Source organism: Papaver somniferum, chromosome 10 (genome assembly GCF_003573695.1).
Source record: "Papaver somniferum cultivar HN1 chromosome 10, ASM357369v1, whole genome shotgun sequence".
Classification (NCBI taxonomy): Eukaryota; Viridiplantae; Streptophyta; class Magnoliopsida; order Ranunculales; family Papaveraceae; genus Papaver; species Papaver somniferum.
In genome coordinates, this window is record NC_039367.1 from 158,020,214 (window position 1) to 158,164,392 (window position 144,179).

Below are 144,179 nucleotides of genomic sequence, written 5' to 3' on the forward strand. Positions count from 1 at the left end.
CGAAAACTTAGCTTGTCACACACACTTGGGTAGACGTTTACTGGGTTTATGAAAACCATGCGCAAACGTGTACGTGTATGTTGGTTCAACATAGTAACCCAAAAAGGTTAACCATATGAGTAATTCATGTTAACCTAGTTCTTCTTCACCATAACTAGTTCAATTGACTCAAATGAACTAGTTAGAGAGTTGTTCAATTGCTATGAGATCTTATCTAACTACACAAGACACAATTGAAACAAAGATGATTCGATTCGATTGAATCGGCTCATGAACTTTATAGACACGGTTTGCACAAAGCATTCCTTAGTAATTTAAGTTTCATGTTCAGAGCACATCTTTAGATCATAATTACTTAAGCTCACAAACAAGTTCGCGGACTTAAGGCAACCGGCAGAGTTTTCCAAACTCAGCAGAAAATCTCGGCAAAGAGACTTCCGCCAATTCACGGATTGAGTTCGCGGACTTGAACTTCACGAACGAATTTGGAATCCCAACAGAAATTCTCGGTACAAGAACTTCCGACAGTTTGCGGACTGAGTTCGCAAACTGGGTTCGCGGACTTGGCAAAGCCAATTCCTCCGGTTTCTCTCAATCAACAAAGTTCGAAAACTTCAGATTAAGAAATATATGTTTATGTAATCTAAACTCTCATTCCAATAATTGAGATATTCTCAGAGGACGTTATATAGCCATTACTCACAGACCGTTTCACGTCAGATCAATTCTCAAAGTAATTGAAACTTTTCATGACTTTCGTCACTAGGTGAAGATAAACTTGATCAAAGCGAAACGCTTTACCAATACACGATTTCGAGAAAAAGATAAATAGTGAATACTCAGCTCGAAATGTCCAATGTGTATGATCCAGTCTATATAGCATACGACTTCTTGTTCATAAGAAGTAGGAGATAGAATAGATAGACTTTTGAGTGATAGATAAGTTCAAGTTTCCACGTACCTTTTTATTGATGAAGTTCCACGGTTCCTTGAGTAGATCTTCGTCATTGTATGATGAATCGTCATAAAGTCCTTGAGCTCAACTACACTTTTCTACCTAGTCCGAGACTTAGCTATAATAGACTAGAAATCAAGACTCATAGTTTTGATCACTAACATTGACAAACATGCTTGATATAGGAACGCATGCGAGGTCGACTGAGCTATTCTCTAACAATAAAAACTTGGTACAGGTCTTCACATGTAGTACTTCACATCTTGTCTCGTATTTTACATGTAGTTCATCACATGCAATACGATCTTCAAAGATCGACGAGTCTAAGTTAATTGCCTCGTTAAAACTTCGTTAGGGAAACCCAAAGTGACAAAACCTGAACTAAGAAAAAGAGTACAATATTATGCAAACATAGAACATATTTAGACTCGAATATGTTGCCTCATTAAAACCTTGACAAGGAAAACCCAGTGGGACAAAACCTTGACGAAGGGAAAAGAGTACAACGTGATAGATGCAAGTAAAGGTGGTCCGTTGCAGATGATCACTTTGCTCCGTTGAAATTGAGTAGTTGCTTCACAACTCTTAAGGCAGAAAATCCTCATGGGAAAGACAATAGCCTTAGATGGGAAATATTACATTCCCGGTGTTCGTCGTTGTCTCATTAAAAACCTTGACGAGTAACAAAACCCTGTAGGAAAAAGCAACCTCGGTGAAGGAAATAGTTCAACACACTATTAGATGCTCCCCCCTGATGTCAGATAATTTTCATTAGTCAAATTCAGTCAGAAGAAGTTTATTACACGTTATTTTGGTGACTTGAATGTTTATAAGACCTTGTTGTTGATTCTGGAAGTTATGTTGCTTAACAGAATATCACGTTTCATTTATTTGATTCAGATATTTTCAGTAATATCAACGCGATCTTTATGTCTTCAACGTACAATATACTTGATGCTTTTAGTGTTGTCTCGCTAAAAACCTTGTCGAGTAACAAAACCCTTTGGGAAAAACTATTCTCGATCGAAGGGAAAAAGAGAACAACAAAACTTCAATTTCGAAGTAAAATATGTCGACATCATATCCTTGGATCCTCCCCCTGATTTCGGCATCTCCCCCTGATTACTTTCAGACTAATTCCAGACAGTTCCTTTAGTCATGTACTTTTCGAAACTGAATATCGATAAAGACTTAGAAGATAGTCTATCATATCTCCCTCTGATTACTTTCATTGGTGAAGAGATTATTCTTCCTTCATAATCAACAACTTTTGGATTGCACTTTCATTAGCATTCCTTTTTATGTCTTTGTAGGGGTAAAACAAATTTTTGTCAATGATTACTTTTAAGTACATGATTACATTCACTATACCATTTCAATGACGTTGCGTTGGCGCTGAGCTATATCTAGCTAACAAGTTCCATGAGGATGCAAAATTTTATCGAGTACATTATTTTACGAAGTACAACAATGCGTCTATTGTACTTAGATTAGGAATTTCATCTCCCAACACATCTTCGTCATCTTCCTTTAGACGAAATGGTCACTTACTTATATTTGAACCTCGACTAATCATGGGAGTGCTATCAGGATGCATGTCTTTGTTAAATTTCCTGACAACTTTAGACAAATGCAAACTTGTGGGATAATATACCACAAGCTGAGTATTCGGTCGATCTTTCCCCAAATTTTTCATCTCAAATTCGGATTTCAAATAACTTTTAAGGTCTCTTATTACATCAAGAGTACCCATCCGGTCTGTACCATTGACATACATAGCTACAATTCCAAATAAGGAACTTTTCTTGTGAATACGCTAGGAAATATAACTTAGTTGTCTATACCCTCCAAATCAAATAGTCACTTAAACGGGTATACCACATCCGCCTGATTGCTTCAATCTATAAGTGAGCGTTATATCTAACTGTAAACGTACTCTGTGGTTTAGAGTCACTTGATTTGGGAAACAAAAGGTTATCAAGTACTTTTGTAAATATCTGATATCTCTTGATTCTTTCATAGATACATAAAAACCACATACATATGCTGCATTTCAAGTCCTTTTGAAATTATCAAGCTAACTAAGTAGCGGAACGCCATAACGTTCATTACAAGATAACATGATTCCAGGGATTTGTGAAAAACCTCGCGCCACAAGGCGAGTCTTAATACTTTAAGACTTCATTCTTCCCACCGTGCTCTTGAAAAATAATCATGTATGTCCCATATGATTTACAATTGGTTGGTTAGCACTACCACACCAAATACATGTATATTTGTCAAAGAACCAAGTTATACCTGGATTGTGTAGGACAACTATGCTCTTTGTTGACATTAAACAATAAGAAACATGGTTCGATCTCGTCGTACTCTATTTTCTTGAGCAACTATATACAAAAATAATCATTAATGCTCACACAATCTTTCCATTGACTCGTGCGTGTTCTCGTAATCCTTTAGGATTTCATTGTTCTCTGGAATCATTAAACTTCAGAGCGTCCTCCAGTATTGATTCATGGACATAGTCAGAGACAATCAAATGAGATGATTTCATTAATGATACAAATTAGGTTGTGGCTTACTCATTTACTTCTTTTCTAGGTGAGCATTGATTGAACTCGGTAGTCTCTCCATCTTCATTTATGGAACCACGGCCTCAACCACACTTCCACTAGGCGTAGTTGTAACACCTTAATTTATGGTGTATATCCCCTTATTGAGGATATGTAACCTTGCAGACAGGTTTGCAGTTCGTATGTGTGATCTCATCACTTTAGCGACATCAGTGTACATTCTGAAAATCGATTATTCTTTGTCACTTCACATTTACATTTTTGGAGTACAAGAATCAATATGAGACACAGTGGTAACATACCACGACAATTCTTGTCATTTCCTTAGAAAATACTTTTCTTATCTCCCGCTAACGACGGGAAGACTGTCTCATTAAAATGGCAACCCACAAATCTAGTGGTAAGAGATCTCCTGCCAAAGGTTTTAAAATGCAGATAATTGTTGGGAGTGAGTATCCAACATAACTACTTAATCATTTTCGTGACCCATCACAGTACGCTGTGGACTCGTAATGACACATATATAGTGCAACCAAAAATGCGTAAGAATACAAAATGTCAGGCTTATATCCAGTTACCAACTGGTACGCAAAGAATGGTTGACCAATTGTGAGTCTAAAACGAATAAGTGAAGATGCGTGTAATATTGCATATATCCTAAAAGGTAGGTTTGTACGCATAACCATGCCTTAGGGACCATCTGTAATATTTTGATGATAGACTTTGCGAGACCATAAAGTATAGGATGCTCTGCATTGATCCTAATAAATACGCAATAACCACCAAGTCCTTTTGTTGTACACTAGCTAGCATTTACAAGGGGTGGTGAGCCCTTACATGTATAATATGTGCTAGTAGTTTTCAAAACGCAAAATTTTTTGGGAACTATAACTAGTCCAAAATGTCAAAACATTCACCAGAGCCACAAGTCACTTTAATGGTCCGCATTCTGCATGAATATTTTTCTAAATTTCACCTTGTTTTCTTTGTAATATGGATTGTTTACCATTTGCATCTTAGGATGGTGTCGACCTTGTTTTACTAAAGACTTTGAAAAATGAGCGATACGCTTTCTTACTTGGGGGGGGGGGGGGGGGGGGGGATGTGGTGCATCTAGTACCTTAGAAAACACTTATTGAGAGATATGTCATCGTTTCACATTCTGTAAATCTTTCTCCCGTTTTTGTTCACTCAAATAAATTGATGTTCGTATGAGTCCTTTCAAAACGATCATCATGTCACAACCAACTAGTTTAAATTCCTTAAGCTAGTGGAAAACAACTATGAGTTAGACACTTGGGTCTTGAGAGTTTCAATAAGTGGTGTGGACTTATTACGTAATAAAAATGGGGTTCAACTCAAGTACTTTAAAGTGAATATATATTACGTGTGCTTTAGAGAATTTATGTCTCGTGTTTTCATTCCATAAGTGCAGACATTGGATCTAGTTCAACTCAATAAGATAGTCAATTGGCCTGACAAAGTTCTTGTTTCCATTATGTTGATGTGAAAATTGGTTGCTACTATGATACACTCATTACATTGTATATACCAATACCTATGACCAGGTGCATTTCCAACTCTTTCATTTATGATGGGAGCTACAATTACATTTTAGCTGATCCCATACTCGGTTGATATTTGTGTATTGGTGTTATTACTACCGAAGACAAAAGTACATCTTTGTCTCATGATACATATGTCCCTTTTCACATGCTTTATATGATCCAATATGTCTAACCCTCATTACTTCGGGGTTCTTTCCATTTTCAATTTTCCTACATTTAGCTTAATTTGAGAAATTTCTTTATCTTAACAGGCCAAGAGAATCTTACAACACATGTCAGCCACTTACTTTAGGTTGAATATATTACTAAAGATAATTCTCTTGTTGTCATGCTTCAACATATACTAGTTCGTTAGTATCATGGATGAAGTAGAGAAATGGAAATTTTCTAATTCATATCGCCTTTTGCGAGTTCTTCCACAAAAAATTGGAATATGTGTGATTTTATTTGCAATGTATCTTTTGAAAATACCGACTCTTTAATAGTCGGGTCAGTGGATTACGTCCCACAAAACATTTCAAATTTGGGCAGAAAATATCAAATACACAATAATGGTGCTCAAGTACTTTTAAACCCCAAGTAAATACATTGGAATTATGTTGGTACAACCAATTGAACAAAAAACACCATTCAACTAAAGCCAATATCATATTCAAGAGAACAAAATAGTGTTAAGACCAAAATTCTTAATGATCGATACCAACAATCATATTTTAAATTGACCATTTATATGATGTGGACTTATCTTAAGACAAAAATAAATAAAACTAGGCATATTCAAAAAACAAATAAATAAGCCTAGCAAGTATTCAATGAAAAAAAAACCCACGTTATAGTGACGTATATACCTCATATTTTGGTTATACACAAAACCGGAACGCCCTTGATCAAGCACAACCCAAAAACACAAGACCGGAACATGGCAACTGGAATCGGGTGAACTGGACCGAACTGGGTGAACCGAACCGGACATTTCTCTTTCTCACAGAAGATTCTTTCTTCTTCCTCGGAACTCTTCAGATTTGCGTCTCCAAATTCCTTTCTTCCTCGGAAACGTCTCCCATCGAACAAACATATTTAATATGACAAATTAGTAAACACAAAATTTATAGGAAAAATTAGTATAAATCAAATCAAATCAATCCCCACCCAGCCATACACATATACAGTACGATTAGATTATCAATCGTGACAAATAGTTGAAAAAAAATAAAAAAATAATCATTTTTCCCTATCTTTTATTAACAAAGATAATATAATTTTATATTAAAACAAATCATCAAAGATTGTAATAAAAACTTAACTGATTTGATGATAACGATTCCCAACGTCGATTCCAACGATTCCAATGACTCCAACGAATTCAAAACAATCCTTCAGAGATTTGATAGCAACAAAAAAAAAAAAAAAATCAAAATCCATTGCCGCGAGGTTAGAGCTCGTGCATGAATACGTTTTGAGTCAAAATGTAGGGAAGGCAAAGAGACAGAGAGTTTCTATTGATTAGCATCAGTAGTATTACATGGACTCTAATAATATATACTCCCTCCGTCCCTAATTAGATGACCTATCCCATAAATAAGTGGAGTGATAGATTAGTATTATTATAAGAAATATGTAAAATTTGATAACCATATTTATATTCATTAGATAGGTGTTTAAAAATACTTTTCGATGATACAAAGTTTACGAAAATCCGTTGTATAATTTGAAAGATAAATTATTTCTAAATTTACTAATAAATTTTAACTAGATCATCTAATTAGGACGGAGGTAGTATATACATGGAAAAACAAACTGTAGTTGGGCCGTAGGCCCTACAACATAGTTCACTCAAATCCTTTGACTTTTTTTTTGTTTTGTTCTTCTGAAAGAAACCTTTACTATAAATACAAAAATTCATTTCCTCAAATCAGAGAAAAAGAAAAAAGGCCCAATTTTCCTTTGTCCATTTCATTTGTCTCTCAAACCCTAGAATATAAATACAGAAATTCATTTCCTCAAATCAGAAAAAAAAAGAAAGCCCCAAATCAGAAAATTCAGATCTCCATCTCTAACAAAATCAAGGCAAAATTGTCACCTTTATCCTTTAAGATTCAATCAGATTATTATCACTGACCCAGCTTCAGATAAGCTATAATCTTCAGATACACAGACGTTATTGATCTATAATGGTTTTGTAAAATCCGAAGATTATGATATCAGCTGCACTAACTGATCTCTGCATGCTTAATTTTGGATTTACTCGAGGTGGGGATTGCAGAACACTTTGATTTGATCTAGCAATCAAATGGAACCGTAGCTCAGGTAACTAATTTTCTATTTGGTTTTGTATTTTGTTTGATTGATTGTTTTGTTTGTTTTAGTTTAGGTTCATTTTTGTGTGTGTGATTTGGATCTTCTTAACCCTGTTGATTGTGCCAGACAAATTTTTAGTTTTTGTTTTTGGATCGGAGATAGTTGAATGTGTACAATAGTTGAGCTTTACTGTATGTGAAAATGCTTAAGATTTGAGAGAGGTACAACGTTCGATTTCAAGTTTTGTTTAGTTAATTGAAGAACCCATGTCTTGGGTTCTTGGTATCCATTTTAGGTATTGTGCTAAATTCAGTTTATTGGTATATCTAATTTGTGAACATATCAACTGTTTGTGGAAATGCTTAATAGAAATACAATGTTCGATTTTAAAATTTGTGTAGTTAATGTAAAGAACTCATGTTTTGGTTACTTGGTACATCTCTCCCTATTGAATAATGTGAAGTAAAGGTATACATCATTTTGGGTGTAGTTCATTTTCTGTTTTTGTAGAAGCAGCTATGCTGTCATATTAAATTATCAATTTCGCCTAAGCCTTAGTTTAATCAGTTTTTCCTACTTTTCACACTGCGTCGCATGTGCATGTAACTAGTTATATAGATTCAAAGACTACTTTTGGATCAGCTCTAGCATGTCTCATCAATTTGGCATGATTATATTAGGAAGCAATATACTTCTATCTGTAGGATATCCAAAAAAATGTATTGCTATATTTTACCTGAGGTGGATAATGAACAATATCCTTGGTAATTTGGTTTCTTCTGCCGCTCATGGTTATTAATGTTTCTAATTATGATAGAAAATATCTTTTTCCTTTTGATGATTGTTTCAATCGCCTTTTTCAGCGCTGATAATAGTGGTTCATCAACTACATTGTTTAGATGCTGCAGATGGGTGGGAACATCAAATTGTGAACAAATCAGATAGGTTTTGGAAGGGGCTTTTCACTCATTTTGGACTTGGGGACTGTGCACATGTTATTGGAAGGTGTTTCTGAAAATGCTGCTTCCCTCTTGATTAGGTAATGACGTATGCCTCTTGCCGAGTTTCAGAGGTTTCGTTTCTGGGTTTTGGATTTATCACCTCTACGTTCTTTTCTAGCTCTGAGTCCTTTATATGATCTTTTTTAGGCAGAAGGGTTTACGTGTCTATGAGTTTAACATGTAAACATTTGCTGCAGGTTACATATGGCACGACGCACAGGTGAGCTGCTACAAATGTTACCTTGGCCTGCCTTGTATGCGAATTGTGTGGGCTGGAACCCGAGGAACCTGCGCATGTTGGTATTTGCTAGTAATGACCGTGCTATCCCAGTTAGATGTTCAAACTCTATTAACTTTAAGCGCAAACAAACCCATGAAAATTGGGTCGTTTGCTGTAGCGATGGACGAACTTAAAATTTTTAGTAGCAAATAGAATTAAACGTCAATCATCTCAGTTCAGGTAATTTGATGTTTCTGTTCATTTCCGTTGATAATACGTAAATAACATTGTTTTGCTGATTTAACAATTTATATTATGAGAAGTGATCTGTTTCTTTATATGTCGCATTAGCACCATCATTACGAATCTCTACTTTTGTAGAGTAAACTTTTAGTTTATCCCGTAGTATATATTAAATACTTGATTTTAGTGTTCATTTTAAATTTCAAGTTGTATGTGCGTACTCTTAACTAGCTAGTAGAGTGAACTCAAGAGAAGACTAAAGATCCAGCCTAACCTAATCACTTTTCCTTTTATAAGGGAAGTGAATAGATTCTATTCACTTCCCTTATAAAAGGAAAGAGATTAGGTTAGGGGGAATCTTTATTCTCTTGAGTTTACTCATTAGAATCTATTTCTCTTTATAGAATTTGATCCATGTGGGGTCTTTTTTAGTTTTTCTACCACCTCGTTGACCGTGATCATTCACCAAGTAATTTGTTACCGGAGAGTTGCTAAACTTTCGGTTACGTCTATAGTCCAATAAGTGGCATCCAATGGTTGTTTGAAATCGTTTCCGTTTGTGAAGTTGGAACACTTTGAACAATGTGGGCCTGCTTATCAGGAAGTGGGCCTGCTTATCAGGAAGTTCATTTTAAGTGATGTTGTAAATCCAGTTTATTGGTCTATCTAATTTGTGAACTTCTCAACTGTTTGTGAAAATGCTTAAGAGATACTATACAATATTTGAGTTCAGGTGTCTTGGTCACTGGGTACATCTGTTTCTACTGAATGATGTGAAGTTCAGGTGTATATCATTCTGGGTTTAATCAGTTATGTACTTCTAGAGAAGCAGCCACGCTGTCACATTAGATTAAGAACATCGTCCAAAACATAGTTTAATCGGTTTCTCTACTTTTCACACTTTCTATGTGTAGCAAGTGCTTGTATCTAGTTATATAGATTCAAAGATAACTTTTGGATTATCTCTAGTATGTGGTCAGTGCTCACCAAAGTGGCATAGTTGTACTAGAAAGGAATCTACATGTGTAAAATTTCTAAATTTTTTTATTAGTATAATATTTCATATGATGTTGAAAATGAACAATATTCTGGGTGTTTTAGTTTTTCTCTTGCCTTTCTAGTCGTTGATTGATTACTGTTTTTATGATAGAAAATACCTCTTTCATTTTGATTACAGTTTCAATTGCCTTTTTCAGTGGTGATGATAATGATTCATCAATATTAACATGGTCTGGATGCTGCAAATGGATTGAAAGGTCAATATTAACTACTTGATTTTTGGTCTAAATTCATTTTAAGAAAAAATGGGACAAAGAGAGTAGTAGCAATCTTTTACCAAGTTTTGCATATCTTAAGCCTATGTCCATGAGTTGGTCTTTATTTTGCATAATTTTCTTACAGTAATTCTTGGGCTTCCATTAACAAGGTTGAAGCTCTATCATGAGAGGAATAGAGTTCTTTTTGGTCTAAATTCATTTTAAGGAAAATATGGGTATAATTTTAGTTACATTAATATCCTTGGTTTTAAAATTTAGCACGTGCTGCAAATTTTGTAAGCTAAGGGTATTTATGTAATTAGTTTGTACTTATTTTCAGAGTAAAAAATGATTTATGTTATAAAGGACTCCTTTCCTTCTTTGGTGGCAGGGTGTTCCCCTTAATGAAGTTCTTCAACATTGTGTTGGAGATTATGCTAATAAAAGAAAATATCGGAAATTTTACAATGATGAGTTGGTAAATGGAATACTTTGGACTGAAAAATGCTACAGGGAACGAACTATCTGTTTGTTTTAGTTTAGGTTCATTTTTGTGTCCCTGGTTCGGATTTCTTTAACCCTGCTGGTTGTTTCAAACCAATTTTTTTTCAGCAAGTAATGCATTAGGAGTTTTGGCCCGTAAGGAGATAGTCGAATGTGCACAGTAGAAGAAAAAACTAAATAAAAAAAGCTTAAATCATACCTTTACTGGTCTATCCACTTTTGAACTTCTCAACTGTTTCTGCAAATGCATAAGAGAGCTACTATGTTCGCGTTTTTTCTATAATTATGTGAAAATCTCATGTCTTGGTTTCTTGGTATTATGTCTGTTCCTACTGGTTAATGAGTAGTTCAGGTATTCTACTTTTCACAATTTTGTGTGTAGCATGTGCCTGTATCTGGTTATAACTATTCAAAAACAACTCTCAGATCATCTCTAATACTCTGCACCAACTTGGCGTAGTTGTACTAGAAAGCAATATACATATGTAAATTATCCAGAAAATATTGCCATATTTGACCTGAGATGGATAATGAACAATATCCTGGATAATTTGGTTGTTGATTCATGGTATTGCTGTTTCTTTATATGATAGAAAATATTTCTTTCATTTTGATGATTGTTTCAATTTTCAGCGATGATAATAATGATTCATCAATCACACTGCAGATGTTGAAACATCAAGTCGTGAACAAATCAGATAGGTTTTAGAAGGGGCGAGTTCATTCATTTCGGACTTGGGGACGGCTTAAAAAGGAACACATTATATGAATATGTTATTTGGAAGGTGTTTCTAAAACACTGCTTTTCTCTTGATTAGGTAACATCTCTTGCCGACTAGTATCAGGGAGGTTTCATTTCTGGATTTTGGGTTTCAGGGAGGCAGAATGGTTTATGTATCTTTGGATTTAACAGGTAAACATTTGCTGCAGGTTATATATGGCACGAGGCACAGGTTGGCTGCTAGGAATGTTACCTGGGCCTTCCAGAGCTGTGAACTGTGCTGGCTGGAAACCGTGGAATCTGCACATGCTGGTATTATTTGTAAGTGATGGCCGTACTTTTCCAGTTAGAGGTTCAATCTGTGTTAGCTTGAAGCACAAAGAAACCCATGATAATGGGGTCGTCTGCCGTAGGAATGGATGGACTTAAAATCTTCAGTATCGAGAGATGATACATCAATCATCTTAGTTCAGGTGATTTTCTCTCTGTTTCCGCTGATAACATTGTTAGCTGATTTAGCAATTTTTTTTTTATGAGAAATTATGTTTTTCTTCGTTAACCGCATTAGAATCATCAATACTAGTCTCTACTTTTTCTTTTAAAAGTCGACTCCTGGTTTATCCCCATTTACTTGTGAAATACTTAATTTCGCATTCATTTTTAAATTTGATGGCGTAAACATACTCGTAACTAGCTGTTTGGACCAGTTTCTCATAGCTTGATACCCTATTAGCAAAGGCATGCAACCATTACAGAAACAAATACCGAATTAAGTACTATTAAGCATACAATCCAATAGTGATGTGATTAAACATATAAAAATGATCTTCATTTCATCACTCTCTTCTGTTGTATGCTTAGCTCAATTACTAGAACCCTTGCAAAGAAGGCCCAGGTTTGTAGTATATTGACACTATTGACTTCAAATAGGTAAGACATTTTGTCAATTATTCTCCATATGATAGAAATGGGCATAAAAATAGTGAGTCGATATGTGAGTTATTTTCTATCACCCGATGGTACTTCTAGTGCTTGGATTTGTACTATTGTGATCGTTTTCATGCTTTTATTGATCGTAAAACCTATAGTAATTTCGGCAATGTAACGGAAAAGTGATGTTTAAAATGAAGACAGAGTAATAGCAATTTTTTACATAGTTCTGCCTATCTCAGGCCTTTGTTCACAAGTTAAGCTTCTTATTTGCATAATTCTCTTACCATACTTTCATTAACAAGGTTGAAACTCTATCCGAGAAAACATAGAGAGTTAGAGGAATAGAGTTCTTTCTGGCCTAATTTCATTTCTCTATGACGAAAGGATTTAGGTTAGAAAGGATTTTTTTTCCTTTCTTTTTGTTGCGGGTAGAGTGTTAAATTTCTTTTAATGAAGTTCTAAAATATTGTATCGGAAACTATGCTAATAGAGGAAGTTTCGAGAAAAAATTTGGGTTTCTAAAAAGTAAATCCTTGAAAGTTTGATTTTCTCATACCCAAATCTGATTCAATGTCAAACTTGAGATTTGTAATTCTTTTGTCATCTTCATTTAGGAATTTTGCAAAAAAAATTCTTGAAATGTAACTGAAAAAAAATCTGGTAGTTATCCCAAACTTTATCTAGCTAGAGAACAAGATGATAAACATATAAGAGAATTATTAGATGAGATAAGGAAACTGACAACAGGATTAGTCCTACATCCACTGGTTAGTGTATTCATTTTTCTTTGTGTTCTTTTAAGATAATGAAATTCTATCAAAAGGGAGTAGAAGCTCTGAAGGTGAGATCAAGAAAGGAATGAAATTCTGCCCGAACCTAAATCACTATTCCTTTTAGAGAAATTAGTACATTTAAGTTTACAAATACCTCACGTTCCTTATAAAAAGGAAAGAGATTTGGGTTAGGGAAGATTTTTGTTCTCTTGAACTTTCTCTTCAGATTTTATATCTCTTTTATTTTATTTTTCTATTTTCCTACCACCTAGTTGTCAAGATTATTTCCCAAGTAATATTGTTGTCGGAGAGTTGCTGAATTTTCTCATACATCTGTAGTCCAATATTTCAAGATTTTAGAGTTTGAATTCCCCAAAAAAGAAAATATTTTGAGATTGCTGTATGGCGATGCCATATAATGCCATGATCATGGTCATTCACCAAGTAATTTGTTGTCGGAGAGTTGTTGAACTTTCTCATACGTCTATAGTCCAATAAGTGGCATTCAATGAATGGTTAAAATCGTTTTCGTGTGGGAAATCAGATCACTTGATTTGATCTAACAATGTGGGGGTGCCTATCAGGAAGTTCATTTCAGGTGATGTTATAAGTGGGCATTCAATGAATGATTAAAATCGTTTTGTGTGGGTAATTGGAACACTTTGATTTGATCTAACAATGTGGGGGTGCCTATCAGGAAGTTCATTTCAGGTTATGTTTTAAATCCAGTTTATTGGTCTATCTGGATTGTGAATTTCTCAACTGGTTTTGGAAATGCTTAAGAGAAATACAATGTTCAACTTTTTGACTTTAAATTTTGTCTAGTTATGTAAAGAACTCATGTGTTGGTTTCTTGGTATTACATCTGCTCCTACTGAACAGTATGAAGTTCAGGTGTATAGATCATATTAGGTTCACTGGATTTTCTATGTTTGGAGAAGCAGCTATGCTGTCACCTCAGATTATCAACGTCGCCTAAGGCATAGTTTAATCAGTTTTTCTACTTCTCACACTTTCTGTGCGTAGCATATGCAACTTTTGGACCATCTTTAGTATGTGCTCACCAACTTGGCATAATTCTACCGGAAATCATAAGTGCATTACTATATTTCACCTGAGGTTGATACTGAACAATATCCTGGCTTATTTAAGTAGATTCATGGTGATTACTGTTTCTTTTTATGATGGAAAATATCTCTTTCATGTGATGGTTGTTTCAATTGCCTATTTCAGCGCTGAAGATAACGATTCATCAATTTAATGATCTAGATGCTGCAGATGGGTTGAACTTCAAGTTGTGGGAAAATCAGATAGGTTTTAGAAGGGATGATGTACAGAATACTAGACTCGAGAGCTCTGAAAGTAAAGCACTGGAAATCTGATGCAGGTAGCTTTTTACTTGATCTGTATTTTGTTACGTGTTTAGAGTTTCGAGCCCATAGTGAGATAAGGTAATCTAATGACTCTTAAATTCAACAAAAGTTCTGGACAAACCGTCCATCTGGACTACACAAAAACAGTGTAGTCTCAAACAAATCCATAAATGGGACTGCCTGTTTTTTCCTCCGGGTGGACATGTGTCTACACGGTTTTGGTGTAGTCCAAACGGACGGTTTGTCCAGGATGACTCTAAATTCAAAACCCTATTTTGAAGTTGGTTTAGGGCATTACAGCTGCTAATATATTTACATATTTGCTGTGCACAATAGAATTGCTGTGCACAATAGAAGAAAAAGTAACTAATTAGAAAATGCTTAAATAGTTAAATCATACTTTTACTCAACTGTCAGTGTATGAAGTCTGCTTGTGGAAATGCTTAAGAGAGGTACAATGTTTGATTTTGAATTTTGTTAAAGATTAAGATGTCCTTCTGGCTATTTGGATCAGTTTCTCATAGTTTGATATGATACCAGTAATAGCAGAGGTAACGATACTAAAAACTATGTGTCAGGCACATAGCCGCGTGACAGCTATTATGAACTTTCATAAGTGGATGTAATAGACAGCTCATTGTTGCGGGTTCATAATAGCTGTCACGCGGCTGTGCTCGTGACAGCAGGACTCAATAATTATTTAATATATTTGGCAGGCAATCAATCTAAAGTCCACTATATGGAAGTGGAGATTATCACAAATAAAATTAATTATAATGGTGCTAATAAGAATATAATCAGGCATAGAAAAGTGATTGGCACACTTACTAGAAGTTGCAAAGAAGCCTCTCTCGATAAATATGCATGACTAGCTAAAAGGTCAATCATACTTTTACAGGTGTTCAGTTTGCAGTAAATATACGACAATAAGGATCCCATATCTGTTATGCATCTATCACTGAACAGCTTCAAAAACTTGGTATAACTATCCTTTGCTGAACCATAAGTTTTTCAGCAGTTTTGTAACAATCGATGTTTCTAGCGCCAAATTGTAATAGCCATGTTTCTTGCTATTATAATTTGCCGCTAGAAACAAGGAGTGTTACAAAGGTGAAAATCTTGCGGTTCAATGAAAGTTAGTTACTCAAATGCAAAGATCTGAAACGGTTCAGTGAAGTTTGTTTTACGAATCCATTTAAAAAAAATTGAAAACGTTAAATACCAAAATTTTTGCCTGATTTGGGGAATATTTCCCTCTGAACAAAATGAAAATAAACTTCCAAAGATACTTTTCATGTTTCATAGGATGTTAGCTTAAATTTTTATAGATTATTAACCCGGATGTTTGTTGTTGTAGCGAGGATTGAGTTAGATCTTACTCTAGCACACGCTGTGGATGATGGAATGAGATACTATTTTGGCCTCGTGGTGTAGAGTCTCGCCGCAGAGCTTCAAAGTCATTTGATGATGATTGATTGCAGTCAATTGCCAATTAAAATTGTCGTGGTTAGCAGGAGCAGCAATACGTGGAGCAACTCAGGATTACAGATTACTATCAGCATCAATTCAGCTACTTTGACGAAAGTTTGATATCATCCAGGCTCTCTCACAACAACGATCTCCACTCTTGGTGCAGTTAACTCGGAGGACCTGCCTCGTGGAGTCACAACCAACTTAAGACCAAGCATCTCGGATCAGTCTTATCGATTGCGGCCTAGTTACCTCGGGTCGGTCAATCAGCTCGTGTCCAACCATCCTCTTCTTTTGAATTCACCTGCTAGCTTGGGATACATTCAATCCACTTGGGTCAAACCATCTCGGACAAGTCAGTTCGGAAATGCAATTTGAATCGCTACCAACTCAGCCTCGGGCGAAACCATCACGGAACAAATCAGTTAACTCACTAGGCTCAAAAGCATCTCATACCAAATCAGCTATGGGCAGATACCCTCTCCGAAGCAATTAGGACGAGCTCAGACGAGCAATACTGGATCAACTCCTTCATGTCAGGTCAACTCGGAGTCACCAATTTCACTGGATCAACTCCTACATCGGACCTAGTCAGCTCATACACATCAGCTCGTGAAGTACCTATCAACTCACTCGGGATGGTCAGTTCAGAAAGGATAAAGTCAGCTCGTTCCAGATTAGCATACTTGGTTCCGGTCATTCATCTTGGTACACGCAGGACTCGTAGTCGGCTAAAGACCAACTATCAAGCAGGTATCTCGGAAGTAATTATGTCAGGCCAGTCATAGAGGTCCATCCAAGTTCGCAGAGCTCACAAAGGTCCACCAAGCTTATAAGCCACATGATGGGGATAACGAGTTTATAGGAGTTTCTTTGGTTTAAGGATCAAGTTAGAGGTTACAGCAAGGCCAGGAACCATGCCATTTCAGCATCGCTAGCAGCAAGAGAAAGCTCAAGTAGCTATTCAATCCGGTCAACTAGCTTGGTTTGATCATACCAGTCGCAGGGTCAACTAGCTCGCTCGTAAAATGAAGTTTACCCCTCCCTCCATAGGGAGATGGGGGGTGGACGGGCCGTGGGGAATCTGGGGATTGACCCGTATTGTTGATTTGAAAGTTGCAATTTCTTGCTTTGCTGCCTACTTTCCAACCTAAAGTTCGGAATATGAAAACTGGTATTCTAATGAATTAGACAGCTTTTTTATCTTCTCATTTCCAAATTCTGTCTGCTGATTTAGTATGTTGTTAACGCTGTTATATACACATGGATGAAACAGAACAGAATTCGTGCGGAAACGGCTGAAAGAAATAGCTGTATTCACTGAAAAAGTAAGGCAGATGCAACAGGATCTCCAGTCCTAAGTTTCAAATGACTTACTACAAGAATTACAACATTTTAGCTTTCAGGACTGCACATAATGAAACCATAAAATCAAAGACCATGTACTGCACATAATGAAACCATAATGAAACCATTTTGTTACAGATAAGCAGTATTGTCTTTGGATTCCTCCTGACCGGCTTCTTTTTCTTGATTGTATTCCCTCGTCTCTGCTTCATCTTCAACTAAGGTTTATTCCTTCCATTTCCTTTATTTGTCCATTTCCTTCCATATACATACCAGAGTTTAGTGAAACTAAGGTTTCAAAGTAACTCTCTTGTTCGTGGATTATGTTTGGCAAACCATGATGATTTGGTTCTCTGTCCCTTGGATGGTTATTATAACCAGGAAATGCAAAACACAATATCATGGTCTTAAAGTACCATGTAAGCCTCAACAACCTTAATGCATAAATCAGTACATGCCAGATCATGAATTAGTAACTGAATCCTCGATATCACAACCTGATCTTCTCCTTACTGGTTTTGGCGGTTCCTTGGTTCTTAAAAAAGAGTTACCATAATTTTCTCAATTTCCTATTTATCAAAACCTGATCTTCTGCTTATGAATTTTACTGCTTTTCTAGAAGTATAAGTCAAAAGCAAAACTACACAAAAGGTAAAAATGGTTTTAAAATTTTTTACCTGTCAAAAAGTAACTTTTGTTCAAAATATCTCGGTGGAGGTTGTATTTTATCAAATAGGCGAGTGCCGTAAGAAAAGGTTGCATTAATTTAAGGAATGTTTACATGTAGCGCACGCGCACACACATGTGTACTCAACAACAACCCCCAAAACAACCTAAATCGCCCAAACCCTAGACTATAAATACATAAACGAAATTCATTTTCAGATGAAATTGAAGAAGGAAAATAGAATGCCGAATTTTCCACAACCCATCCATATCTTTCTTTCTAGCAGATTCATTTTTGATCACCACCTGAAATTCCATCAAAATTAGAAAGAATTTGAAGCTAAACGGGTTACCCCCTTGTAGATTTAATCTTTGAATACCTTTACTAGTTGAAAATAGCCATGGCAGAGATTCTTACTAATGGTGAGCTAAATGAGTGAGTTGGGATTGGAAATCACCAGAAACAATACACTGGCTAAGTACTAATCTTCAGAAATACAAACCCACGTTATTGATGTCAGAATAACGTGGTCTGTGTGTCTGAAGGTTATGGTATCAGCATATTACATGAGTATTTGGAACAATTGGAAAGATCTGCTGCAGGTAACTAAATTTCTTCTCAGTTTAGTTCAATTTTGTGTGTCTGGTTGGGATTTTGATTGTTGTATTTTAATGCATGTATCTTTTTGTTAATTCTAGGAATTTTTGTTTTTGATTCAAGGTAGAGAAGATAAAAAAAATTGGTTTGGTTTTCTGAAATTGATGTTTAATTTACATTTTTTGTTTGTTTTCTTTTTTTGTCAGGTTTCAATGGACGATCAGAGATTTCCAACTAAACGATTGGGGCAAGGAAACAGCAGAAAGGGTAATGCTTCACCTTGCTGCACACCCTGCCTTGATAATTCTTTAATTTGTCTCCGTGGACAACAATATGAATTGAATGATTTACACATATGCTTTAGGAGGTCTGGCAGTTTGTTGAACACGTGTACTCTATTGCCAGTTACCTCTTCTATGATGTCCTGTGTGTTGCATTATACCAAATGACAATATGCTTATATTATGTATTCGTCATCAGGAGAAAGAGGCAATATGAAAGGCCTAGCATTGTGAACTACTCAATAGTACACGTTTCAGACCACGCCTTACATGCTAGAATTGTAAACTACTCAAATCTGTTCATGAATAAAGAGGAAACACCAGTATCTTACTCAATTAGTTGTAAATAGAATAACATCATCTTATAGATGTAACAGTTCTCTTAATTGGACAGTACAGAAGGAAATAACTAATAAGGAACGGGGAAGTCACACTTGAAAAATATGTCATCATGAAAAGATGAACGAAACCACTCGAGGTCAGAATACTTCCTCATATGTGTGGCTTAACCCTGCTGATTGTGTGTTTTAGTTTAGGTTCATTTTTGTGTTTTGGTTGGGATTTAAGATTTCCTCGAGCAAGTGATTGTGCATTGGAAGTTTTGAACCCATAAGTAGATAGTTGAATGTGCGCAATAGAAGAAAAAACTTATAGAAAATGCTTAAATAAATTGTACCTTTACTGAACCATGAGTCATCGGAGTCTGGTTATCTGATTGTATTCAGGAAATTCATTTTAGACTCGAGGGAAATAATATTTGATATTAAATTTGTTTAGTTATGTAAAGATCCCATGTCTTGGGTTCTTGGTATTGCATCCATTCCTATAGTGCAGTTGAGGCATAGATCATGTTGAGTTTAATCGTTTTTCTATTCTTTGCAGTTATGCTGTGACATTACAATATAAACATGGATCAGGACTACTTGTGGTTAGGCCTATGTTCATCAGTCGAGTCTTTTATTTGCATAATTTTCTTACAGTAACTTTTAGACTTCCATTAGCAAGGTTGAAGCTCTATCCGAGAAAGTAAAAATAGTGAGAGGAATAGAGTTCTTTCGGGTCTAAATCCCTTCTAAGGAAAAAAAAAATGAGTACAGTTTTGTTATAATAATATCCTTAGATTAAAAAACAACTGAGCATGTAGATATGTGATTTGTTAAACTAGGGGTATTTTTATAACTGGTTTGTATTTTTATTTTCTTTTAAAGAAGGATTTAGGTCAGAAAGGATTTTTTTCCTTTCTATTTGCTGGTAACGTGCTAACTCCCTTTAATGAAGTTTTAAGATATTGTATTGGTAACTATGCCAATGAAAGAAATTTCGAAATACAATTTTGGGATTCTAAAACCAGAAAAATTTGATTCTCTCGCAAACCGATAATTTGATTCAAAAACAAACTTGAGCAATGTAATTTCAGGTGTCGGTCATTCTGGGTTTAAACAATTTTCTTATCTATGGAGCAGCAGCTATGCTGTTATATTGAAATTATCAACGTCGCTTAAGACATAGTTTAATTAGTTTTATCTACTATTCACACTAATATATGTGCTCAATATGCATAACGCAAAATGTACAAAAAAGTGTATTATAAAATATCACCTGAGATGGATAATGAACAATATCCTGGGTAATTTGGATTTCTTTTGCCGTGTTTGGTTGTTGACTCATGGTTATTACTGTTTTTCATTATGATAGGAACTATCTCCTTTATTTTGATTATTGTTTCAGTCGCTGTTTCTGCGATGATGATAATGGTTCATCAATTACATGGTCATGGCCTAGATGCTGCAGGTTGGTTGAAACATCAAGTATTGAGCAAATCAGTTAGGCTCTAGAAATGGTGATTTCTCTCTGATCTGTTGGGACTGCATGGTTTGAAAGTCATCACATTTATCTATATGCATATGTTGTTTAGAAGGTGTAGCATTACTTCCCTCTTGATTAAGTAATGGCGTACTGCCTCTACATTCTCCTCTAGCTCTGGATCCTTTATATAAACTTTTCTAGGCAGATGGCTTTATTTATCTTTTGGTTTAAAACAGGTAAAGCTTTGTTGTAGGTTATATATGGCACAGCTGAGCTGCTAAGAATCATATCTGGGCCTGCTGTAGTTGTTAATTGTGCGGGCTGGAAACCGAGGAACCTGCACATGTTGGTATTTGCAAGGGATGACTGTACTATCCCAGTTAGAGGTGAAGCGCAAAGAAACACATGACAATGAGGTCGTCTGCTGTAGAAAATGAAGTCCAATAATCTTAGTTCAGGTAATTTGATGCTTCTCTTTGGTTTTTTTGTTATATGATGCCATTGTTTGCTGATTTAACCTTTTTTTAGGTAGAAGTGATTTTTTTTCTTGGTTAATCACATTATCACCATCACTATCAATCTCTACTATTGAAGAGTAGACTTTTGGTTTATCCCGTAATATATTTTAAATACTTAATTTTAGTTATCATTTGATGCCGTATCTACATACTCTAAACTTGCTAGTTAAGATTAAGATTAAGATGCTGTTGCTATGTGGATAGTTCTCAGATAGGTAAAACATTTATCAATCGTTCTCCATATGACAAAATGTTAGTGTTCTGTTAGAAACAGGCATAAAAATAGTGAGTCATTATGTGAGTTATTTTCTATCACCTTGTGTATATTAACTAGTACTAGTTCTTGGATTTGTACTATTATGATTGCTTTCATGCTATTTGGCCAGTGCAACGGAAAATTGATGTATAAAATGAAGATAGAGTAATAGCATTTTTTACGTAGTTCTGCGTATCTTAGGCTTATCTCGTGTTAGTACTAGTTAATATACACAAGGTGATAGAAAATAACTCACAATGTTAGTGTTCTGTTAGAAACAGGCATAAAAATAGTGAGTCATTATGTGAGTTATTTTCTATCACCTTGTGTATATTAACTAGTACTAGTTCTTGGATTTGTACTATTATGATTGCTTTCATGCTATTTGGCCAGTGCAACGGAAAATTGATGTATAAAATGAAGATAGAGTAATAGCATTTTTTACGTAGTTCTGCGTATCTTAGGCTTATCTCGTGTTCATAAATTTAGTCTTTTATTTGCATAATTTTCTTATAATAATTCTTGGACTTCCGTCAACAGTTGAAGCTCACAAAGAGAGTTAGAGGAATGGAGTTCTTTCTGGCCTAAATTCATTTTATGAAAAATAGAAGTATAATTTAGTTATAATAATATCCTTATATTTGAAAGTTAGCATGTGGATTAAGGATATTTTTGTGACTTGTTTGTACTTATTTCTGTATAGAGAGGATTTAGGTTAAAAAAGATTTCTTTCCTTCTTTTTGTGCTGGTCTAGAGTGTTACCCTTAATGAAGTTCTAAAACATTATATCGGAAACTATGCTAGTAAGAGAAAGGTTCCGAGATTTTTTTTGGGTTTCTAAAACCTTGAATGTTTGATTTTCTCAAACCAAAGTCTGATTCAAACTCAGTTTAGGAATTTTGCGAAATTTGTTCTCGAAACTTTATCTAATGGTCATAAACCAGAGATCAAGATGATAGACACATAAGAGCATTATGAGATGAGAGATATTGAGATTGACACCAGGATCTGGCCTACATCCACAGGTTAGTTCACCGGCTTTGTGTTCTTTTAGGATACGTGAAATTCTATTAAAAGAGAGTAAAAGCTCTAAAGCTGAGCTCAAGAAAAGTTGAAAGTTCCGCTTTTAGAAGAGAAATGAGTGCAAATAAGTTTATGAGCCTTTAAAATGGTTTAGGTTATGGCGGATGTTTTTTCTCTTGAGCCCACTCATCAGATTTGTTTCTCTTTTATCCTATGTTGTAAAAGGCGCTGGGCGAGGCGCCAAGCCCAGCGCCTAGGGCGCTCCAGGCGAGCGCCTGAAATTTAGAAAAAACAGAAGTTAGCTTTATTTTGGCGCCTGGGAGCCTTTTTTTTCCCAGGCGCTGACCCTACGCTTAGAGCGCCTTTTACAACATAGCTTTTATCTTTTTCAATCTTCCTACCACCTAGTTGATCATGATTATTGCCCAAGTAATTTGTTGTCGGGGGTTGCTGAACTTTTTCATGCACAGTACTCTAATTCAGTGGCATTCAATGTTTGGTTATAATTGTTTTTGTATGGGACCCACTGTTTTCCAAAAGGTAGATATTGGATTTTAGAGTTCAAATTTCCCGAAAATAAAAATATTTTGAGATTTTAGGGTTGAAATTGTTGGATTTAAAGATTTGGACCGCAAGTAGTTGCCCTGTTCCTCATAATTCAGTCTCTAAACTTCCGAGTAAATGTGTGATGGTTTATCGTCAAAGCGACTACTCGCGGTCCAAGTTCATCCAACTGGTAGTACATCAATGTAAACTTCAAAAAATTTATAAGAATATTCTTTTGGAAAATGGTGGATCCCATATGAAAACAATGTCAACCAATAACATGCTGCCATGTATTGGACTCAGCTGACTGCCATTAGTGTTCCTGTTTGCAAGCATAACAGCGATTTGGTGAGCACAGTTGGCATTGTAATGACTCAAAGTAGTCTAGTAAGAACTACACTATAATGAGATTTGTAGATATAGAAGTTATTCGTTCTAAACAGACCTTGTATTTGAACACCAACAAAACTGTATGCAGTAAAATAAGAAGTAATGAACCCTTTTGGGAATGGTGGGTCTTATACGAAAGTCATGGACTCCCAAAATCCTCTATCACAATCATATGTTTCTGGTAGATCTCATAGCTTTCGTGTGGGACCCACTATTTCCAGAAGGGTACATTACTTGTTATTTTAGAAAATGGTTTTGGGAGTGTTTGAACGTACACGATCTGTTTAGAGTACTCTTAATATTAAAAGAAAGAAGATTTTTTTTGTGCCCCCTGATGAAAAGAAGAAAGCATTTGCTTGTTCTTCTTAAATCCCAACTTTAATTGATAGAAGAAGAAACGAAAACCCTATATTTGAGAGGCGACTGAGAAGAAAAAAAACAACCGACGAAAAAAAAGAAGAGAAAACCATGAATTCGAACGAAGATCTACAGGGGAGAAGGATGCAAGATAGAAAAGAGAGCGAGAAGAGAGTGAGAGGATGAGAATGAGTGGTGCATTTCTCTCTTTGCTTTAGTGTAGATAAGGTTATTCTTAGATTTGGACGGTACAGGTTCGTTTTAGGATGCTCATACGGATTGCTGAATTATGGAACGGTGTAAATTCGTTTTAGGATGTTCATACGAATTGAGAAGCTTGTGTGTTTCTCTTTGTGCTAGTATAAACTCGTGTATTCAATTTTATTAGCACTAAGAGAAACACACAAGCTTCTCAATCTGTATGAGCATCCTAAAACGAATTTATAACGTTTCATAATTCAGCAATCCGTATGTGCATCATAAAACGAATCTGTACCGTCCAAATCTAAAAATAACCTTATTTACACTAAAGCAGAGAGAGAAAGGCACCACTCATTCTCCACCTCTCACTCTCTTCTCGCTCTCTTTTCTATCTTGCACCCTTCTCCCCTGTAGATCTTCGTTCGAATTCATGATTTTATTTTGTTTTTTCGTCGGTTGTTTTTCTTTCTTCTTTTCTTTCTTCTCAGTCGCCTCTCAAATATAAGGTTTTCGTTTCTTCTGTTTTGTGCACACATTTTGATGCAAACCTTTTTATCTATTCTGCATCAAACTATGTGAAACTATTGCAACTCAAACTTTCATTTTTTGCGCATCGACATGCTTGTACTATGTTTTTGATTAGTAATTATTGTCAGAGAGTTGCTGAACTTTTTCATACACAGTAGTACTTTTTTTTAAAAGTAAATTCATGCACGGTAGTCTGGTAAGTGCACTCAGTGGCTATAATTGTTTTTGTGTGGGAGCCACTGTTTTCCAAAAGGTAGATATTTCGGGATTTTAAAGTTTTAATTTCCCGAAATTGCAAATATTTTGAGATGTTAGGGTTTAAATTGTTGGATTTAAAGATTTAGACTTCAAGTAGTTGCCCCATTCCTCATAATTCAGTATCTAAATTTCCGAGGTATTACCTTGGCTGCATAGAAGAGTAATGTCAAATGTGTGCGATGGTTTACTGTGGAAGCAACTACTCGTTGTCCAAGTTTATTGTCCAACTAGTAGTCCATCAATTTTAAACTTTAAATTTTTTTAAGAGGATTCTTTTGGAAAATGGTGGATCCCATATGAAAATAATGTCAGCATGTTATTGGACCAGCTGTATATTCAGACTGCAATTAGTATTCCTGTTTGCAATTCCTGTTTGCAAGCATGATAGTGATTTAGTTAGCACAGTTGGCATTTTAGTAACTGAAAGTAGTCTAGTAAGACTAAACTGTAATGAGATTCATAGATATAAAAGTCAGTCGTTCTAAACAGATTTGTGTTTGAACACCCACAAAACTGTATGCAGTAAAATAAGAAGTAATGAACCTTTTTGGGAATAGTGAGTCCTACACGTAAGCCACGGACTTCCGGAATCATATGTTTTTGGTAGATCTCATGGTTTTCGTGTGGGACCCACTATTTTCCAGAAGGGTACATTACTTGTCAGTTTAGTATATGGATTTAGGAATGTTTAAACGCTCATGTTCTGTTTAGAGATACTGTTAATAGTGAAATAAAAGAAGTTCTTTTTTCCCGATGGAACCCTTTGAGTCTTGACCTTTTTACTAAAAGTAACTTACGTCCAATCTAGAAGACTTTGTGATTCCTAAGCATTCAAGTGATCACTTAAAGCGATAATGTTTCTGCAAGGAGATATGGTCTGAGTTTGTTATGCATGCAGGTGTAAGAGTGATGTAGTAGTTATCTTTCAGATCTTTTAACTATCAAGCTTATGTTTGTTACCGACGTACGACTTGAAGGGGTTATCAAGGAGATATACTCTGTGTTTGATATGTAGGCAGGTGTACAACTGATGTAATGTACCTCAAAGATTCAAGCTGATTGGAATCCTATTCTCTTGCTGGTTCCTTTAGTTGCTGGACTCCGTAAAATTTTGATACCAGGTTTGTTAAACTTTTGGGTGATTTTTGGTGTGGTTTTGCAGGGAGTAAAATATAATCGGTCTCATTACAATTTTTTTTGGTAAAGAAATATGATTCTGCAGTAGTGGAAGCATTGAAGGCAACCGTAATTCATCTCAAGTAAACATCCGACTGAACTGTGATACTGATAGGAATGCACACATTTTTTTTATGCGCACCTTTTTATCTTTTTGCATCAAACTATATGGAACTGTTGCAACTCAACCTTTCTTTTATTGCGTATCGACATGCTTGTACTATGTTTTTGATTAGGAAATGTGATGTTCAACAAGTTCTGCCAAACTCTCATGGCGTCTACTCATCACCAGACAAAAGTATCCCACCATAGGGACAAAGTTTGGGTCTCATATCTTTTTTCTTTTGGCCTGTCAAAGCAAAATCAAGCTGGAAAGGCAACTTTTCCTACTTTTTCTAAATTCCAAATGCAAGAAACTTTGTTTATCAAGTTCTAATACATATCTGAAAGATCTGATTGTCTACTCTGGTAATAGCATTGATACTAGGAATTTCTTTGCTAATTAGGTTTTCAATTCTGTGTCCTAGAGAACATTATTTTCGTGTAAAATCCTTTTCATTTTTCGGGTCCATGATTTGACCGAACATTTTCTTTTGAATGTATGAGATTTAGATGCCAAACAGATTGGCATAAGATTTAGGGTCGCTATATGATTTTGTTGGTACAAAAATGCCACTGTATCTTAAGGTCGGGGTATACCTTGTCTGTCCCAAGGGCTAAGGCCCCAGACTTCCTCTTATCATATTTCACGTGCATGAAAGGCCAGTTTGTGGACTGGGTTTGATTCCTCGTACAAAATAAACAGTAGGCTATAGAACCTAGCTAGGAGTGCAGGACTGATGCGACTGTCTTGTGTTAAGACTGTTGGACTCCTGCCACACAACAACTATCTGTTGTTTCTCGTGCAGATGAGTCTTTGTCGCAGTACTCTGCAGATAAAACACAAGGACCCTCACTTTATTTAACTATGCCCAAACTTATACAGATATCATTATCAGTCATGAGAGCTAGTGGGAACCTTAGGAGGGGCAAGCAAAAGGTTAAAGTTCTTACCAACGGACGTGAGATGGTTGTGAGCTAAGCCAACGGATAATTTGCCACCTTTCCTTTGGCCCCGCCGGTGAAGGGCCTGCTTATCCGATTTTAAAATCCGAAAAGTCACGATTATGGAAATAACTTTTTTTTCTTTTTCTTATCGTTTTCGATCCGCGAGTTATAACTCCAAAGGTGTCACTATCCATCCACAAAAAACCCGCCAAAACAAAAGTAACACAAAAATCCCAAAAATTTTGATGAAACCAAAATTTGGTTTCATTATAAAATTTGATGAAACCTAATAGAATTTGACGAAACCAATTTTGGTTTCATCATAAAATTTGATGAAACCAATTTTGAAATTTGGGTTTTTGTATCAATTTTTTAAAATTTGGGGGTTTTGTATCAATTTAGTTTAAGATGGAGTTTTAATGAATCCCAATATTTGAGTGGGGTTTTTGTACCACAAGTTTGGTCACCTTGGTTTTTTATGACTAGTTTTGTTTTCTAATATATTATTTTAATTCAGCACAGTGGGGTTCCGCTCCTACGGAGCAAATCCAGGACCAATTTTACTGCTGATCGAACCTTCATCTCGACATCATAATTCCCATCTCATTCAGAAGTTGGAGAAAACAACTACCTCTTGCAGTACTATTCTAGACAGTGGAACACTAATTGGAACCAGCGTTCCAAACGTACGACTAATTATTTATGTTTTACCCGTCATATATTATATTAGAGAGCTGTCTATTAGCACTTTGCGTTCTGCACTCCTTTTTTTTGGATTATTATCATTTATTATGATGTATTCAAGAGTGAGGTTATAAATTGATACAATGTAAATAAGGAAATTATTATTAAGCATAAAATGGAAAAGGCCATTTTAAACTTTAATGAGCATAAAAATAATAATAATAATTGCCAAATGTACCAAAAAAGGAAAATGTAAAATAAAAAAATTTATGATAAGCTTACACTGCCGTAACAACTTTTCATGTGTTAGATTAACCCATAAGATCTACCAATTAATGTTGTTTACATTCTTGGTTTAAGGCTATTCCAAATGAGTTTCACAAAAAGGGAAAAATACAGGAAACTCTCACCTGTATCTCAGATTCAGATCCAATTTCATGCACACTCCTTTAAAGGAAAGTGTTCAATTTTCGATTTAATTTCATCGATTAAATAATTAACAATTGATTTTATTACAATTCTAGCTAATAATCTCATCTCTCTTATTAATAATTTTGGAAATTTAACTACAAGAGTAGAAACCAAAATACAACCAAATATATGTCGAAAAATGTGAGACTCCGAAAAATCTACTAAATGTCATCAAAAAGATGGCACAGTGGTTTGATGTCTTACAAACTAGAAGTAAAGCGTTTTGATTTTTCCTGATGGCCATTCTCACAATAAACACTTAACTTGCCGCATATTTGTTTGCATCTGACTTGAATCCGAGTCAACTCCTGACTCGACGTACGTCAGACATAAGATTATTTGTTTTCGATTTTGTGTAAGATCTGACTCGATCTCTGGCTCAGACCCGATCCTTGAATCGGCCCGTTTAATGCTTCTGGCTAATGGGATCAAGACCAACTCATATTTGTTAAATCTGTTGAGCCACATCTGATTCGAAAAACAAACACATTAAGTTAAATCCGAATGAGTCAGATAAATCAGATCCAGCAAACTGGTCGGGTATGGATGGGAGGTCCATGATCTTAACATGTCCCAGGCCCGACTCCCAGGGTTTAGTTAGGTGCTTTCAGAGCAACCACAGTCATGAGACGGACCAAATACCAAAAGCCAGACTAAAAACCAAAAAAATTTGGTATTTTGGGTGACCCAAGCGCAGTGGGATAACACCAAATTTGGTGAAGCGTAACTTACACTAACGCCCGATGCCAGACGTAACTTATACTCACGTCTGTTGATGAAGCGGATTTTTATTATGCGTTTGAATGAAACGGAGGTATAATGCCCGCTTGATTGAGGCGCAGGTATAACTAACGCCGGATATGGGACGGCGATGGAAAGTGCGTCTACTGGGACGGAGATGAAAAGTGCGTATCACTCGTGCGGAGATATAAAGTGCGTATGTTTCGGGCGTTAATGGATTATGCGTATGTTTCGGGCGTTAATGGATTATGCGTCTGGGTGAGACGTTTATAGAAGAAGCGTCTGAGTGGAGCGTGCATTTAAGAAGCGTCTGGTTGGGGCGTTTAAAGAAGGAGCGTCTGAGTGGGACGTTTGTAATACCTGTGTCTATGTGGGACGTTTGTAATACGTGCGTGTGAGAGGGACGGTTGTAATACGTGCGTCTGAGTGGGACGTCTGTAATACATGCGTCTGAATCAAGCGTTTGTAATACGTGTGTCTGAGTGAGACGTGAACGCTCCGTCTGGATATAGACGTGATTATCTCTTCTTCTCCTCCTCCTTTTACATAAACAGTTTTTACAGAAGAAAAAAAAAAGACGAAAACAGACGAAAAATCTAGGGCAAATATATGCGCCCATCCCAGACGCTTCTAAAACATGCGCCCACTCCATACGGTCGTAATATATGCGCCTCACTCATACGCCCATAAAACATGCGTCTCACTCATACGCCCATAAAACATGCGTCTCACACAGACGTTAATAATACGTCCGTCTCCCGCATACGGTCATAATACATGCGCCCGGACCAGGCGCTTTTAGTAACTGCGTCCAAACCAGGCGTTTTTAATAACTGCGTCTGCTATGGGGCGTAGGTTTTATCTACGTATGGCCCGGCGGTGTTTATAATAACGCCTAACTCAAACGCTCTATATACATCCGCCCCATTATCATACGTTATTTATACGTACGCCCGATGTGGAACGTCCACTATACTTCCGTCTGAAATCATACGCCCACTATACTTCCGTCCCACTATTAATCATTTTAGTCTGGGTTGGCGACCACATTTGGTCGCAAACCCTAATTAACTGGACTAAATATGGTTTTAGTCAGTACCACTGCGGCTGAATTTGGGACCAAATTTGGGTATAGTCCCCAAATTTGGTCATGACTGTGGTTGCTCTCAGAGGAAAGAACCTAGTAAAACATTGAACGGCTAAGATGGAAAGAACCACAGAAGGGCCCACATTCCATAGTTCCCACAAAACAATCGAGGTGATTGTGACAAATCCAACGTTAGACAGAAAGCAACGTGACAAAGAGAGCAAGAGAGATACTCTGTGTTTATATTTGGTCACTTTTCTTTTGATGAGTTGTGAAAAATCTTTCCAGAAATTTCAAACCTTCTTTTATATATTAGAAAAGGGTCTTACTCTTTCTCTCCCAACAGAGACCATCTCAAATTCTTACACAAAATAGAGGGTTTCTTAAGGTATTTTGAAGAGATAATTCTAGGGTTTAAGTATGAGCGATAGTAAGAAGGTTGACATGTCTGATGTTGAATCTGCTCTTCCTGGTGTTACTACTGGTAATCATAATCTCAAAAACCCCTTTACTTTTAATTTGATTGTTTGAGTCTGTTTTTGGTATTTGAATTAAAACCCTGATTTTGTTTTGGTTTACTGATGAAGCTTTGAGTGAAGAGAGAGCAGATCTTGTTGGTGCTCTTAAGGTAATACTTGTTTTGTAATTTTGAGTTTCTGGGGGTTTTTCAGTTTTGTTTTTGAATAAAGGGTTTTGATGATTTTGTTTGGGGTTTTGTTTTTGTTGCAGGATAAGCTAATGTCATTGCAATTAGGAGGGCAACCTGAATTTCTTGAATCCCTTTCTACTAATGTCAGGAAACGTGTTGAAGTTCTGCAACAGATTCAGGTTTGTTTTTGATTTTCAATTTGGGTTTAGTGTGTAATTTGATTAATGGGGTTTAGTTTGATTTTTTGTTTTTTGTTTAATGTGTAATTTGATTAATGGGGTTTTGTTTGATTGCATGTTGTTTCGGTTTGAATGATTTGTTTGCTGTAATGCTGTGAAACCGTAATTCGAACATAGGTGGTTAATCAATTAGTGTTCCATGTCTGTTGTCATACTGTTCCTTTTCGTTTGTCACAGTGTTAGATTGATCAATTGGGTGGAAATCTTGTGTTTTCTCTACTTTTTGGAATTATTGTTTATGGAATACCATGCATGTTGGCACCAATTAGTGCATTAAGGGGTCTTAACTGCATTTGGCGAATTAGCTGGTGTGGCTGAACTTAAGTCGGGTAAGTTCTGCTATGCAGAGACAAAATAGGAAGTGTGATTTGTTAGGAATCGATCTTTTCAGTATTACACGATGGTGCAACATAGGGAAAATAGCTGTATCAGAACATCTATTCATTTGCTTTATAATTTAGATTTCTAATTCGTTAGTTTTGCTCATATTTGACAAACGCCTCCCATTTCCTGCAATTTTTAAATAAAAATTATTGTCTCTATGGACTCCTTTTTCTTTCTGTCTATTTTCTTCGATCATAAACTTGAACATGGCGGGGTTAAGTTTGTTGTTGAGTTTAAGGAGAAGTAAAAGTTTTGGTGCATACTTTGCAGGGCCAACATGATGAGCTCGAAGCGAAGTTTTTTGAGGAGAGGGCTGCACTTGAAGCTAAATACCAGAAGCTTTATGAACCACTTTACGCCAAGGTATTTCCTGTGTTCTTTTATTTAGCAAGTTTGAATTCATATATAAGTTTCTGTCTCCCTTGTTGGTTTTCTCTAGAGTTTGTGGTTGTGAACACTGCACCATAGGCATAGATTTTCGAAAATATGGGTTTAGGTGTCTGTTACTACTTAGGTAGACTTCAATCCTTGGTAGGACCCAGGCCCCTAACCCATATAGACGATTGTCTATCACCCATAAGCCTGTAATTTTCTTGGTAAGGTTGAGTGGCAATGAGGTAGTAGTTTTATCAGTTAATATGTCGACAAGGTATATGTTATCCAAGCTTAACAGCTGTAGGAGGCTAGAATCAGGCTAGCTCATCAAACTAAAGTTGGATTTAGTTGTGCCTATTCCGACACTGCAGTGATTATTGATTTTATTTTGAAAGAGATATCACAATATAGACTACGAACTATTTTGAGAATCAGTTTTGCTTGTTTGGAATTTGGAGTGCTGATTATAACTCGTTTGAGTATAAATTACTCTTCCGTTTATAACTTTCTTTTGTCCCACTTGACAGAGGTATGATATTGTCAACGGTGTGGTTGAAGTAGAAGGAGTTTCTGTTGAAGCTGCAGTAGACAAAAAGGACGATACAACCACAGGAGACAAAAAAGACGATAAAGCAACAGAAGGTATGAAGTAACTAAAAACCATCTCTTCGCCTTTATAAGTTAGTGTAGTTTGAAACTAAATCTTACTGTCTGCTCTGCAGAGAAAGGAGTGCCTAACTTTTGGCTGACTGCAATGAAGACCAATGAAGTACTAGTTGAGGAGGTATTGACATTTAGAACTTCTAGTCACCTAATTTCGCATATTCCACTTTTGCATTATCACCTACACTGATTTTATACTTAACATTCGTCACCATTTCTGGAGTTCAGATTCAAGAGCGCGATGAAGGTGCCCTCAAGTATCTCAAAGATATCAAGTGGTGCAGGGTTGAAGGTTTCAAGGGTTTCAAGCTTGAGTTCTTCTTCGATCCTAACCCGTATTTCAAGAATACTGTCCTAACAAAAATATATGACATGGTGGATGAGGATGAACCTATTCTGGATAAGGCAGTAGGGTGAGTAGCTATTACCTTGGTTAAGTTCACTAGGTGTTAGATTTCCTTGTTTTTTGCTGGAATCTAAATCCGGTTTGGGACTTTGCAGAACGGAGATTGAATGGCTACCCGGGAAAAACTTGACACAAAAAGTCCTGAAGAAGGTGCCAAAAAGGGGATCCAAGAATACCAAACCCATAACTAAAACTGAAAAATGTGAAAGCTTTTTCAACTTCTTCAATCCACCACAAGTCCCTGAGGATGATGAGGATATCGATGATGAAACTGTAAGTTCATCTATTTTTTAGATTTTTCTAGGTATGAACTCTAGTTGGTTTGGTGTGCTCAAAATGCTTACTTTGCTTTGATTTTGGCAGGCTGAAGATCTTCAAACTCAAATGGAACAAGACTATGACGTCGGGTAAGATTGTCGAACTTTCTTGCTTGGTTATATGTTTGACAGTTTAAGTTTGTGAATCAGGTTTCTTTTAGTTGTAATCTTGAATTTACATGAATTATTTGCTGATTATGTGCTGCCATTCGACAGGACAACTATTCGAGACAAAATCATCCCTCATGCTGTGTCATGGTTTACTGGAGAGGCTGTGGAAGATGAAGATGAAGAGTATGAGGATGAGGACGAGGACGATGACGAGGACGAGGATGAAGAGGACGATGAAGATGATGAAGAGGACGATGAGGATGATGAAGATGACGAAAACGATGAAGAGGACGGAGATGAAGGCAAGAGCAAGAAGAAATGAATGTCCACATATAAGGTTTTATCTTGAACAGCATTCTTTTTACTACTCTTAAAATGGCACAGCATATAGTTTTTGCTCCAAGTTAGTCGTCAGGTTCAGCGTGCCTCTTTTGTTAGTTTGCAGGGTTTATCCCTATTTGCCAGTTTCTGCCCTCTTTTGTTACTGCCTTCTTTTGTTAGTTTGCAGGGTTTATCCCCCCTATTTACCAGTTTCTGCCTAAAAGAGCTTACGTGTGTAATTAATTTCTGTCTCAATTTCAAGGAATTTCGAATTTGCCATTGCCGGTTTTATCATATTTTTGAATCTTTATGGAACCCAAATTTCTCTACAGTCAAAGTTTTATGGATTCTGTAGCAATGTTGCTAGATTTTGATTATCCATGGGAACTGTGGCTGGTTTCATGCAGTGGTAACTCAAAAGAAGAATATGTACTTAGAAATGCTGTCTAGTTTATTCAATATCCTAAAATATAAAGTAACACTGATAATTTATCTTGTCCAATCATAGAATAAATCCATAAATTGGTTTAATCTGTTAGCTGTTCAAGAATCTCCAATATTTCTTCAGTATTTGATATGAGCTTTCTTCATGCTCCATGCTTTCAAACTTGATATCTTCACATTTTGAGTTCCATTGTTGAATACATATAGCTGAGCTCCTCCACCAATTGCCAATTTGGGGTAAACTCTGGCAGTAATACAAGCCTTTCCTCCAACTCCAAAGCTTTCCACTATTGAGTGATCAATCTGCAAAACATCAGTCCCAAATTCATCAATACTTTGAGGAAACAATAATGTACTTACCACAAGATCCTAAAAAGAGTTGAGAATTTTGACATACCAAACTCCTTAGTGATAGCTTATCATGATAAGGATCAACATTAACAAAAGCTCCATAAGTGGTCTTGTCATTGCTTTCTTCCAGAGAAGACCTGTTGATGTTTGTGCATACCAAATTTTAGGTTAGATGTGGACATGATGGAGAATGATTATGAAGCTAAAGTTTAGTGCACACTGAAATGAACTAAACTTACCTGCTCTGATCACTACACATGACCACAACATACTTGCCGTGGTTGTTATATACTCTGAAGAAGATGGCTGTCTGTTCTTCAAATTTCTTTGAAGCCAGAACTAGTAAACCAAATGGACCTAACTTCCCTTTAGCTGATGCTGGCTTAGCACTGCATAGGAGTTGTGGGTTAACCCAACTTGGGTCCATGATTTCTGCATCTGCCAACTTTGGTAGCTCAAAGTGGACATCAACATCTGCCTGTGAAGTGCAACCAAACAGGATAAGAAACATGGGTTTCAATTGTAGGAGATAAGAATGATGATATCCATTTAGCAGGTCTAGATTGGGCAGACCCACCGTCCTCGAAGGGGTAATCAAAATTCTAACATTGTCAGATAATTGTAATTTGCAGAGTCAGAGAATGGGACATTACCTGTGAAGCTGTGATACCAGAAATTTTGATTGCTGATCCTCTCTTAAGAACTTGACTTGGTAAAATTGCTCGTTTAGCACGAAGAGAGTTGATCTCTCTTACAGGCCATTGCTTCAATTGCTTACCGCTGTGATCGAGCCAAAGAGTTCGTGGAACGGCCTGCAAAAATAAACCACATTACTTAACTTAGCTCATTTGTCAGACCCTGCATTTGCTTCTTAAGTTCAGTCGATTAAGAAGTACAATAGATTAAAGATTAAGTTGCAAAAAATTTCGTTACCTGCAATCCAGACCAGCCCTTTTTAGTGTCTTCTTCTACAGTACTTGATTCATTGATCCAACCCCACAACACTCTCCTGTTCTTCTCATGGTCAAAGAATGTCTTCGAAGCGTAAAACTTCCCGTAATCATATCTCAAACCGGTATCACTCTCAATCGATCCTTGGTCAGGAATGTATCGATCCTTCACATGATCGTACATTCCAACTGTGTAATACTCATGCCTGGTATCATCCAAGCTCACCTTCATAACATGTTTAACAAGAGGACCCATAGCGGAAGTATCGACACCATTCATTCCTTTAAGAGCAACAGGGAAGAAATCCGGGCACTCCCACATTCCTGTGTTCCTTGCAGAATGAAGAGGTTTTCTTGCTTTAATCCAATGAATGAAGTCTTTGCTTCTGTACATAATCGCCATTCCTTTACGGTCGATTTTGCTTCCAATTATCGTTCTCCACCTTCCATCAGGACCTTTCCAGGCAGTAGTTGGATCCCTGAAAGCACTAGCATTGACACCATCAGTGGGTTTCATTATAGGATTCCATTTAGCTGGTTTATCCCATTCAACCAGGTAAGGATCGGATAAATTCTTAGGCACTGCCATGTTCTGAACTTGGTAATTCCATTGATTCGACTCGATAATACCCGTGTATTGAATAATCGGCTTTCCGTTCACAAATGTTGTTGAGCCTGACCAAACACCTTTGATATCAAATGGTTCGGATGTGACAATGGCGTGTTTATGGTGAATCCAGTTTACGAGATCGGTGGATGTGGCATGTGCCCACACTATGTTACCCCAGACAACACCAAGAGGGTTCCATTGATACATTAGATGGTAAATACCCTTGTAAACCATTGGTCCTGCAATCAACATATATAAATAAGCATCACAAACTAAGTCGAAGAGACCATCTAATCAATCAAGTTATTCATAACAAACAATGAATCTGATTCAAGAACTCAGAATCAATAGACTATAATTGAATTGATTTCATTAGGATCTGTCGATGAAATTACTAACCATTAGGATCTGTCGATGCAGGAAAATCAATTTGTCCATTCCATGGTTAGAACATGGAAACAACCAAAACAACAGGGGAACCATTAGAGCCACAGAAAAACAGAGAAGTTAAAAGAAGAACAGTATTCGGAAGAAAAGTTAAAAGAAGAAATACATACCATTCATCCAATTCTTAGAAGGTTGGAAATGGTAACCAGTTCTGTAAGGCTGACTTTTTGGGATGCTAGTGGATTGAAGAGATTGAAGGTTTCTGTAATAGAGATGAGAAGCTTCAACTCCATGACTGATGAAAACAGAAAAGCAGAACAATCCAATAATCCACAAAACAGTATTCATGGCCATGGATCTTCAAGTTTTTTTTGTGAAGAGAAAGGAGAAGTTAATGCTCGAGTATTTAACAACAGTTTCTGATTAGGCCGGAAACAATATTTTATAGTAAAAATTTTCGAGTTTCAAAGCAAATTTTTCTCTAAATAAATATCTATGAAATACAAGTAGACAAGTTGAGAATGATTTTCAAAGTCAACTTGGATTGGTTGATTGTTTATCTGAAAACATCCAATCAAGTGGAGCTATTTTTGATTTGTGTGGTTAAAAATCGGAGTGAATACAGGGGGAGAAAGATTTAGAAGTTGGGATGCGGTTAAAAGACTAAATCTTGCGGTAAAATGGGAAATTCAGCTGAAAAGATAAAGACTGACCATTTGTTTGTTATATTTTTCACACCAACTAAATCTGATTCACCTTAAACTAAATCTGATTCACCTTAATCCAGTTGGATTTAAGATTTGTCAGGTAGAAAATAATAATACTCGACTCGAATAACTCGAGTCAAATGTATGCGCTGAGTCAGGAATTAGAAAAACTCGGAATGCTCCTGTTTCTGGTTAAGATAAGATGTCCGCGACAACAAAAAAAAATGTTTGTATTTCATGTTGGTGGTGAGGTTTATGATTGGTGTAAAACTGTAAACATAGAAAGTACAGAAGTAGTAATTGATATCATATCAGTAAAGAAACTAATACAAAAGCCAGGCTTTTGGGCATGTAATCAAGATTCTTACTTTCAAAAACAGTGTGTTTTGTTGAATAATTTAATGGAAACAGGGGAAGTTAATGTCTTCTTCTCCTCCTGACTGAATACATATTTTAATACCAAGATCATTTATCACGATCAGACATGCATGTCCACCGATCACTTTCCAAGCTGGTCATGGTTATCTCCTCCCCTTCCAATCTTTTTGCTCGGACACCTGGCCTTATTCCAGTTATTTTCTAAATTTAGGTCGTAAATATTAATATCCGACGATTTTACCGTTCAAAAGTGTTATTAGTGCAGCGGTGTTGGTAAGATGCTACGGGCACTAAGCTCCGGTAGCAATGGGGCTGAAACTTAATCATGCCAAAAGTTATTTTGACATCATAGTCCGTAATCAAATGGTGGTCGTCCAACATTTTGATTTCTTGGCATGTCTTTTGCAGAAGTCAACTTGGCACTGTTGGGCAATTTATGTGCACAAAACCTGGAAAAGAAACCATTGAATTATGCCCTTTTCTGATACGGAAGATAACTAGAAAACATAAGGGAAAATATTGTGCGAGTAGTCAAGGAAGGAGAGCAAATGGGAAATCAATATACCCATCCCATGACTGCTTTTATGTGGCCCTTGCTGGCTTGCGTGATCAGTTTACACAAGACTTGTTTGCTCTGGTCAATCAACAACTACGTACATCACTTTATATATCAATCCCTACAAACCGACTCAAGTTTTTGTTTTTCTGGTCACAATATTGATTAATATACCAAACTGAAGGACACACTTTGTAGATCCTTGATAAAGAATTTATCAGGGATAAGGAAAATCTTATGATATCTTAACCAATTTGTCTACAAACATATAAAAAATGCATAAATAGTGTCCGTAAAGGTTTTTGACAAAAGAAATCACAATGGGGTTAGCTGCAGCGCCTGAATACAATGGGAAGTAGCCATATCATGCTGTTCCAATCTCGCGTTTACTTGAAAAACCACCGGTTCTACATCTGTCGACGGATAACCTAAAATATATCTAATAGAATTTATTTTTTTGGAGATGTGTCTTGATATAGACTGTGAATGACAAGAACCCAGCAGGTCAGTGCATGCTACATGGTAGACATAATTAACCTATTCTCATGATCGTTATAGGAGTAAATATGGCTGCATTCATGGCCGCCGTGACCTCATAATGATCCCTTTTAAAACATTATTACTTGATAAATCCTGATAATTAAGATAATGTAAGTCGGTAAGTGGATGAATATGAAATTGTGAATTCCAGTACAAAACTGCAAACCAGCTATTTGAATATGTCATCGATTCTCTCACTTTCTAAAACAAGGTTTTTTAATGGTGTGGTGTTCAATAACTCTATCCTTATAGGTCCAGTTTTCCCAAGAAACTCAGCAACCAGACAACTCAAAATCTAGCTCTGAGTTTAAACAAGTCAAAACTTAGCATGTGTCTACAAGGATAAAGAACTGATCATCTCGATCTGGTTAAAATATTATGTGGGGGACTGCTTTAATTGTCTTTGCCGCGTCCCCTCCGTTCCTGCTCGCAACACATGTTACGCACCATTTCTATTTTCTTACGCACGTACAAATATCTCATTGTTTAATGTTAACAAACTCAAAGTTTTATTCTCCTTGATGGTGCATTTAGTGGTTGGTTGACTTGAGCAAATGAGTTTAGCATATCATCTTCTAATGATCCTGTTCAATAACGTAAATCCCAGCATGGCTTCTAGTTGTTACTGGGAGGGAACTAGAAGAGCATTTTGCATTTTGTTTTGTAGGGAAAAGGGGAGGAGAAACCGCCCCCTCTCATTTGGATAAACTACAAAACAGTACTATACTAGTGTAATACCAAAGGGGAAAGACATTTAGAGATCTCAGCCAGAAAGGTTATGGAATCGAGAGATAAGCTATAAGAGATCCATAAATGGAGAACAATGAAAGACTTTTTGGTAAAAATGAATTTAAAATGAGGATCAACATGTTTAGATGCACGGCCGGAAGGAACGGAGGGTATGCGGCGGAAGCATCTATAATTGTCCCCCAATATTTATTTGTTTGACATTAATTATACAATCTAAAACACAACTGTATATAGACTGCTGCGGTCTCTCTCCTTTTAACTTCGAACAGTATTCCAAATTATCTTTCAACGAACCTTGGAACCTTAGAACCTTAGAACATGGCTTAGAAAAGCATGCAAATTCCAACTTATAAATCGCTTAACTTGACATTCAAGTTTGGGAATAGATTAGATTCCACCATCGTACTTGTTCTTAGAAATATTTGCATGCATTTATCTGATGCAGATACTTAATCAGCAAGTGCAAATACAAAAGGCTTGACATTATGACACCAAATCGTGCTGGTACACGCAATTTATGGGCACAAAACCTGGAAACGAGACCACACCGTTATGCCTTTACTAGTAGTCAAGTAAAGAGACAAATGCAACAAAGGTGTGGGACTTGAAAAATCAATGCCCATGGCCTTTGCGTGATAGAATGGATGTTATGATTATTTTGAATATGATAGGCGCTCTGGTCAATGAACAGCTACATCATCACTTTATGCAAGTAATCAAATCTCTCCTGATTCACGTTTTTGATTTATATGCAAACTAAATATACTTGAGGAATTATCCCTTTCCATAATACTTTCCAGCAGAAAAGGTTGAGTTCTGAGGTATTATAATGTTTTCGATTATTTGGCTTAAAAAATGAGAGAAAAACAAAGCCATAAAACACCAAAGAAGAGAGAAATCTTAGGATATCTCAGCAAAAGTGTCTACAAAGAAATTATTGCAATTGAATAATGGAAGATTTTTGACAAAAGAAGTCGGAATGGGGTTGTATAAAGAATTACAATAAACAATTAAAGATTTTTAACAATAGGATTCAAAATGGTTGAAGTTATTGCCCAAGTCACAGGTGGTAATTAAACTAGAAAATGAGCGCAAGACCTCAGTTTACCACATTGCAAAGGCTAGTTGAGTTTTAAACAAAAAAAAAAAAAAAAAATTATAAAATAACAGGATGAGGTTGCTTTCATTGAGAGTTGAACTCAAGACCTCCCGCTTACTAAACGGGTGCTCTAACCAACTGAGCTATGAAAGCATCTTATGATCATTTTCCTTAGGATTTAATTGTTGAATCATTGGTGAGTTTCAAACTCAAGTCTACCCGAACCATATCCAATCTCGTGACTATTATGGGAGTAATGACTCCCACAGGGCCACCATTATATCTCGTAATAGAGGCTCCATGATGGATCATGGTAGTTATAGGAGAAATGACCTCCACCAGCCAGCCACCGTTATCTCATAATAAACTCGTTTCAAAACATAAATGATAACATATACAAATGGCCTCCACCAGCCACTGGACTCTGTCCTCGTAGGTCAGCAAGATTCTCACTTTCACGAAATAATGTTTTATTTAATGACATGCTGGTGGTCAAGAAACAGCTACATCACTTTATACGAGTACTCGAATCAATCACTCCTGCTTCACGTTTTTGATTTTTTTTTGGGACACAATAAGTATTCGAAAATAAGTACACTTTGCAGCTTATGCAAAAGATTGATCCTTCCATTATGTTTACAAGGAGAAAAGTTAAGAATTGGGAATAAAAAATATTTATGAAAGTTGCTTTCACTTGTTTTGTGCGTATTTTGTGTATGAACTATGAATTGAAAGAAAAATCAAACATCAAAGAGGAGGGAAATCTTAAGTTATCTCAAACCTACAAATACATCAAAATGCATAAACAATGGCATTGTTTGGTAAAATTTATGATTATCTATTTGTGATAATCATAAATTGATAAATAATTTTGATATAATCATTTTTAAAATAAAATTTTCCAAACGCTTTTCTTCAAATAATTAATTATTTTAGAATGATGATCTCAAAAAGGAGAGAAAAGAATAATGATTTAGGATTTTTTTTAGTTTTATGTAGTTTTTATGTCTCTCTCTTAATAGTTTAGAAAAAATAAGAAAAAAAAATTCAACTTCAGTTTGTTGGAAAAAATAATTGATTATAATAAATTTTCAAAACAATTTTTTTTTTCTATTTATGAAAATAATGAATTTTTTTCAATGATTAAAATAATCAATTATTATAATGGTTACCAAACATATACAAAATCCATTATAATCTGCTTAATGGATTATGAGATGATAATCCATTAAAATAATGGTCACCAAATAGCCCCAATGCAAGATTTTCTCAAGACTGCTAATGGGGGTGCCGGGTTAAGTGGGGTATATCAAACCAAGACAAAACTTATTTTGTCCTATATGAAAACATGTTTTGTCTTATATTGATTTTGATACAATCCCATTTAATCTGGTACCCATATTACCAATCTTGGATTTTCTTAACGAAAGAAATCAAAATGTGGGGTTAGCTGCAAGGCTGGATATAAGGATTAGAGATTGGGCCGATGACCCTCCACCGGCCACTGTTATCTCATCTCCCCTCCTTTAAAATGCTAAGTCATATGAGCTCCCACGTCGCACGGTGAGTTTGACATCCCCTCAAATTAAACTAGATAAAAGCTTTGGGCATTAGTAAACCTGGTGAGGACATTTGGCGAGACTCTAGTGGTCCAAACATTACAAATTCAGTTACCCTCTATTTACACCACGTTTTTAACGGGATGTTAGTAACACCGTTGGTAAAAAGGTAGGTATACAACACTTACGTAGCAGTCTAAGGCTTATAAATTCGTTACACTTGATTTACACCGAAAACTTAACTGGACGTTACTGACGCCAGTTAGGTAGACAATACATCCGTCATAAACCTTAATTAATTTCTGTCAAAAACCCTAGAACTTCTGTTTTCTCCGCCTATCTCTTTTCTCTTCTTTCTTCTTCGTCCAAAATTGAATAACAGAGAAACTCAAATACAAGCAGTAATCAGTTTAATACTTAGGGTTTCGATTGAAAATTTCTCTTCTTTCTTCGTCGTCTCTAAATCGAACAAAGAAAACCCCAAAATCAATAATCCTTTTCTTTTATTTCTTCGTCGTCCCTAAATCGAACAACACAGAAAACCTCAATATCAATAATCAGTACAATACATAGAGCTTCAATTGATTGAAATCTTGGTTTAAATATTTTACACCCAACCTAAACTTAATACTTGGGGTTCAATTGAAACTCGGTAACCCGGTTTATGGAAATTCCAGTGGTTTGAAGATTTGTTCTATTTTGTAAAAGGTTGGCAAAATCATTTGGATCCCCCTGTTCTCTTTGGATCTCTTACTTTCTTATTATGAACTGTTATTTTTTGTGATTCAGTGATATTTTTATTATGTTAGCTCACTGTTTAGTTGATTGTTAAGAGAGGCAGAGAACATATCGCCTGATCCAAGTAATGTTAGTTATGGGTAAAATCATTTAGTTTATGCCATCAATTTTGGATTTTTTACTCTTAATTCTTTTATGCCATCAATTTTGGATTTTTTGTCTTAATTCTGTGTTTCAATATATTTTGATTGTTTGATGAAATTATATATACAATTTTGCATTCTGTTTAGATTTTGATTTTATCCCAAGTTTAATCTTAAATTCCTTGGTATATCAACATTATTTTTAAATTTATCATTTGCTTTAATTTTGTAGGAATTTGGTGTTAATATGGAGCAACGATTTTTTGCTATATGGACCACCGGACAACCAACTTCACTATGGACACTTGCATGACGTCTTATACTTGAAATGGTTTTGCAGATGTTAGAAACTTGAGCAATACAACTAAAAAAAGGACTGAGGATGGGAAAGCTTAGGCAAGCAACATACACCGGCACATGCATTGTATTCTCTCGCACAGGTAGTTGCATGATTGCAGGTACGATGTTGCTATGAACATAAATAGTCGAGGACCTTTTCGACTTATGACCTTGGCAACAAGGTGCAAGAAACTTCAACTGTTTTTGCAAGTATCAACTGGTAAGAATACAAGTTAACAATCAAAACAAACTTAATACACAATTTTATTTTATAATTCGTGTATTTTAGAGTTTATAATATGATTTACTAATATGGATGTCATTGACAGCCTATGTTAACGGACAAAGACAAGGTAGAATCTTGGAAAAACTATTTTCTATCGGGTATAGCATAGCAAGGGAACAACTCTAATTTTATACGCATGCAAGAGCTCCACCCTTGCTAGATATTGAAGCTGAAATGAAGTTGGCTTTGGATTCAAAAGAGACTTTGGTTTAGAAAGGTAATACGGGTTATCTTTTCTACTTCTCTATTTACAATATTTCATTTCGATATATGAATATTTATATTTATATATCTGAAAGGTAACCTGTTTTCATGGTGTAATTTTTTTGTTTTTCTCTTGCTCGGTTCAGTCTATTAATTCATATGAATATTTATGGTTGGGTATTTGGGTTGCAAGAAAAATCATTTGTTGTTTTATATGAAATTACTATCTGATAGCATGCTTTTAGCTTTTAGACTCATAGGGTGATTGCACGAGAGTCGAGTGGTAGTCTCATTACTGTGCTATTTTTAATATTTAATGGTTACCAATTAGAGCAATAGAGATCACAAGAGTTTCCGCAGTGCACTTGAGTTTTATTAAGGCCAATCATAAGGATCCAGCGGTAGTCTCGTTAACGTGTTATTGTTAATATGCCACTTATCTTCTTGCAACCCATATAACTGTTTTCTGATATGCCACTTAATTTCCTAAGAGTTTCCGCAGTGCGGTTGAGTGTTATTAAGGCCAGTCACCTTCTTCTCTTTTTCTGTAAAATGGAGATAGAAAAGAATTCAGGATAGATTTATGAAATTGGACCAGATAGATGACATCAACTCACAGTTTGGCGTATTAAACAAAATTACACAAACTGGAGAGATAAAGAGGGGTCTAGATTTCACACTTAATTTTGGAGGTCCAAATGCAGTTTTCAGTATGCTCGCAGAGGCTTAAGATTTACTATGTAGACTCTCAGAGTGGACTGGCTACCAGTGATTTACTCTGTAGACTCTCAGTGAGGGGTATGAGAACCTGACAATTATATACTCAAGCCGTTAAGCTCGGACAACACAACTTCATAGGTTTAATGTCAATGATCACCATGGTTTGTTGTCTAATGGTAATTTCATTATGTATGATGCAGTAATATACTTGGATGTGAATGCGACACTTTTTGTTACTTTAGATAGTGACAAAGCATTATGTCTTGTATCTCAAAATCTTAATTCGAAATCTATAATGATCAACCGGAAAAGAAAATTATACAAAAGAGAAAACCATCAATGAAAACCATGAACAGTGTTTATAATTTTCTTAAATAAAAGATGGTCCAACTTTCTTAAATAAAAGATGGTCCAACATTTGATCTAGTTCGGATTTTTTACCCTCGCGTTTTTAGGGGCCACCCGAAAGGATTTAGGGGCCATCAATTTATACCCAGCCAAAGACTCTAGTTAAGGGGTACCCTATATGATATTGAAGTTACATAAATGCCCTTCTGGTAAAACTGTATAAAAACCAAATCAAAAAAAATTCTACTCATTTCAACTCTTCTTCTTCCAGTTTCATATTATCTTCCGATTGTGGAAGAAAAAAAACTTTCCCTCGTTCTTGTGTTCAACCGAAACATCGTCGTGAATCGTAAAATCAAAACATCGTCGATTTGTTTATAAAACAATGGATAAGGGAAATGAAACCCACAGACCTAGAACCAAAAACGTTGCTCGGGGTATCGATCCAAAGATTGGGAATTTAGCAAGAAATAAAGAAATTGTTGCTGCAAATGAAGAAGAACGCGAAGAACGCGAAGAAGAAGTACCCGTCGATGTAGTCAGTGGTTGCGATTCCGATAGTCAAACAATTCGTCAACTTCAAATGGCCCCAATTAGGTAAGAATCTATCATTTTTGGGGTTTATTTCGCTTTAATTCGACGAATCGAGAAAAAAAAATTCTAGGGTTTTCGGTTATTTATCCAGATTCCGGTGACATTCATGCTTATTTACTTCCGAATGTAGTCGTGTTCTTCATTTCTCAAGAACATCGACAGTATTCTGAAGTACACTCACTACCGAATATATATATATATATATATATATATATATATATATATATATTGAAAAAATCTCAAAATTTCTGATATAGGAAAAATCCCATTTTGGTGCCAGTATTTATTCGAAAGACTATATAATGTTTTATACCTCCGATTGTGTATGATAAAATTTTAGAGTTTCTGAACTCCAGTTGATAAATATTCGGTTGTAAACATGTTTAGTTATATTCCGATTGTTTTTCATTCGGGAAAAATATGTGTCTTCTTACTTCCGAATTTGTTCATTCGGGTTATAGTTGTGTACTTTGTCTTCCGATTGTGTAGGGTGAAAAATTTAGAGCTTCTGAACTCCAATTGATGCATATTCAGTTGTAAATATGTTTAGTTAGCTTTCGATTGTTTTGTATTCGGGAACAGTATGTGTCTTCTTACGTCCGAATGTGTACATTCGGGTTATATTTCCATACTTTGTCTTCCGATTGTATAGTTTGTAAATATTGTTCCTTTCTTTGTTGTTTAGACAAAGTTGAGAAAGGAGGAAGAAAGTGACAGCTAGTGCTAGGAGGGAAAGGAGTGCCAAATATAATTCAAGTGCTCAACAAAGCTTACAAGAACAAAGCAGTCAACAAGGAGTGCAACCAAGTGTTGAACAAAGTGTAGAACAACAAGGCAGTGAACAAGGGGTGCAACCAAGTGTTGAAAAACCCGCTCAACAAAGTGCAGAACCAACTGCTCCACAAGTTACACCCCACCATGAAATTGAACCAGTTGATCCAGTGCCAAGAGTAGAAGAAGAAGGACAACCAAGTGGTACCCAAAAAGCCAAAAAAGGAAAAGATGGTGTAAAGAAGGATATTACTAAGAAAGCATCACATCTTGTCCCTCAGCACTTGAAGGAGAAGGGTATTCCAGCAGGCACAATCCTTGGGCTACCGGCGGATGGAGGAAAATTGCTATTTGGATACAAAGACTCATGGGCCAGAGAAATATACGAAACCGAGGTAATAAAATTACTATTTTTTATTAATGTATTGTCTATGTGTTATATCGTAATATTTGTATTAAGAATTTTTTATGTACTTTAATAGGATCATCAAGATGCGGTCCGTCTACTCAAACCTACCACCGCACCAACAAAAATGCTTGCGTGGCCTTTATCCGGTGAATATGAAAGGTTCAAGTCAATTGTTGCCAACTCGGGGTTAGCTAATGCCGCCGAGAATTCATTGTTGGAACATGATCGTGTGGCCATATCGGCGTTCGTGGAGAGAATGTATCCTGAGACCGATACTTTCTATATGCCGTTTGGGGAGATGACGATTACCCCGGATGATGTTGTGCAGTTTGGGGAGAAAGTCACGAAGAGGAATCCGCCCAAGGTGGCAGTATCAAAGACGGGTAAAAGAACTCGAGCTTCATCGAGCGCTGAAGGTGCTCCAACTGAAGCTGCTCCAACTGAAGGTGCTCAAACCCGTGGTCGTGCAGGACTGGGAGGTAGTCACGGTCGTAAAGTAAAGAAGAGCAGATAAATGACAATGATTTGTGTTGTACATTCGGGACTTTACAAGGGCCAATATAGAAGGTTAGACAACCCATATTCGGAAGTTTGGTTAACTGAGTTGACTTCCGATTATTGCAAGTTCAAAATTTGAAAAGTATCAGTTTTTCCCAAATTTTGATTTTTGGGCCATCGTACATTCGAGACTTTACAAAAAAAAATTATCCTCCGAATATTACAAGTTCAAAACAAACCATGCCATGGCTCTAGTTGGTTCCAAGGGCCAATATAGAAGGTTAGACAACCCATATTCGGAAGTTTGGGTAACTGAGTTGACTTCCGATTATTGCAAGTTCAAAATTTGAAAAGTATCAGTTTTTCCCAAATTTTGATTTTTGGGCCATCGTACATTCGGGACTTTACAAAAAAAAATTGTCCTCCGAATATTACAAGTTCAAAAAAAACCATGCCATGGCTCTAGGTGGTTCCAAGGGCCAATATAGAAGGTTAGACAACCCATATTCGGAAGTTTGGGTAACTGAGTTGACTTCCGATTATTGCAAGTTCAAAATTTGAAAAGTATCAGTTTTTCCCAAATTCTGATTTTTGGGCCATCGTACATTCGGGACTTTACAAAAAAAAATTGTCCTCCGAATATTACAAGTTCAAAAAAAACCATGCCATGGCTCTAGGTGGTTCCAAGGGCCAATATAGAAGGTTAGACAACCCATATTCGGAAGTTTGGGTAACTGAGTTGACTTCCGATTATTGCAAGTTCAAAATTTGAAAAGTATCAGTTTTTCCCAAATTCTGATTTTTGGGCCATCGTACATTCGGGACTTTACAAAAAAAAAATTGTCCTCCGAATATTACAAGTTCAAAACAAACCATGCCATGGCTCTAGGTGGTTCCAAGGGCCAATATAGAAGGTTAGACAACCCATATTCGGAAGTTTGGGTAACTGAGTTGACTTCCAATTATTGCAAGTTCAAAATTTGAAAAGTATCAGTTTTTCCCAAATTCTGATTTTTGGGCCATCGTACATTCGGGACTTTAACAAAAAAAAATTAGCCTCCGAATAATATAGTCGTGTTTAGAAATATCAACCTAATGGGTAGATAAAAATTTACGTTCGCTACCGAATGTCCTATTCGGAGGAAATACGTGTATCGTTAGCAACCAATTGTAGTGCATCATTGATACGAAACCTCAACGGCCATATTTTCCATTAAGATATCTAGGGCAACGAAGAGTACCTTTGTCCTCTTTTATAGTAAGAATTTCCATTGGTTGGGTTTGTTGCGAGGCGTTCATTTGCTCAACAACTTCTTCGACAACATTGGGTTGACTTACTTGAGAAGGCTCTGTAGAGATCTTTGGCCTTACTTGTCGGGTGGTTGGTCCACTTTGATCATTTCTTGGACGACCTCTTTTCTTAGGTTCCGGCTCATCTTCAAATTCGGCTTCCGAACGCTCGTGCCTAGACAATATTCTTTTATTAGACAAATACTCCTTCAACTCTTTTCTTTGGATGGTCCTCGACACTTCGGTGTTCGGCCTAACGGTGTTATTTTGCTTAATAGGTTCATCAACCTCCCTTAAACAAGGGTGAAGGGCTTCCTCCAAATTATGCATCAATATTTTCTTTTTGGTGCCGTTTGATGTAGCGTAACGCTCGGCTATTCGTGCACACAATTCCGACTCCAAGAAAGACGGACCATCAACTACCGGGGTGTTCGGAGTGAAATTTAATTGCTTCCAAAATGGATGAATATCATTGATGTCAATCACTTCAACATACCTACCCAACTTATGACGACACGGGAGTCCAATATACAGAGGGCAATGGGCTTAGAACATGCAAACGAACCAATGAGTGCTGCTTCACTGTTTGAAATTTGAAAACAAAATATAAATATTCTGCTAGGAGTGAAATAATGGGCAATTAGAAAATCAAAACACCTAATAACTACTTTTTTTTTCTTCTGTTTTGAAGCATACACGATGACTTCTGTTTTATTTTTGTTTATTTTTATAGAAAAACGAGGACAACTAGCTGTTGAAAAGAGTAGTTAAAAAGAGTAGTTACTCGGCAGTTGCAATAGTACTCGAAGGTTCATCAAATTCATCCGACCGTGGCATAACTATTGTAGAGATTTCTAGCAAGGCAGGATGGAGTACAACCGACCGAATATGACTAAATAAACATAACATTTTGTCCTTTCCAATTAAAGTTTTCAAGAACGCTAGAATTAAAAGCCAAGTATGAAGTTTAACTTCCATGAAATTGAGTCGCCTGTAAATCATGGTCAGCTTGCCCAGAACAAAAGTAACTTCTTCAAAATTTCCATCTCCCATTTGATACTGAGATAGGTTGAATCTTTATTGTACTTCAATTTGGTATATATCCTGAATAGCTGCCAGAGTTATGTTGTTTGCTGCCTGGAAATCCAAGTTAAATCTTTGCATTTCTTTGGCCCATTGAATGTGTAAAGACCCTCAAGCTCGTCAACGCTGTTAGACTGGTCAAGAGACGTCTTACCCGCTAATTAATCGATTGATTTAACACGAAATTAGTAAGACTGGATAGATCTCGAAAAGTTATGCAAGATTGACTACTTGAACGTGTCATTCGGATACCGGACAAAGATGATATCACTGGATTAGTGCAAAGGATAAAATCGTCATTTCTCGGATAAACACTTTTAGTGAAACTTAGACATGTTGTGGCTGCCTTATCGAAGCAAGTGGGTGTCCTAGTATTTTCTTTGGTCTTATCTCAAAACCGATCGTGGAGAAACTCATTTCTTTTCTTTCTTCTTCTTCTTCTTCTTCTTCTTCTTCTTCTTCTTCTTCTTCTTCTTCTTCTTCTTCTTCTTCTTTCTTCTTCCTCTTCTCCCTTGCTCCTATGTTCTTTCTTCTTTTATTCTTTCTCTCTATTTTAAGACGACGAAGCGAGCTTGTATTGATGTGGGTGATTCGTATAAGCTTCTAGTTGTATCGATGGAGAAGGTGGTGGTGTTGAAGTTGATTGAGAACCAGGAGAAGAGATTTGATGTTACTGTAAGTTGAATTTAGTTTTTTATTTGGAAAAGAAGTAGATGAATCAGAGGAAATGGGAGAAGGGTATTATCGATTGAAGGTTGCGGTGGACTCAAACAAAGAAGAAGATGATTTGGTAGATGATTTTGGAATTAGGGTTACGGGTTCATATGAAAATTCTCAAATGAGGTTTAAAAGATGAATTTGATGTTAAAGGGATTGAATTAATAATTGGTTTTTTCTTAATTGAAGTATAGTTGGATGAGTTGAGGTTAATTGGATGTTTTTGGGCTGTATGGTGGTGAACTGAAATTAGGGTTCATGTTCTTCCCCAAATTCAGAATTAGGGTTTTAAGTGGTGTTGATTCGAAGATTGATTCAAGCTCAGGGAAGCTTTGAGGTAATTGTTTTGCTTATTTGATTTGAAAGAATGATTCTTGAGTATTTATTAATGCTTATGAAGCTAAGATTTGAGTTGATGTGGAATGGAACTGATTATGGTTGCGGTTTAGATTTATTTTGATCTACATGGGTTAGAATATGCTGAAGATGAAATTAAAGTTGGCATGGTATGTTGACTGAGATGAATTGATGCAATTGTAGTTTAGATGAATGTGTAGGTTTCTGCAAGGTGGAATGAGAAGTTAAGGTTTAACGTTAATCTGCACGGGGTGTATTGACTGATCAGATTACATCTGAGATGAATATGTATTTGGATCTGGAATGATGTTGTCGAATCTGGTGGTGATATGGCAGGTAGTGATGGAACTAACGGTTATGTTGAGCTTTGGTGGTTTATTGTGATGAATTGTGTTGGTAATAGATAAACTAAATTGTTTTGGTTGATTTAGATTTTTAATGCCTCTTATTTAGTTAATCTCTTGGATTAGTCATCTGCTAGCTTAGGGGGAGCTAAAGAATGGCTAGTACAACTCCTCTTCTGTTTCTCATGGCTTTAGTGATTGTATCTTTGACATTCCTTGCTCCCACATATGTTTCAAATTTCTGTCTATGATCATAAATTCTTCTATCTATCCTCTGATGATCTTCTTTCTTGATGTCATTTGGAATGTGAGTTGGACTATGCATGACCCTGTTGAAAGAGCACATATGTTGAGTAATCTTGTTTGTTGATGCTAACCGAAGGTTTGATCTTGTTGAAGACGAAATCACATCTAGCCTTCCATATAAATCAACAGATAGTGTGTGACGGACCGGAAAATTATGCTGAGGGCGCCTGGACGCGTAGGCCATAACTTCCCCAATGCGCCATGATGATGCTACTTACCGGGCCTTAAAACTAGGAAAATGCACGTGCATTTTCCCTTGCAAGCATGCTCGTGGAGCATGATGCAGCTAAATTATCTTCCACACCGTTCCAACTTACCCTTGTTCCGCAAAGGGTTTATTAGGAAAATAAAAAATTTCTTAGAACGTCAAAAACGGCCTTTTGAGGCCCTAAACGATGGAATTTGGCTAAAATTCCAAGACCGTGATGCATAGCATCACGTCCTGATCGTTGGGCCGTTTACAATCAATTTAGACCCTCTTGAGCTAAATTACGACAATAAGGTTTTTAGCCTCCAGATATGCTATAACTGGCTCATCTGCATCAACTTGTCTCATCAAGCTTGTCCACAATAATCTCTTGCATCGATCTACCGAGCCAGATGATATGAGAGGCCGCAATGCCGCAATCATCTCACAATTAGATGATATGAGCGACAAAGTGCTGGACCAGCAATGCTGCAACTCATTGCAGCTGCCTACGTACCATTCCTTACTCTAAAGGGATCAAGCACTGACCGTAGTTCATCCTCGAAGGGACCGGAAATTAAACCAACTCGAGCGCAAGGCCGTGGCCAAGCAATAATGGTAATGGCAATAGTCCGTATAGGCCGTTCCGTCAAAATGCATCCAAGTGATGCATATCTAGTCTGCAGCATGGCATAGTGATGCCCATGCTTGATATGCTCCATTGACAAGGCTACACAACCATAAATGAGTCCTAAGCATCATTTATACTCTTCCGGCTAAGTTATGAAGCTTACTTGGTGCATGGTCTGCATATGCACCTTCAACAAACTACCCCTCCCTATATATGTTAACTTGACATTTTACAACTTAAATTAGGGGAGCAAAAGTCATTCATCAACTCCCAAGGCCGTGATGGATGCACATGAATACCCTTGGCCAAATGCGATGTACGGCCGCAATGGTCGTACATTCAGTTCTGGATCGCATGCCAGTTCCAATGTCCGACCATGATGGCTGAACATTTCCTGAGCCAAGCCCACTGAAGGGTCCTGATGACTGTATTTCCGGCTTTGGCCCATAGGCCACTCCAATGTCCAGCCGCGATGGATGTACATTACCAAGGACAGCCTGCTATATCCTGAGGCGAATAACTTGCGTAATGCGTCATTGTGGATCCACTTTTCTCAAGGCCATCTAGCCAACTGGCCTAAGGCATCTTTTGATACGATATTGGCATTTGGCCAATATAGTTTACATCTTACACTCTCTTGGTGCCATATTGACCTTGACCAATATGCCCACGCAATATGCTATTTTTGCAGCATATTGGCCTATGCCAATGCTCATTTTTCCGCGCAACGAAAACTTTGGATTAAGCTTCATCTCAGGCCATGACGCATCTCTGAGCATGCACCATACTAAAAACACATGGTGTTACATAGTGACAAATATTGGAACCCAGTCTTTTTGCTGATTTTGAGGATGAAACTAGTTGTTTAGCCAACGTGTGAAATCATTGATATTACTGAAGAGATGATGATGCTGGCCAAACAAGGTTCTCCAGGCTTCAGTAGTATAAGGGCAAGTAATAATAGTATGTTTGGTATCTTCTTTAGCATTGTTGCATAAGGTGCAGGTGGAGTCTGTATAGTTGAGGATGCTAGCAGATTTGGCATTTGTTGGTAATATTCCTTCAGTATATTTCCACACAAACATCTGAATTGAAGGATAAGTATCAGGCTTCCATATCTGGCTCCAACCAATATTATAACTCTCATTCTTGTACTTGTCATGAATTTTCCTTTCATAAAGGGATTAAGAGTGAAATTTCCATTAGCTGTTAGCCCCAAAATGATGAAGTCTTCATGTTGGATATTCTTGTTGGTGGATTGAATGGTTGTATGGTCTTCTGCAGAGAACCAAAGATTGATGATGTTCATATCCCAATCTCCTATGCTATCCATGAGTTGATTGACAGTTCTGAGAGTGGTAGGGCATTGAGAAGATTTGGGTAGGATTTTCTCTTTTTTATCAATCCATATGTTATCCAAAATCTTGATCTTAGAACCATCCCCAATATCCCATCTGTAGTACTTTTGAATGTTGGTTATACCTTTTAGAATTTCTTTCCATGTCCAAGAATCAGTTCTTTTAGGTTTAATACTTGTTTGTTATTGAACTTGTCAAATATCACCTCAAATGTCTACAAATCAATTGGAAACAAAATAAGATAACAAATACTTCAATTTATACACCGCAAAGATACTTATACATTGATATAAGTATCGTTCTCAGCATATAGGTTTTTAGAGAAAAGTTCTGTTAGGAGAAAAAAAATCGATTTAAGGAACTCAACTTTATGGTCCCCAGAAAAATCCACGGTGCCCAAAAAAATCTTTCGTTTATAAGTCAACTAAATATATCCAGGACAATAAGATTAGAATATACAAACAAACCAATGAATTCTGCCTAACTGTTTGAAGTTGGAAAAGAAAATGAATATTTTGGTAGCATTAACTAAAGAGCAGTGGAACTTGAAAAACCAGAACACCCCATGACTACTTGTTTGTTATTGAGCTTCTTAAGTCTCAACTCATATATCTGCAAATCAATTGGAAGAGAAAACAAGGTAAAAAATAGTTCAATTTATAGCTGCAGAGATATGGGGGAGTTAAGCAGCCATAACATATGAAGAAGCGTGCCCAACTAGTGTATACGTAAGTATCATATTGTCCTTATTAGTCTAAAGCAAAGCACATCATGACATGCAGGCAAAATACACAAATAACTGTGATATGTCGTGTTGTCTGGTGCCGATTCCCTTTTTTTTTTCTTTCTTTCAAATAATTTTTTTTTGCGGATATCTACTCAACAAGTAATTTATTGAACTTTTCAAAATGATTATAACAATTTTAGTAAAACTAATTCTTTAAAATAACTATAGCAAATTCAGCAAAAACCAATCAAAATAGTTTTGCATAATATTATTTATTGGATAATGTAATTGAATTTTATTCTTCAAAATTAGCGTATGATTTTACAAAATAACAATTACATCATAATTTATTTTATTATCAAATGAACACCAAAAATACTTGATTTCGGCCTAGGGCTTCAAGTCTTCAAGATACTTGATTTGGGCTTTCTTCAAACTCCATGCCTCGATATTCGACATCTTGGCACTTTTGGTTCCATTATTGAATACATATACCCGAGCTGCATTCTCAATAGCCAACGTTGGGTACACTCTAGCTGTTATAACAGCTTTTCCTCCAACACCATAACTCTCCACTATTGAGTGATCAATCTGCAACAAAAAGCCTCACTAACTTCCAGTTCATAGAAAATTAGAAACCATAAACATATATACATACAAAAGGGCAAATGCACTCCGAGTGGAGCACTGAAGTCACTGGGTGATGATACCCATGACCTAGGTTCGTGACTCGGCATCACCAACTTACTTTGTAGCTACATACTCACATATCACAAAAACTATAAAATTGTACATACCAAGCTCCTTAGGGATAGCTTATCATGCTCAGGATCGAAATCAATAAAAGCTCCATATGTGGTTTTATCGTTGCTTTCTTCCAAAGAAGACCTGTTTATACCAAACTCTTGGTTAGATATTGTCACCATTAAGTGAGATTTTGAAGTTACTGTGAAGTGCTCATTGAAATATATATGAAACTAAACTGACCGGCTCTGATCACTGCACATGAGCACGACATATTTGTTTTGATGATTAAATACTCTGAAGAAAATGGCTGTCTGTTCGTCCAAGTTTTTAGAAGCCAAAGCCAACAAACCGACCGGCCCTGACTTTCCTCGTATTGATGCTGGCTTTGAACTACAAAGTACTTGTGGGTTGTCCCAACTAGGATCCATGATATCAGCATCTTCCAACTTCGGAAGTTCAAATATTGCATCTACATCTGCCTGCGAAGCTGTTAGACCAGGAACTTCCATTACAAAACCACCTTCAAGAACTTTACTTGGTAAAGAAACTCGTTCGGTGCGGAGTTTTTTTATCTCTTCAACAGGCCATTGCTGCAATTGCTTGCCATTTTCCGAGAGCCATAGAGTTCGGGGAATTGCCTGCAAAAGGAAAACAGATAGATTAGTTTGGTACGCTGTTCATGAAACATCTTGAATTTGCTGTGAGATTTCAAAGTCGCTGCAAGGTGATTCGGATCCAAGGGTTAACATGTACCTGTAAGCCAGCCCAACCTTTCTTGACATCATCAGCTACACTACTAGATTCATTTGCCCAACCCCACAGTACTCTCCTTTTCTTTTCATGATCAAAGAATGTTTTCGAAGCATAAAACTTTCCGTAATCAAACCTCAAACCAGAATCATTATCGATGGATCCTTCGTCAGGAGTATACTTATCCTTTTCAGGGTTGTAAGTTCCAATAGTATAATAGTCATGTTTGGTATCATCCAAACTCACCTTGAACACATGCTTAACATTAGGGCCGAGAACTGAAGTATCCAAACCCTCTTTTCCATCAACTGCTACTGGAAAGAAATCTACGCATTCCCACATTCCAGTTCCCTTAGCCGAATGAAGAGGCTGTTCAGCTGTAGTCCAATGAATAAAATCATCACTTCGAAATAAATACGATATTCCATCGGTGCCTACTTCGCTTCCTATAGTCACTCTCCAGATTCCATCAGAGCCTTTCCAACCAGTAGTCGGATCCCTAAATGCGCTTGCATTGATACCATCAATGTGTGCAATTATAGGATTGTATTCAACTGGTTTATCCCATTCTACAAGGAAAGGATCAGATAAATTCTTAGGGACTGCCATGTTCTGAACTTGGTAATTCCATTGATTCGATTCAATAATTCCCGTGTACTGAATAATCGGCTTTCCTTGTACAAATGTTGCTGAACCTGACCAAGTACCTTCGCTATCAAATGGTTCGGATGGGACAATAGCGTGTTTATGGTGAATCCAGTTTATGAGATCGATGGATGTTGCATGAGCCCACACTATGTTACCCCAAACTGGACCAGAAGTACTCCATTGATAGAATAGATGGTATATTCCATTGTAAATCATAGGCCCTGCATTTAAAATGAAGGCCTTTAATTCATATTTACACTAAGGAAAACAACGACATAAACCATGAAACCAAATTATGAACATTAGATTAAAGTGAGAATACTAACCATTAGGATCTGTGAATTCAACGGAAGCCATATTCGTCCATTCATAGATGCAACATGGAAACCAAAAACGAAGATTTAGAACCGCAAATAAATAACAAAAAGAAATAGGCTCAAGTTTCTTAGATGTTGCATTGCATTATTGTAATCTCTTTTTTTTGGGGGTGTTGCGGCCGTATAAATTCGGCGACAAGTTAAAGAAAACATACGCAGTAAGGCACATATATAGTGAAGAAACAAAGAAAAGATGTAGTATTTTGGAGAAAGGTTTAGACAATCACCGTTCATATAATTCTTGGAAGGTTGGAAATGATAACCAGTTCTGTAAGGTTGAGAAATGGGGACACTTGTAGATTGAAGAGATTGAAAGTTTCCATAATATGGATGAGAAGCTTCAACTCTATGACCAATGAAAACCGAAGAACATAATCCAATTAGCCATAGAACAGTATTCATGGCCTCGGATCTTCAAAAAAAATTGTGATAAAATGAGAAGCTAAGACTTTGAGTATTTATTGAGATTTTTTTCAAGGGGGCCAAACTAATATCCCCTCCATAAATAATTGAACGTTTTCCTATTTGCACAATTCTTAGAGCTTCTCCAAGAATAGGTCAAAAATACCGTACGTGGACGTTTAAAACACCTCTAAATCAAGTGCAGCCATTTTGTAGTTAAAAACGTAGTGAATAGTTGTGGAAAAAAGATTTGGAAGTTGGGATGCGGTTCAAAGAGACAATTTTCCCCATAGTTGGTTTAATAGATGTATTTGTTGTAATTGCAGTAACATGAAAGATTAGTTAGGCAAAAATATGATGGAGGGAGCCAGCCAGATACAGGCAAGTGAGGGTTATTGCTCCATCCGATAACTCTTTCCGACGCCAACATTTACATGTGTTACTAGAAAATGTCTCTTAATCAAATAAACAAAAAGAAAAGAACTGCCGGTTCTTGTTTGCTTTGATACTTGTGGAAATCACCAAATTAGTATATTCCGGAAGATTTATGCTTGGTGTAAAGCCTAGTGCATGAGAAACTAGTTAGTTAGAAGCATAACAGTACATACATTTCCACCAATCTCTTTCCCAAATTGGTCACTGTTATTATCTACTTATCTCCCATTCAAGGTTTTGCCTGAGACAACCGGCCTTTGTTTTGTTTTCTTTTCCTCCTATAATTAGTCGGCTATAAAAAACATCAAAGCTCTACAATTTTACACGTTAGAAGCATATCTGCATCATGTATATACTACCAAGTACAAGCAGGTAACTCCATCCAAGTAGTGTTAGTGCTGAAAGCTACACAAGCAGCAAAAGGTACGTGGTCCAATATTTATGGGCATTGTTGGGTAACCTATGTTGGTCCAATATTTATGTCAATAAGTCAACTTGGCATTGTTGGGCAATTTATGGGCGCAAAACCTTGCAAAGAAACCACTGGATTCCTCCTTTTCTGAGGTGGATAACAAAACTAAGGGCGTGGTCGAATTGAAATATTCAATACCCATGAGCATGACAACATTTATGTGGCCTTTGCGTGATAGAATGGTTACTTGTATGCTTTGATCAATCGACAGCTACATCACTTTATGCAATGTAATCAAAAGATTTCCCCCAAAGTAGAATCCAGCGAATAAAGAAAAATAGACCGTACATAATGGAAATGTGCAGCGGCATAATCCTCCTGATTCACGTTTTTGATTTTTTTGGAACAAAATATATCGAACTAACATTATGGAAGATCCTTCCATAATGTTTACAAGAAGAGAAGTTAAGAATTGGGCATTGAAAATGTAAATCAAAGTGCTTTTAATTATTTTGTTATTGAGTTGAGAGAAAAAGACAAGGGTCAAAGGAAGAGGGAAATCTTGAGAGATCTCAACCAATAAATAGCAAGATTTTTGACAAAAGAAATCAACAAGGGGAAGCTGCAAGGCACTAGAAATTGTTGTAGTAACCGACTCCAAGCCTTCCTCCACATGCCACTCCCCTGAAATGAAAAATTCAGTGTTATCTACGTACATGTTAGAATATGGGCATCTAACTCAAAATCAATTGGTCAATGAGGGACAAGCTGCAAGGCACTAGAAATTGTTGTAGTAACCGACTCCAAGCCCTCCTCCACAGGCCACTCTCCTAGAATGAAAAATTCAGTGTCATCAACGTCCATGTTAGAATATGGGCATCCAACTCAAAACCAATTGACCGATTGAGTGGAGTGGCCCTAAAGAATTATAAATCGCAGGATTTTAGATACCCAAACAATATGGGACTAATAGTCTCAACACGGCCCCTCACGTGTAGCCTCGTTGGGTCTAACACGTGGACAATAAATCGGGTGGCGCGGAATAATAGTGCGGTCAAATGACTATACACAAATAGCTTGCTCTGATACCATGTTAGAATATGGGCATCCAACTCAAAACCAATTGACAATGAATGGAGTGGCCATAAAAAATTATAAACCGCATATCATAGGTACACTACGGGAAAAATATACATCTACAACTGGAGATTTACAACACTTAGCTATACATCGTAGAAAGTCCTATGTTTTACAACTGGTTTCAAAGAAAGAGTTGTCGTATATCATCACTACCAACCCTTAGGAACAAGGGGTTGCGCTAAGAAAACAAACGACAACTCCTTTAGCAAAACTGTTGTGACGACATTTAGGTATAACAACTTTGTTTCATAAGTGTAGTGACTTAGCCTATCACAATTCTCACAAGTGTTGTTGAAGAACACAAAAATATGATAATGAAAAATACGTTAGAGGGGAGATTCGAACATGAACCTAATGCATGGATGTATAGATCATCAACCATCCTTACAGTTCACAAGTTTAGGTTTTTTCTTTTTTTTTTAATAGAAACGTATAACGACATTTATAACTGTTATTGAAGTTAAAATATAGGATATGGGAAAAAATTAGGTTTGGGGGATTCGACCCTGAGCCTCCTATATGGAAGTCTACACCACTAAGGATACCTACACTATCACAAGTTCTGTAAAGTTGGTGGTTCTTTAATATACTATTATGACAACCCTTCATAAGCGTTGTAAAACAAAATATAATGCTCAAAGCCGACTGAGCCGCTAAGAGCGCGAAGCATTCTCTGTAACCATATACATTCTTCTCTGTAAATAATCACATACATTCTATAAGACCACCCGCTTTAAGCAAAGCATGCAACTGGGGAATTATGGCAAAAGTATACCATCAAACAAACAAATATTTTGAAAAACATTACCATCTCCAAACCGATATTCACACACAAATGATGATAACAAAAGCAGCCCTGAATTACCAACAATAGAACATAGAGTTTGATAAGTGATAAATACACAAGCCAATACAGAACTACACACTCAGCTGTAGCAAGAAACTTGAGAATAGCAGGAAACTCATACAGAACTACACACTCAGCTGTAACAAGAAACTTGAGAATAGCAGTTGAAGTAGATTACTGAGAAGGCAAATAACACCAAATATTTCTAAAGTAAGAATACAATACCGTAAAAACAATAAACTACTGATCTAACTTGTGAACTTCTTTTTCTTCTTCTTTTTTTTCTTCTTCTTTGTCGGAACCACTATGGTATATTCCCCATCTTCTCTTAAGTAACTCTCGTTCTCGTCATCCATTTGGAAACCAAGAGTTGAAGTGTCCACTGGTTGGAAATTCGTGTCATTCTTTTCATTGTATTCCTCTAATTCATGGAAACCCCTAGGCGGTGGTTTCACCATCAAATACCAGTTAGATGTATTTGACTCTCGAGAATAGAAAACTTGTCGCGCTTGCTTTGCTAAAATGAATGGATCGTTATAGTATTGGTGCTTATGCTGCTTTAAATTGACTAATGTAAAGCCATCTTCTACCTTCACACCAAAATTGGTGTGAGCCCAATCACATTTGAATATTGGAATTTGAAACATATGATTGTAGTCCAACAATAGAATTTCTTCTAAAACACCGTAGAACCCACTAGTTTCTGACAATCCTGCAACTAAGGTTGTTGATTCAATTGAAACTCCACTGTTTTGTGTGACTCTCTTAACATCCTTCGTAATAAACCTAGTGTTATTGATAAGCAAGCCTTTATATGATATGCAGTTTTCCAACGACCCATATGACAACCATTCTACCGTATGTGATATTGGCATGCCTTGTTCAATTTGCATCTTAACCTACAAATGTATAATCTCAGGACATAAGAATATAACTAAATTTGTTATCTAAGCATAAGAAGTTAGATTTATATGATGGTGTGCCGAACATGGTTGTTCTATGTGATAGAATGAAACAAAAAATCACACGCATTTGTGTTTTTTGTAGTAGTTTTCCGTAGCAGCAAAATGTCCAAGTGTTTAAACTATACTAAGATGCATAATCTGACTAAGAGTGGACTAAACATACCTTTTGTTGAAACCAATCTGCAAATGTGTCAGACTGTATGGAATTGAGTTGGTATTCACTAGTAATTGCCCTCCCAACAGGAGATTTTAACTCGTCCATATGCATTCTAAGACAAAATTAAAATTAGAAAATGAAGTATTAATTGACAGACCATTTTTAATAAACGTGAACATCATACTTACATCATATATGGGTCAATTTCGGGTGTGTTAAAAAGCACATATCTGTGAGCTATCTTTAACTTCTCACTATCCATACGCACTTGGACACCTTTAGAAAGAGGACGTGCTTCCGGTGTGGAACCATTTTGAGTGTTTTCGTTACGCCTTTGCTCTACTCCTGTTTCAGCTGCTTGGGCCTTACGAATATCAAAATACCTAACACACTCCATTCCAAGATAACACTCGGCTATACAAGCTTCAAGTTGTGCATATTTCTTTACATATTCTTTGAATGTCTTCATATACCTAGGAAAGTCGAGTATGCAACAGTTACTAGTTAATTAAATATTAGTATCTCTAAGATACAAAGGGCATAACTTTCTACACGAAACCAAAGAATAGAAGTAATATAAATTAAATTGGCATACCTTTCAAATGGATACATCCAACGATATTGTACAGGTCCACATAATCGCACTTCTCGAGCTAGGTGAATTGTCAAGTGCATCATGACATCAAAAAGTGACGGAGGGAAGTACCTCTCCAACATACACAAAGTCTCAGCAACTTCTACTTCAAGTTCTATTAATCTATGGAGATCAACTTCCCTTTGGCATATTTCGTGAAAATAAGAACATAACCTGAAAATTGCCTCCCTTGGCCCTACAGGTAAAAGTCCTTGCAAAGCAACGGGTAATATTTGTTGCATAAGAACATGGTAATCATGAGCCTTAAGAACACCTAAGCCACCATCTTTTGAGAAATTCTTTCTAAGATCAGAACTAAAACCATATGGAACCTTTAAATTTCTCATCCTATTATACAATATAGACTTTCCCTTGTCATTTAAACAGTATGGTGCTGGTGGAAGGATCGTTTTTCCATTTATCTCTACTGGATGTAATTCTGGTCTTATTCCCATACTCTTGGTGTACATTAGTAGAAGTGTGTATAGTCTCCCCGTGAAAAACCCACTCAGTGTATGTAGGATCCCAACCTCGTTTCAACAAGTGAAGATGCACTTCTTTAGGAGGAAGTGGGAAAGTGAGATTCTTACAATCAACACAAGGACAACTGAATTCAGAAGGATTTCCAAGTCTCTGACAAACGATATCTATGAAATTCTTCAAGGCCTCCTGATATGGAAGATCACCCCTACATGAAAGAACGACAAAATAATTAATCACGGAATAACACAATAAAAGAGGGAAAACCAATGTAAAGAATGTAATATTCTACAGTGAACAACATATTAACCTTGGCCAATGAACCCAATCTTTATTCATAATTTTAATGACTTGAATCTGCAAATCTGTTCAGTTCTTCAATCCAGTTAAAAAAAACCTTTCAATTTCCCTTCTCAACCAACACTGGAGCCACTTCTTTGGTTGGAATGTTGAATTTATTAAAGATTAATGACACCTGGCGCAATCAAAATATGATAACCAGCATAAGTAACCACAACGGATTAACAAATCATAAGATATTTACATATACAAAAAGGGGATTGAGAATACATATTCCAGAGTGAGGTACTGATATGAATATTTAGCTAGCATATAACAACCACCTTGTTTAGTTTTTTATGTATATAGATACATTTCGAACTAGTATAACCAGCCTCGTCTAAATTGAGTACATCAGGCCACATGTATAACCATTTGCTACTAAGAGTGCCTCTACAGCCTACACAGGAAAAGCTTTAGACAAACTGGCCAATCAAATTGAAATCAAGTCCTTCAAACAAACTATTCGCACTGTTTAGACAACATATGTCAATACTAGTTAATCCAGTTCAACTTCCCTTCAATGAACTACATATGTGAGTACTAATTCTAGACATTCAACACATTGGAGCAGTCAATTCTTATTCTACATTGGATCAGAATAAAATTGAACTCAGAACACACAAATGGAGCAATTGAAAACTCTCTAGAATCATGAAACCCTCTTTTCTTCATTAGGGTCATGCAAATAAGAAAGGAACAAACTACCCATATTGTTGATTTTAATCAAAATTTAAACCAAACCCATATTGTTCTGTGTTGATTATCAAAAAACCTAATTCAAATTTTAATGCAAAAAAGTCACTGAAAAAAACCTAATTCAAAAATCAAAAAAACAATATACCCTAAATTGAGCTTTGGTTACAGATCGATCTTCAACTTCGGGAAATTGGTGGAGGTGGTTAGTCGAGATATGGGTAACAGATCGATCTTCAACATTGTGTGGTGATGATGAAGTTGGTGAAGTAATCTCCTGAGATCGATGAAGTTAAAAACGATGGTAATGAACGGAGCTGTTGGAGTCGTAGACGATGAAGTTGCCAGTGGTTTGAGTTATGGAGGTGCTGCTGTACCGAAGTGGTTTGAGTGATGGTGGTTTGAGTTGAAGTTTCTCCGTCGAACACACTGGGGAGATGCAGTTGAGGGAAAAAAAAAAGGATAAGGAAAGAATAGATATGACTGATGGTGGTTTTAGATGCATAAGACATTATGCATTATTTTGTTTTAGCTGCATAATGTCTTATGCATTACTTTTCTCACTTTTTCTGGTTATGCATCAGTTTTTTTAGATGCATAAGACATTATGCATTATTTTGTTTTAGCTGCATATTGTCTTATGCATTACTTTTTTCACTTTTCTGATTTATGAATTTTTATGCACGTGCATAATGTCTTCTGCATCATTTTGTTTAGTGCATAAGACATTATGCCATTATTTTGTTTTAGATGCATAACGTCTTATGCATTATTGTTTTCGCTTTTATGATTTATGGATTATTTTTTTATGCACGTGCATAGTGTCTTAATTTTTCTACTTGTACCCATTTCTTCTTCAATTGAATTTAATGAAAATTAGGTCAGATACTGAAAGAAGAAGCAGTTTATGTTTCTGATAATGGTGATTTTTCGATCTTTTTCTGATAATGGTGATTAATTGAGTTAGGTTGCAGAAGAGAGACGGGAGCAGTTTTCTGAATGTGAAGAAAGACGGAGCAGTTTGCGTTTTTCAATTGAGAGTTAGGTTGCAGAAGAGATAGAAAATGCAACTGGAAAAAAAATGAAAAGAAAATGGACGGAAACTGTACACATCACGTGGTCCAGGGCATATAGGTAAAATAACATGTTTTTAAACTTTATTGGACTAGCCATTAATTGTTATATCCCGCTGGACCAGCCAGTAATCTGGGTCGGGTTTTCTGGACTAAATAGTAAAGATCTCATATGAGAATGATGTTAAACAAAAAAAAAAAAAAAACTTAACGGCTGTAGATGAAATAGAATTAAAAATTAAATGAATGGGTGGTTATGATGTGATGATATACATAGAATATTCCAAAGGAATATTCCCAGTATATGGTTGGATTCATCGTTCTTAAGAAGTCCCCGACTTAGAGTAGTCCACTCATCGCCAGGTTTCGATCTCGGAGCCATGTTATGTCTCGAAGTTTCCAAAACCGGTCAGGTTTAAGGGTTGGAGGAATATTATGAAAGCATCTTACCTATGAATCGACAGATTCATCGTTCTTATGAAGTCTCTGACTTAGAGTAGTCCACTCACCGCCAGGTTTCGATCTCGGAGCCATGTTATGTCTCGAAATTGCCAAAACCGGGTTGGAGGAATATTATGAAAGCATCTTACCTATGAATCGACAGGTTCATCGTTCTTATGAAGTCTCTGACTTAGAGTAGTCTACTCACCGCCAGGTTTCGATCTTGGAGCCATGTTATGTCTCGAAGTTGCCAAAATCGGGTTGGAGGAATATTATGAAAGCATCTTACCTATGAATCGACAGATTCATCGTTCTTATGAAGTCTCTGACTTAGAGTAGTCCACTCACCGCCAAGTTTTGATCTTGGAGCCATGTTATGTCTCGAAGTTGCCAAAACCGGGTTGGAGGAATATTATGAAATCATCTTACCTATGAATCGACAGATTCATCGTTCTTACGAAGTCCCCGACTTAGAGTAGTCCACTCACCGCCATGTTTCGATCTCGGAGCCATGTTATATCTCGAAGTTTCCAAAACCGGACAGGTTTAAGGGTTGGAGGAATATTCTAATGGCACCTATATTATTTATAGATAGACGGATTCATCGTTTTTACGAAGTCTCTGACTTAGAATAGTCCACTTACCAGTTACCGCCAGGTTTCGAGCTCGGAGCCAGGTTATATCTATGTTACTTAGAGTGTTACCACCAATTTTTTGTTTTGTAATTTTGTCTAATCCAACGTACCAATGTTAGGGGAAGCAACTGCTACTAAATCTAACGGTGGGAATCTTGTGTTTGTTTGTCAAAAATTGTGTTTCTTTGCCAATCTGTATGCTTTTGCTTAGACCAATCAGAATATTCCACTTTCCCACCCAAAATCCCGCCCAAATTTGGTCACGTGTCTGCCCAAGAAATTTTCAGACAATATTTAATGTTTGACCACTGCAATGTGTCCTATCCCATGTTAATTCCCCCCAGTATTTTCACAATGCGCCCAAAATCATTATTCTCTTCACTCTTCACAAAAATAAGAAAACTCTCTCACCAAAAAAAAAGAAAAAAATCTCTCACCTATCGCCATGTCTGCAACTGTGAAGCTCTAACCCTAACAATCTCTTATCGGAAAACCCTAATAATCTCTCATCAGAAAACCCTAACAATCTCTCATCAGGAAACCCTAACAATCTCTCAATCACTCAAACTCTTCAGAAAACCATACTATCTATTAATCTCAGAGCTCTTCAACTTTGAAGAAAACCCTAACAAATTTTCAAGAAAAGGATTTCACGAAGGGGTAATCTCTCATACTCTCAAATCTTAAGAAAATAAATCTCTTTGTTCCAGTTTTCTATTTTAGTAATTTTGAGTTTTTTTTTTCTTCACATAAATGTTCAGATCTTCACATGAAATTTAGGATTTGTTGTTTCCATGATGAAATTGGTATTGGGTCTTATTTAATTTTGGGAATTTTCGATTTTAGGTCTTTTTATGATGATTTTAATTTCGATGATTGTCTCTGCAGCTCATGTTCTAGTTTTTTAGGTCTTTGTTCTGTGTTATAACAAAAAATCCCCCCTTTGTTCGGTGCGTGAAGTATAATTTAGAATTCGTAAGAATTTGTGATTTGATAGGTGTATCCTTATTCTCTTTAGGTGTATGATTTGATTATATTTGTGCCAAAGCATGAAGTTTAGCCACTGTGATTATATTTTTGCAAGGCATAACTGCAATAATGAAGACTAACAAGGAAACAATAAAGAAAAAGCTGGTCAGGGAGTTTGCCATAAAGGTAAAGGCTTCTCATCTCAATTTCAGTGTAAATAAATTTATTCACCATATAATTTTAACTAACCTATATGCATTGTTGTTGCAGATGAAAAACAAACAGTCCAAAACTGATAAAGGTTCTCCATCTGCGGAACCATCCCTTCCACCTGAAAGTATGCGATCATCACCAAGGAACAAGAAGTTTGCGATAAAGGTAAAGACTTTTAATCTCAATTTCACAACAAACAACTTACCTTCTCATTTTAACTAAGCTACACTTTTTGCAGATGAAAAACAAGCAGAACACTCAACAGTCCCCAACTGAAAGTGCTTCACTCACTTCAAAGCTGCAAACCCCGACTCAAACCAAGTCCGCAGAACCATCTCTTTCACCTGGAAGTAGGCGATCATCACAAAGGAACAAGAAGTTAGAACCAAGTGTTGTTGTTTATTCTCTAACTAAATGTGAAACAACTCCAAAGCGTCGTCTACAACCTGAAAGTGCTAAAATGTCATCACCAACTACAAAGAGACAGGCTACTAGGAAGAAGAATGTGCAATCTGAAAGTGCTCAACATTCACAGACCACAACTACAAAGTCCCAATCAAAAAGCTCTGAAGGAGATACTGAAAAATATGGAGTGGGGCGAAAGAATGTAAAGCGAAAACTTGACACAAGCAGCACAGGCCCATGTCTGAATGTTCAACTTAGGGATCCACACGACACTCTCGCAGATTTTCAAGATAAAGAAGAAGAGGAAGAGGAGGAGGAAGCTGTGGAAGAGGATAACTCTGATCATGTGGAGACTGATGTGGAAGAAGAGAATGATAATGGTAATGGTGATGAGCCTGAATTGGAAGAAGAAAATGATAATGGTAATGATGATAATGAGGAAGGTGAATAAAGAAAAGAAGCAAAGAAAAGAAAATATGTTCCACGTGGTCCAACCCAGATGTATGCACTGAAGTTAGATTCTGCTGATCCGAAAAGAACAATTTCCTTCAACGCTAATGAACAACCGATTGGTGATCCATCTGTGCAACTTGCCAGTGTGCGAGGGGTGCTTTTTCAGAAACTTCCATTAACGTACAAGGATTGGAGACTTGTCCCTTATGAAGCCAAAGAAAACATATGGAAGATAGTCTCGGTTCGCAATTGATAACTCTTTAACTCTTTTCATTCGTCAATAATTATTTAAGTCATAGTCAACAATTACTTAATTCATATCATATTCTAATTCAATTATTTAAATTAATTTGTAGAACCGATTCATTGTGCCTGAGTATTACAAAGACTATTATTTCAGCAAGATGGGAACTTATCTTAGAGAAGCAAGGTCAAGGAAAGATGGTTTGGTACTCGATGCTTTGGATCGTCTACAAGGGGAAGAACAAAAGAAACGGCTGGAGAAGTTAATGCCCAGGACCATGACAATTAGGGAGTGGGAAGAGTTTGTGAAACATGTAGACTCTATTGAATTCAGAGTAAGTAATTTTTATTATATAGAATGCCTATATATTTGTATTAAAAACTTTAAAGTCTGTCAAATGATTTTTTACTTTTCTATTCAGGTCACAAGAATAAAAATGCAAGAAAATCGTTCAAAACACACCACCCCACATACCATAAGTCGAGAAGGTTACGCCCGATTGGAGGTGAAATTGGTATGTTCAACAGTCTTGATATTCACCATGTGAAAGCTATTGCATCGTTAAAAATATAATTGTTTGAAGTTCTCTACAAAGTTTTATCTTAGAAATATTCTGAGATAATACCATGTTGTTATGCTATTCTTGATGACTCATGTATTCATACATTTGTTTGGCAGCAAAAAGAGCAAAACACAACCAAAGAGATTGATAGAGCTATAATCTGGAAAGTTGGTCATAAACAGCGCAAAGGAAAGAAACCACATCCTGGTGTTGTATAAGCTTGGTAAGAAATCTTCTCATGTTACTTTGTTTTATTTGTGTGTGCTTGAAAAAGTCAAAAATATATGATGTTTTACACGCTTACACAGGAAAAACTTGAAAAAGCTCGAGAAAAGTATCATGCTGATTGTGGATCATTCGTGACAGATGATATTCTTGCAAAGGCCTTTGGTGAGGACAAGAAAACTAAAGGGATACTTAAAGGAATTGGTTTTGGAGCGACACATAAAAAGGTTGTTGCGCAGTCCCACTATAAGATGATGATTAAAGAGTGTCAAGAATCCTATAAAGCATTGAGTGATCGAGTGGTGCAGCTAGAGGTGAGAATTTAACTTGTCTTTTATTAGGTCTTCTTTTCTTGATAAACTCAAACTCGATAATGCCCCTCATACTGCTGATTGATCTTAATATAGGGAACGAAATCAAAATGTGTCTGCAATGGAGTCTTACCCTCTCAAATGTTAAGTCCCAGCAACAATCATGAGGCTAGCACTAGAAGAAATGTTATCTGTAATGAAAGATTCTCAACTGATACCACTCCAAGTCATGTCAGGAAAAAAAAAGAGGTTCAAGTGCCAAAGAGATTCCAAGTTTGCAAGTTGTTAAGCTGGTACAAGGAGGACGATGTGGTTGTAGAGGCTGATATTGCTAAAATAGATCCAAGTAAGCAGATACATGGAAAACCAATCGGTCTTGGAGCCTACACTGTATGTGTGAATGTTTCTTATGTGGATGATGCTCTTGTCTACCAAGCTACTTCAGAAGTCAGAACTGTTCATGATGCTGTTTCAAATTTTATCACATGGCCCAAGGATAGAATAATCTACCAATAGACTTCTTAATATTCTGTGATCTTTTTGGAGACTTAACTTTTGGTAACAAACATATCACTGCCACATTTTTGTATGTTTTGTGTATATCACATTGGTATGTGAATTCTTTAACTATGGGTTTGATTTAATTTGAATGAATCTTTCAGTTTAATCCAATTGTTTATTTACATTTCATTTTAATCTAGTTGTTTCTTTACATTTCACAAATAGTAGTGACAAAAGTGAACTATATATTCTGAAATATGGGTTTGATCTTATTCACAAGTATTGTAAAAGATAGTCCTACTACACATAGTATAGTTGTATCAATGTACTTCTATAATGCTAACAAGTGTACTAACTGTAATATTCACAATCACTAGTGGATAATGGGTGTTTAGCAACCCACATCCGAGACCCTCACTAACGGTAGCTGGACCGCCGACCATAGATAGCAGTCTCTGATATAATAAAAAACCGGACCACCTCCGAGAGCTTAATAAGCAGTCTCAGAATAACAAAATTTATTTACCCTTTTATCCTTTTTGGAACTCCGATTCAGAGACACGTAGGCGTACGCTGTAGTTACTCTTTCAGATGTATGATGAACGGCTGGAGATGCTTAAGATTTGAGCCATTGATTGAGATGAGATGAATGGCTGGATCGTGAAGAAGAGACCTCGTTATTATCGAGGATAAAAATACCTTCGTTCTCCTTCTAGCTGCGCCTCATCTTTCTCCTCTTCACACTCACTACTCTTATCCATTTCTTATCCAACTTCTTCATCTCCAAGTTCTTCATCAGAGATGAACTTGCTGCAACTTTTACTTTAGGTATCTCCATCTTCTAAACTACTTCTATTTCAACATCCTTTTATCTTCATCAACAACTACCAAAATCCTATCTTCGTTTTTTATCATCATAATCAGAAATCCCTAACTTTTCTCTCGAAAATCAACAGGTATAAACCTTAATTTTTCTTATCTCACCTGTCTTTACTATCATTTTCTGATTATTTTTTTCTCTGTAATATCTGTTTTTAGAGATCTGCACCTCACTGATCAATTTGTGGGTTTTCTTTGCAGATTGTTTAAGAGGTTAAACAAGATGTATCTTACAAGGTGAGAACAAAAAAACCCTTTATTTTTCAAATCTAGGATTTTAATAAATTCTGTTTATTTTCTACGATTTAATTTTTCTGAGGATTTCTTTCTCTGCTTGGTATTGAAATTTTTGATTTCGATTTTTGATCTTTGCAATTTTTGATTTCTTCATGGTAGTGAGTTTTGTATAACATTTTTTGGTTATTAACCCTAATTCATATTCTACTTTCCTGATATTTTCTCACAGCAGTTCAGAACTTGAGGGCTTTTGAGTACAGACCTATTTTACTCAAGTGCCAAGGAAATGAATCAAAATCGGGTACTATTTTTTTGTACTTACAATTTTTTAATCTCTTAAGAAATTCAATACTTGTAGAGTGTTTTTACAGGGTTTAGGGAAAATGGGTATGTTGGGGGTTATATAATTTTGTGTTTATTTGTTGATTTTTGTTAGATAACAAGAAGAAGATGATATGGCATTTTGAGAGGGGTTAGGGGAAAGTAGGAGGTCAGTGAAGTGGAAGTAAGGTTAAGGGAGCTGGACTATCCAGATGCTCCAGCAACGTCTAGCGGTCTGTGAAAGTTGGAGCGGAAATGAAAATCTTGGGAACAGACGTCCATGTAGAAGAGGGAGAGATTAGAGAACTAGAAACCCTAATTTCTATTCCTCCTCCTGTACCTCCTCGGAAGGTATAAATTTCATTTTTGATTTTTAATTTTAATTATTTTACTCATTTTTTTTTGTTCAATATCATTTTGTAAGGATTCATTTTTGATTCATGTGTTTTACACTCTCTCAGTTGCAAATTTCTACAGGTTTTTTGATTATCTACTTTTTTGTTGTTGAATATTTTCACTTGATTGTTTGTTTGTAAATGAAACCTTAAATTGGGGATTGGCAATCTATGTTTTACAAAATTAAGATCTTATTATTCTGATGAGTGATTGGATTTTGACAACTTTTCCAAATGATAAAGTTCTTGTTCATGTTTGATTGAACAACTCATCTTATTTCAGAATTTTGTTGTTTTGGTTGATGACTGAGTTTATAGTTCGATACCTTGATTTATCTTGATAAGGAGTTGTGATTTTTTCTAATACTGATGACTACTAATTTATTCATTTAGGCACTGCCTGCAATATATTGTGGGCAATAGTTTATGCACGAACACGTTCGTTGGAACCATTTCCTGAAGAGATCAGTCAATCAGAACCACACTTGGTGTCTTTCCGTGATAATGCTATTATTTTATCACCTTATCATGTTAAGGAACATCAATAAGGTTGAGTCTTTTACGAGAGTTGAATATCAATGTAGGACATTGATTAGTGGTGTATCTTCATTTATGCAGCTAATTGCAAGACTTCCCCCTCGAGGTCACTCAGTCTACTATCATGATGGGATTGGGAACATCTCAACATCACACTTGCGCACTAGTAATTCAAAAAAAATTTAAACAGCTTACATGTACTGCACAAATTTCTTACTAAGAAATTGTCTCATTGGATTCTTTAATAAGTTACTCTTAACTGGAATTTTCTGCTACAGTCCGAGCTTGAAATTGAGCCACGTTATCCATTGTTTGGAGGATGGAAAGCCACTTTTGTTATTGGGTATGGACTACAATGGGAGGACTTCCTTTTCTTGTCAGCTGATGGCAAGGGTTACCTTAATTTCACTTTCGGATGTCCCCTTGTTAATACCGTGGTTGAAAATTTTACCATGAAGGTACAAAATAATATCATAGTTGTGTTAGACTCTTAATTTTATTATTATTGCTTCCTTTTGTCCATTATCTATTAAGTGATATGGAAATGAAAGATGTACAATTACATGTTTTATATACCAGTTGATTGTATTATACATTATGCATCAGGTGGTGCTTCCCAAGGGATCAAAAGATCTATCAGCTATGGTTCCTTTTCCTGTTGAGCAACATCTCGAGGTATTTCTTCTCTTGCATAGTATTACTGACTTATTGTTTAGAGCAGCTGGAACATTTGTGTATTTTTGTTGACAACACGAGAAATGTACTCACTCGATTACCCATATCTGAAACATTATATCTTTGTGGAATTCTTGCAGACAAGTAACTCGTACCTTGATGTTTTTGGAAAGACAGTGGTGGTTCTTGAGAAGAAAAATGTAGTTCCTGGACAGGGTATTCCTTTTCAGGTAATTATCCAACTTATTAAATGGACCAAGGGTCAAAACCCTCAGCTTGTAAAGGTGATGTAGATGTGGTGCCAGTAAAAGTACAACTTTCTTTTAATTGGTTGTTTGGTAATTTTCTGCGTCAGTTTCCCTATTCTTATCCTAGCAAGGGTATGCTGATGTTCATACATTAGATGGTTATCTCAATGGGATTCAGGTTGACATCAAGACTCACAATTCCAGATGATGGTACCCTTTGAAATGTGGAGTTCTACTTGTAACTCCGCATGAACCTCTGTCCTGAGGTTCCGTTTTGTACATTCCGGTTACCTTTTGTGGTGCTAGTTTGTGGTCACTTTCAGCAATTTAGCGTTTTGCTAATATAATTATGCCCCCCCTGTTATGCAGTAATTATGTTGATCACCATGTCAGTACAAGATAGCAGATTACTCTTCAAGACACAATGGAAGGTGTCGTCTACTCCACATCACAATTTGGACTGGATGTTTAATATCTATATCTAATTGCAAGGCATGCCATATTACATTCTTTAAGTTCCTGCTGTATGTAGACTAAATGCATGTGATTTTGTTTGTATAGAGATATTCGGAGATGGAGATACTTCTCAAATTTGCTCAAACTAGAAGTACTTCACTTTTTCTAACCAATTTGATGATTTTTCTTATCATTTCGTTGTAGTACATACTTAGTGGAGTTTCTTCCTTCTTACACTTTTATCTTTTCAATTTGTAAGCGAAAGATTACCACCCTGTTCAATCTCAAAACATGGAGCTTGCAACGAATAGGTATGTTCGAGATACATATTTCATACTCTTTGGTCGTTTATCTACTAAATTAGTAAATTACCTAGTTGGTTGGTGCTAAATGCAGTATGAAGTCTACAATTTCGAAAATGCAATCTCATCTGCTATAGGTACAGTGAGTGATAAAGAGGATGATAATATGTCAAGACCTAAGAATCCCCTGTAAATGCTCAAAGTTCTGGTCTCTTTTGTGGAATGTGTTGTTATAGGTATTTAGATGAAGTATGAAGTCTGCAATGTTAATAAATCTCATTAGCTATTGTTACAATTAGTGAAAGATGGATGAAAATATGACGAGAACTAGGACTCCCTTGTCAATGCTCTAGTTCTGGTCACCGCTTAGAAGTCTTGTGAAATATGTTGCTGCTGAAATATGATGTATGCACGGAGTCTTCAACATGATGTCATATTTTTGTTTGAACCACTTGCAATCTTTAATATGTATGCTGGTATTTGCATTCGTTTCATGGATGTTTGACTTCTCTCAGTTACATCAATTCAGGCTATATAAACTGATTGTATCTATATAGAAATTGACTAGTCGATATTATGATTCAGATCAGGGATGAGTTCGACGTCGTCGTCGTTTTCCACAAGAACAAATGTACTGACAGTGTTTAGGTTCCCTTTCTTCTAAAACTGAAGGATGTTGTGTCAAAATGCATGTGTTAAACTACGGAATTAGTCTCCCAGTCTCTTAAAAAAGAGAATCATATGTGATTTTAGGTCTGCTAAATCGTGCTTGATCAGTCGAACAAGGATTTATTTTGACCCCCTAATGCTTTAAGGCTTTCACTAATGCATTTCCATCATTCCATTGTAATGCACTCAACTACCAAATTTATATCTAGGCACGCAGATGTCATGGAAGGAGTCCTTGCTGTCTCGGGAGAAAGGTATGGGTAGAATGTTCATTCACCTGTTTTAAGTAATGTCGTAGACTTCTTATTATTACTCTGGCATGCATGTCCTTGATCGGAAGGCTGAAAATTAGTGTTTCTTTTTCGTGTGCAGGTCTTAAATATCTCTGGATAGGTTTCACCCACCTCGTTGTAAGCTTTCTAAACCTCAAATGCATATTTTATGTGAACTACTCAGTATGCATACAAGTCCATTTATATTCCTGATGGAAAAAATAGCCAATACACACGAGTGGCTTGTATCAAGCACCTTGTATCTATATTATTATGTAGTTATAGTAAACATATGTTCTAAGTGCCTTGTGAGTAAAAATGTATTGTGTTGTTGTTGATTTGCACGTTCTTTGTCGTATGTGAACCAGGGACACAACACATGGATGCTCTACTTGATATCATTTATGAAGTATTGGTTAAGTTCATCGTCATCGGAGGAGCTTATCGTTTTGTTGTTTAACATGCTATTTTTAGCTTATTGTCTATTAGTTTAGCATCTTGTTGTTAGAACTTATTAGCTACCTAGCTTGGACATGTTTTGTATTGAGCCAAAATTTCATCTTTTTTGTGTAATTTTAAACCCAATGGATAAAGTGAATGAATGTGGAATTCTCAAATTTGAGTTTAAATTTGGATTTCATTTGAGTTCCATTTGACTTGACTTTGACTTGACTTTTTTTGAGTTTCATTTGACTTAACTTTGAGTTCCAGTCAGATTATTTCAGATTTAGCCATTCAGGCATTTCAGCAAGTCTGAATCTATATTTTTTTTATATTATAATTAAAATCTGAGACTCACGGCTAAGGGTCTGTACCTCGTAACCCTTAAAATCCGTTGTTATTTTGAGACCCACGGCTAAGGGTCGTACAAAACAGCGGCGCTTTATCAGAGACCCCAACAGAGACGGTTGGAAATGGTCGTATAACTCGTATATATGACTTGTCCTGACGGTCGCGGAACTTTTGTTTTCCACTAGTGAATACTAATAAGTGTTGTGTTAACAATTTCTGCTACCCATGACAATAATTGTAAAAACAATTGTTCTACAATGCTAACAAGTGTACTGACTGTAATATTCAAAATACAAGTAAGTGTTGTGTTAACAATTTCTACTTCATACCACAATCATTGTAAAATGAAATCTTGCCACATCAGCAGGTGTTGTTCAGAATAGTTATACAACTCAAGGAAGTGTAGTGAGAAGAGTATTCACAATACTAATAGACATCGTGAAAAGGTTTTCAACTACATAAACTAGATATTGTGAAACAGTTACTTTACAACATAAGTTTGTGTTGTCCAAGATAGTTCGACAATTCATACAAGTGTTGTGCAAATATTATTCATAATACTGGTAATTGTTGTTGCATATGTTTCTACGATATGCTACTTATGTTGTCCACGATTTTTCTACAATACAAGAAAGATTTGTGTTAGGTTATCAAAAAAAATCAAAAGAGAATCACAACATTGACAAACTATTGTTGAACCATGAATCACATCACCCTTTACAACACTTGTCATCCATTGTAGAAAAACTTGGACTTTCTACAATACCCCCGTTCCACAATGCATGGAATGAAGTTGTCGTAGGGGTACTGTAACTCTTATCTTGTGTCGTCAATGATGATTTTTCCCGTAGTGATACCCAAACAATGTGGGACTAATAATCTCAACAGTCCATTTGATATGATTTTATTTTTTGTAAATCTAGTGACATGGTTTTCAACTAGGGCAGTCCCGTGGCTGATCATCTCTGGTAAAAATAATATACGGGGGACTTCCCTAATTGTCTTTGCCTCGTCCCCTCCAATCAGGCACGCAACACATGTTAAACCTCATTTCCAGTTTTAGTCAACATACAATATTCCCCGGTTGGTTTTGGTTTAACGCATTAGGGCGGTTCTTATGAAATAAACAAATTACTTTGCTCTGGATTCAACAGACATGAAAAGCGGTTGTACAAACTAACAAAATTTGTTGGTTTATTCACTGCGGCCGCGCATTAGCCACGCGTTTAAAACAAAACCGCGCGGACCAAGGAAACCCGCTGACGGGTGTATTCAAACCGCACGGATTCCCAATTTCATCATCCAACGGCTCTTACTCTTTTTCACTATAAATTCAGCTCATTTCGAACTTAAAACTCACACCTTCTACATCTCTTCCTCAGAATTTCACAATTTCATACCATCTCAATACTCCCTTTTCTTTCATTTCAATTAAAACTACTCATATCATCTCAATCTATATCAGGAAAAAAAAAACTCTAAAAATTTCATTTCTGAAAAATATGGCATCCCCCTCGCAACGATCACAACAACAAACGCAACAATCACAACAACAAACACAACAATCACAACAACAAACACAACGAAGAAACACTAGAATTCGTGGTGTCAAGTATATTATGGATGAAGACAAATCAATTTGTAGGAATTATGTATTGTTTACATTAAATCAAATCAATGGCAGTCAACAAGAAAATAATACTTTTTATGGAAAGATTCTTCAAAAAAATTGTGAAGATACCGGTAACATCAATAGTTGTGATGCCTAAGGGTTATCTCATCGTTTTCACTCAATTTCAGCAGCCGTTAGTGAATACATATCTTTGATCATGCAAATGTGGCGCGACAAAAGAAGTGGTGAAGGTCAACCGGATGTGGAACGAAGATGTCGGGAAGAGTGGGAAAGATCCCACAAAACTGGTTTTCAACATGAATCTTGTTTCACCATTCTGAAAGTGCTTAAGAAGTTTAATACCTATTTGTTGGAAGGTAATCAAGTGCCTGCAAGATCACCACATGGTCCAATCTCGCAGGATTTTCAGAATGGTGGGCCTGCTTTCTCACCTGAAGATGGATCTCCATATGCCGGGTCTCCAAGTAGTCAAGAACAACACAACTCCAATCTAGACGTTAACACCAACGTCAAGTAAAGAAAATGAAGGGGTTAGAAAGATGGAAAATCAGCGAGAGACGCAGGAGAAAGAGCAGCAACAGAAGGAGGTCCAAACGTGTTCAACTATTCTGAGAACAAGGAATTCGAGCTAAATGTAGAACAATATAGAAGCAGGGACCATAGCATTGTGATAAGGAAACTTCGAAAAAGTCGTCTTTCACGAGAACAACACAACAAGGATTTTAAGATAAACAATCTACTCTCCTTGGACACTTCAACAATGAATGCACGAAAACTTGCTATATGGACTAGGCAAATGGATATGGCTGAACAACAAGTCTCTGAACAAACTGAGAATGTGGAAAACGAAGCCGATGCCGATGATGCCTCGGAAGAAGACAAAGATGAATACCGTCTTGATTAAATGTAACTAATTTTAATTCTTATTTAAGTTAAGTTTAATCTAAATGTAATGGATTAGTTAAAATTATCTTTAGTATAATTTTAATTTTAAGTTTATTCTTGCTGCATTAAAATAAAAACGAAAATGATATATCAAAAATAAACAACATTAAATTGAAAAGAGGAAGTTGAATAGCACTGCCGAAATAAAAATATTAAATTAAAAAACAAACAACATTAAATTAAACAACATTACATATAATTAAAATAAAAAACATTTAAATTGAAAAACAACATTTACCTGCCTCTGCCTCGACCTCGGCCTCTCCCTTGTGCACCGTCTTTTGCTCCTTTTAAATACCAAAGGTGTGTAGTTAGGTCTTCTCTTAGTTATCCATTGTCCTCAGTTTTGGATGATGTCAGTGGCAAGTCTATATTCTCTTGTCGGACGGCCATGCTGCACCACAAGCCTCGGCCTCAAATCTCCATCTGGAAAACTAGTCCAGGTTGGGACATGTCTAGTTTCTTCAATGAACATGTTATGCAGTATGATGCAAGTCAGCATAATTTTGTTCATTTCTTGAAGATCAAAAAATCGTATCGTCCCAACTATGATGACAAACTTCCTTTTTAGTATTCCAAAAGCGCGTTCAACATCCTTCCAGCATTTCATTTGTTGCAGGTTAAATTACTTTATATGTTTCACGTTCGTCGATCCAAAACCTGTATGACAATAAGGTTGAACCATAGTTGACCATTTTGGATAGATCTCGTATGCTAGATAATAACCCTGAGTGTAGTCATGACCGTTGATGGTGAAATTACAGTGCGGCGTTATCCCATGCTTAAGATATTCAAACAGTGGTGACTTATACAAAACGTTGAGATCGTTATTTAAACCCAGGAGTCCAAAAAAAGCATGCCAAAACCAACAATCATAAGTAGCCAAAGCTTCGAAAATTACAGTTGGTTTTGGATAATGACCCTTATATTGACCTTCCCATTCAATCGGACACGCATGCCACGTCCAGTGCATGCAGTCAAGACTACCTAGCATTCCTGGAAAACCCCTCGTGGTGTTTTCGGCAGTGATTCTTTGAACATCTTCCTGAGTAGGATTTCTTTAAAAAGTTACACCAAAATGCTCGACTATTGTTTCGCAAAACAATTTGAGATACCTAAAAGCAGTTGTTTTGCCAACACGGATGTATTCATCTGTGGAATCAGCTGGTACGGCGTAACATAGTATACATAGGGCGGCAGTGACCTTTTGTTCGAGACTAAATCCTCGTACGTGTCGTGCATCATACTGATAATTAAATAAAGGTTGTACCTGACAAAGCTCGGCAATAATCCTTTGCGTCAAGTTGCGGCACATGCGGAATCGGCTATGAAAATCCTCATCGGAATAGACACATCCATGATTAAAATAATCTTGCATCATCTTGTCGTGGTAAAAATGTCGATCTCGCCACGTCCATCTTCTAGTCATAACTTCATGTGGATATAAAGGCTTTGGTATCATCCCTGTTTGTAATTGCAACACAAAATTTCGCCTCCTTCTATCTTGAATTGCATCTTCATCCATTTGATACAAAATCTCCATATACATTTCTTCTTCTTCTTCTTTATACGAGATTTCATCCATCACCATGTCTTCCTCACAAAAACCAAAATCAGGATTCCTAGTTAAAAATTGAAAGCGATTGAAATTAAGAAAAGATTGATCAGATGAAAGATTGTGAATTTGTGAAATGAAATTCGACTAGTATTTGTAGGGGTAAAAACTAGCCGTTCCGGTGGCCGTTTAATAGTAGTCGTTCGATGTTTAAGTAAACCTGCCAGCGGATTTTTTTCTTCCGCTTGCGTTTACGTCATCCACGCGTTTGATCATCTCTGCCCACTACTTTTCCATAGTGCAAAATCACATTTTCCCATTTACCAGGCTCAACAAATAATTGGTTTTGTTGGTTGCCATGGAAATTGCCTTTTGTTGGACTTGCGCAAATGCAACACTGTTACAAGGGTACTATATTGCCGGGGTCTACCAAATCTTTACAAAATTAAATAATCAAAACCACTGGATTGATAATCACACAAAAAATTTGGTATTCCCTTGTAACAACGAAGCGCAAATGAGTACCAAGATAATCATCTACTGGATCTATTCAATAACGTAGGAGCTATAAATTAAAGTAGTTGTGGACATTGATTTTGAAGTCCCCTTTGTTTTTTCCCTTCACAAAAGAGGTCATTGCACTTTAAATTGTTAAATATGTTAAAAAGACTTTAAATTTCCATAATTGAGTTTAGGACCATCATTAAGGGTCAATTGCGGACAAGATGAGAGAAAGATAAAGATAATGGAGTTCCACTTTATTTTATAAACTTTATAATTCAAACTACATAATCATGAGAATCACTCAAAAACGAATAAGTATGATCCATAGTAAAACTAGGAATTTTATCCAACTTCGACGGATTCTTTTTACCACCAAGCAACCTTGCCGGATTACCAACAGCAGTAGTTCTCGCAGGTACATCTTTCAAAACAACCGATCCCGCACCAATTTTAGCACCTTCACCAATCTTAACATTCCCTAATATAGAAGTACACGCACCTATCAAAACACCATCACCAATTTTCGGATGCCTATCACCACAAACATTTCCTGTTCCACCTAACGTCACATTATGCAGAATCGACACATTGTTTCCGATCACCGACGTTTCTCCGACGACGACACCGGTCGCGTGATCGAGTAATATCCCGTGTCCGATTTTCGCAGCGGGGTGAATATCAACTCCGAATATTTCTGAAACTCTGTTTTGAATCAAAAGGGCTAGTGTTTTCCTGTCTTGTGACCATAATTTCTGAGCGATTCGATGTGTTTGAATTGCCAAGAACCCTTTGAAGTTTAGAATACAATGAACGTAACTTATACACGCTGGGTCTCTTTCTTTGACTGCGATTAAATCAAATCTGATTGATTTCTTTATTTCTTCATCTCCATTCAAAATACCCAGGAAGATTTCGGAAAGGGTGTTGGTTTGGAGATTTGAGTTGCTCAGTTTCATTGCTAATTGATTAGATAATGAACTTTCTAAAGAATTATGAGATAGAATCGATCTGGAATAGTATTCTGATAAAATGGGTTCTTTTTCAACATCAGATCTAGCTTCTTCACGTATCTTCAACCATGTTTCATCATCTATTTGAATTATGGGTTTCTGGTGATGATGATCTTGATTAAATGAGGAACATGTTGTTGCAATATCAGAGATATTATTGGGGATTGATGAGAATTTTCTAAACTTGTTGCCATTTCGGAAACAATGATTTGTTGATGTATTGGGTCTGTGATGATTTTCATAGCAAATTGATATGGTTTTTGTGGTAGAACAGATCTGGTGAAAAGGTTTTTTAGAATTTGATAGAAAAACAGAGAAACTTGATATCCTCATAGATAAAAGTATTAATGGCGGACTAGAATAGATTAAAATTAAATCTCACTTATCTGTGTAAGAATGAGGACAACACACTTATAGTTGTACAGAGTACAGGTAAAAATATTTGTTTACAATTGACATTAATGGAGAATATATTCTTCAATTTCAATGTAAAGAACTACCAATAGCTGTATTTTGTTTCCTGTTTTGAGGGAATCTAGAGGAAGAGCCTTTATGCTTCCGAAAAGCAAGAAAGTAAATATGGAAAGTTATTACTCTAAGAGCAACTGCAGTGGTGCGATCAAAACCAAAGATCAAAGATCAAAAAAAGACCAAAATTTGGGTTTAGTCCGTGTTGTGACGCAACGGTACATGATTAAAATTTCGTCAGGCGGACTTTAAAAGTCCGCCCCATTTTTTTTTTGTAAAATTTCATCAGGCGGACTTTAAAAGTCCGCCCCATTTTTTGTAAATTTCATCAGTAAAAGTCCGCCCCATTAAAATTTCATCAGGCGGACTTTAAAAGTCCGCCTCATTCTTTTCTTTTTTTTTATTTAATTAAAATTTCATCGGGCGTAATTTAAATCTCCGCCCGTTAACAAGCGTACTTTAAATTTACGCCCAGCAACAAGCGTACTTTAAATTTACGCCCGACTATATTAGAATTTGGGATTTGGTCGCGACCATATTTGGTCTGGAATTTGATCTTTGGTTGGGATTTGATCTTTACTCCGTCCCACTGTGTTACGATCTCATCCCAAATTTTTGGTTATACTCGCCCACTGTGGATGCTCTAAGTAAACTGCCAATGGTAAAAACAAAAGGTAAATAATCAGAAATGCTAATTTTAGCTTGAGATATGTCTAGTGATTTGTCTCCCGTGAACAACCATGGAACACCCAACCAGTAAATCTGTCCCTTAGGCCAGTTCCTATGGGCATAGCAAACTGGTTTGTTTGCCAATTTTGCACCCACAATGGAACTAGTAAACAAGCAGGTCAAGTTTCTACCGAGCGGTCGAGACTCGACCGCTTGGTTTAGCAAAAACAAGTCGGTCTACTCTCCACCGCCAGCGGTCTAAACTCGACCGTTTATATCATCCCATCTAACGGTCATCATTTCATCATCCTATAAATACAATATCAAATTTCATTTCAACTCACATCATTTCTCCAATCTCCATTTTCTCACTCTACAAATCCAACATGTCAGTTCGAGGTCGAGGTTGCAAATTTAGCATAGTGGAAGATGAATCTATTTGCAGGCATTATGTTTTTGTTATGCAAGATGTGGTCAATGATGGACAACAACAAGTTATTGTATGGAGTCGCATATTTCAGAGATTTCAAGAAGAAACATTGTACCTCGATAATCGAGGTGCAAATGGGTGGTGTCATCGCTTCGGAATAATCAGCAAGGATGTGAGGTGGTTTGTTGCTGCACTTACCGAAGGCAATCGAAACCGACAAAATGACCAAAACGCATTTGATGTGGAGCAAATGTGTCGGCTTGAATGGCGCAACAGAGTGGGAAAAGATTTTCAATTCGATGGTTGTTATCTTATCTTTAGTGCGTTGTCCAAATATGATGAGTTTAGATTAACATCCCAAATATGATGCATTTTTCATTTGTATGATGCATCTTTCATTTGGATAAAATTTCAATTTTAAGATATTATTGATATAAAACTAGTGCATCTTTGAGACAAAGTTCTTCATCTTGTTTATCTTCTTCATTTCACCAACAAAAATGCTACATGTACCGTGAAATTTATACGTACATCATTTTGTACCGAGTGAGACATAAACGATGGTCCCCTACAAGTCCTGGTGGGCCCTGCCCACATCTAATGTCCCACTCGGTGCCTTTTCACGGTGAGTGTAGACTAGCTGCTTCACCAAACTTCCAATGTATGCGTCCATGAACGGAGTTTTCTTTGTTTATCTTCTTCTTTGTCTTTTCTTGCCTTGAACTTTTCTTTGTCTTTTCTTAATTTGAGGTTTGATTTGGTTAATATCCAAAACTTGTAGACCTCTTTGGTTTTTATGTATTTCTTTATAACCTTCACATATCTTACTAACGGCGGCTTCAAACACCACTCTGGAAAAATCAAGTTGGGTACCTAAGTCAACCTGGGATTCAAACTTTGCCATTTTGAAAGATAAGATAGAAATTTTTTTTGTAAAAAATTTGGTGTAATTTTTATAGCGGTGGAGAAATAGTCGTTGGAGATTTGAAATCAACCGAACGGTATAAACTCGATCGCTTAACATTTTTACCATAGTAGCGCGGCCAGTTTTCCAGGCCAGATGGCATGGCAAAGGGGCGGATTAGCCACCCCATAGGAACCGTCCTTACTAATATATTTTGTCTGCCGTATCTACCATATCGTGTTTGTATCTGTTAATACTCATCCAAGATTCCCAATTTATCTGTATCTCTGGTTATCTTGTATCTATCTGTGCAATATTAATCCATATTTGTCGATACACAATAGTATCGGATACCGATGAATAAGGAATATAAAAGACATAAATGCTAAGGCATATGACCAATCTTGTTACCATCTTGAAAAGAAATAATTGATTATCATTGTTGGATAAACAAAATAGATTGTAAATACTAAAATTTTCTACACTTGGTGGTAGATGATGTGGATTCTTCGAAGATACATTTAGTCCCTACGCATAAATCGAAAATACTAAAACCTCCATATATTAACATTTTTGAGCATACACAAAATTATTAATTTATGGAAGTTGATTTTGTACCGATATATGGAGGGTATAATGTATAATATTATATCAATATGTGGAGGTACTACTGTGTCCAAATTGGTATGATAAAGGACGTCAATACGACAAATTCCATTGTTTTGGTCAATACCGGTCCATATCTATCAGTACACATCTGTATATGTGAAGACCGATACCAAATACCTGGCTCGGTGAACCATGCCTACTGGTCTACGGAGTGAAGGGTACCAGAAACAGTATCACACAGGAGACAAGACTGGTAAATAAATGACTGTCCTCGGTGACTCCATTGTTTTGGTCACATGTGTCGAAATGGTCTCCACTGCACTGTGTTTGCGCATACAATTGGTGACCAAATGGTCTCGATGTTTAGCTTTGTTGACAAGGCTGCTAAATTTGATTGACTTTAAGTTGAAAATCACAGAATTGTTAATAGGGGTACTAAATTATTTGTGGGCGTAGTGGTGTACCAACTCAAAGGTAATAGATATTTTTGTCTTATGTGTATCTTGATACATCACCAAATAATTTGGTACCCCTATTAGCAACCTTGGAAAATCAAAAAAAAATAAATTCCAAACTTGACAATAGATGTTTTGGAAAGGAAAAGAAATTAAATAAATAGAAATATGAAGATCATTATTTTCACTATAGAGTTAGCAACCTGGCAAATTTTTCTGAAAGTTATTATGGATATGACGGATATGACTTAAATCAATGAAAGCTATTATGAATATGGTGAATGAATAGTTTCACTTGGCAAACTAGCGAATTTATTGATTCGAAGATCGTAGTCAAATTAAGCAGTAGAGACTTTGTCGCTCAATACATTACCTTCGTTATTCGAAAAAAGATATTATCACTTTTTCAATTTAACAGGGTATTTTCATACTTTATCGTATATTTAAAGATAAGGACCCACCAAACACAACAAAATAGGTTATTTTAATATTTTTTTAGTCTCATTCTCCAAATAGCATATCCAAATAAGGGTTCAAGGCGGCGAGATTCGTTGTCCCCGTATTCGACTCTCTTGGTGGTCGAAATTCTTTCAAAATTAATAAACTACTAGATTTGTGCCCGTGCTACGCATCGGATATATTTTTCTAGCTTGGTGTGCGCGGGGCTTCGCCCCGCCCGTGGCAATGTATTTTTGATGGGAAAAATATCGTTTGGTCCTTTTTAGGTAGGCCCATGTCTGTTTGGTCCTTTTGGAAAACGCCTTTACTGTTTGGTCCATAATTATTTAAAAATATAAAACAGTCAAAAATACCTTTCCGTGTTAATTATTACTTATTTTTTGTACTAGTTCATTCTGTGTGATGAACCATCAAAGTTCGTTCTTACAAATGAAAACATAATAAAACCAAATTAAATCACATATGAATGAACTTCATTATTTCATTAAAATCCTACAAAAATTTCATTATTAAGAACCAAAACCTATATAAAACCAGAGTTCAGTTCTGGAATGAACCCCTGATAAATAACAACCTATATAAAATAGAGTTCATTTCTGGAATGAACTCCTGAAAAAAACCTATATAAACCAGAGTTCATTTATGGAATGAACTCCTCATAAAACCTATATAAACCAGAGTTCATTCGTGGAATGAACTCCTGATAAAAACCTATATAAAAGATTATGTTCATCAACAGTAGAGTTCATTTCAAAAATGAAGTTCATTTCAGTAATGAAGTTCATTTCAGGAATGAAGTTCATCTTAAGCAACAACAACAAAAAGTCCATAAACACCTAACTTCATCTTCGTCTTCATCATTCTTTAACACCAGCAGAAAAAAATCAAATTCAAGATCTTCAACACGAGAAGCAAACATCAAAAGATCAAGATCTATCGTCTTCATCGTCATCTTCAACAGTAGCATCAGCAGTGATGAAGAAAAACATAAATCTATCGTCATCTTCATCATCTTCATCGTTTTCATCATCATCTTCAAAAGAAAACAGAGTTCATTTCAAGAATGAACTTTATCAAATTCATCATCTTCAACAGTAGAAACAGCAGTGACGAAGAAAAACATAAATTTATCTTAGTTTTCATCATCTTCATTGTGTTCATCATCATCTTCAACCACAACAGCGTCAAACAGGGAGAAAAAATAAAAAATCTTCGTCACAAAATCACCGTTTTGTTCATCATCTTGATATTCTCATCATCTTTATCATCATCATCATCGTGTTCATCATCATCTTCTCTGTAGAAATCTCAATCTCTGTTGAAAATCTTCATCTCAATCTTCAAACAAAACAGCAGCAGGAGAAAAACAAAAAAAGAGAGAGAAAGTAGATCTAAAACTAAGAGAGAGAAAGTGAATCTGAAAAAGAAGATATTTTCTAGGGTTTTTCTATATATATGGTCCCAAAAGGATATTTTTGTCCCCACCAAATGATATTTACATCATCCATGATGTCATCCTAGGACCAAACCATAATTTCTAGGACCAAACTATAATATATTTCCCCAAAAAGGACCAAACAGATAAATGACTGAGTCAACAGGACTAGACTCATCCTAATATATTATTTCTAGGACCATATAGTATTTCCTACATTTTTTATTTGGTGTGCGCGGGGCTTCTCCCCCCCCCCCCCCCCCCCCCTCCCGTGGAGACGTATTTTTGATTTGTGTGTCAGGGAAAATACATTAAATAGGTGGAAAATTAATGCAGATTTTATTTATTTTTTTTCCTTTCAACTTGGTGTGCGTGGGACTTCACCCGGCCCCGTGAAAATGCATTTTCGATTTGGTGTGCGCAGAGCTCTGCCTGCTGCGTGGAGATGTATTTTTGATTTGGTGTGGCGGGGCTAATACATACATTAAATAGGTGGAGGATATGTGCAAATTTTATCTATTTTTTCCTTTTATTTTCGCAGAAAATATATGGATTTTTTTCCTCTTTATATATTAATTTGAAAAAAATAGTCCTAATATAAAAATAATTCGATTTCCAAATTGAATTTGGACTTCCATAAAATTCCAAACACGGTAAGTTATGTTTTCCTTTTAGGTTTGTAATTTTTAAACCAATCATACGGTTGCCAAGTGTCCTCACCTAAATATTGTCACTTCATGAATTCCAAATTTAATTTGGTTTCCTTTTTTTAATCTTTTTCCTATTTTTTTAAACCAATCATATGTTGGCAAGTGTCTTCACCAAAATGTTCGTTTTACAAAACTCAAAAAAGGCCTATTTCGGCCAATATGAAGCGAGGGTTTCCTCACCATTCAACGTGGGAGTTTTATTTGTCTAGGCCTTTAAGTCTTTAGATGCGGCGGAGAGAGGACGCCTTTTTGGTTTCCAAGTGGGGGATCATGGCTCTATTATTTATCATATTCAATTTGCAGATAACACTTTGATATTTATTGATGCTTCGATGGAGGAAGTTAGACGCCTCTTCATCATTTTGGCTGTCTTTGGAACTTTTACAAGTTTGAAGCTGAACTTATAATAAGAGTACTATAATCAGTGTGGGAGCCGAAGGGTTTATTGATTTTCTAGCTAGAGAACTAGGCCATAAGATAGAAAATCTATTGTTCACTTACCTTGGAATGCCAAATTGGAGCAGATTGGCACAACACATCTGTTTGTGACCATGTCTTTATTTGAATGCAATAAAAGCTGGCGTCGTGGAAGAAAATGCAACTTAATAAAGCAGGTAGATTAATTCTTATTAAGAATTTTCTTGTGAGCTTACCAATTTATTTCTTGTATATTTTTCATCTTCCGGCAAGTATGGAAAATGATTAGGATTACGCGCAACTTTCTATGAGGTGGGGTGGAAGGTAGAAAGAAATTGGTGTGGGTTTCATGGAGGAAGATTAGTGCGCCGAAGGAGAATGAGGGTCTAGGACTGAATAATTTGAGGAAAAAAAATCAACCACTGCTAGTTAAGTGGATTTGGAGATTTTCGAAGACCAATACAACTTTTGGAGGAAGATAGTAAATGAGAAATTCACTCACAATAGTGAACTGCTAATCTCTGATGTGGATAATAAGCCACAAGGTAGGAGTCTGTTGAAGAATGATATCAACAATGTGTCGACAGCCCAGAACATGACGAGCTTTGCGGTTAGAAATGGTAAAGGCATCCGGTTTTGGAAGGACCAATGACTATATAGTGGGATATTGTAAGACTTGTTTCCAATTATCTTCAAGGCGACAAAGGTGAAGTATATATGCAACAATTTTTGACGTGATAGCGAATGGAGATTGTGTCTGCGATTTCATGAGGACATTAAACATGAATGAACTATTAGAATGTTATTCATTAAGGCGTGATTAAAATCACAAACCTGATCAAGTAGAGGAGGACAACGAATTGGAGATAATGGAAAATTTTAACACTTCGAGGTGTTATAAAAGTCTTGCTAGAGCAAGATCGGTAGAACTCGCAAGCGTTGCCATCTCAAGCTTGTTTGTCAAGTTTAGGTGATCAAAATTATAAGTCTTGATTTCTAGTCTACTTATAGTTATGTCTCGGACTAGGATAAAATATGTAGTTGAGATTTAGATTTCACGACGTTCATCGATTGAAGACGAAGATCTACTGAGGAGATCTTCGAGGAATTTCATCAACAAAAGGTATGTGGAAACTGAAGTTTATCTATCACTCAGAATTTTATTCTATTATATCTCCTATTGAGACTAAATCGTATAGCTATATAGACTTTTACATTATACACATTTGATATTTCGAGCAGAGTTTAACTCGCTTATATGTTTCTCGAAATATGTGTTGGAAATCTTTTTGCTTTAGATACATTCATCATTATTTTTGACGAGTTTAGTTGGAAACAATTTATTTGTTGGAAACTAAATAATGACTCAAAAGATGATCATGCGAAAATTGTCTTGAAACATCTTACATGATTTGTGTGAGACAATCATTTGATAACGACTAGGAATGTTTTTTATTGATCATTCGATCACTTGAAAATTGCTTATGGGCTAATGGTTTGTGTGATACAACCATTGTCGTCTTCTAAGAATGTTTCAATGATTGAAATGGGAGTTTAGAACTAAAACTCATGTTTGGAAAACATCACAGTACGCGTACTTAATGTACAAACTGTGTTGGTATGATTCAGGTCTTGAAACCAAGTTTGCATACAATTATGCGAATGATTTTAACTGTTAAAGTCCGAGAACCAAGTTTGCATACCAGTATGCGAACGATTCTACCTGAGTTATGTAGCGCCCCCTAAGCTAGCAGCTGACTAATCCAAGAGATTAACTAAATAAGAGGCACTGAAAATCTAAATCATTTACTTAAACAATCAATTAAGAAATCTGCTACAAAACTCAACCCAAAACTGGCCCCGGTCAGAAGTATATATATACAATAACTCCTCTCAAATGATACATATACAATAGTTATTTGGTTTACAAATACAATATGCAACGTAATAAACATAATAAAACTTAACCAACTAACGAAAGTCTATTCTTGAAGCTTTCGCTGCGCAACTCTGATCTGTCTCTGAAACTGAAAGTGGGAATGGGTGAGCACATCATCCCAAAAAGGGGTGCCCGGTAGGAAAATAATATTTAACTTTCAAGTATATACCACAGATGGAAAATCTTATTTTCCAAGCATTCAAGTGGAAATTCTTATTTCCCAAACAATTCATAGAGACAAACAATGCAATACAATTCCTTTCCAAGCAATGGAAAGATATCAGAAATCAAAATTAAACAATGCATGGAATACACAATCAGATAATGCATGAATTTGTTAAACAAAAATTTTGTAAAAGAAAACAACAATAATCACAAAATAGCTAAATGTAGATTCCCACCTCTTTTGATGACAAGCCACGCCTACCTCGAAATCCACGATCTACTGGCTCATCCTTTGAATCGATCGTTGTTAATACAGTCTAACTGGTAATCACACAAGAACTCTAAGAATCTAGCCAAAATGGCTAATTCAAGAATCATATAATTCTATCTAATGGTTCTAAGCCCATTTATGGTTCTACATCTTCTTATTATCTATCTTTAACATATCAAAAGTTTACTAATTCAATTAAGCCAGTTTTATAGTCCATGAGACAAGTCTTATGAATATCTACAACTTTGTAGAAGAAACCAATTGCTAATTCGGACCACAAGAGGTCCAAAACATCTAATTAAGAAAACTGGCCCTAAACCAATTCTACTAATCCGGCCCACTAATCTAAGGTCCAGTCCACCAGAGTCACTAACGGTCAAGGGTCAACTAACAATCAACGTCCAAGGTCGGGCCAAAGTCCAAGGTCAAAGTTTAGTCAACAGTCAATGCACACTGAGTCAACTAAGGGTCAAACAGGTTAACTCAACTCAGTTAGAAGAACTGAGTCAGCTAAGCAAATCAGGTCAGCTAAACTAACTAGAAAGAAAGACTCAAGGCCAATGCCTTTGCACAAGCCAAACTTCTAATGCAAAAACAAGGTGCAACACATAACCTGCCATGACTAGAATGATGCAATCAAACAATTATTCTTAAACAAATTCCATAATTCAATTACAACTTTAAACTCTGGTTACCTGCAATTGTAGTAGTTACAAGCTTCCAACGAGGCTATCCAACTTTGATTCTATATTCACCATTCCTACATAATTCTACTCTTCCAACTCAAACACACAAAAAAATACTCTACACCACTAATAATCCATAATACCAGAACTACCACAACCCATTCAATTCTTCTTACATTAGTTCACTCACAACAACCCAACTCTGCACAACACAAACTCAGCTCATACTTATACCCCTGCAACCTCAACAATCTAAACACTAACGACAGTACCACTTCTGCACATTCAAACAATCACTACATCCATCTTAACCAATTCAGAACTAACACCAAATCAGCACTCAGTTTATACTCCAACGTTCGCCAACCATTCTTCCAAGTTCTCTGCAAGTTTAGCAACACTACCACAACCTCATATACAACAATACCAACCCACCATTAAGTTTACTTCTCTAAGTCACAACAAATATGACTTCACTGTCACATCATCATCATCTTAGGTTACTAAATGTCACTATACTGCAATAAGACTATCCATTACAATCATTTATATAAACTTCAACTCAATCACAGCTGAATCTCAATCCATTATCACCAGCTTTCCCCTTTCAATTGCAGCTGAAATCTAGACAACATCCATAACACCACTTAAATCAGCCACCCTCTAGAACTTCAATCATACCCTGCATCTCAACACAACAACAACACCATTCACATACCTGTAACACATCTCAATACCTCATTATAGTTCAAACCACTAAATCTGTAGCATCTATAACTTCACTGCCTACTCCATGAACTGGAACCAAACAAACTAATCATATAATCCAGTTCAATCCCATGAACTACAACATCATCACCACCAACAATTCCATTAAAAGAGTTTCATCCAATATCTTCTAACCTCAACAATCAATCACTTATTCAACCTCAAACAGACTTCATAGTTTATTGACAAACTTATAAACTTAATAATGGTAATTACTAACTTTAGCAAATTATTGAGAAAGTAATTACCTCAATCCAGTCCTGCTCAAACATCAACCCTCTAAATCTTCAACTATTACAACTCTATGTCACCTTCTTATTTACCAAATCAAATCCCAGCTTCTTCAACATATTCAAATCATCAATATCATAAACACAATCAAACCGTAACTATCGATTTAAATTATACTTCAACCACAAACTCTAATTTCAGGTAAAACCCATCTCTAATCCCATCTTATTCATCATTAATTGAACCTCTAAACCTTCCTCTGAGAAACCTTAATTCCTCAAATCATCTCCAAACAACTTAATTAAACAAACCCATCTTATAATTCTATCTAAATGTTCTCAATCTTTGCCCAATTCGAAATCTAACACAACATGCATAAACCATAGACTTTTCTTCCTCCACCGCAATTCAAGAATCATCTACTAAATCTTCTTCTTATCTTTCATTAATAAAAACCCAACATCTCGGACTCATCAGAGATTCAATTTCATAAAATCTCTCATCTAACTTTAGAAACCCTGACTTCCATTGTTCACAACATCAACTTCTTCTTCTCCCAGCTCAATAAACATCAACAGCACCACCACAATCAGTTCTTATTGATTCCCCTAAGTTTTTGATCTCAAACACACAAAATCCTCTCTAAGAATCATCGACAGTGAAGAACAGGAAGAAGAGAAGCAGAAAGGGAAAGAAGAAGAAGAGAATAGAAGAAGAAAAGAAAAGAAGAAATAAGAGAAACTGATTTCTCTTCGACACATTTATGGTGATTAGGCCAGCGACCAATGATAAAGGTACCTTCCCAAACGATAAGGGGAGCCAAGCAGTTTGAATGAAAATAACTTATTTGTCCTTCATACAAAACTGATAATATCTTTTTCATCTGATATCTGATTGACACGTTAGAGTAGTCCATTCCGCGTAACTTTTCGAGATCTATTCAATTGTACTATTTTCGTATCTATATCGTTGTTAGATTAATCTCTAATAACTAATGTTCGAGTTACACTAATCGAGTAATTAGCGGCTAAGACGTCTCTTGACTAGTCTAATAGCGTTGACGAGCTCGAGGGTCTTGACATTCTCCCCACCACATTCATTTTCATCCTCGGAAATCAAACCCTCCTTCTAGTCTTCAAAATTCCCCACCTTATAGAATGATTCTACCACTTGTCTAAGCGTAGACAACATAAAAACAAAGCACAAACCTAAATGGCTTTCTACAACTAAAATTTGTGGCTCTAAATTCAATTATACAAATTTTCATTTCAACAAGTCACTGGTTCTAATTTTGAGAGAAAAATACTCTATAAATAAGTTTCTAAGTAAAATTTGGGATCTATCAGTCCACTAAAATAAGCAAGTCTCCCTTCAATGCCTAGTGATACAAGAATGCAGTTTCCATGTCTAGGTTCATGACGCCTGATAATGCCTACCTACGTAACAAGTATCACCCGAACACATCAGAATTACCAACCTCACTATTCCCCAGTGCTGGATTAACTAAGTATTAATTTATTAAGATTGATTAGTCTTTAACTTCTATCTTAACTGGTGTAATCCTGATAAATTTATTTTGTAAAATATGTAAATAGTTCACATCATTTTAAGCAATTTAGTCAACAAAATTTATTTTATTTTATTTTTATTTATTACCATTATTATTTATTTTAGAGTTGTCAACTTATAACCCGGCTCACGGGTTGACCCTAACCCGGCTTGTTTCAACCCGGCTCGGCTTGGCCTGTTTCTTAAAAGGACCGGGTTAGGGTTGCCTTCAGAACCCTACTAGTAAACAAACCGGGGTAGGGTCAACCCGCGGGTTACCTGCCAACCCGTTAAATTTTATGATTTTAACGAAATAGGGAAAAACTAGACCTGATGTTTTTTAATATCAATATAACTCTTTAAGTTTGCACTGGATTAGACCTTAGTCCAGTTCATTTCTTATTTTCAAGCTGTTAATTATATGCATTTAAATTTTTATTAACTTTCAGTATTCACAGAAAAATAGTAACGAATATAAATCTATCAAAAGATGAACAATAGAACAAGTCTATAATCTAAAGATCCTGTTAATACCCATTCTTTAATCCATACAAATCAAATAATCATAATATTAATCAAAGAAAGAGAAAGAGAAAAACAGAGATATAAGGAGAGGGAACGAGACATTGATTAAATAAAAAAAAAAACACAATACCCATTTGATTTTTATCAACAAATATTAATCAACTGATTAATAGCAAAGAAGCAAAATGGAATACGGAGAGGGAGGAGGCGAAGAGGGAAAGATAGAGTGAAAGGAGAAAAGGCAATTTGATGTAGGGTTTTTATTTAAAGAGGAATAAAGCACATTATATATTTAATTAACGAGAAAAAAAGGCAACTGGGTTCGCGTAGTTCAGTAGTCAGTATGCTAAGTGAACACCTAGCTGAGCTAGGTTCGATTGTTTACCTAAAGATGATTTTTTATTTCTTTTTAATTTATATCGATAACATTGACCCGCCAACCTGTCTAGGATTAGGGTTGAGGTTTTGGGCTTGTTCATGAATAGTATTAGGGCCAGGGCTGATCCTAACCCGCCAGAGGGTTGGCAAGCTAGGGTCGGGTTGACCCTAGCTTGCCCCGTTGACAACTCTAATTTATTTATTTCATCAATACAAATAATTCAAATTCGATTTCACGTCAATTTATAATATTTGAAATTTTAACTTTAGTGCAATATCATATATAATTTTTAAATTCATGTTCTATTAAAGAATAACTTAATGATATAACTATTATCCAAATGTTACTATATATTGTTGTATCCATTTGTTTATCTCATTATGTGACTTGATATAAATAAATACCCGCTAACAATTTCTCATAGTTGTTTGGTATTAATATTTTATTACTATTATTACATATATTTCTTAGTTCTAGGCCGATAAATATAAATCGTAACTAATCATATTGCCTAGTTTAATTTTATCATTAATACTACATTTGATTTGATCTAACTATATTTCCTTAAATTGTATATTATTACTAAGTAGTCCTTAAGTTGCTCTGTTAATAAAAACTACATGTTACCATTGCTATCGTATAAAATAGTTAGTATTATATAATATTATTATTTGCTTATCTTATCAAAAATTATTGTCTTAATTATATTATCATTTTCATTATATATATATTCTTAAGTTTAATTAATCCAGTTGATACACTAAGCCTTAATCTTCTAAATATAAATCTTTATTTACGTAAAAATTCATATAACAGATTTTACTTATTCAGATTGAATTTGTATATCTTGTTAAATATTTTTTTTCTTTGAAAATACACTTCTGAGGGCTTTTATTGAAATAAATTAAGATCGTTTACACAGATTTTATTGGTAGTCTAGCCACCAACGGGGCACCAACGCCCTTTTTTTCTGTTAAATATTGGCGTTGGTAATTTTATATCTGAGCCTGCATAAAAGTTAACATGTCTTAGATTTCGGTATTAACAATAAGTATCTTATTCATAGGTAAATTTATTGTCCTTTAAATCTAATATTGTTCTAAACATTCAAGTACTATAAATATCACTTTGTGTGTATAATTTAGTGTTGAATCATCTACTGGACTAAAGCTAATCAGTGTATAAAATCGTTAACAGGTTTAGTCTTTATTTTATGCATTATATGACCTCGCGTTTTTAGTCTTACCTAATATGTCTTATATTAACTATTTGGCTTAAACACAAAACATGCAATTCTAATTTGTTATTAGTTAACTTTGCAAAACTTAACCGTAGATAAGCAGTAATAATTTTCCATAGCTATTTAATCCTAGTCATTATTTTATCACTATTTATTTGTTCATGAGATTTTAATTCAATATGCTCAGCATAATACTAATTTAAATTCTAACAGCTTAAGTTCATCATACCAATTTTCCATTTTAAGAAATGATTGGATCTATTTTCAAAGAAGGATTCTACAAATATAAATTTATTTTCTTTTAATTCTTATATTACACTAAGCATCTGAATACTATTATTACTACTTCACATATATTTGTTTCATTCTAAAAGTACAAGATTTCTAACAAGTGTCTTTTTATTTTATATATTATATCCTCGCTTCGTTAAGTCTAATGCCTAATATGTATTATATCAACTATCTAGTTTAGACGCAAAATATATATCTCTAATTTGTAACTAGTTTAATTTACTAAACTTAATCGTAAATAAGCGCTATCAAATTCCCATTAACTATTTACTCATAATTATTATCTTTTTATCGTTATATGTCTTCAATGAGATTTAATTAAGTTATGTTCAATATGATACTAATTGATAAATGTTATTCACTACTTTATTAAAATTATTTTATTATTATTATCGTCATCTTTTTTTATTATCGTCATCTATAATTACTATTATAATATTTTTATTAAGATATTGATGGTTTAACTATTATTCTACCTACTCTTACAAATATTATTAAACCCCAAAAATATTATTATCAATTATGTAATTATAATTTTTTTTACTCTTCATATAATTCAATGCGTTCAGTAAGTTTCTATGTGATTTACAATAATAATAATCTCACTGTTTTTATCGAATTATATTTCCTACGTGTTCATACTTTTTATATTATTTATTCACAAATCCTTATTAGCTAAAGTTATTGGTGTACCCTACAGTTTTTACTTCATTACATAAACAACCAATCAATCAATGAATCAATTTTTAATTATTGATAGCTTTTAGTAATTAAGATTTATCTCACAACCCAACCCAGTTCTAAACTAATCTAGTTTACTAACTGGCACTGGCTATTCTTACCTTTTCACATTTAAGATCTAATAGTGAGCTCTGATACCAATATTGTAGCGCCCCCTAAGCTAGAAGCTAACTAATCCAAGAGATTAACTAAATAAGAGGCACTGAAAATTTAAATCATTTACTTAAACAATCAATTAAGAAATCTGCTACAAAACTTAACCCAAAACTGGCCCCGCTCATAAGTATATATATACAATAACTCCTCTCAAATGATACATATACAATAGTCAGTTGGTTTACAAATACAATATGCAACGTAATAAACATCATAAAAGTTAACCAACTAACGAAGTCTACTCTTGAAGCTTTCGTTGCGCAACTCTGATCTGTCTCTGAAACTGAAAGTGGGAATGGGTGAGCACATCATCCCTAAAAGGGGTGCCCCATAGGAAAATAACATTTAACTTTCAAGTAATCATTGGAAATGATTTGAAAAAGATTCATGTTTTCCCTAAACATTATACCACAAGCAATTTCACAGAGGTAAACAATCACGTATATGGAACTAACTCCTTCCAAACAATATATAATATGGTGACTCGTCCCGCACCTAGATAGATATATGGTGACTCGTCCTGCACCTAGTGATTGCATAAAAGCTCGAAAGTAAGTAGATATAAATGAAGGATCAATATCCTATATACCACAGATGGAAAATATTATTTTCCAAGCATTCAAGTGGAAATTCTTATTTCCCAAACAATTCATAGAGACAAACAATGCAATACAATTTCTTTCCAAGCAATGGAAAGATATCAGAAATCAAAATTAAACAATGCATGGAATACACAATAAGATAATGCATGAATTTGTTAAACAAAAGTTTTGTAAAAGAAAACAACAATAATCACAAAATAGTTAAATCTAGATTCCCACCTCTTTTGATGACAAGCCACGCCTACCTCGAGATCCAATGGTTCATCCTTTGAATCGATCGTTGTTAATACAAACTAACTGTTAATCACACAAGAACTCTAAGAATCTAGCCAAAATGGCTCATACAAGAATCATATAGTCATATCTAATGGTTCTAAGCCCATTTATGGTTCTACACCTTCTTATTATCTATTTTTAACATATCAAAAGTTTACTAATTCAATTAGGCCAGTTTTATAGTCCATGAGATAAGTCTTATGAATATCTACAACTTTGTAGAAGAAACCAATTGCTAATTCGGATCACAAGAGGTCCAAAACGTCTAATTAAGGAAACTGGCCCTAAACCAAGTCCACTAATCCGGCCCACTAATTTAAGGTCCAGTCCACCAGAGTCACTAACGGTCAAGGGTCAACTAACAGTCAACGTCCAAGGTCGGGCCAAATTCCAAGGTCAAATAGTCAAACTTTAGTCAACAGTCAATGCACACTGAGTCAACTAAGGGTCAAACAGGTTAACTCAACTCAGTTAGAAGAACTGAGTCAGCTAAGCAAATCGGGTCAGCTAAACTAACTAGAAAGAAAGACTCAAGGCCAATGCCTTTGCACAAGCCAAACTTCTAATTCAAAAACAAGGTGCAACACATAACCTGCCATGACTAGAATGATGCAATCAATCAATTATTCTTAAACAAATTCCATAATTCAATTACAACTTTAAACTCTGGTTACCTGCAATTGTAGTAATTACAAGCTTCCAACGAGGCTATCCAACTTTGATTCTATATTCACCATTCCTACATAATTCTACTCTTCCAACTCAAACACACAAAAAAATACTCTACACCACTAATAATCCATAATACCAGAACTACCACAACCCATTCAATTCTTCTTACATTAGTTCACTCACAACAACCCAACTCTGCACAACACAAACTCAGCTCATACTTATACCCCTGCAACCTCAACAATCTAAACACTAACAACAGTACCACTTCTGCACATTCATACAATCACTACATCCATCTTAACCAATTCAGAACTACCTAGTTCAATAACACCAACAATTCAATACTAACACCAAATCAACACTCAGTTTATACTCCAACGTTCGCCAACCATTCTTCCAAGTTCTCTGCAAGTTTAGCAACACTACCACAACCTCATATACAACAATACCAACCCACCATTAAGTTTACTTCTCTAAGTCACAACAAATATGACTTCACTGTCACATCATCATCATCTTAGGTTACTAAATGTCACTATACTGCAATAAGACTATGCATTACAATCATTTCTATAAACTTCAACTCAACCACAGCTGAATCTGAATCCATTATCACCAGCTTTCCCCTTTCAATTGCAGCTGCAATCTAGAAAACATCCATAACACCACTTAAATCAGCCACCCTCTAGAACTTCAATCATACCCTGTATCTCAACACAACAACAACACCATTCGCATACCTGTAACACTTCTGAATACCTCGTTATAGTTCAAACCACTAAATCTGTAGCATCCATAACTTCACTGCCTACTCCATGAACTGGAACCAAACAAACCAATCACATAATCCATTTCAATCCCATGAAATACAACATCATCGCCACCAACAATTCCATTAAAATAGTTTCATCCAATATCTTCTAACCTCAACAATTAATCACTAATTCAACCTCAAACAGACTTCATAGTTTATTGACAAACTTATAAACTTAATAATGGTAATTACTAACTTTAGCAAATTATTGAGAAAGTAATTACCTCAAACTAGCCCTGCTCAAACATCAACCCTCTAAATCTTCAACTATTACAACTCTATATCACCTTCTTATTTACCAGATCAAATCCCAGCTTCTTCAATATATTCAAATCATCAATCTCATAAACACAATCAAACCCTAACTATCGATTTAAATTATACTTCAACCTAAAACTCTAATTTTAGGTAAAAGCCATCTCTAATCCCATCTTATTCATCATTAATTGAACCTCTAAACCTTCCTCTGAGAAACCTTAATTCCTCAAATCATCTCCAAACAACTTAATTAAACAAACCCATCTTATAATTCTATCTAAATGTTCTCAATCTTTGCCCAATTCGAAATCTAACACAACATGCATAAACCATAGACTTTTCTTCCTCCACCGCAATTCAAGAATCATCTACTAAATATTCTTCTTATCTTTCATTAATAAAAACCCAACAAGTCAGACTCATCAGAGATTCAATTTCATAAAATGTCGGGATACCAACACTGATTAGGAATATTAGTTATTTTAGGAATGAGTATGTGTTTCCTTATTTGTTATTTGCTTAAGATTCAAGATAGGTTTCTATATAAATTCATAGTTTGTTCTAGGGTTTATGGTATCAATCAAATCAATATAATTAATGAGCTTTGCTTAAACCCTTGGCTAATCCCCAATTCAAAGGATTTCTATCTTTTTTCTATCGTTTTGGTCTCGAATCCTAACATCTGGTACAGAGCCAGCGATCTAAAACCACTCTTCCACCCCAATTTTTTTTCCCTAAACCATCTTCCGCTACTCCGTTCAAAAAAAAAAAAATTACCGTGAAATTGTGAACAAAGTACGGTACCACCAAGATGGCTTCACCAATTACTAGTCGGGTAAGTTTTGATTGTTGGACTATCTAAGATTTGCTGATGTTCCTTTCATTAATTATCAAGCACAAACAATATAGTACCTCAGTTTCCGCGATAGTGATTATTCAAGTTTTTGCCTCCTGATTAATTAGCTGCTCGTTATCCACTAATACCGGGTGAGTTTGGGTCCTTGTTCCTTCTGTCAAGCAAGTTTTTCTCTTGGACTCCGACAATGACGGTGAAAAACTTAGAAGAACAAATCGCTGTATTAAATAAGAATTTGGAATCAGTGCTTGCCGAGATGAAAGAAGATTGTCAAAAAGCTATTGAAGATCGGCAAAGGGCCACTGTAGCTTTGGAATCTATTGCAACCTTTTTCCAAACTCAACAACATAATATTGCTGAGAACATCGCGGAGAAGAATGGCGAGAAGGTTGACACACAAAAGAAGAATGGTGAGAAGGATGACACACAAAATTCAAATGGTAATAATGGTCGAGTTGGTACTTCTCCTATCATTCGTGCAAGCCAGATTAATTTGAAATTTCCTGTATTCAATGGAACTGATCCGGAAGGATGGATTTTCAAGGCCGAACAATATTTTTCCTTGGTTGGTGTACAAGAGGCTAAAAAGGTAAGTATGGATGTTTTCCATCTCGAGGGGGATTCTATATCTTGGTATCGTTGGATATCTAGCTCCTTAGGACAATTAACATGGGAACAGTTTTCTCATACAATTCGAGCACGTTTTAGTTCACGGAAATATACTGATCCATGTGCCAACCTCTCTAAGTTAGGGCAAAAAGGTTCAGCTCGTGAGTTCATTACTGAATTTGAAAAATTTCTTAACTTTGTGCCCGATATGCCAGAGTCACATCAAATTAGCATTTTTCTTTATGGACTTCGTGAAGATATAAGTGCTGGTGTTCGTATGCTTCGTCCTTCGAGCTTATCTGAAGCTTTTGATTTGGCAATTCGTCAAGAGGAAGCTATCGATGAAACATCAAGGTTCAAAGCTACAAAATCTATACAAGTTGCACCAAAACCTGTTACGACAACTACATCTACTACAGTTCCAGTACGTCGAATTTCTAAGTTCGAGTAGGAAGAAAGGAGAAAGCAGGGCTTATGATTTCATTGTGATGAAGCTTATACACCTGGTCATTTATGCAAACGGGCAGCCCAAGTGTTACTGTTGGAAGCGGATGATGATGTTTTCATAGTAAACTATTCTAACGATCCAACTTGAGGACAAGTTTCGTTTCGAGGGGTTGGGGATTATGGGAAACCAACTATATTTTTAGGGTAGATATATTTTAGCAAATTATTTATCTATGTTTTATTTTAGTTTTCATCCAACTTGAGGACAAGTTGTGTCTCAAGGGGTTGGGGATGTTGGGATACCAACACCGATTAGGAATATTAGTTATTTTAGGAATGAGTATGTGTTTCCTTATTTGTTATTTGCTTAGGATTCAAGCTAGGTTTCTATATAAATTCATAGTTTGTTCTAGGGTTTATGGTATCAATCAAATCAATATAATTAATGAGCTTTGCTTAAACCCTTGGCTAATCCCCAATTCAAAGGTGTTTATCTTTTTTCTATCGTTTTGGTCTCGAATCCTAACATAAAATATCTCAACTAACTTTAGAAACCCTGACTTCCATTGTTCACAACATCAACTTCTTCTTCTCCCGGCTCAATAAACATCAACAACACTACCACAATCAGTTCTTATTGATTCTCCTAAGTTTTTGATCTCAAACTCACAAAATCCTCTCTTAGAATCATCGACGCTGAAGAACAGTAAGAAGAGAAGCAGAAAGAGAATAGAAGAAGAAGAGAAAAGAAGAAGAAATAAGAGAAACTGATTTCTCTTCGACACTTTCTGGTGATAAGGCCAGCGACCAATGATAAAGGTACCTTCCCAAACGATAAGGGGAGCCAGGCAGTTTAATTGAAAATAACTTATTTGTCCTTCATACAAAATTGATAATATCTTCTTCATCCGATATCTGATTGACACGTTCGAGTAATCCATTCCGCGTAACTTTTCAAGATCTATTCAATGGTACTATTTTCGTATTTAGATCGTTGTTAGATTAATCTCTAATAACTAATGTTTGAGTTACACTAATCGAGTAATTAGCAGCTAAGACGTCTCTTGACTAGTCTAATATCGTTGACGAGCTTGAGGGTCTTTACAAGTTAGGTCCGAAACGACATTATGCGTACCCGTTTGCGAACTGTCGGACAAGACCAAAGTCCGGAACTTAAGTTTGCATACCCATTTGCAAACAAGTTGGTTTATGTTCTAAAATCGGTTAAGTATGATTTCATACTCATAAATAAATATATTTATAAAATAAGGAATGCAATCTTTGCAAACTGTCGCTAAATGTTCATAAATTGATTCTCTTGAATCAAATCCGATTTTGCTTCAATTGTGTCTTGTATACTTCTATGAGAATATAAACAATTGAACAACTCTATGAGTTACACAATTAGATTCATTTGATTATCATTTGATCTATAAGTGTTAGATGAATGTGGTTATTAGAAAAGTGTTCATATGGCTAACTTCGGTTAACTATTGTTGAGCCAACTCAATATACACGTTTAGGTACGGTTACCCATATCTAAATAAAGGTATATTTCATTTGTGTGTAATAAGATAAGACCATCTAACAGTGGAGAGATATTGCTTTGGTTTTAAGAAAATTTAGCTTGAATCTTAGATCATGCATGATTTCATCTAACGGTGAATATTGATTGCTTTGTTTCAAAGCTATCAAACCCTTATTTGAAGACTATAAAAGGGAGAACTCTAGAAACCGGGGAACCTAATTCCCACACCTCTTGTGTGATACGAGTTGCATACTATAGTCGATTATCCTTTAACCTACGTTTTCCCTAAAACCATTATAGGTTAATGACTTGAAGACTTCATTGGGATTCTGAAGCCATGCCAACTATTTTCTATGTAGTTGCGTGTTCTTATCTTATTTGTTCTATTGTATTGAGTATTATCTTCTTTAAGACTGGATTGAGATTTATCTCTGATAGGTAATACAAAAAGTAATCACAAAGCTCTTCGTCTCATTCTTTGTGATTCCACAGTAACTTGTTCTACTACCATACAGTTAAGTTATTTTGAGGTGATTGATATTTCTAGGTTGTTATTCGGGAATATAAGACCGATTATCGATTGATTCCTGTTCAGCTTGATTTATCAAAATACGGAACAAAAACTTCGTAGGTATTTCTGTGAGAGACATATTTATCTATCAGAATAGACTTTTCTGTGGGAGACAGATTTGTTTATAAAGTCTTCGACTTTGGGTCATAGAAACTCTTAGTTGTGGGTGAGCTCATCTAAGGGAATCAAGTGCGTAGATCCCTGCTGGGATTCATAGGCGTAAGGAAAACGAATGTACCTTAATCAGTGTGAGACTTGGTTAGGTCTCAACTATATTCCAGTCCGAAGTTAATTTGTAGCAGGCTAGTGTCTGTAGCGGCTTAATACAGTTAGAAACCGTATTTGAAGGGAATACCTCTGAAAAGGAAGCTAGGCTTCAAAACCTAAATTCTGATTGGGAAAACCTTTGTATGGCTGATGAAGATTCATTTGATGAGTTTAATCACAAAGTGTCTAAAATTGTTAATACATCCTTTGCAATGGGTAAGACTATTCCTGAAAAGGACATTGTGATGAAAACTCTCAGATCATTACTAGCTAGATACGTTTCGAAGAAACATGCCATCTTTGAAGGAAATAACCTTGATACACTTTCCAGAAATACCCTTGTTGGGAAGTTAAAGATATTTGATCATGAGTATACATCCAAATCTGGAAAATATATTGCTTTCAAAGCACAAAAGAACACTAAATTACTTGACAAAAGTAAAAGTGTTGGAACACTGTAGTTGATCCTATTGAGACTAATTCATCAAATGAAGATCTTGACAACTCAGTCTCACTGATCACAAGATAGTTTAGAGATATTATTTTGAAGAGAAGTAAACGGTTCATCATAGATAAACCCAGGTTATCAGTCAAACCTCATGATCGTGTCCCTCCTAAAAACAGGGACACCGTCGATAATGATTATGGATATTCCACAGTGCTTCAAGTGTAAAGGTTTTGGTCATTTTTCTAATGAGTGTCCAAATCAGAGGAAATACACTGGGAACATAGGTCTTGCTGCAAATCTTGATGAAATGTCTGATCACTATAATTCAAATGAAGATGAAAAGTCAAGTGTTGCACTCATTTGTGAAAACATTGATTTTTATAATTGTAGCAATACGTATATCAATCTTGATATTCTTCCTGAAGAAACTTCTTCAACCACTCTGGAGGACAAAATGGAATTTTCCTTATTTACTGAAAATTTTGTCTCACATGTTTCAGGTACCTCAATTTGTTTAGAAACATGCTCGGATATGGTGTTTGAACCGTCCGCCACATTAGAATGTTCTTATTGCACTTTTAAGGGTCATGAATTCGCTAATTATTTCAAGTACAAACATAAAATAAGATATGTGACCAATTTTTCAAAGGAGAGCAAGTCGATTAGCAAACAAGATCAATTTTTTTTAGAAGTCGAATTCATCTGAGGTACGTAAATTCAACTCATCCCCGAAGAAGTTAATTTCTAAAGTAAAATATAGACCTCTACAGAAAAGAACAAGGTCTAAACGATCTACGAAAAAGGGTACTGAGAATTCCATACTGGGATTACTTGGTGGACAAATTATTATTCACCCCAACACAACTTGATTGTGTTGAAGGTGCATCTTGTCTCATGTGTTCGAATTTAAAAAGAGACAAGATTTATGTACAATCGGGTTTTAGGAAAAGAAAATTTGTTTATCTTTTATCTTTTTGTTTTCTGGGATTCTACATCTTTTCATAATTGCTATTGAAAAGGTTTACTCCGTTTAGATTATTAAAGGAGGGTTAAATCGACAATTCTACCTTTTTTAGGGTTATGAATTGGTCGTACACGAATCCTACTTACTTTGTATATAGGTTCTGTAACCCTACATTCATTTTTCCTTCTCTAAAACTCTTTGTATCAAAATATTTCTTGTGGAGTTAATTTTCTGTGTTTCTTCACAATTCCATATCTTGATGGAGACTCCAAGCATCATATCTTCTGATGGAAAAGACGCTAATATGATTGTTAAGCCATCAATCATAAAGGAGAAAGATAAATATCATTCCTCTACTACTTTGAAGAGATAAAAGAAGAATATGAAGAAACCAAGGGCTAACCCCTCATCTCTTCAGAAGTTTTCTGGTGTTCTTGAAGAGTTGAAAGAAACAAGGAAGGAGTTTCAGCAAATAAAGTCTATTGTTCTAAGAACTCTTGAAATTCAGAAGCCCCTGGTTCGGCATCAGTCTAGAAGGTTCGTTGGAATTGACTCCTTTCTTCATGAACCTTATGTTCCAATGTCTTTTGATGACATGGAGTTCGGAGACGATAAAGAATTTTTCAAGAATCTTAATGTCTAGGAAGCTTCTTATGAGGATTTATTCTTGTGTTTTAAGATTGATAACTAGGGTTTGGAATAGAAATTATTGTGATTACACATAGCTATTACCAACGATCTTCATCTTTGAATGTTTTAGATTTATTTATTTAAATTCTAAGTTATTTGGAAGCTGATTTTATATATTGCAAAAATATTATGGGATATGTGTGTTTACGTCCATGAACTATGATTATCTCATATATGCTCAAAAGTTAATTGCATTATGCCTTTATGAAAATATTGAGAAAAGATAGAATGAGATTTTGAATATTCCGCAGTATTGATCTTTCCCTGATCCACTTCTATGTGAAAGTACTGTATGGCTCCGCCAGTTTTCTTATGTTGAGCATTTCCAATTAAATAAATTATTAAGGTTCTCTTGTGGTTAATTTATTCGAGTTTACTGGATACAAATTCATGTTTCATGTGATTTGTTAATGTCCAAAGATATCATTCTTTTCTCGTAAAAGTAAGGTCGCTCTTGTTGTTCTTTCGGGAATGACATTTAATGGGGGAAAGTTCTTAATTGAACTTGTGCTTAATTGCCAAATCTTTGTGGGGGAGTGCGGCTGTGGAATATTGTAGGAGTTTTCTTGTATCTTTATAAACTCCTTGGTGAATACACTAAGTTTCGACTATGTGAAATCATCGAAACAAAGCTGATATGTTCTCTTTTAGTCATGAAGTGTCTCTATGAGAATTTCATTATGATCCCACTAGTTTTCATACCTTTTCCAATTTATATTGACAAAAAGGGGGAGAATTATTTTGTAGTTCATACTACAATAATATGGTTTACAGATCATTATGTAAGGGGGAGTGATTTTCATTGTGAGATGAAGTATTGACGAAGGGGGAGTGATAATATCACCATAGTATTATTGTCAAAGTTGTGATACAACTGAACTTTGATGCTGTGTAATAATACTATGACACTGTATAACAATACGAAAACAATCTTGTTGTTTATTGTTATAGCTACAGATCTTCAACAACATTGATGCTGAGTTGAACACGTTCTGAATCACTGGAGTACTAGGAGTGACGAAGAATTCAAGGAATGTTGAAGAACCAAGGAAATCAAGCATGTTGGATGGGGAGCTACAAAGTTTATTTATTTTTTAATATATCTATATGTATTGATAGTTTTGTCACTAAAATTGACAAAAGGGGAGACTTTTAGAACACTGCTCGGTCGAACTCGTAAGCGTTGCTATCTCAAGCTTGTTTGTCAAGTTTAGATGATCAAAACTATAAGTCTTGATTTCTAGTCTACTTATAGCCATGTCTCGGATAGGATAGAATGTGTAGTTGAGATTTACACTTCACGACGATCATCGATTGAAGACGAAGATCTACTAAGGGGATCTTGGAGGAACTTCATCAAGAAAAGGTATATGGAGACATGAAGTCATCTATCACTCAGAAGTGTTTTCTATTCTATCTCGTATTGAGACTAAGACGCATAGATATATAGACTTTACATTATACACATTTGATATTTCGAGCTGAGTTTAACTCTCTTATATGTTTCTCGAAAAATGTTTTGAAAGCTTTTTCTTTAGCTACACTCAGCATTATTTCTTGACTTGAAAACTATAAGTCAAAAGATGATCATGTGAAAATTTTCTTGAAACATCTTACATGATTTGTGTGAGACAGTCATTTGATGTCGACTCAGAATGTTTCGTATTGATCATTTTATGGCTTGAAAACTGCTTATAAGCTAATGGTTTGTGTGAGACAACCATTGTCTTCTTCTAAGAATGTTTCAATGATTAAAACGGGAGTTTAGAACTAAAACTCATGTCTGGAAAACATCACAGTACGCGTACTTAATGTACAAACTGTGTTGGTATGATTCAGGTATGGAAACCAAGTTTGCATACCAGTATGAGAATGGTTTTGACTGTTAAATTCTGGGAACCAAGTTTGCATACCAGTATGCGAACGGTTCTACCTGAATTAGGCCCGGAACGACAGTATGCATACCCGTTTGCAAACTGTCGGAGAATACCAAAGTCCGGAACTTAAGTTTGCGTCCCTGTTTGCAAACTAAGTTGGTTTATGTTCTATAATCGGTTAAGTATGATTTCATACTCATGAACAAATATATTTATAAAATAAGGAATGCATTGCAAACCGTAGCTAAATGTTCATGAATTGACTCTCTTGAATCAAATCCGATTTTGCTTGAATTGTGTCTTGTATACTTCTATGAGAAGATAAACAATTAAACAACTATATGAGTAACACAATTAGATTCATTTGATATAGACGTGTTAGATGAATGCGGTTAATAGAAAAGTGTTCATATGGCTAACTCGGTTAACTATTGTTGATCCAACTTAATATACCTGTTTAGGTATGGTTACCCATATCTAAATGAAGGTATATTTCATTTGTGTGTAATAAGCTAAGACCATATATTGTGGAGAGATATTTATTTGGTTTTAAGAAAACTTAGCTTGGAAACTTAGATCAGGAATTCATCTAACAATGAATATTGATTGCTTTGTCTCAAACCTATCAAACCCTGATTTGAAGACTATAAAAGGGAAAACTCTAGCAACTTGGAAACCTAATTCCCACACCTCCTGAGTGGTACTAGTTGCATACTATAGTCGATTCTCCTTTAACCTAGTTTTTTCCTAAAACCAGTATAGGTTAATGACTTGAAGACTTCATTGGGATTATGAGGCCAGACCCAACTATTTTCTCTGTAGTTGCATGTTCTGATCTTATTTGTTCTATCGTATTGAGTACTATCTTCTCTAAGATTGGATCGAGATTTATCTCTGATAGGTAAGATATAAAAATTAATCACAAATATCTACATCTCATTCTTTGTGATTCCACCGTAACTTGTTCTACAACCATATAGTTAAGTTATTGCGAGATGATTAATATTTCTAGGCTTTTCTTCGGGAATATAAGACCGGATTATCAATTTATTTCTGTTCACCTTGATTTATCAAAATACGGAACAAAAACTTCGTAGGTATTTCTGTGGGAGACAAATTTATCTATCAAAATAGACTTTTCTGTGGGAGACAGATTTGTTTATAAAGTCTTCGACTTTGGGTAGTAGCAACTCTTAGTTGTGGGTGAGATCGGCTAAGGGAATCAAGTGCGTAGAGTCCTGCTGGGATTTAGAGTCGTAAGGAAAGCGAATGTACCTTAATCGGTGTGAGACTTGGTTAGGGATCAACCAGTCCGAAGTTAACTTGTAGTAGTCTAGTGTCTGCAGTGGCTTAATACATTGTGGTGTTCAAAACTGGACCAGGTCCCGGGATTTTTCTGCATTTGCAGTTTCCTCGTTAACAAAACTTCTGGTATCTGTGTTATTTCTTTTCCGCATTATATTTTCGATATAATTGAAATATCACAGGTTGTGCGTATTTCAATCAATTGGTAAATCCAACCTTTGGTTGTTGATTTAAATTGGCTGACACTTGTACTTTGGTTTTTGATATCGTTCAAGTTATTTCTCATATCAATCGAGCTTACATATTTCTATCTGTTCGATTGTTGATTGTATTGAGAAATTGAGATATAACTCTTGGATATATTTCCTTGATTGAGTCTGACTGTGTAGTTGATTCTCACGGAATTATATTGGAGTTAGTCCATACAGATTGTCGAACGAAATATTTGGTGTGGTTGTTAGACCCACGCTTTTTGAAGTCTTACATGAGGCCTGGAAGAGTGCGGCTTCGATAAGTTTCTATTGAAAGGTTACATACCCAACAAGGTAAATTTTATCCTTTGTACTACATTAAATGATTTACTTCCAACCAGGAATATGTTGCGTTATCATGATGTTAACATTGGTAGCGAGCAGTGTGTTTTGTGCAATGACGACAGGAAATCACATGTTCATCCACAATACATACTCTTTTGATATTTGGAGATATTTCATTAAAGCTTTCAAGATAGCCAGGCCAATGCCAAGAACATTGCTTTAAATGTTTGAAGCTTGGTATATCAATGTGCTACAAGGTAGATGAAAGGATGTCTGGAAACTCTTCCATTGTGCGATATGTTGGATTTTGTATAAGAAGAGGTATGTAAAGACTTTTTAAGGATGATATAAGAGTGTGCAAGAAAACATTGACTTGGTTAAGTAATTGGTAGTCTTATGGTCTTGTAACGACGATACTTTTGAGGATGTTGATCCTAATTTGATTTTGTGTAATTGGGACACTAATGTATATGTAATATTTAATGTAGCAATCTTGGTATGATCCTTGGTTCTAGGGGTGTACAGAATGCCCGGAAGCCTGCTGCCTGTTATGTACCGCACGGGTTCGAAGGAGCCCATGGGCGCCCGAAAGCCTGTCATGGGCTAGTCCGGCCTGCCCGATAATTATCTGTAGGCGGACCCGAATTTTTGTTCAAATATTGGAGTCCGTCCTATTAACCTGCCCGGTAGCCTGTTTAGTTACCCGGCCTGCCTAACTGCCGATAGCCTGGAATAAAGTTTTCTACTAGGGTGATGGATTTCTCAAGAACTTAAATTTCATATTTGGACAATTTATTAGGGTTAGAGAAAATTCTGAATTATATTTCAGAGTAATGAATATGAATTGCTTGAACTATCATTTGAACGAGTTACAGATATATCATCATTCATCAAGCCAAAAAAACAAACTTATATACTTTAAAATTTTGAATTATCTCTTGGGCCCGAGGCCTTCCCGGCCCGACCTGGCCTGGCCTGTATTGTTTCATGGGTATGGACGGGCCGTGGGCATTAAATTTTTGTTATTGCCCAGCCCGGCCTGGCCTGTTAAACTTAATGGGTATTAAGGACTACAATCCCGTCCGGCCCGACCTGTGCTATAATCAGGCTTGGGATGGCCTGCCCGGCCCAATGTAGACCCCTACTTGGTTCATCTTTTTAAAGAACGATTTTTTGGGGACCATGGGTTTTTTGAGGGGACCATGATTTTATTAAGCCAACTTCCCTATAATTATAAGGGGTGCCCTAAAGATCGATAAATACACATTTACCCTTTACTCTAATTTAAATTAAAACTAACCTACTAATTATATAAATCTAATCATACATATATGTGTGTGTCTAATCTAATAATATTTATTAACCTAAAAACTATATAAATTCTTAGTTTTTGAAAAAAAAATCTTCTCTTCTTCTTCTCTTTTTCCTTGAAGTTTCTTTTTCAATTGAAAAAGCCATCACCTTTAATTCGTTTTTGATCGAGAAAATTGAGCAGAAATCATCAAAATATGGTTTAAATGGAAGTTACAGTGGCATGTTCGTTTAGGAATTGTTTTAAAAAAAACTAATTCGCTAACCGAACATTCTGAAACCAAGAACACGAAGAACACTTCGGTTATCACGAATTAATTTTTTCGTAATCGAACTCCGAGTTCGGTTGATTAGCAAAAAAATTTTTTTTTAACCGAACTCCTCTTTGAAAATCAATATATTATATTCGGTTGGTTAGATTACTTGGAAAATTTTGTCCTTTAACCGAACACTTGTATTAGAACAAAAAATGCTGAGTTCGGCTGGTTCGCAAAAAAAAAAAAAAATTGCTAACCGAACCCTTTTCTGAAAATCAATATGTTGAGTTTGGTTAGTTCGCAAAAAAAAAATAAAAATTTCTAATTGAAATATACTATGCAAACACATATGTTGAGTTCCATTTATTTGAGATTTTTTTCTCCTAACCGTTCAGTCTGATATTGAGTTTGGTTTAGTCGAATATTAATGTTGGAAACCGAACATTAGTCTGTATACTCTGGAATAAAAGTTCGGTTACGTCCCTGTCCCGGAATCTGTTAGCCGAACTCATCAAAACCTCCATTAAAAGCGAGTTCGGCTACCTGTTCTTCAGAGCTTGTAGCCGAACTTGTTTGACTTAACCCAACTCAAGCTATAAAATTTCTTATTTTCAGAAAATGTTGGCCAATTAAAGCAACAAAAAACTAGATTTGAAGTATGCTTGGGTGGGTTAATAATTGAGTTTTTCCAACTCTTATAATGTCCTTCTTCTTCCCTTTCAATAACTTAATTTTAAGAAATATAATATTGATTTTATCTTCACTAATCACTAATTAACCGAATTTAATTACACTAACTAATGATTACACTAGCTAATCATTATACAAACTTAATTAGGAAGGGTAATTTTGATATTAACATAAATATTTGGATAAGGGGTGTCTTCATTTTACTTCTAAATGTCTTACTAAAAATAGAACCATGGTCCCCCAACAAAACCATGGTCACCAAAAAATCATTCCTTTAAATTTGACATCGGGAAAAATTAGGCTCAGGCCCCAAAAAAAAATATTCTCATTGTCAGGCCTACAATTAATTTTTAGTACCGTGACACCCATAATTATTTCCGTGATACCCATAATTATATGAAATTATTAAGAATGTCTGCATGACGGATTATGCATCCGCTGACGGGTTATGCATCAGGGGTATAATTGGCAACGCAACTTGGATATAACATATCTAAAAATCCGCCCCTTGGAATTTTAAAAATTTTATATCGTTGTAAATATTTTTAAGAGAGCTACGCAACGAGTACAAACAACAATATCAAATTTTTGTTTTTCACGAAAAAATCGGAGGTGATCATCATTTTAGGCAAAATTTCGAAAACTGACTGCATAACCATTATGCAGCTACAAAAAAGATGCATAACACATTCTGCATACGCATAACGAGTTATGCAACCATTTTCTCGACTGCATAACAAATTATGCATCTATAACAAGTTATGTACCCATTGTTTTGGTTGATTTTAGTGTGTACATAAAAAATTTGATGCATAATGCAGTATGCATCCATATTTACGGATGCACATCAGGTTTTGCATCTATTTTCTCGATGCATAAAAGATTGTGAAACAATTTTCTCGATGCATAATGCATTATGCAGTCATATTTTCACGACTGCATAACATGTTATGTAGATTGTAGACGCATGACAAGTTATGACCTTATTTTTTTTTTGTTGGTTTCAATACTAAGAAAAAAGTAGTTGCGTAACGTGTTATGCAACCGTTTTCTGGACTGCATAACAAGTGATGTAAAAAAAAAAAACTGCAGAACGTGTTATGCAACCAATTTCGAGAATGCATAAAAATTTATGCAACAAATTTGTAGATGCATAACAAGTTATGCAACCGTTTTCAGTACTGCATAACAGATTATTCAACTATTAGGAACAACACCAACACCAATGCATATGTAGCTTTCCAACCAACAACACCAACTCCTAAAACTCAGAAGTAGTTTAGCATATCATGACCTTAAATTTGTGTCATTCATTCTCAAATTTAAGTACCTCAACATCAACAATGAACTACTCTATAAAATACCCATATAAAATTTAGTTCATAACAAACTACTCGAACAACGACCGACGAAAATTCATTAAGCAATTCCTGATCTTCCGTCCAACTTTTGTGATATTTCCTAGGAGTTGAACTTGTTTAAGCTGGTAATGTTTAGCTCAATGAATTCACAACGAATGTATGCCATTTTATCTATGACACTGAAGGGGGGGGGGGGGGGGGTCAAATGCCGATACATTTGCTACGGACTACTAAGAATCAAACATGTCTAGCTACTCGCATCAAAAAAGGACCGACTTATGATCCCATTTGAATGTGCAAACACTTACCTGCCACTGTTGGAATAAGATTAATCTAGCAATTAGAAAATGTGCCGGAGCCATGCATCAATAAGTCCCGACCAATCAAAATTCCGATCTTGAAAAATCCTCAAAATATAGCCTCAGCATCACTTTTTAAACTGAAATGAAAGATTCTCAGCTCCACTGCCTTCCCCAAAATACCTGCTTCCATGTTAAACGCAAGTCATTACTCCACAAACTGAAACAAAGATTAATTCTGAATTTGCAATATCACCTTGTAATCTTTGTTTAAGGATGACGAACATGGACCAGCAGTTCCAGATTCAGTTTTTCACTTGATTAAAACCATCAAACAAAACCTAGACATGCATCTTAATCCATTTGAGTGAAAAAATGATGAACTCAATTTTCTCTGTTGGAAATGTAAGCAAATCCTATTTAATGTTAAGACTACGGAGTGTTAACACCTGCTAAATGATAATTAAACAAATTCCATTAAAATATATCAAAACGAATGAGTTCTCTTCTGTTGTCTCATTTAACTTCTTCTTCAAAAAAGAAAACCAAAAAACCCCCATTCAAAAAGAAAAATACAGAGAACAAAATTATAAGAAAAACACATCACTGCTGCAACAAGAAAAAGACACACACATGTTAAATTCTATACAATTATGCTCTCCATCGACCGTAACATCTTCAGAAATTGTGTTTTCCGCTTTTTGTATCACAATATTTCCGCGAATTTTCAATAATTGCGATTTAATTCATGGCAGGACTAAACAAACTTTTCCAATTTCGTTACATTATAGCTAGAAAATGATTTCACTGGATTTCATTCGGAATCACTAGTTAAATCGGGAAATTTTGAGATCTCATATGGATCCCCAACTGCAAACGACGCAGGCAAATCTGTAAAATGTTAGGGCAAATTAAAATACTGGATTTCTTAATTAGGGTTTTGGGAAAATGAATTGAATTAATTACCATGGATCTATGCATGTAAAAAGCATTTTGTTGAAGATCTGCAATTCCTTCAGCTAATAATTTCTCTTCGTCTTCATTTTCGTCTCCAATCATTTTTCTTTCTTTCTTGGTTCTTTGGTTTTTCTGAGATGTAAACGATGGTGATGATTATGGCGATGAAAAACTGCGAGGGAATATCGAAGAATGTTAGGGTCTTAAACCTTTACACTGGATTTAAACTGCAAAATAACTCAAAAACAAGGATAAAGCCCATTAATCTGGGGCGAGCAGCCTCTGCCTTTGAGAATTAACGAAACAACTTCTTAATATTGATGATAACTATCTCGTACATGCATAAACTAGAGCTATTTATAGCTTAATAGAATTGATAAGCAAGCAACTAACTAAGGAAACCTGTAAAACTAGGAAACTAAACACTAATTACGTAAAGAACCCAAATACTAGGAGTTGGCATCACAACATCCCACCCTGCCTGAGACAAGGCTTGTCCTCAAGCCTGTAATTCTGGAAAACGCGCAATGAGATCATAAGCATCTTGCCAAGTTGCATCGTCTTTGGAGTGACCCTTCCATTTGATCAACCACTTTGTAGCAGCTCGGTTTCCTTTCTTATGCATTTGTCTGTCTAAAATTTCTTCTGGCTCCCATTTATCATAGTCAATAACAGTAGGCAATGTAGCTTCAACAACAGGTAGGACCTATTTTCAGTTTTAACTGTGAGACATGGAATACCGGATGTATTCTTCTAGTGACAGGCAAGTCCAGTTTATATGCCACCGTTCCAATTTTCTCAAGAACTTTAAAAGGGCCATAAAAACGAGGTGATAACTTCGAATAAGATTGATTAGAAACTGTTATCTGTCTGTAAGGCTGAAGATGTAGATAAACAAAATCATCAACTGAAAACTCTCGTTCAGTTCTATGAGAATCAGCATATTTCTTCATTCGATCCTGTGCCTCAGACAAGTGAGACTTTAACAGCTTAAGTGTATGATCTCTGGCACGTAAGTTCAAATCACATCATGCTCATGGGTTGATCCGGGTAAATAAGCCAATATTGCTGGTGGAGGACGGCTGTAAAGAGCCTCATATGGAGTCATTTTAATGGCAGAGTGGTAGCTGGTGTTATACCACCATTCGGCCCATGCTAACCATTTGAATCAATTTTGGTTTCATTCCTGCAAAGCATCGAAGATAACATTCTAGTGTACGATTTGTTACTTATGTTTGACCATCACTTTGCGGATGATAAGCTGAAATCTTGTACAGTTGTGTTTCTTTCATTGTAAAGTAGGCTTCCCAGAAATTACTCATGAATACAGGATCTCTGTCACTTGTAATAGTCTTTGGCATTCCATGAAGTCGTACAACCTCTCGTACAAACATATCAGCTATTGTACTAGCCGAATACGGATGAGATAGTGCAACAAAATGCGCATATTTTTTCAGTCGATCAACTATTACTAAGATAAAACTCTTACCATTAGAGAGTGGAAATCCGTCTATGAAATCCATAGAGATATCGATCCAAACATCTGAAGGAATTGGCAGTGGACTTAAAAGGCCAGGAGGAGCTACAACTTTAGTCTTATTACGTTGGCAAGTCTCACATTGTGAAATAAATTCCTTGATGGAAAGCTTCATACCAGACCAATAAAAGTTTTGTTGTATTCTCTTGAAAGTGCGTAAATAACCCGAATGACCACCCAATGGAGAAGAATGAAAGTCATGCATAAGTTTGCAACACCATTATGAAGATGAAACCACCACAATTCTCTCCTTACAGCGCAACACTCTATTAACGTATGAGTAGTGATGTTTACTGGTAGGATCTTGCTGTGACTGATCAATTAGCGCACAAAGTTTCAGATCAGTATGACATTCTGCAACAATGTCAGTAACACCAGAGAAGATTGGTGCACTTATTGCCAATAATTGGGGATTAATAAGTCGAGACAAAGCATCTGCAGTTGTGTTTGTTGATCCTTTGCGATATATGATTTCATAATCATAACCTAGTAATTTGGAAACCCACTTATGCTGCTCAATTGAAGAAAGACGTTTCTCCAAGAAATACTTCAAACTTCTGTGGTCTGTATAAATCTTAAAATGTCGACCAAGCAAATAGGGTCTCCATTTATTTACTGCAGATACAATGACAAGCATTTCCTTGTCATAAACAGATAAGTTAAGATTCTTACCAGATAAAGGTTTACTATAAAAAGCTGTAGGTCTCGCAGATTGTATTAACACACACCAATGCCACCACCAGACGCATCACACTCCAAATAGAACTCCTTGGAGAAATCCGGAAGTATCAAAACAGGCGTAGAAGTTAAAGCCTGTTGAAGCAATCTGAAAGCAACAATTTCTTCTTTAGTCCATTTGAGTGCATCCTTTTTAAGCAGTTGAGTTAAAGGAGCACTGATTTTGCCAAAATCTTTCACGAAATTTCGATAATAGCCAACCAAGCCTAGAAAGCCTCTAAGTTCTTTGACTGTTGAAGGAATCTTCCAAGAAAGAATTGATTCTATCTTCTCTGGTTCAACAAAAACTCCATCAGATGAAATCAAATGACCAAGGTAACCAACAAACTTTTATGCAAAAGTACATTTGGATTCCTTAACAAACAATTTGTTATTTCTTAGTATATCAAATACCAGTTCTAGATGTTTAATATGATCATCAAAATTCTCACTGTAGATCAGAATATCATCGAAGAAAACCAGTACAAACTTGCCGGAATATATGATTCATTAAACTCTGTAATGTTGCTGGAGCATTTGATAATCCAAAAGGCATGACCAAAAACTCGTAGTGGCCATCATGTGTACGAAAAGCTGTCTTTGGAATGTCAGCTTCATGTACACGAATCTGGTGATACCCATATCGTAAATTTAACTTGGTAAAGACTTTCTTACCATTTAATTCATCCACTACTGGAATCGGGTAACGATATAATTGAAATATCACAGGTTGTGCGTATTTCAATCAATTGGTAAATCCAACCTTTGGTTGTTGATTTAAATTGGCTGACACTTGTACTTTGGTTTTTGATATCGTTCAAGTTATTTCTCATATCAATCGAGCTTACATATTTCTATCTGTTCGATTGTTGATTGTATTGAGAAATTGAGATATAACTCTTGGATATATTTCCTTGATTGAGTCTGACTGTGTAGTTGATTCTCACGGAATTATATTGGATTTAGTCCATACAGATTGTCGAACAAAATATTTGGTGTGGTTGTTAGACCCACGCTTTTTGAAGTCTTACATGAGGCCTGGAAGAGTGCGGCTTCGATAAGTTTCTATTGAAAGGTTACATACCCAACAAGGTAAATTTTATCCTTTGTACTACATTAAATGATTTACTTCCAACCAGGAATATGTTGCGTTATCATGATGTTAACATTGGTAGCTGGTAGCTCAAGGAATAAGTCCTAAAACTATGTTTTAACCTAAACCTGCAAGTATACAGGGTCTAAAGTAGTGAGTGAGCAAATAAGGGGAAGTCCACAGGGACAAGGAGGGAGCTGGTGTTGTATTCTAAATCTTTCTAGTGACTAAAAGCACTAGGGCATTTGAATTCACCCAATAATCCTAAACTAAGGCAATACCTATTCAAATTGTGTTCTTGTTCCTTTCCAGATAAAACTACAATGAATGATCTATCAGTTAATCTCCCTAACTCACCCCTAGTATAAGCTGTCTTCTTACAGCACAACCTATCACAGGCTCATTTGGTTTAATTAGCTACCTGTCATTCCTTTATCAATTAAGCACATTTCTTCTTCCAGAGAGGTCTCAAATGGAAGACTTATCAACCAACTTCACTAACTCACCCCTAGTATAAGCTGTCTTCTTACAGAACAACCTATCACAGGCTCATTTGGTTTAATTAGCTTCCTGTCATTCCTAAAGCAATGAAGCACAATCAAGAACAACAACATGAACATGAATTATCTTAACATATGATTATGGGTTTCATCATAACCCTAGTTATTAAATTATAACATGATGAACACTACTGAAAATAAACTACTACAACTTGGTGCACCGGCTACTCCGGGCATGCCTACAACACACACCATATCATCCTATTTATACCCAATTTACACAATTCTAGCTCATACACACAATTCCCAAAAATCCCCAAATTTAACAGTGAATTAGGGATATGAAATTTACCTACTTTGATGGGTCTAATCTTACACACAATGTCGACCCAATCTTCCTCTGACTTCACTGCTTCATTCCCACGCCTCAATTTCTTCTTTAGCTTCACCTAATTCATCAATCTCTAACCTAGGGTTTCAGGGATAGGGAAGGTGCGAGATTGATGAAGTAGGAGGCTAGAAAGATGGGGAAAATGATGGGTTTTGCTTTTATGGAAAAGGTAGAGTGGTTTGGTGGTGTTTGGTGGCGTCAGGGAGTGGTGGCGATGATGGAGAAGGTGGTGTAGTGTTTGACAGGAGCTTCAGACTTTGATGTACTGGTGATGCTGCGACCATAGGATGCTGAGATGATCCAATCTGACGGCTAGAAAAGGAAACGGGTATGGATATAGGAAATGGATTTGGGTGAGGGTTTTGGGCCTTGGGTATGCCAAGCCCATATCTTCTTTAAGAACAATTCTTCATCTTCAAGCCCACTTCTAGCCTTTTGGTCTTGTGCACAACATTCTTCGCGGCTTCCTTGCGTGATTCCTCCCGGCTTTTCACTACTTTTCTGCTCTTTTCCGCTCCGCAATTCATCTAACTTTATTTGTTACCTAAAAATGTAAAATTAATTAAGAAAAATATTTATTCTTGAAAACAATGAAAATACAGAATATGGGATAAAATGTAGAATTAACGCACAAAAGATGAGTTAAATGCCAAGAGAAATATATAGAAATATGCACTTTTTAGCACTCATCAAATACCCCCAAACCTGAATTTTACTTGTCCTCAAGTAAAACAAAACTAAGGAAATCCTACCTATACCACTGTCGCTGGTCTCTCGAATGCATTTAGCGTATGCACTAAGCCTTTTAAACCACTAAGTGTCCCTAGTGGACGAGTTAAGTCTCGTGAAGGTTTGCTTAGAACGTACATACAAAGTTCTAGGTCAAAATATAAGCTCAGATTCCATCAAACGTGACATGTGCAAGTCAGTTTAGCTCACAGCAAAATGAAGATGTCAATCTAGCTATCAAAGGCACAATCCTAGCACTGATAACAAAAAAAGACATGTGATAAGAGTGTAAAGTGTATCTACACATGTGTAAAGAAAGATCTGAAGTTATGACTACTAATCACCAAGAGATAGTTTCTCAGGCTAAGAACCAAGGTCGAAATCTAGCTAGCTGTCCGGACTTTACGAGAATTGTGAATGAGTTGGAGGTATTTCACAATTACTCGCGTTGTACATCAATGGCATACACCCTCCTTGCTTATTACAATGAAACAACAAAATGACTATTTACATGACTCTTATTTACATTGACTACTCTCTTTTATTTTTGGAACAAGAGAATGGAATTGATAAATACTTGAATTTTTTGTATTTTTCTGATATTTTTTCTGATATATACATCGTTTTTTTTTTTTTTTTTTTTTTTTTGAAGAAGGAAACACTTTTGATACATATACAAAAGGAAACAAAAGATTACATGACACTTTGCAAGAGGTAGCCCTTTTTGATGCACCCAGTTAAATTCGATGGTTGTTTTTCTTAATGTAACCTCCACCTTCTATCCCAACCAACCAAAGAACAAGCTAGTCAAGTTTCGTTCAGTATTCTAAAGTGATTGGCAATCGTAACTTCCTATCAAACACCTTGAAGATCGAGGCCATACATGTATTGGTAGATCGTGCGCGTGCAAATTTCTTATCACTATGTGAATTGTGCTAGAATCAGGGTGCCTAAATATCTAGACTAAGACTCCTAATAAAAATACATATTTGCACAAGAGTCAACATTTCAAGGTAAATGAGCTCCATTTTTATGATTTTTAAATTTTTAATTTTTTTTGGAATTTTGATTTTTCATTTTTTTTTTTTTTTTTTTTTTTTTTTTTTTTTTTGGAATTTTTCAAAAAGAAGAAGGAGTTCGTTTTCAATTATGGCAAATTATCATGGTATCTACTCTATACCCCCAAACCTAAACTAAACATTGTCCTCAATGTTTCAAAATATGGAAAGAATTAAAATGCAACATATGGAAAGGGACATGCTGAGTAGAGTAAAAGGAGAGAGAATACCCGATTTCGGCGAAAGCAGAATTAAAACTCCGTTATTCAAGGCAAAAATCCAACATATTTCAGCCGAGATCATATGGATTAGCAAAATATATACAAAAGGAACAAAAGGGTTTTTAAGAAATTTTATCTACTGGATTATATACAAAAAATTCACCATACACTAACAATATAAAGAGTTGAGGATCAACCCAAAAGACAAAGTGTAGCGGTTTCAACAACTTCACACAATAATAATATGATAGAAACGGGAAGTGAAACTGTGAAACAAAATGAGCTACCCCCAAACCTGGATTTTTCAACGGATAAAATTTTGGAAACAAAATCTCGCAGTTTTGGGGGTTCATCATGTACAAGGTCTAGCTCAAAGTGAACTGTGCTAGGGACGGGCAAACATGCTAATTCCAACTGTGGTTCCTCAAATGTATTATACTTAGAAGCAAAATAGTCCAAGAGGACTTGGGAAGCACACAGTTCCAAACCTAGGTTGGGCATTATCAGAAAAATTGGTTTTACAATATTGGTACAAACCAAATCTAGGTTGGGTGGAAGGCCATCAGATTGTGACTCGTGTAGGAGGATAGGCACATCATTACTAATCACATCAACATCTCCTAAGTCTTCTACAAGTGTCACAACATGCTCACAATCATCAAACAAATTGGCAAGATCACAATCAGAGTCATCAACATCATTAACAGATTCATTCTCATGCATTGGCAAATCAGGAGAAATATCACAATGTGACCTAGGTAGAGAATCAGACACATCAAATATATTTTCATGCATATTAGTGTCTACAGAAGATTCAACTATTCCTATGTCATGTTCATCTTCACAGAATAATTGTACGAATCCCATGTCAATATCAAAATCATATGAATTACAATGAGTATTAGAAAAAACAACATTCATGAAGGTCGAGGGCGAGAAGCCATATGTTATTGAACCAACAGGTTCCACAATATTTTCATCTAACACCTCATAATCATCATCATGGTAGCATGCATATTGGTCCTCATTAAAAGTGGTGGTGTCGTTAGTCGATTCATGTTCCTCTAAATTAGGTTCATATTCAACATCATTTACATGAATGGGACTAGACACTTCATTAGGGACAACATACATTTCCTCATGAATTTCCTCCTTTTGTAGGTGAAGCAAAATCTGATCTAAATATGCCTGAATTCGTGATGTAGATCTATCGAAGTTTTGCTCACTGAGTCTGAAAGCTTCTGTGGTGGATTCTAAATTCATGGGAGTACAAAATTCTTCATGTTCAAATTGTGGTGATTGGTACATGTGTGCATGGTCATTAGGGTTTATAAAAGATTGATCGCAACCCTCAAAGGATTGATTATGGTCCCAATGACTACCATTCTCACAATTTATGGGCATTTCATACCTTGGATTTTCTCTAGATTGCCTAAAATTATGCAAAATATGACAATTCTCAACAGGGTGGTCTAAACTACCACATGCGGGACATGCATAGATTTTAGGTTGCCTAAGAAAATTAGATGTGACAGATTCCTCATGTGATTGCATTTCTAAAGCTGCGATCCTAGCTTCTAATTGATCCACAAGAGATGATTGTGTGAGTGAGGTATTAGCAAAATGTTCATTTTCACGTTGTGGCGAATGATGCATGTGTGAATAGTCATTAGGGTTCATGTATTGAGGCTTGGGACTTTGAAAATGTCCATAATAATTCCTATGACTATTGACATCATGGTCTATGGGAGGTTCATAACGTGAAGTTTGTCCACACGCAAGTTCTCTAAGGGATTCGTTGTATTCCCCAACTGTAGAAAAAGATCTAGACATGATTGGGCTCAAAGGCTAAGTAAAGAGTTTACAAAGCTCAAAATTTGGTTTTTAAGGGATTGGACTTTTTGGAAAAATTTGGTTTTGTTGGGAAAAATTTGGTTTTGGCGGGAGACATTTGGTTTTGATGGGAAAAAGAAAAATTTTGGTTTTTAGGGAAAGATTTGGAAAACTTTTTGGTTTTTATGGGAGAATTTTGGTTTTGTCGGGATAAGGAGGAAGAAGAAAAATTTGGTTGTTAATGTGGGAGCAAAATAAATTTGGTTTTAGAATTTGGAGCAAGTAAAGTAATTTTTTTTTTTTTTTTTTTTTTTTTTTTTAAACTTAGCCTAGCATAAATTATCACAACCCATAAAAGAAAATAAAAACAACAATAATAATTACAAACCCATAAAAGAAAGAAAAAGAAGAAAAAGAAAAATTATTACAAGCCCAAATAAAAAATAAAGAAAAACAAAAATTATTACAAGCCCACAAATTAAAAATGGAAGCCCACAGGTTGGGTTCTCTTAATGGGTTTAGGCTTACTTGCTTAAGCACAGCCCAGCTGTTCAGTTTGGTTGCAAAAGCCCAGTTGGGCTTTGGATCATCCTAAGCTTTGGTTCAACACTCAAGGCCCAGTTGGGCTTGGTTCAATTTTTATCCTTCTGCAGCTTACAGCCCAGTTGGGCTTGGTTCAATTCTTCTCCTTCTGCAGCTTACAGCCCAGTTGGGCTTATTACACCAGCTTCAGCAGGCAGCAGCAGTAGGGAACAGCAACAGGAGCACAGCAGCAATAGCAACAACAGCTCAACAGCAACAGGAGCACAGCAGCAATAGCAGCAGCACCACAGGTACCTGGTGACTCAAGGAAGAGAATGAGTTCTCAAAAATTTGGAATTGAGACAGTTTCAAACACTATTGATACCAGTAAGCAACTAAGAGTAATTTACTGCATGGCAATGAGTTATTTGGACTGACAAAGGGGTTGACACAATATGCAGTTATGGATAAAGTGCAAAAGAGAAGTGACCTAGCAAAACCAGACACACAACAACATACTTACAACTACTAAAACAGAAAAAGGGAAATGATGGATATGAACTTCAGTTACACTACACTAAAAAAAAGGACAAGATGTATGAATTGATGCAGCTTCAAAAGTATGTCTAAGATGCAGCTACTATAAGATACAGCTACAGGATGGCAGTCAAGACAGTAAGAGAACAATGGCTTCACAACTTTTAACACTACTAAGAAAACAATGTGTTACAGGACATGGAAACTCAGGGTTACAACATGAGATATCTTACAGGATATGTTACAGGACAATGGCTTTACTAAAATCTACAGCATGAGATGCAAGATGAAAGAAAACACAAGAAAAATTAACATATATGCTAAAGATACTCACATGACTTATGATGCAGGTGACTTAAACTAAATGTGAGATAAAACAATGATGCAATTGACTGAAAAGCTAAAACTACAACTAACAGTACAGCTAACACATATATACAAGTAGTATGCAAATGATGCAGAACTACACAGTTGCAGTAGTATGCTACAAAATAAATTGAACTATGAAAACTATGTGATATGGCAGGTGGTACTAATATGCAAATGGCAGAAGTTACACTAAGTCACAAAGTGCAGAAACTAAAAATCAAAAATTACAGCTAGAGATACAAAAGGAAGTTACACTAAGTTACACTAGCAATGACTGAAAAGAAAGAAAAAAAAAAAAAAACTAAACAAAATAGGAACAGGGTAAAGTAAAGAAAAAGAAAGCAACAATGGCACCGCTACCGAGTCCCCGGCAGCGGCGCCAAAAACTTGGTAGCTCAAGGAATAAGTCCTAAAACTATGTTTTAACCTAAACCTGCAAGTATACAGGGTCTAAAGTAGTGAGTGAGCAAATAAGGGGAAGTCCACAGGGACAAGGAGGGAGCTGGTGTTGTATTCTAAATCTTTCTAGTGACTAAAAGCACTAGGGCATTTGAATTCACCCAATAATCCTAAACTAAGGCAATACCTATTCAAATTGTGTTCTTGTTCCTTTCCAGATAAAACTACAATGAATGATCTATCAGTTAATCTCCCTAACTCACCCATAGTATAAGCTGTCTTCTTACAGCACAACCTATCACAGGCTCATTTGGTTTAATTAGCTACCTGTCATTCCTTTATCAATTAAGCACATTTCTTCTTCCAGAGAGGTCTCAAATGGAAGACTTATCAACCAACTTCACTAACTCACCCCTAGTATAAGCTGTCTTCTTACAGCACAACCTATCACAGGCTCATTTGGTTTAATTAGCTTCCTGTCATTCCTAAAGCAATGAAGCACAATCAAGAACAACAACATGAACATGAATTATCTTAACATATGATTATGGGTTTCATCAAAACCCTAGTTATTAAATTATAACATGATGAACACTACTGAAAATAAACTACTACAACTTGGTGCACCGGCTACTCCGGGCATGCCTACAACACACACCATATCATCCTATTTATACCCAATTTACACAATTCTAGCTCATACACACAATTCCCAAAAATCCCCAAATTTAACAGTGAATTAGGGATATGAAATTTACCTACTTTGATGGGTCTAATCTTACACACAATGTCGACCCAATCTTCCTCTGACTTCACTGCTTCATTCCCACGCCTCAATTTCTTCTTTAGCTTCACCTAATTCATCAATCTCTAACCTAGGGTTTCAGGGATAGGGAAGGTGCGAGATTGATGAAGTAGGAGGCTAGAAAGATGGGGAAAATGATGGGTTTTGCTTTTATGGAAAAGGTAGAGTGGTTTGGTGGTGTTTGGTGGCGTCAGGGAGTGGTGGCGATGATGGAGAAGGTGGTGTAGTGTTTGACAGGAGCTTCAGACTTTGATGTACTGGTGATGCTGCGACCATAGGATGCTGAGATGATCCAATCTGACGGATAGAAAAGGAAACGGGTATGGATATAGGAAATGGATTTGGGTGAGGGTTTTGGGCCTTGGGTATGCCAAGCCCATATCTTCTTTAAGAACAATTCTTCCTCTTCAAGCCCACTTCTAGCCTTTTGGTCTTGTGCACAACATTCTTCGCGGCTTCCTTGCGTGATTCCTCCCGGCTTTTCACTACTTTTCTGCTCTTTTCCGTTCCGCAATTCATCTAACTTTATTTGTTACCTAAAAATGCAAAATTAATTAAGAAAAATATTTATTCTTGAAAACAATGAAAATACAGAATATGGGATAAAATGTAGAATTAACGCACAAAAGATGAGTTAAATGCCAAGAGAAATATATAGAAATATGCACTTTTTAGCACTCATCAGTAGCGAGCAGTGTGTTTTGTGCAATGACGACAGGAAATCACATGTTCATCCACAATACATACTCTTTTGATATTTGGAGATATTTCATTAAAGCTTTCAAGATAGCCAGGCCAATGCCAAGAACATTGCTTTAAATGTTTGAAGCTTGGTCTATCAATGTGCTACAAGGTAGATGAAAGGATGTCTGGAAACTCTTCCATTGTGCGATATGTTGGATTTTGTATAAGAAGAGGTATGTAAAGACTTTTTAAGGATGATATAAGAGTGTGCAAGAAAACATTGACTTGGTTAAGCAATTTGTAGTCTTATGGTCTTGTAACGACGATACTTTTGAGGATGTTGATCCTAATTTGATTTTGTGTAATTGGGACACTAATGTATATGTAATATTTAATGTAGCAATCTTGGTATGATCCTTGGTTCTAGGGGTGTACGGAATGCCCGGAAGCCTGCTGCCTGTTATGTACCGCACGGGTTCGAAGGAGCCCATGGGCGCCCGAAAGCCTGTCATGGGCTAGTCCGGCCTGCCCGATAATTATCTGTAGGCGGACCCGAATTTTTGTTCAAATATTGGAGTCCGTCCTATTAACCTGCCCGGTAGCCTGTTTAGTTACCCGGCCTGCCTAACTGCCGATAGCCTGGAATAAAGTTTTCTACTAGGGTGATGGATTTCTCAAGAACTTAAATTTCATATTTGGACAATTTATTAGGGTTAGAGAAAATTCTGAATTATATTTCAGAGTAATGAATATGAATTGCTTGAACTATCATTTGAACGAGTTACAGATATATCATCATTCATCAAGCCAAAAAAACAAACTTATATACTTTAAAATTTTGAATTATCTCTTGGGCCCGAGGCCTTCCCGGCCCGACCTGGCCTGGCCTGTATTGTTTCATGGGTATGGACGGGCCGTGGGCATTAAATTTTTGTTATTGCCCAGCCCGGCCTGGCCTGTTAAACTTAATGGGTATTAAGGACTACAATCCCGTCCGGCCCGACCTGTGCTATAATCAGGCATGGGATGGCCTGCCCGGCCCAATGTAGACCCCTACTTGGTTCATCTTTTTAAAGAACGATTTTTTGGGGACCATGGGTTTTTTGAGGGGACCATGATTTTATTAAGCCAACTTCCCTATAATTATAAGGGGTGCCCTAAAGATCGATAAATACACATTTACCCTTTACTCTAATTTAAATTAAAACTAACCTACTAATTATATAAATCTAATCATACATATATGTGTGTGTCTAATCTAATCATATTTATTAACCTAAAAACTATATAAATTCTTAGTTTTTGAAAAAAAAATCTTCTCTTCTTCTTCTCTTTTTCCTTGAAGTTTCTTTTTCAATTGAAAAAGCCATCACCTTTAATTCGTTTTTGATCGAGAAAATTGAGCAGAAATCATCAAAATATGGTTTAAATGGAAGTTACAGTGGCATGTTCGTTTAGGAATTGTTTTAAAAAAAACTAATTCGCTAACCGAACATTCTGAAACCAAGAACACGAAGAACACTTCGGTTATCACGAATTAATTTTTTCGTAATCGAACTCCGAGTTCGGTTGATTAGCAAAAAAAATTTTTTTAACCGAACTCCTCTTTGAAAATCAATATATTATATTCGGTTGGTTAGATTACTTGGAAAATTTTGTCCTTTAACCGAACACTTGTATTAGAACAAAAAATGCTGAGTTCGGCTGGTTCGCAAAAAAAAAAAAAATTGCTAACCGAACCCTTTTCTGAAAATCAATATGTTGAGTTTGGTTAGTTCGCAAAAAAAAAATAAAAATTTCTAATTGAAATATACTATGCAAACACATATGTTGAGTTCCATTTATTTGAGAATTTTTTCTCCTAACCGTTCAGTCTGATATTGAGTTTGGTTTAGTCGAATATTAATGTTGGAAACCGAACATTAGTCTGTATACTCTGGAATAAAAGTTCGGTTACGTCCCTGTCCCGGAATCTGTTAGCCGAACTCATCAAAACCTCCATTAAAAGCGAGTTCGGCTACCTGTTCTTCAGAGCTTGTAGCCGAACTTGTTTGACTTAACCCAACTCAAGCTATAAAATTTCTTATTTTCAGAAAATGTTGGCCAATTAAAGCAACGAAAAACTAGATTTGAAGTATGCTTGGGTGGGTTAATAATTGAGTTTTTCCAACTCTTATAATGTCCTTCTTCTTCCCTTTCAATAACTTAATTTTGAAAAAATATGATTTTTATCTTCACTAATCACTAATTAACCGAATTTAATTACACTAACTAATGATTACACTAGCTAATCATTATACAAACTTAATTAGGAAGGGTAATTTTGATATTAACATAAATATTTGGATAAGGGGTGTCTTCATTTTACTTCTAAATGTCTTACTAAAAATAGAACCATGGTCCCCCAACAAAACCATGGTCACCAAAAAATCATTCCTTTAAATTTGACATCGGGAAAAATTAGGCTCAGGCCCCAAAAAAAAATATTCTCATTGTCAGGCCTACAATTAATTTTTAGTACCGTGACACCCATAATTATTTCCGTGATACCCATAATTATATGAAATTATTAAGAATGTCTGCATGACGGATTATGCATCCGCTGACGGGTTATGCATCAGGGGTATAATTGGCAACGCAACTTGGATATAACATATCTAAAAATCCGCCCCTTGGAATTTTAAAAATTTTATATCGTTGTAAATATTTTTAAGAGAGCTACGCAACGAGTACAAACAACAATATCAAATTTTTGTTTTTCACGAAAAAATCGGAGGTGATCATCATTTTAGGCAAAATTTCGAAAACTGACTGCATAACCATTATGCAGCTACAAAAAAGATGCATAACACATTCTGCATACGCATAACGAGTTATGCAACCATTTTCTCGACTGCATAACAAATTATGCATCTATAACAAGTTATGTACCCATTGTTTTGGTTGATTTTAGTGTGTACATAAAAAATTTGATGCATAATGCAGTATGCATCCATATTTACGGATGCACATCAGGTTTTGCATCTATTTTCTCGATGCATAAAAGATTGTGAAACAATTTTCTCGATGCATAATGCATTATGCAGTCATATTTTCACGACTGCATAACATGTTATGTAGATTGTAGACGCATGACAAGTTATGACCTTATTTTTTTTTGTTGGTTTCAATACTAAGAAAAAAGTAGTTGCGTAACGTGTTATGCAACCGTTTTCTGGACTGCATAACAAGTGATGTAAAAAAAAAAAACTGCAGAACGTGTTATGCAACCAATTTCGAGAATGCATAAAAATTTATGCAACAAATTTGTAGATGCATAACAAGTTATGCAACCGTTTTCAGTACTGCATAACAGATTATTCAACTATTAGGAACAACACCAACACCAATGCATATGTAGCTTTCCAACCAACAACACCAACTCCTAAAACTCAGAAGTAGTTTAGCATATCATGACCTTAAATTTGTGTCATTCATTCTCAAATTTAAGTACCTCAACATCAACAATGAACTACTCTATAAAATACCCATATAAAATTTAGTTCATAACAAACTACTCGAACAACGACCGACGAAAATTCATTAAGCAATTCCTGATCTTCCGTCCAACTTTTGTGATATTTCCTAGGAGTTGAACTTGTTTAAGCTGGTAATGTTTAGCTCAATGAATTCACAACGAATGTATGCCATTTTATCTATGACACTGAAGGGGGGGGGGGGGGGGGTCAAATGCCGATACATTTGCTACGGACTACTAAGAATCAAACATGTCTAGCTACTCGCATCATAAAAAGGACCGACTTATGATCCCATTTGAATGTGCAAACACTTACCTGCCACTGTTGGAATAAGATTAATCTAGCAATTAGAAAATGTGCCGGAGCCATGCATCAATAAGTCCCGACCAATCAAAATTCCGATCTTGAAAAATCCTCAAAAATATAGCCTCAGCATCACTTTTTAAACTGAAATGAAAGATTCTCAGCTCCACTGCCTTCCCCAAAATACCTGCTTCCATGTTAAACGCAAGTCATTACTCCACAAACTGAAACAAAGATTAATTCTGAATTTGCAATATCACCTTGTAATCTTTGTTTAAGGATGACGAACATGGACCAGCAGTTCCAGATTCAGTTTTTCACTTGATTAAAACCATCAAACAAAACCTAGACATGCATCTTAATCCATTTGAGTGAAAAAATGATGAACTCAATTTTCTCTGTTGGAAATGTAAGCAAATCCTATTTAATGTTAAGACTACGGAGTGTTAACACCTGCTAAATGATAATTAAACAAATTCCATTAAAATATATCAAAACGAATGAGTTCTCTTCTGTTGTCTCATTTAACTTCTTCTTCAAAAAAGAAAACCAAAACCCCAATTCAAAAAGAAAAATACAGAGAACAAAATTATAAGAAAAACACATCACTGCTGCAACAAGAAAAAGACACACACATGTTAAATTCTATACAATTATGCTCTCCATCGACCGTAACATCTTCAGAAATTGTGTTTTCCGCTTTTTGTATCACAATATTTCCGCGAATTTTCAATAATTGCGATTTAATTCAGTGGCAGGACTAAACAAACTTTTCCAATTTCGTTACACTATAGCTAGAAAATGATTTCACTGGATTTCATTCGGAATCACTAGTTAAATCGGGAAATTTTGAGATCTCATATGGATCCCCAACTGCAAACGACGCAGGCAAATCTATAAAATGTTAGGGCAAATTAAAATACTGGATTTCTTAATTAGGGTTTTGGGAAAATGAATTGAATTAATTACCATGGATTCTATGCATGTAAAAAGCATTTTGTTGAAGATCTGCAATTCCTTCAGCTAATAATTTCTCTTCGTCTTCATTTTCGTCTCCAATCATTTTTCTTTCTTTCTTGGTTCTTTGGTTTTTCTGAGATGTAAACGATGGTGATGATTATGGCGATGAAAAACTGCGAGGGAATATCGAAGAATGTTAGGGTCTTAAACCTTTACACTGGATTTAAACTGCAAAATAACTCAAAAACAAGGATAAAGCCCATTAATCTGGGGCGAGCAGCCTCTGCCTTTGAGAATTAACGAAACAACTTCTTAATATTGATGATAACTATCTCGTACAAGCTTAAACTAGAGCTATTTATAGCTTAATAGAATTGATAAGCAAGCAACTAACTAAGGAAACCTGTAAAACTAGGAAACTAAACACTAATTACGTAAAGAACCCAAATACTAGGAGTTGGCATCACAACATCCCACCCTGCCTGAGACAAGGCTTGTCCTCAAGCCTCTAATTCTGGAAAACGCGCAATGAGATCATAAGCATCTTCCCAAGTTGCATCGTCTTTGGAGTGACCCTTCCATTTGATCAACCACTTTGTAGCAGCTCGGTTTCCTTTCTTATGCATTTGTCTGTCTAAAATTTCTTCTGGCTCCCATTTATCATAGTCAATAACATTAGGCAATGTAGCTTCAACAACAGTGGTAGGACCTATTTTCAGTTTTAACTGTGAGACATGGAATACCGGATGTATTCTTCTAGTGACAGGCAAGTCCAGTTTATATGCCACCGTTCCAATTTTCTCAAGAACTTTAAAAGGGCCATAAAAACGAGGTGATAACTTCGAATAAGATTGATTAGAAACTGTTATCTGTCTGTAAGGCTGAAGACGTAGATAAACAAAATCATCAACTGAAAACTCTCGTTCAGTTCTATGAGAATCAGCATATTTCTTCATTCGATCCTGTGCCTCAGACAAGTGAGACTTTAACAGCTTAAGTGTATGATCTCTGGCACGTAAGTTCAAATCGACATCATGCTCATGGGTTGATCCGGGTAAATAAGCCAATATTGCTGGTGGAGGACGGCTGTAAAGAGCCTCATATGGAGTCATTTTAATGGCAGAGTGGTAGCTGGTGTTATACCACCATTCGGCCCATGCTAACCATTTGAATCAATCTTTTGGTTTCATTCCTGCAAAGCATCGAAGATAACATTCTAGTGTACAATTTGTTACTTATGTTTGACCATCACTTTGCGGATGATAAGCTGAAATCTTGTACAGTTGTGTTTCTTTCATTGTAAAGTAGGCTTCCCAGAAATTACTCATGAATACAAGATCTCTGTCACTTGTAATAGTCTTTGGCATTCCATGAAGTCGTACAACCTCTCGTACAAACATATCAGCTATTGTACTAGCCGAATACGGATGAGATAGTGCAACAAAATGCGCATATTTTGTCAGCCGATCAACTATTACTAAGATAAAACTCTTACCATTAGAGAGTGGAAATCCGTCTATGAAATCCATAGAGATATCGATCCAAACATCTGAAGGAATTGGCAGTGGACTTAAAAGGCCAGGAGGAGCTACAACTTTAGTCTTATTACGTTGGCAAGTCTCACATTGTGAAATAAATTCCTTGATGGAAAGCTTCATACCAGACCAATAAAAGTTTTGTTGTATTCTCTTGAAAGTGCGTAAATAACCCGAATGACCACCCAATGGAGAAGAATGAAAGTCATGCATAAGTTTGCAACACCATTATGAAGATGAAACCACCACAATTCTCTCCTTACAGCGCAACACTCTATTAACGTATGAGTAGTGATGTTTACTGGTAGGATCTTGCTGTGACTGATCAATTAGCGCACAAAGTTTCAGATCAGTATGACATTCTGCAACAATGTCAGTAACACCAGAGAAGATTGGTGCACTTATTGCCAATAATTGGGGATTAATAAGTCGAGACAAAGCATCTGCAGTTGTGTTTGTTGATCCTTTGCGATATATGATTTCATAATCATAACCTAGTAATTTGGAAACCCACTTATGCTGCTCAATTGAAGAAAGACGTTTCTCCAAGAAATACTTCAAACTTCTGTGGTCTGTATAAATCTTAAAATGTCGACCAAGCAAATAGGGTCTCCATTTATTTACTGCAGATACAATGACAAGCATTTCCTTGTCATAAACAGATAAGTTAAGATTCTTACCAGATAAAGGTTTACTATAAAAAGCTGTAGGTCTCGCAGATTGTATTAACACAGCACCAATGCCACCACCAGACGCATCACACTCCAAATAGAACTCCTTGGAGAAATCCGGAAGTATCAAAACAGGCGTAGAAGTTAAAGCCTGTTGAAGCAATCTGAAAGCAACAATTTCTTCTTTAGTCCATTTGAGTGCATCCTTTTTAAGCAGTTGAGTTAAAGGAGCACTGATTTTGCCAAAATCTTTCACGAAATTTCGATAATAGCCAACCAAGCCTAGAAAGCCTCTAAGTTCTTTGACTGTTGAAGGAATCTTCCAAGAAAGAATTGATTCTATCTTCTCTGGTTCAACAAAAACTCCATCAGATGAAATCAAATGACCAAGGTAACCAACAAACTTTTATGCAAAAGTACATTTGGATTCCTTAACAAACAATTTGTTATTTCTTAGTATATCAAATACCAGTTCTAGATGTTTAATATGATCATCAAAATTCTCACTGTAGATCAGAATATCATCGAAGAAAACCAGTACAAACTTGCCGGAATATATGATTCATTAAACTCTGTAATGTTGCTGGAGCATTTGATAATCCAAAAGGCATGACCAAAAACTCGTAGTGGCCATCATGTGTACGAAAAGCTGTCTTTGGAATGTCAGCTTCATGTACACGAATCTGGTGATACCCATATCGTAAATTTAACTTGGTAAAGACTTTCTTACCATTTAATTCATCCACTACTGGAATCGGGTAACGATATAATTGAAATATCACAGGTTGTGCGTATTTCAATCAATTGGTAAATCCAACCTTTGGTTGTTGATTTAAATTGGCTGACACTTGTACTTTGGTTTTTGATATCGTTCAAGTTATTTCTCATATCAATCGAGCTTACATATTTCTATCTGTTCGATTGTTGATTGTATTGAGAAATTGAGATATAACTCTTGGATATATTTCCTTGATTGAGTCTGACTGTGTAGTTGATTCTCACGGAATTATATTGGATTTAGTCCATACAGATTGTCGAACAAAATATTTGGTGTGGTTGTTAGACCCACGCTTTTTGAAGTCTTACATGAGGCCTGGAAGAGTGCGGCTTCGATAAGTTTCTATTGAAAGGTTACATACCCAACAAGGTAAATTTTATCCTTTGTACTACATTAAATGATTTACTTCCAACCAGGAATATGTTGCGTTATCATGATGTTAACATTGGTAGCTGGTAGCTCAAGGAATAAGTCCTAAAACTATGTTTTAACCTAAACCTGCAAGTATACAGGGTCTAAAGTAGTGAGTGAGCAAATAAGGGGAAGTCCACAGGGACAAGGAGGGAGCTGGTGTTGTATTCTAAATCTTTCTAGTGACTAAAAGCACTAGGGCATTTGAATTCACCCAATAATCCTAAACTAAGGCAATACCTATTCAAATTGTGTTCTTGTTCCTTTCCAGATAAAACTACAATGAATGATCTATCAGTTAATCTCCCTAACTCACCCCTAGTATAAGCTGTCTTCTTACAGCACAACCTATCACAGGCTCATTTGGTTTAATTAGCTACCTGTCATTCCTTTATCAATTAAGCACATTTCTTCTTCCAGAGAGGTCTCAAATGGAAGACTTATCAACCAACTTCACTAACTCACCCCTAGTATAAGCTGTCTTCTTACAGAACAACCTATCACAGGCTCATTTGGTTTAATTAGCTTCCTGTCATTCCTAAAGCAATGAAGCACAATCAAGAACAACAACATGAACATGAATTATCTTAACATATGATTATGGGTTTCATCATAACCCTAGTTATTAAATTATAACATGATGAACACTACTGAAAATAAACTACTACAACTTGGTGCACCGGCTACTCCGGGCATGCCTACAACACACACCATATCATCCTATTTATACCCAATTTACACAATTCTAGCTCATACACACAATTCCCAAAAATCCCCAAATTTAACAGTGAATTAGGGATATGAAATTTACCTACTTTGATGGGTCTAATCTTACACACAATGTCGACCCAATCTTCCTCTGACTTCACTGCTTCATTCCCACGCCTCAATTTCTTCTTTAGCTTCACCTAATTCATCAATCTCTAACCTAGGGTTTCAGGGATAGGGAAGGTGCGAGATTGATGAAGTAGGAGGCTAGAAAGATGGGGAAAATGATGGGTTTTGCTTTTATGGAAAAGGTAGAGTGGTTTGGTGGTGTTTGGTGGCGTCAGGGAGTGGTGGCGATGATGGAGAAGGTGGTGTAGTGTTTGACAGGAGCTTCAGACTTTGATGTACTGGTGATGCTGCGACCATAGGATGCTGAGATGATCCAATCTGACGGCTAGAAAAGGAAACGGGTATGGATATAGGAAATGGATTTGGGTGAGGGTTTTGGGCCTTGGGTATGCCAAGCCCATATCTTCTTTAAGAACAATTCTTCATCTTCAAGCCCACTTCTAGCCTTTTGGTCTTGTGCACAACATTCTTCGCGGCTTCCTTGCGTGATTCCTCCCGGCTTTTCACTACTTTTCTGCTCTTTTCCGCTCCGCAATTCATCTACTTTATTTGTTACCTAAAAATGTAAAATTAATTAAGAAAAATATTTATTCTTGAAAACAATGAAAATACAGAATATGGGATAAAATGTAGAATTAACGCACAAAAGATGAGTTAAATGCCAAGAAAATATATAGAAATATGCACTTTTTAGCACTCATCAAATACCCCCAAACCTGAATTTTACTTGTCCTCAAGTAAAACAAAACTAAGGAAATCCTACCTATACCACTGTCGCTGGTCTCTCGAATGCATTTAGCGTATGCACTAAGCCTTTTAAACCACTAAGTGTCCCTAGTGGACGAGTTAAGTCTCGTGAAGGTTTGCTTAGAACGTACCTACAAAGTTCTAGGTCAAAATATAAGCTCAGATTCCATCAAACGTGACATGTGCAAAACAGTTTAGCTCACAGCAAAATGGAGATGTCAATCTAGCTATCAAGGCACAATCCTAGCACTGATAACAAAAAAGACATGTGATAAGAGTGTAAAGTGTATCTACACATGTGTAAAGAAAGATCTGAAGTTATGACTACTAATCACCAAGAGATAGTTTCTCAGGCTAAGAACCAGGTCGAAATCTAGCTAGCTGTCCGGACTTTACGAGAATTGTGAATGAGTTGGAGGTATTTCACAATTACTCGCGTTGTACATCAATGGCATACACCCTCCTTGCTTATTACAATGAAACAACAAAATGACTATTTACATGACTCTTATTTACATTGACTACTCTCTTTTTATTTTTGGAACAAGAGAGATGGAATTGATAAATACTTGATTTTTTTGTATTTTTCTGATATTTTTTTCTGAATATATACATCGTTTTTTTTTTTTTTTTTTTTTTTTTTTGAAGAAGGAAACACTTTTGATACATATACAAAAGGAAACAAAAGATTACATGACACTTTGCAAGAGGTAGCCCTTTTTGATGCACCCAGTTAAATTCGATGGTTGTTTTTCTTAATGTAACCTCCACCTTCTATCCCAACCAACCAAAGAACAAGCTAGTCAAGTTTCGTTCAGTATTCTAAAGTGATTGGCAATCGTAACTTCCTATCAAACACCTTGAAGATCGAGGCCATACATGTATTGGTAGATCGTGCGCGTGCAAATTTCTTATCACTATGTGAATTGTGCTAGAATCAGGGTGCCTAAATATCTAGACTAAGACTCCTAATAAAAATACATATTTGCACAAGAGTCAACATTTCAAGGTAAATGAGCTCCATTTTTATGATTTTTTAATTTTTAATTTTTTTTGGAATTTTGATTTTTCATTTTTTTTTTTTTTTTTTTTTTTTTTTTTTTTTTTTTTCAAAAAGAAGAAGGAGTTCGTTTTCAATTATGGCAAATTATCATGGTATCTACTCTATACCCCCAAACCTAAACTAAACATTGTCCTCAATGTTTCAAAATATGGAAAGAATTAAAATGCAACATATGGAAAGGGACATGCTGAGTAGAGTAAAAGGAGAGAGAATACCCGATTTCGGCGAAAGCAGAATTAAAACTCCGTTATTCAAGGCAAAAATCCAACATATTTCAGCCGAGATCATACTGGATTAGCAAAATATATACAAAAGGAACAAAAGGGTTTTTAAGAAATTTTATCTACTGGATTATATACAAAAAATTCACCATACACTAACAATATAAAGAGTTGAGGATCAACCCAAAAGACAAAGTGTAGCGGTTTCAACAACTTCACACAATAATAATATGATAGAAACGCAAGTGAAACTGTGAAACAAAATGAGCTACCCCCAAACCTGGATTTTTCAACGGATAAAATTTTGGAAACAAAATCTCGCAGTTTTGGGGGTTCATCATGTACAAGGTCTAGCTCAAAGTGAACTGTGCTAGGGACGGGCAAACATGCTAATTCCAACTGTGGTTCCTCAAATGTATTATACTTAGAAGCAAAATAGTCCAAGAGGACTTGGGAAGCACACAGTTCCAAACCTAGGTTGGGCATTATCAGAAAAATTGGTTTTACAATATTGGTACAAACCAAATCTAGGTTGGGTGGAAGGCCATCAGATTGTGACTCGTGTAGGAGGATAGGCACATCATTACTAATCACATCAACATCTCCTAAGTCTTCTACAAGTGTCACAACATGCTCACAATCATCAAACAAATTGGCAAGATCACAATCAGAGTCATCAACATCATTAACAGATTCATTCTCATGCATTGGCAAATCAGGAGAAATATCACAATGTGACCTAGGTAGAGAATCAGACACATCAAATATATTTTCATGCATATTAGTGTCTACAGAAGATTCAACTATTCCTATGTCATGTTCATCTTCACAGAATAATTGTACGAATCCCATGTCAATATCAAAATCATATGAATTACAATGAGTATTAGAAAAAACAACATTCATGAAGGTCGAGGGCGAGAAGCCATATGTTATTGAACCAACAGGTTCCACAATATTTTCATGTTCTTCTAACACATCATCATAATCATCATCATGGTAGCATGCATATTGGTCCTCATTAAAAGTGGTGGTGTCGTTAGTCGATTCATGTTCCTCTAAATTAGGTTCATATTCAACATCGTTTACATGAATGGGTCTAGACACTTCATTAGGGACAACATACATTTCCTCATGAATTTCCTCCTTTTGTAGGTGAAGCAAAATCTGATCTAAATATGCCTGAATTCGTGATGTAGATCTATCGAAGTTTTGCTCACTAAGTCTGAAAGCTTCTGTGGTGGAGTCTAAATTCATGGGAGTACAAAATTCTTCATGTTCAAATTGTGGTGATTGGTACATGTATGCATGGTCATTAGGGTTTATAAAAGATTGATCGCAACCCTCAAAGGATTGATTACGGTCCCAATGACTACCATTCTCACAATTTATGGGCATTTCATACCTTGGATTTTCTCTAGATTGCCTAAAATTATGCAAAATATGACAATTCTCAACAGGGTGGTCTAAACTACCACATGCGGGACATGCATAGATTTTAGGTTGCCTAAGAAAATTAGATGTGACAGATTCCTCATGTGATTGCATTTCTAAAGCTGTGATTCGAGCTTCTAATTGATCGATCAGTGATGATTGTGTGAGTGAGGCACTAGCAAAATGTTCATTTTCACGTTGTGGCAAACGATGCATGTGCGAATAGTCAGTAGGGTTCATGTATTGAGGCTCGGGACTTTGAAAATGTCCATAATAATTCCTATAACTATTGACATCATGGTCTGTGGGAGGTTCATAACGTGAAGTTTGTCCATACGCAAGTTCTCTAAGGGATTCGTTGTATTCCCCAACTGTAGAAAAAGATCTATACATGATTGGGCTCAAAGGCTAAGTAAAGAGTTTACAAAGCTCAAAATTTGGTTTTTAAGGGATTGGACTTTTTGGAAAAATTTGGTTTTGTTGGGAAAAATTTGGTTTTGGCGGGAGACATTTGGTTTTGATGGGAAAAAGAAAAATTTTGGTTTTTAGGGAAAGATTTGGAAAACTTTTTGGTTTTTATGGGAGAATTTTGGTTTTGTCGGGATAAGGAGGAAGAAGAAAAATTTGGTTGTTAATGTGGGAGCAAAATAAAATTTGGTTTTAGAATTTGGGAGCAAGTAAAGTAAATTTTTTTTTTTTTTTTTTTTAAACTTAGCCTAGCATAAATTATCACAACCCATAAAAGAAAATAAAAACAACAATAATAATTACAAACCCATAAAAGAAAGAAAAAGAAGAAAAAGAAAAATTATTACAAGCCCAAATAAAAAATAAAGAAAAACAAAAATTATTACAAGCCCACAAATTAAAAATGGAAGCCCACAGGTTGGGTTCTCTTAATGGGTTTAGGCTTACTTGCTTAAGCACAGCCCAGCTGTTCAGTTTGGTTGCAAAAGCCCAGTTGGGCTTTGGATCATCCTAAGCTTTGGTTCAACACTCAAGGCCCAGTTGGGCTTGGTTCAATTTCTTATCCTTCTGCAGCTTACAGCCCAGTTGGGCTTGGTTCAATTTCTTCTCCTTCTGCAGCTTACAGCCCAGTTGGGCTTTATCTTACACCAGCTTCAGCAGGCAGCAGCAGTAGGGAACAGCAACAGGAGCACAGCAGCAATAGCAACAACAGCTCAACAGCAACAGGAGCACAGCAGCAATAGCAGCAGCACCACAGGTACCTGGTGACTCAAGGAAGAGAATGAGTTCTCAAAAATTTGGAATTGAGACAGTTTCAAACACTATTGATACCAGTAAGCAACTAAGAGTAATTTACTGCATGGCAATGAGTTATTTGGACTGACAAAGGGGTTGACACAATATGCAGTTATGGATAAAGTGCAAAAGAGAAGTGACCTAGCAAAACCAGACACACAACAACATACTTACAACTACTAAAACAGAAAAAGGGAAATGATGGATATGAACTTCAGTTACACTACACTAAAAAAAAGGACAAGATGTATGAATTGATGCAGCTTCAAAAGTATGTCTAAGATGCAGCTACTATAAGATACAGCTACAGGATGGCAGTCAAGACAGTAAGAGAACAATGGCTTCACAACTTTTAACACTACTAAGAAAACAATGTGTTACAGGACATGGAAACTCAGGGTTACAACATGAGATATCTTACAGGATATGTTACAGGACAATGGCTTTACTAAAATCTACAGCATGAGATGCAAGATGAAAGAAAACACAAGAAAAATTAACATATATGCTAAAGATACTCACATGACTTATGATGCAGGTGACTTAAACTAAATGTGAGATAAAACAATGATGCAATTGACTGAAAAGCTAAAACTACAACTAACAGTACAGCTAACACATATATACAAGTAGTATGCAAATGATGCAGAACTACACAGTTGCAGTAGTATGCTACAAAATAAATTGAACTATGAAAACTATGTGATATGGCAGGTGGTACTAATATGCAAATGGCAGAAGTTACACTAAGTCACAAAGTGCAGAAACTAAAAATCAAAAATTACAGCTAGAGATACAAAAGGAAGTTACACTAAGTTACACTAGCAATGACTGAAAAGAAAGAAAAAAAAAAAAAAACTAAACAAAATAGGAACAGGGTAAAGTAAAGAAAAAGAAAGCAACAATGGCACCGCTACCGAGTCCCCGGCAGCGGCGCCAAAAACTTGGTAGCTCAAGGAATAAGTCCTAAAACTATGTTTTAACCTAAACCTGCAAGTATACAGGGTCTAAAGTAGTGAGTGAGCAAATAAGGGGAAGTCCACAGGGACAAGGAGGGAGCTGGTGTTGTATTCTAAATCTTTCTAGTGACTAAAAGCACTAGGGCATTTGAATTCACCCAATAATCCTAAACTAAGGCAATACCTATTCAAATTGTGTTCTTGTTCCTTTCCAGATAAAACTACAATGAATGATCTATCAGTTAATCTCCCTAACTCACCCATAGTATAAGCTGTCTTCTTACAGCACAACCTATCACAGGCTCATTTGGTTTAATTAGCTACCTGTCATTCCTTTATCAATTAAGCACATTTCTTCTTCCAGAGAGGTCTCAAATGGAAGACTTATCAACCAACTTCACTAACTCACCCCTAGTATAAGCTGTCTTCTTACAGCACAACCTATCACAGGCTCATTTGGTTTAATTAGCTTCCTGTCATTCCTAAAGCAATGAAGCACAATCAAGAACAACAACATGAACATGAATTATCTTAACATATGATTATGGGTTTCATCAAAACCCTAGTTATTAAATTATAACATGATGAACACTACTGAAAATAAACTACTACAACTTGGTGCACCGGCTACTCCGGGCATGCCTACAACACACACCATATCATCCTATTTATACCCAATTTACACAATTCTAGCTCATACACACAATTCCCAAAAATCCCCAAATTTAACAGTGAATTAGGGATATGAAATTTACCTACTTTGATGGGTCTAATCTTACACACAATGTCGACCCAATCTTCCTCTGACTTCACTGCTTCATTCCCACGCCTCAATTTCTTCTTTAGCTTCACCTAATTCATCAATCTCTAACCTAGGGTTTCAGGGATAGGGAAGGTGCGAGATTGATGAAGTAGGAGGCTAGAAAGATGGGGAAAATGATGGGTTTTGCTTTTATGGAAAAGGTAGAGTGGTTTGGTGGTGTTTGGTGGCGTCAGGGAGTGGTGGCGATGATGGAGAAGGTGGTGTAGTGTTTGACAGGAGCTTCAGACTTTGATGTACTGGTGATGCTGCGACCATAGGATGCTGAGATGATCCAATCTGACGGATAGAAAAGGAAACGGGTATGGATATAGGAAATGGATTTGGGTGAGGGTTTTGGGCCTTGGGTATGCCAAGCCCATATCTTCTTTAAGAACAATTCTTCCTCTTCAAGCCCACTTCTAGCCTTTTGGTCTTGTGCACAACATTCTTCGCGGCTTCCTTGCGTGATTCCTCCCGGCTTTTCACTACTTTTCTGCTCTTTTCCGTTCCGCAATTCATCTAACTTTATTTGTTACCTAAAAATGCAAAATTAATTAAGAAAAAATTTATTCTTGAAAACAATGAAAATACAGAATATGGGATAAAATGTAGAATTAACGCACAAAAGATGAGTTAAATGCCAAGAGAAATATATAGAAATATGCACTTTTTAGCACTCATCAGTAGCGAGCAGTGTGTTTTGTGCAATGACGACAGGAAATCACATGTTCATCCACAATACATACTCTTTTGATATTTGGAGATATTTCATTAAAGCTTTCAAGATAGCCAGGCCAATGCCAAGAACATTGCTTTAAATGTTTGAAGCTTGGTCTATCAATGTGCTACAAGGTAGATGAAAGGATGTCTGGAAACTCTTCCATTGTGCGATATGTTGGATTTTGTATAAGAAGAGGTATGTAAAGACTTTTTAAGGATGATATAAGAGTGTGCAAGAAAACATTGACTTGGTTAAGCAATTTGTAGTCTTATGGTCTTGTAACGACGATACTTTTGAGGATGTTGATCCTAATTTGATTTTGTGTAATTGGGACACTAATGTATATGTAATATTTAATGTAGCAATCTTGGTATGATCCTTGGTTCTAGGGGTGTACGGAATGCCCGGAAGCCTGCTGCCTGTTATGTACCGCACGGGTTCGAAGGAGCCCATGGGCGCCCGAAAGCCTGTCATGGGCTAGTCCGGCCTGCCCGATAATTATCTGTAGGCGGACCCGAATTTTTGTTCAAATATTGGAGTCCGTCCTATTAACCTGCCCGGTAGCCTGTTTAGTTACCCGGCCTGCCTAACTGCCGATAGCCTGGAATAAAGTTTTCTACTAGGGTGATGGATTTCTCAAGAACTTAAATTTCATATTTGGACAATTTATTAGGGTTAGAGAAAATTCTGAATTATATTTCAGAGTAATGAATATGAATTGCTTGAACTATCATTTGAACGAGTTACAGATATATCATCATTCATCAAGCCAAAAAAACAAACTTATATACTTTAAAATTTTGAATTATCTCTTGGGCCCGAGGCCTTCCCGGCCCGACCTGGCCTGGCCTGTATTGTTTCATGGGTATGGACGGGCCGTGGGCATTAAATTTTTGTTATTGCCCAGCCCGGCCTGGCCTGTTAAACTTAATGGGTATTAAGGACTACAATCCCGTCCGGCCCGACCTGTGCTATAATCAGGCATGGGATGGCCTGCCCGGCCCAATGTAGACCCCTACTTGGTTCATCTTTTTAAAGAACGATTTTTTGGGGACCATGGGTTTTTTGAGGGGACCATGATTTTATTAAGCCAACTTCCCTATAATTATAAGGGGTGCCCTAAAGATCGATAAATACACATTTACCCTTTACTCTAATTTAAATTAAAACTAACCTACTAATTATATAAATCTAATCATACATATATGTGTGTGTCTAATCTAATCATATTTATTAACCTAAAAACTATATAAATTCTTAGTTTTTGAAAAAAAAATCTTCTCTTCTTCTTCTCTTTTTCCTTGAAGTTTCTTTTTCAATTGAAAAAGCCATCACCTTTAATTCGTTTTTGATCGAGAAAATTGAGCAGAAATCATCAAAATATGGTTTAAATGGAAGTTACAGTGGCATGTTCGTTTAGGAATTGTTTTAAAAAAAACTAATTCGCTAACCGAACATTCTGAAACCAAGAACACGAAGAACACTTCGGTTATCACGAATTAATTTTTTCGTAATCGAACTCCGAGTTCGGTTGATTAGCAAAAAAAATTTTTTTAACCGAACTCCTCTTTGAAAATCAATATATTATATTCGGTTGGTTAGATTACTTGGAAAATTTTGTCCTTTAACCGAACACTTGTATTAGAACAAAAAATGCTGAGTTCGGCTGGTTCGCAAAAAAAAAAAAAATTGCTAACCGAACCCTTTTCTGAAAATCAATATGTTGAGTTTGGTTAGTTCGCAAAAAAAAAATAAAAATTTCTAATTGAAATATACTATGCAAACACATATGTTGAGTTCCATTTATTTGAGAATTTTTTCTCCTAACCGTTCAGTCTGATATTGAGTTTGGTTTAGTCGAATATTAATGTTGGAAACCGAACATTAGTCTGTATACTCTGGAATAAAAGTTCGGTTACGTCCCTGTCCCGGAATCTGTTAGCCGAACTCATCAAAACCTCCATTAAAAGCGAGTTCGGCTACCTGTTCTTCAGAGCTTGTAGCCGAACTTGTTTGACTTAACCCAACTCAAGCTATAAAATTTCTTATTTTCAGAAAATGTTGGCCAATTAAAGCAACGAAAAACTAGATTTGAAGTATGCTTGGGTGGGTTAATAATTGAGTTTTTCCAACTCTTATAATGTCCTTCTTCTTCCCTTTCAATAACTTAATTTAAGAAATATAATATTGATTTTATCTTCACTAATCACTAATTAACCGAATTTAATTACACTAACTAATGATTACACTAGCTAATCATTATACAAACTTAATTAGGAAGGGTAATTTTGATATTAACATAAATATTTGGATAAGGGGTCTTCATTTTACTTCTAAATGTCTTACTAAAAATAGAACCATGGTCCCCCAACAAAACCATGGTCACCAAAAAATCATTCCTTTAAATTTGACATCGGGAAAAATTAGGCTCAGGCCCCAAAAAAAAATATTCTCATTGTCAGGCCTACAATTAATTTTTAGTACCGTGACACCCATAATTATTTCCGTGATACCCATAATTATATGAAATTATTAAGAATGTCTGCATGACGGATTATGCATCCGCTGACGGGTTATGCATCAGGGGATAATTGGCAACGCAACTTGGATATAACATATCTAAAAATCCGCCCCTTGGAATTTTAAAAATTTTATATCGTTGTAAATATTTTAAGAGAGCTACGCAACGAGTACAAACAACAATATCAAATTTTTGTTTTTCACGAAAAATCGGAGGTGATCATCATTTTAGGCAAAATTTCGAAAACTGACTGCATAACCATTATGCAGCTACAAAAAAGATGCATAACACATTCTGCATACGCATAACGAGTTATGCAACCATTTTCTCGACTGCATAACAAATTATGCATCTATAACAAGTTATGTACCCATTGTTTTGGTTGATTTTAGTGTGTACATAAAAAATTTGATGCATAATGCAGTATGCATCCATATTTACGGATGCACATCAGGTTTTGCATCTATTTCTCGATGCATAAAAGATTGTGAAACAATTTTCTCGATGCATAATGCATTATGCAGTCATATTTTCACGACTGCATAACATGTTATGTAGATTGTAGACGCATGACAAGTTATGACCTTATTTTTTTTTGTTGGTTTCAATACTAAGAAAAAAGTAGTTGCGTAACGTGTTATGCAACCGTTTTCTGGACTGCATAACAAGTGATGTAAAAAAAAAAAACTGCAGAACGTGTTATGCAACCAATTTCGAGAATGCATAAAAATTTATGCAAC

At 35.9% G+C, this 144,179-nt stretch overlaps 4 protein-coding genes, 2 long non-coding RNA genes and 1 other non-coding gene across 14 annotated transcripts; 3 read left to right on the forward strand and 4 right to left on the reverse strand.

Moving 5' to 3' along the window:
- The first annotated feature begins 7,032 nt into the window (after positions 1 to 7,032).
- On the forward strand, positions 7,033 to 17,099 carry LOC113318394. Of its 7 annotated transcripts, XR_003344506.1 has the most exons (9): positions 7,033 to 7,403; positions 8,258 to 8,433; positions 8,593 to 8,855; positions 10,055 to 10,114; positions 11,286 to 11,436; positions 11,549 to 11,660; positions 11,753 to 11,812; positions 14,279 to 14,432; positions 15,776 to 17,099. It is a non-coding gene; the product is annotated as an uncharacterized LOC113318394 (long non-coding RNA). The 7 variants fall into 7 exon arrangements; XR_003344500.1 differs by having other exon boundaries at positions 11,549 to 11,812; XR_003344503.1 differs by having other exon boundaries at positions 11,549 to 11,812; positions 14,315 to 14,432.
- A 13,036-nt stretch (positions 17,100 to 30,135) lies between these two features.
- On the forward strand, positions 30,136 to 33,661 carry LOC113318299 (nucleosome assembly protein 1;1-like). The gene is made up of 10 exons (XM_026566446.1): positions 30,136 to 30,353; positions 30,457 to 30,497; positions 30,599 to 30,697; positions 31,412 to 31,504; positions 32,044 to 32,158; positions 32,239 to 32,300; positions 32,408 to 32,592; positions 32,681 to 32,858; positions 32,949 to 32,992; positions 33,119 to 33,661. The coding sequence occupies exons 1-10, from the start codon at positions 30,290 to 30,292 to the stop codon at positions 33,333 to 33,335; spliced, it is 1,098 nt and encodes a 365-aa protein (XP_026422231.1). The 5' UTR covers positions 30,136 to 30,289; the 3' UTR covers positions 33,336 to 33,661.
- Positions 33,662 to 33,764: 103 nt separating this feature from the next.
- On the reverse strand, positions 33,765 to 36,550 carry LOC113318298 (beta-fructofuranosidase, insoluble isoenzyme CWINV1-like). The gene is made up of 7 exons (XM_026566445.1): positions 36,247 to 36,550; positions 36,089 to 36,097; positions 35,063 to 35,928; positions 34,783 to 34,941; positions 34,369 to 34,607; positions 34,176 to 34,266; positions 33,765 to 34,081 (listed from the first exon to the last, which is right to left on the reverse strand). Exons 1-7 carry the CDS (start codon positions 36,428 to 36,430, stop codon positions 33,899 to 33,901), a joined length of 1,731 nt encoding a protein of 576 aa, XP_026422230.1. The 5' UTR covers positions 36,431 to 36,550; the 3' UTR covers positions 33,765 to 33,898.
- Positions 36,551 to 40,185: 3,635 nt separating this feature from the next.
- TRNAT-AGU lies at positions 40,186 to 40,259 on the reverse strand. The gene has a single exon. It is a non-coding gene; the product is annotated as a tRNA-Thr (tRNA).
- A 1,752-nt stretch (positions 40,260 to 42,011) lies between these two features.
- Positions 42,012 to 45,740, forward strand: LOC113314993. Of its 2 annotated transcripts, XR_003342660.1 has the most exons (4): positions 42,012 to 42,373; positions 42,779 to 43,105; positions 43,215 to 43,388; positions 45,723 to 45,740. It is a non-coding gene; the product is annotated as an uncharacterized LOC113314993 (long non-coding RNA). The 2 variants fall into 2 exon arrangements; XR_003342659.1 differs by lacking the exon at positions 45,723 to 45,740 and having other exon boundaries at positions 43,215 to 43,573.
- An 8,254-nt stretch (positions 45,741 to 53,994) lies between these two features.
- On the reverse strand, positions 53,995 to 56,703 carry LOC113317208 (beta-fructofuranosidase, insoluble isoenzyme CWINV1-like). Its single transcript, XM_026565349.1, has 6 exons — positions 56,465 to 56,703; positions 56,187 to 56,195; positions 55,216 to 56,081; positions 54,703 to 55,100; positions 54,513 to 54,603; positions 53,995 to 54,306 (listed from the first exon to the last, which is right to left on the reverse strand). The coding sequence occupies exons 1-6, from the start codon at positions 56,637 to 56,639 to the stop codon at positions 54,106 to 54,108; spliced, it is 1,740 nt and encodes a 579-aa protein (XP_026421134.1). The 5' UTR covers positions 56,640 to 56,703; the 3' UTR covers positions 53,995 to 54,105.
- Positions 56,704 to 79,427: 22,724 nt separating this feature from the next.
- Positions 79,428 to 80,709, reverse strand: LOC113317058 (serine acetyltransferase 1, chloroplastic-like). The gene has a single exon (XM_026565203.1). The coding sequence runs from the start codon at positions 80,537 to 80,539 to the stop codon at positions 79,472 to 79,474; it is 1,068 nt and encodes a 355-aa protein (XP_026420988.1). The 5' UTR covers positions 80,540 to 80,709; the 3' UTR covers positions 79,428 to 79,471.
- Positions 80,710 to 144,179: the final 63,470 nt, after the last annotated feature.

Bases quoted from the DNA above. Each gene is read 5' to 3' on its own strand.
- LOC113318299 (XM_026566446.1), top strand. From the start codon at position 30,290: ATGAGCGATAGTAAGAAGGTTGACATGTCTGATGTTGAATCTGCTCTT. The intron at 30,498-30,598 runs GTAATACTTGTT...TTTTTGTTGCAG, and splicing joins ATCTTGTTGGTGCTCTTAAG to GATAAGCTAATGTCATTGCA. The intron at 32,301-32,407 runs GTATTGACATTT...TCTGGAGTTCAG, and splicing joins ATGAAGTACTAGTTGAGGAG to ATTCAAGAGCGCGATGAAGG.
- LOC113318298 (XM_026566445.1), bottom strand. From the start codon at position 36,430: ATGGCCATGAATACTGTTTTGTGGATTATTGGATTGTTCTGCTTTTCT. The intron at 34,608-34,782 runs GTAATGTCCCAT...TGCACTTCACAG, and splicing joins CTGGTATCACAGCTTCACAG to GCAGATGTTGATGTCCACTT. The intron at 34,267-34,368 runs GTAAGTTTAGTT...AAACATCAACAG, and splicing joins ATGTGTAGTGATCAGAGCAG to GTCTTCTCTGGAAGAAAGCA.
- LOC113317208 (XM_026565349.1), bottom strand. From the start codon at position 56,639: ATGAATACTGTTCTATGGCTAATTGGATTATGTTCTTCGGTTTTCATT. The intron at 54,604-54,702 runs GTCAGTTTAGTT...TGGTATAAACAG, and splicing joins ATGTGCAGTGATCAGAGCCG to GTCTTCTTTGGAAGAAAGCA. The intron at 54,307-54,512 runs GTATGTACAATT...TTTTTGTTGCAG, and splicing joins AGCTATCCCTAAGGAGCTTG to ATTGATCACTCAATAGTGGA.
- LOC113317058 (XM_026565203.1), bottom strand. From the start codon at position 80,539: ATGAGGATATCAAGTTTCTCTGTTTTTCTATCAAATTCTAAAAAACCT.